The sequence below is a fragment of the Scyliorhinus torazame genome, chromosome 8, assembly GCF_047496885.1.
Source record: "Scyliorhinus torazame isolate Kashiwa2021f chromosome 8, sScyTor2.1, whole genome shotgun sequence".
Lineage (NCBI taxonomy): Eukaryota > Metazoa > Chordata > Chondrichthyes > Carcharhiniformes > Scyliorhinidae > Scyliorhinus > Scyliorhinus torazame.
Genome location: NC_092714.1, coordinates 210,031,428 through 210,175,606, shown reverse-complemented (window position 1 = coordinate 210,175,606; position 144,179 = coordinate 210,031,428). Strand labels below are relative to the sequence as shown.

At 46.8% G+C, this 144,179-nt stretch overlaps 1 protein-coding gene across 1 annotated transcript; it reads left to right on the top strand.

The window, feature by feature from the left end:
• Positions 1–37,900: 37,900 nt before the first annotated feature.
• LOC140428354 (partitioning defective 6 homolog beta-like) lies at positions 37,901–136,278 on the top strand. Its single transcript, XM_072514734.1, has 3 exons — positions 37,901–38,242; positions 43,640–43,862; positions 126,229–136,278. Exons 1-3 carry the CDS (start codon positions 38,180–38,182, stop codon positions 127,068–127,070), a joined length of 1,128 nt encoding a protein of 375 aa, XP_072370835.1. The 5' UTR covers positions 37,901–38,179; the 3' UTR covers positions 127,071–136,278.
• The last annotated feature ends 7,901 nt before the right edge of the window (positions 136,279–144,179 follow it).

Here is a 144,179-nt window from a genome sequence, read left to right as displayed (position 1 = left end):
TAGAGCTCCTGGCGGAGAGGAAAGAGCTACAAAGGAACTTTGATCTGCACTCCACCAGGAAAGCAGTGCTTCAACTCCGCCAGGCACGTCGGATCCTATACGAACGCGGAGACAAAGCCAGCCGCCTGCTGGCACACCAGCTGAGAAAGCAGGCAGCCACCAGAGAAATTGCACAAATTAGGGATACTAGAGGCGCATTACAAACAGAGCCAGAAAAGATCAACAAGGCATTCAGGGCCTTTTACCAAGGGCTGTACACCTCAGAGCCCCCAATGGGGGAGTTCGGGATGAAACGGTTCCTTGATGGACCGGACATACCAGTCATGGGGGAGGGCAGAAAACGGGGCCTGGAAGCACCACTAGCACTGGGAGAGATCATGGACTGCATAAGCTCCATGTAGGCGGGGGAGGCACCGGGACCGGACAGATTCCCGGCGGACCTCTACAAAAAATTCGGGACAGCACTGGCCCCGCACCTGTGGGAGATGTTCACAGACTCGCTGGCCAAGGGCACACTGCCACCCACGCTAGCACAGGCCTCAATCTCGCTGATACCTAAGAAAGATAAAGACCCAACGGAATGTGGGTCATACAGACCCACCTCATTGCTGAATGCAGATGCCAAAATACGCGCCGGGAATCTAGCCAAAAGGCTAGAAGACTGTGTGCCAGAGGTGGTCGCAGAAGACCAGACGGGCTTTATCAAAGGTAGACAGCTTACCGCCAACATCAGGCGCCTGCTGAACGTGATAATGACCCCCTCTGGGGAGAGAACACCAGAGGTGATTGTGGGAGTCTGTGCAGCGGTATTACGGTACCTAGCAATGCTGGAACACCATTGGTAGATATTGTATGTTTCCCATTGGTCAAGTTGGATAGTAGCTCCGCCCTGCAAGGCGGGGTATAAGAGCCCGTGCCGCCCCAGCAGCCTTCTTTCTGTACCTGAGCTGCTGGGGGAAACATCCAGCTTATTAAAGCCTTCAGCTAGACTACAACCTCGCTTGAGTAGTCATTGATCGTGCATCAATTTAATAAGCTAGATTTAAAAGGATGGAGCTCCGAATCAAGCCGGAGTGTCTGCAACTCAGCCCCCACGCGGCAAACTCAGCGGCAGCCTTCAAGCACTGGCTGGCGTATTTTAACGGATATCTCGGAACGGCTGAAAACACACCCACGGGAGAACAGAAATTGCAAGTCCTTCACTCGAGGGTGAGCACAGAAATTTACACCCTCATCGAGGACGCGGACGACTTTGATGCAGCAATGGAGCTGCTAAAAGGACATTATATTCGCCCAGTAAACCAGGTCTACGCCCGACATCTGCTAGCGACGAGGCGACAAATCTCTGGGGAATCGCTGGAAGATTTCTACCATGCGCACCTGGTGTTAGGGAGAAACTGCAGCTGCTCGCAAGTTTCGGCGAGCGACCACACAGAACGTTTGATCCAGGACGCTTTTGTTGCGGGTATGCTGTCCTCCCAAATCCGCCAGCGATTGCTGGAGAAAGACACCCTAGGCCTCAAGGAGGCAAGGGCCCTTGCCGGCTCCCTGGATGTGGCCTCCCAAAACGCCCATGCTTACGCCCCCGACCGCGCGGCAGCCCCCTGGGCAGCGTGGAACCCCCCCCCACGGCCGACCCCGAGACATCTCCCACCCCCCCGCAAGCTTGTGCTGCAAGACGGTCTGGCAACCCCTGGGGGCCCCGCTGCTATTTTTGCGGGCAGGCCAAGCACCCCCGGCAGCGCTGTCCGCCCCGCGCATCCACCTGCAAGGGATGCGGTAAAAAGGGCCACTTCGTGGCGGTATGCCAGGCCCGAGCGGTCGCTGCCGTCTCCGGTGGCGAATGCAGATCGCCACCACAATCCTCTCCACGGTCCCTGTGCGGCCAGCAGATGCCGCCATGTGCCTCCTCCAGGGCCACGTGCGGCCTCCGTGCACCGCCATCTTGTCCCGCGGACACCACATACGATGGATGAGCGCCGCCATTTTGTGCACCCCCAGCCATGTGCGACCAATGGCCGCCGCCATCTTGGATGGACTCCCAGGACACCAGCTCGGCTGGCTACACACCGCCCGAAGAGAATATTCAACTGCTGCCACGATTAACCTCAGTGACCCTGGACCAGTCCTGGCCTCGAACACTCTCAACTGCTACAACAACGGTACTAATCAACGGGCATGAGACGTCCTGCTTAATCGACTCTGGGAGCACGGAGAGCTTCATACACCCCGACACGGTAAGGTGCTGTTCTCTCCTCGTCCACCCCGTTAATCACTCCGGTTCCCACTCAGTAGAGATAAAGGGGTTTTGTGTAGCAAACCTCACAGTCCAGGGAAGGGAGTTTAAAAATTACCGGCTCTACGTCCTTCCCCACCTCTGTGCGGCCACACTCCTAGGGTTAGACTTCTAGTGCAACCTCCAAAGTCTAACTTTCAAATCCGGCGGCCCTATACCCCTCTCACTGTCTGCAGCCTCACGACCCTCAAGGTCGATCCGCCTTCCCTGTTTGCGAACCTCACCCCGGATTGCAAACCCGTCGCCACCAGGAGCAGACGGTACAGTGCCCAAGATCGGTTCTTTATTAGGTCAGAGGTCCAAAGGCTACTGAGGGAAGGAGTCATTGAAGCTAGCAACAGTCCCTGGAGAGCTCAAGTAGTGGTGGTAAAGACAGGGGAGAAGCATAGGATGGCCATCGACTACAGTCAGACCATCAACAGGTTTATGCAGCTGGATGCATACCCTCTCCCCCGCATATCCGACCTGGTAAACAGGATCGCGCATTACCACCAGCTCCCCATCCGCACTAGTGACCGCAAATACACTGCCTTCGAGGCAGATGGGCGGCTCTACCACTTCTTAAGGGTTCCCCTCGGTGTCACTAACGGGGTCTCGGTCTTCCAGCGCAAGATGGACCGAATGGTTGACCGGTACGGTTTACGGGCAACATTCCCATATTTCGATAATGTTACCATCTGCGGCCACGACCAGCAGGACCACGACACCAACGTCCGAAAATTCCTCCTGACCGCAAAGATCCTTAACCTTACGTATAACAAGGATAAATGCGTGTTTAGCACCGACCGCCTAGCCATCCTCGGCTACGTAGAGCGAAATGGAGTTATAGGCCCCGACCCTGAATGCATGCGCCCCCTTATGGAGTTCCCCCTCCCTCAGTGCTCCAAGGCCCTGAAGCGCTGCCTAGGCTTTTTTTCTTACTATGCCCAGTTGGTCCCCAACTATGCAGACAAGGCCCGTCCCCTGATCCAATCCACAGTTCTTCCCCTGTCGATAGAGGCCCGCAGGCCTACAGCCGCATCAAAGCAGACATTGCAAAGGCCACAATGCACGCCATCGACGAGTCCCTCCCCTTCCAGGTCGAGAGCGACGCGTCCGACGTAGCTCTGGCGGCCACCCTCAACCAAGCGGGCAGACCCGTGGCCTTCGTCTCACGTACCCTCCATGCTTCCGAAATCCGCCACTCCTCAGTCGAAAAGGAGGCCCAGGCCATAGTAGAAGCTGTGTGACATTGGAGGCATTACCTGGCCGGCAGGAGATTCACTGTCCTCACTGACCAACGGTCGGTCGCCTTCATGTTCGATAATGCACAGCAGGGCAAGATAAAAAACGATAAGATCTTACGATGGAGGATCGAACTCTCCACCTATAACTATGAGATCTTGTATCGTCCTGGGAAGCTAAATGAGCCTCCTGATGTCCTGTCGCGCGGCACATGTGCCAACGCACAAGTGAACCGACTCCGGGCCCTCCACGAGGACCTCTGCCACCCGGGGGTCACTCGCTTCTTCCACTTTATCAAGCCTCGCAACCTGCCCTACTCCATCGAGGAGGTCAGGACAGCCACCAGGAACTGTCAAATCTGCACGGAGTGCAAACCGCACTTCTACAGGCCACAGAAAGCGCACCTGATAAAGGCTTCCCGTCCCTTTGAATGCCTCAGTAGGGACTTCAAAGACCCCCCTCCCCTCCACCGACTGCAACACGTACTTCCTGAACGTGATTGACGAGTACTCCCGGTTCCCATTCGCCATCCCCTGCCCCGACATGACCCCAACCACTGTCATCAAGGCCCTCCATAGCATCTTTATGCTGTTCGGGTTCCCCGCTTACATACAGAGTGATAGGGGGTCCTCCTTTATGAGCGACGAACTGCGTCAATTCCTGCTCAGCAAGGGCATTGCCTCGAGCAGGTCGACCAGTTACAACCCCCGGGGTAACGGACAGGTAGAGAGGGAGAACAGAACGGTCTGGAAGACCGTCCCACTGGCCCTACACCCAGGAATCTCCCAGTCTCCTGCTGGCAGGAAGTCCTCCCGGATGCCCTCCACTCCACCCAGTCACTGCTTTGTACCACGACCAACCAAACAGCTCACGAACGTCTCCTTGTCTTCCCCAGGAAGTCCTCCTCTGGGACCTCGCTCCCGACCTGGCTGGCAGCTCCCGGACCCATCCTGCTCCGAAAACATGTGCGGGCACACAAGTCGGACCCGTTGGTCGAGAGGGTCCATCTGCTCCACGCTAAACCCCAGTACGCCTATGTGGCGTACCCCGATGGTCGACAAGATACGATCTCCCAACGAGACCTGGTGCCCGCCGGATCCCCACGCACACCCCAACCACCAGACCCCCCTCCCTCCCACCGGTGCACCTTACAGCCGCCCCCTTCCCAGGAGGATCACGTTCTTCCTCCGGCCCCATCTAGACCCCCGCGCCCACCGACGCTCCGTTCCCAAGTCAATCGGCTTCCCCACCAGCGCCATCTAGGGGTGTTGAAGCTGCCAGTTTTCGAGGCCACGCTCCCGGAGTCACAGACACCCGAGCCTCCACCGGCGTCACCACCAAAGCTTCGATGATCACAGAGGACGACCAGGGCCCCCGATCGACTGATTGCTTCATCTTAAAGTGTATATAGGTAATTGCAAAATTGTAAATAGTTACGACAATAAGACAAAACGCTGTACGGAGGTATTACGGTACCTCCATAACTATAACTTCTACCACGTTACCATATTGCATTACCAAGCCACCATCCCCGCCGGACTCTTTTTTAACAGGGGGTGAATGTGGTAGTCTGTGTAGAGGTATTACGGTACCTAGTAATGCTGGAACACCATTGGTAGATATTGTATGTTTCCCAATAGTCAAGCTGGATGGTAGCTCCACCCTGCAAGGCGGGGTATAAGAGCCCGTGCTGCCCCAGTACCTGAGCTGCTGGGGGAAACAGCTAGCTTATTAAAGCCTTCAGTTGGACTACAACCTCGCTTTAGTAGTCATTGATCGTGCATCAGTGATCATCTCCCTTGACACAGAAAAGGCCTTCGACAGAGTCGAATGGAAATACCTCATAGAGGTACTGGAGTGGTTCGGGCTTGGAACAGGATTCACCTCCTGGGTAAAGCTCCTATACAACGCTCCCATGGCGAGCGTACGGACAAACAACACCAACTCCCAATACTTCCAGCTGCACAGGAGCACCAGACAAGGATGCCCACTGTCCCCGCTGCTGTTCGCCCTAGCGATCGAGCCATTAGCAATTGCGTTCAGAGCGGCAAAAGCTGGAGGGGCATCCGAAGGGGTGGCAGAGAGCACAGAGTCTCACTCTATGCAGATGACCTGCTCCTCTACATCTCGGGCCCACAAAGCAGCATGGACGGAATCATCACGCTCCTGAAAGAGTTTGGCGCCTTCTCGGGCTACAAACTCAACATGAGCAAAAGCGCGATCTTCCCGGTACACCCACAAGTAGGTGGGGCAGCACTAACGGGACTACCGTTTAAACAAGCCCGACTTAAATTCCGCTACCTGGGGATCCAAATAGCCCACGACTGGAAAGGGATTCACAAATGGAACCTCACCAGTCTGACGGAGGAAGTAAAAAAGGACCTGCAAAGATGGAACACACTCCCACTCTCCCTCACGGGGAGAGTCCAGATGATCAAAATGAAAGTGCTGCCCAGGTACCTCTTCCTATTCAGATCCATCCCGATCTACATCCCTAAGGCCTTTTTCAAAACATTAGACAAAGTAATCATGGCGTTCGTATGGGGGGGTGTGGGGGGGGGCGAAGAATGCTAGGATCACAAAGAAGGTCTTACAAAAAACAAAATCAAGGGGAGGGCTAGCCCTCCCAAACCTACAATTCTACCACTGGGCAGCGACGGCCGAGCGAATAAGGGGATGGATCAAGGAGCCAGAAGCCGAGTGGGTGTGCGCGGAAGAGGCCTCCTGCATGGGGACCTCCCTCCGGGCCCTCGCCACGGCAGCACTCCCATCCCCACCCAAAAAATACTCCAGCAGCTCGGTGGTGATAGCCACCCTCCAATCCTGGAACCAACTACGGCAACAATTTGGCCTGACCAAAATGTCGGAAAAACTCCCATCTGTAACAACCATAGGTTCACACCAGCACTGACTGACGCCACCTTCAAAAGGTGGAGACAGGACGAGGGGACACTGACAGTCAGGGACCTATACACCGACGGCAGGGTCGCGACACTGGACGAACTGACAAAGAAATTCCAGCTGGCCAGGGGGAACGAGCTAAGGTACCTGCAGCTCAGAAACTTCCTACGAAAGGAGACAAGGACGTACCCACAACCGCCACGACAGACACTACTGGAAGAGTTACTGGACGCAAGAATATTAGAGAGAGGAAACTGTAGTGACATGTACGACCGACTGGTAGACGGGGCCGACACCGTACTGGACAACAAGAAGGAAATGGGAGGAGGACCTGGGGATTGAAATAGGGTGGGGACTCTGAAGCGAAGTACTGCATAGGGTCAATTCCACCTCCACCTGTGCAAGAATCAGCCTGACGCAACTAAAAGTGGTACATAGAGCCCACTTAATAAGAACCCGTATGAGTAGGTTCTTCCCGGAGGTGGAGGATAGATGTGAGCGGTGCCAAGGAGGCCCAGCCAACCACGCCCACATGTTCTGGTCTTGCCCCAGACTTGTGGAGTACTGGACTGCCTTCTTTGAGGCAATGTCCAAAGTGGTGGGGGTGAGGGTGGAGCCATGCCCGAATGTGGAGGTCTTCGGAGTTCCAGACCAGCCACATCTATTTCTGGGGAGGAGGGCAGACGCCCTTGTCTTTGCCTCACTGATCGCCCGCCATAGAATCCTGTTCGGCTGGCGGTCCGCAGCACCACCCAAAGTTGCAGACTGGCTGTACGACCACTCGGAATCCCTCCAAATGGAGAAAATTAAATTCGCCATCCGAGGGTCAGACGGCGGCTTCCACAGAACGTGGGAGCCATTCACCCAATTGTTCCGGGACTTGTTTGTGGCCAACAAACAAGCAGAAGAATAGCTCGAGATTGCCCTCTGGAAGTGCCTCGCTGGCACAAACGGATGCCTACTTACATATATATAGATATATCATATCATGTGTACATAACGGCAAAATATACTCTGTTCAAAAATCCAATAAAAAACATATATAAAAAAAAGAAAAGATTAATACACAAGGTAAGATCCTGCTGGGTTAGGAGTGGTATATTAGCTTGGATAGAGGATTGGCTAACCAACAGAAAGCAGAGAATGGGAATAAATAGATCTTTTACTGGTTGGCAAGCTGTAACCAATGGTGAGCCACAGGGTTCAGTCCTCGGCGGTACGGTATATAGTAGCACTGTTGTTTCACAGCTCGAGGGTCCCAGGTTCGATTTCTGGCTTGGGTCACTATCTGTGTGGAGTCTGCACGTTCTCCCGTGTCTGCGTGGGTTTCCTCTGGGTGCTCCGGTTTCCTCCCACAGTCCAAAGATGTGCAGGTTAGGTGGATTGGCCATGCTAAGTTGCCCTTAGTGTCCACAAAAGTTAGATGGGTTACGTGGATAAGGCGGCGGCGTGGGCTTAGGTAGGGTGATCTTTCCATGGGCCGGTGCAGACTCGATGGGCCAAATGGCCTCTTTCTGCACTGTAAATTATATGTCTATGTATGTCTATGTTTCTGGCCCCAACTATTTACAAATTATATTAATGACTTGGAAGCAGGGATATAGCCAAATTTGTAGATCTCACGAAAATAGGTGAGAAAGCAAGTTGTGATGAGGAAATAAGAAATTTACTCATGGGTATGGATAGGTTAGGTGAGTGGATCAAAATTTGGAAGATGACGTTTACTGTGGACAAGTGTGAAGTTATCCATTTTGTTTGGAGGAATAAAAAGGCAACTTATTATCTACATGAAGAGAAACTTCAAAATGTTTTGTTGCAGGTGGATCTGGGTGTCCTCTGCTCAAATTGCAGAAAGTTAGTATGCAGATGTAGCAAGTAATAAGGAAGGCAAATGGAATTTTGACACTCATTGCTCATGGAATAGAGTATAAAAGTAGGGAAGCACGGTTGCAACTGTATATGGCATTGGTGAGGCCGCATCTGGGGTACTGCCCACAGATTTGGTCCCCTTGCTTGAAGGAGGGTGTAAATGCATTAGAGGCAGCTCAGGGAAGGTTCACTAGATTCCAGGGATGAAGGACGTCTTGTAAAGAGAGATTGAGGGCAGCGCAGTGGTTAGGACTGCTGCCTCATGGCGCCGAGGTCGCAGGTTCGATCCCGGCTCTGGGTCACTGTGTGGAATTTGCACATTCTCCTCGTGTTTGCATGGGTTTCGCCCTCACAGCCCAAAGATGTGCTGGGTAGGTGGATTGGCCATGTTAAATTGCCTCTTATTTGGAAAAAATTTATTGGGTCCTCTAAATTTCTTTTTAAAAAAAAGAGAGATTGAGCAGTTTAGGCCTATACTTGCTCATTTAGAAGAATGAAAGGAGAACTAATTGAGGTATGTAAGATGCTCAAGGGGATTGACCGGGTAGATGCAGAGCTGATATTTCCCCTTGTTAGACATTCTAGAACGAGGTCGTAGTTTTAGGGTAAGGGATGGCAGTTTTAAAACAAAACTGAGGAGGAATTGCTTCACTCAAAGGGTTGTGAATTGTAGAATTCTCTACCCCAGCATGCAGTGGACATCAGAACACAAAACAAATTTGAGGAGATAGATAGGTTTTTAATTAATAACGGGTTGAAGGGTTTTGGGAAGCAGGCAGGGAGGTGGAGGTGAGGCCGAGATGAGATCAGCCATGATCATATTGAATGGCAAAGGAACCTCGAGGGGCTGAATTATCTACTCCTGCTCTTAGTTCTTATGTTCTTATGTAAATCCAGGATATACCTGCAGGGCGAGAAAGTAATTCAAACCTGCATAATAACAGTGATAATACTTAAAAACATTAATTATTTGATTGCAGAACTCTTTGGAATGGGATGAGAACACAAACAGTACTTTATTTAATGCAAGTTCTTTCTGTAAATTAATTACAACAGCTAAAGAGGAAAGTGAACTAGCACATTTTCTCCCAAGAAAACAAATTCAGTTCTGAGTTTTTCCTTGTAAGCTTTAAATTTGAATTGAGGTTTTCTGGTGTCAGAGAACCTTATTATCAGTAAGTGTAGGTAATTTATTGTGTTGTGTGTTGCATTTTACTTCAATTAAATAAATATGGCAGCTTTTGAGATGTTGGCTGGAGTTAAATGTAAATCTAATTATAATCTTGGAATTAATGGCACGATTATACGGCCCCGTTGCGCTCTCATTCGAGCGAAACGAGGCCAGTGAATAGCGGCAGACGCCAAAAACGAGAACCGCGCCTGGCGCCAAACAGTTTGTGATGCAACCGGCCTGTTCCCCTCGGCGAAATCGGGATCGCGCCATAGCATGGCGAGAAAAAAGTTATCACCACTTAAGCCCTATTTCCATACAATTAACGGGAGTGACCACATATCCAATGGCCACCTGTCATTCGTCTGCTCCCCAGCAAGTGGTCATGCTTGCTGATTCACCCTGCCTGTTTGCCCCACCAATCACCCGCAAATTCCACCGACTGCCGAGGCCTCTGGCCGTGTAGCTGAAGGCTATTGCTAATAGAGAATTGGCACATCACTTCACACAACTCAAGTGGATTCCCGTGGGTGTGCGGACCATGTAGCATGTGGGAGTCATTACCTAGCATCCCTTCATACCTTGGTGCATGGACACTGTGCTTGAACACTGCAGGAGGCAACACCATACACAAGCAGCAGCCAACATCCAAACACCCAGGGGATGGGACACAGCTTCGGGGATATGCCCACGGCTGGAGGGTGGGTGAGTGCCATGGGGAGGGGGAGATGCCTGGAGAAATGGGCCAAGGTTCGGAGGTCGGGCCTCATTGCGGAAGAAAGTGACAGAGGCGCCATACTGGTTGGGGTCAAGCATGATTATTGTGTTTTACAATTCCCCACTCTCCCAGTGTAGTCACTCCATGGAGGTTTGGAAATTTAGTATGGCCAATCCACCTAATCTGCACATCTTTGGACTGTGGGAGGAAACCGGAGCAACCGGAGGAAACCCACACAGACACAGGGAGAACTTGCAGACTCCACACAGTCACCCGAGGCCAGAATTGAACCTGGTCTCTGGTGCTATAAAACAGCAGTGCTAACCACTGTGCCACTAAAATACTTAGTACTAGTTAATAATACTACCTACACAAATACAACCTATTCTCTTTGTTATCTTATAAACATTGATCAAATCACCTATAAGTCAGTCCTTCTCTAAAGTCCATGCTCTCTTACTCTATCTTGTGGCCTTCCTCTCCACCTTTCCAAATGTTCAATATCATCGGACATTTTTAAATGGCATAATTGGGTGCTTCATCTATGCTGTGCTTAGTGGAGTCATTTGACCAGCTTCTTTATAAGCGTGTCCGTTCAGCAGTTAATGAACACATTCTATCTCACTTAGTGGGATATACCTGGGTACTACCAAACCAATTCATTCCTCTGAGAAACAGTCAATCTTTTGCATGCTTCATTGAAAACCAGCTCTTCTAGTAGCACAGTGGTTAGCACTGTTGCTTCACAGTGCCAGGGTCCCGGGTTCGATTCCTGGCTTTGGTCACTGTCTGTGCGGAGTCTGCACGTTCTCCCAGTGTCTGCTTGGGTTTCCTCCGGGTGTTCCGGTTTCCTCCCACAAGTCCCAAAAGACATGCTGTTAGGTAATTTGGACATTCTGAATTCTCCCTCAGTGCAACCGAACAGATGCTGGAGTATGGGGTATAAGGGCTTTTCACTGTAACTTCATTGCAGTGTTAATGTAAGCCTACTTGTGACAATAATAATTTTTTTTTAAAATTGTAAACAAATCCTGAAAAACATCACATACAGTAAAAAACAAGAGGAACAACGGAAGGTCAAAATAAAATGTACCATTGCCCACATCAGTTCCATAGATTCCATAGATTCCATCCTCCCTCTGATAGATACTAGCTGGTGAGGATGTGGTCACTGTTTTTATTAGCTTTCCCTCATTGTGTGAGCGACTGGAAATAATCAATGGGCAGGGTTTACCGACCAACCTGCCACGCCATTGGCTAGCAGCAGATAATCTGGTGCGGCCGTTGTCAATGGGGTTTCCTGCTGAATAGACCCCTCGCTGCCAGGAAACCCGGTTCGGAGTACACCCTTGGCAGGAACAATATATCCTGCTGGCGTGAAATCGTTTTTTCAGAAACTATTTATTTACACTATTTACTGGACTCCATGGTAAATACATGATTCCATGGATACAGCCTATTCTGTGTCATGCTCTCTTGGTCATCTGACCATGATGTCATGCTTTCATTGTTATTAATGCAACCATTAACCCATTACTCTACATTCATAGGGGCCTGCTGATAGATAATCTTTTTTTGATTCTGTTCTGTTTTTTGATTTTGGAAAACAATCTCGGATTCCATACTCATATTTCCTCAGATCCACTCTGCTAGGTTCAAGCACATTATCATGAAAGCAGTGCTTCTTTTACAGCTATTACAGTAGGAATAACCAATTGATTCTTCAATCTTGCAAATTATTGTATATTACAATTCCACCAGGTGGTGCAATTGGCAATATTACTGCAGAATGATAATCCTATGGAGATCAAAACACACCAAACTTTGATTTTTTGGGGCTGAATTTTTGGGTCAATCATAGAATCCCTACAGCGCAGAAGGAGGCCATTCGGCCCGTCGAGTCTGCACCGGCACTCTGAAAGAGCACTCTACCTAAGCATGCTCCCCCGCCCTATCCCCGTAACCCCTCCTAATCTTTGGATAGTCCTGTCAGGAGTGGCATTGGGGTCAAAAAATATCAGTGCTGGATTGCTGATTTCCTGACGCCATTCCCAGCACTGACCAGTTTCACCAGGATTGGGGGAGGACAGTCCTATGATCCATTCAATGCATTTTGAAGACCAAACAATATGCTTGAAGAGCTTGTTTAAGGAGGAGGTCGATAATTTCATGAGGATGACAGGCTACACATGCTGTCTGGAGCACACAAGCTGAATGACGATGGGTATAAGGGCAGCATGGTGGCACAATGGTTAGCACTGCTGTCTCACGACGCCGAGGTCCCAGGTTTGATCCCGACTCAGTGTCACTGTCCGTGTGGAGTTTGCACATTCTCTCCGTGCTTGCATGGGTTTCACCCCCACAACCCAAAGATGTGCAGGGTAGGTGGATTGGCCACGCTAACTTGCCCCATAATTGGAAAAAATGAATTGGGTACTCGAAATTCTTTTAAAAAATGACGGTGGGTGCACAATAAGGAGTCAGTCATGGCTGACCCATTGGATTACATGGGCTTCGCACATTGGGAAACAGGTGCCATTGGTGTAGGTAGTAAGAAGACTGTGCAATAAATGTTTACCACCTTCCTGGCATTGTGGAGACATAACAGCAGAGGACAAGGCTGCCAAGTACAACTGGGGGAGGCCACCTTAGCACAAGTAAGGCTGCAGTTCATAATGGGGCACAACCCTCAGATTTTGGGTCCAGTGGCAATGAGAAGCAACACCCCCCACAGAAAGAACGAGCCTCAGGCATCAGGCTGGCAGGGAAGAGGAAAGAGACGGAGGCCAGACCCTCAGCTAAAGCTACATAGAGATGACCGAGAACCAGTACCACTGGAGATTGTGACTTTCCAGGCAGTTGGTCACAAGCATCTGTGCCCTCAGCACTGAAGACCTAAAACCTCACATCACTGTCCTGTCAGTAGCTGTCAAAGATTATCATGGTGGTGCACATAGGCTGGATGGACACCTCCATTCTCAGCCCATAACCTTGCACTGGCCCAAGTAATTCAGACATGTGGGAACACATCCTCTGCTCCTGGTCATGATAGAGCCTCCTTTCTTGTGATTCTTGAGGGCTTGCAACTGTGCCCAGCTGAGCAGGACTGCGTTAGTCCTCCATCCCCCAAAGAGAGCTGCCCACAGATGCCTCTGCCTTTGGCATCTCCTCCTGCAAGCTACTGTTGTGCCCCTTGCCCAGTGATACCCTATCTAAACATGCCCAAGGACCCATTCAGGTGAGTGATTCTCTGATGGTGGAAGCTTGCTTGTAAGGTATGATGGTACTTCTTCACAGTGTTGCTGCTTTTTTTGGCTTGGATATGATGGGAAAGGTCTCCTTGGGTTAATATCTTCACCTGTGGGTGACACAAAAGGAGATCATGAGAGCTCGGAAAGAAAACGTTTCTGCAGTGCTGAGACTTCCCAATACATCTCAGTGTGCAAATGCTGCTGTGTTGTAGAAACGCCTGTGTGCAACGTGGCTTGCCATGGTCATGTACCCTCTGGTGCCATCCTTGCTGTGAGCGCACTGGCCATTTCATCAACCTCTTCAAACAAGATGGAATGCAATGAATAATTGCCCCTTCCAACCACCAACTCCACCAGTAAGTGTCGCTGACTGGCTTGCAGTTTGCGATTCTTGCTATTTCTATAGTTTCCTCCATGGGTGCAACCTTACGGTAGGAGTCATCACCTGTTTGAGTCCTTTCTAAGGCATTATGTGCCTGTTTCTCCTGAAAGGACAAAAAAAGCAAATCACTGTTTTTCTCCTCATTGTCATTAGAAGGCAGTATTGTGGTTTTGAGAGATTCTGTGAGGTCTGTAAGTGCCCTGGCACCCACCCTCCAATGTTGAGGTGCTGCAGACACCCTAGGTCTCCTCAGCTGGTGTGTCTGCTAGAAAATTAATTTGTTGTGACCTGCCCTGAGGATTGGGATAGAACTCACTTTGGTAGGTATCATGGTATCAGATCATTGAACCCCTTCCTACTTTGTCGGACCACAATTTCCTGTTGACTGTGGCAGTGATGTCCATCCATGCCTGCTTTGTCTGGAAAGGTGGATCCCTCCAGCCATTCTCTGCAAACGTACCTCCATCCACTCCCTCACGGCCTCCAGCATGAACTCCACGTCCTCATCTTAAAATTGAGGGTCTTCCCTGCCTTCTGTTCAAGGCCTCTGACTCTGGTGAGACATTCTGGAATCCAAGTCTTCTGTGATTATTCACTCTTCGATAGTAGAAGTGAAACCGCAGCCACAATAATGGTTGCCATACCAGCTTAAATCAGGCCATCCTTAGGCATGCCTCTGTTCCTGGCATTAATTGGCTGCTAAGCTCCTCTCCATAGCAATGAAGAGTGGCCCCTGTGAAATTTGGGGCCCATTGCTGTTTCCTCCTGGGGGGGGTGAATTCTAAATTCTATTTTTCACTCCTGTAAAATCCAGTATTTTATGCATGTGATACATACATAATTAATATGCTTTACATGTAAATCAGTGAATTTCAAAAAAATGTTTTGCTTGAATGTCTGTGAGGCACACTGCAAATTCCTGAAAACAAAAAGAGGTCTTCTGCCCATTGCCATTGGCCATCTTGAACATGGTATAAGACAGAGTTGGTGAGATCCCACACATGCCCCCAGTGGATCCTTGAAAGGTTCTGGAAGAGTAAAAGTGTTGCATGACCCTACCCTCCCTTTTCAGCATTCCACAGAGATTGTTGCTCCATGAATCCCTAGTAATTCACTGCTCATTCAACCCACCTTCCTTACAGCACTTTTCCATGCAAGTGTAGGAGATGCAACACTTTTCACATCCTCCCTTCCCACTGGTCCAAGCTGAAAACAATACTTCCAAATTAAATGATAATTTACTTGCACTTCTTTCAATTTAATATACTGTATCCCCTGCTCACCATGTGGTTTCCTCTACACTGGGGAGACCAAACGCAGCCTGGGTGACCTTTTGTGGAACACCTTTTTTGAGTCCACAATCACAAGGGTTTTGTAGTTTGTGTAGATGGGTACCTTGTCATTTGTCATTGCCGGAGAGCAAGTACTTGCTTCTGTTAATTCCCATTGGTCTATTCATCGAAATATAGAAAATAGGAGCAGGAGGAGGCCATTTGGACCTTCGAAATATTCTTTATGATCATAGCTGGTCATCCAACTCAAGAACCTAATCCCGTCTGCCCACATATCCTTTGATCCCTTTCGCCCCAAGTACAATATCAAACTGCTTCTTGAAACCATAAAATGTTTTGGCTTTAACTACTTCCTGTAGTAACAAATCCTACAGGCTCACCACTCTCTGGGTGAAGAAATTTCTCCTAATCTCTGACCTAAGTAGTCTACCTCATATCCTCAGACTGTGACCCCTGGTTCTGGACATCCCACCATTGGGAACATACTTCTTGCATCTACCCGTTAGAATTTTATTGGTTTCTATGAGATGCCCCCTCATTCATCTGAATTCCAGTGAATACAATCCTAACCAACTCACTCTCTCCTCATCCTGCCATCCCAGGAATCAGTCTGGTAAACCTTTGCACTCCTTCTTCAGATAAAGAGACTGAAACTGCTATAGTGTGTGTGTATGTGTGTGTGGGTGGGTGGGGGAGGGGGAACTTCCATAATATGTTCGGGCTGGGGGAGGACCCTTCCATAGAGTGTTCGTTTGGGGGGGGGTCAGGGATTGTTTTAGGGGCCTTGGAGATCGGGATGCCGATCTACAATGGTGAGTTCTGGCGAGTGGCGCACCCCACTGTACAAAACAGGGCTAGTGCGGCCTGGCTGCGCGTTCCCCATTCAGGCACTGCGAGCGCCAGGAAACACATAGCTAAACACGCAGCTTGCTAGGGGACTTTGTTCCCTTTTGGGAGAATTGCGCCCAACATCGTTCCTCACTATTGCATTAATTTCCTCTTTAACCAGCACTGCACCTCCACCGCCTTTTCCTTTTTGTCTGTCCTTCCTAAATACTGAACACTCCTGGATGTTCAGTTCCCATGCCTGGTCACCCTGCAGCCTCTGCAATCTTGATTATATTAGACCTGTTTACATCTATTTGCGTGATTAGTTTGTCTGCTTTACTGTGAATGCTCCACGCATTAATGCACAAAGCCTCGGGCAGCAAGGTGACGCAATGGTTAGCGCTGTGCCTCACAGCACTGAGGTCTCAGGTTCGATCCCAGCCCTCGAGTACCAGGGACCTGGGTTCAATTCCTGGCTAGGGTCACTGTCTGTGCGGAATCTACACATTCGCCCCGTGTCTGCGTGGGTTTCCTCCGGTTGCCTCCCACAAGTCCCGAAAGACGTGCTGTTTCCGTCATGTCCTCAACAGATCATCCCACATCAATGGCGAAGCTATAAATAGCTGTCCCAAGTTAACACCAACCCTGCTCTCGGCACTCCACCCCACTGCTGGAAACAGAGAAAGCTGTAGAGCAATTATCAAGTGGCAAAGCCTCTAGAGCCAATCAAATGGCAATTTTGATCTACAAAGACAAAGCTCAGCCAACTCTTCCAGATCATGTGGAAGGAAGGGATCCTTCTGCAGGATTTTAAAAAGCCTTCATTGTTCACATCTACAAAACCGGCAGTCCTGTGACATATACAGAGGAATATCTCTCCTGTCCATTGTTAGAAAGATTCTTGCCAGAATCATTCTAAACTGGCTCAAGCTGGGCAGCAAAGTGTTGCAGTGGTTAGCACTACTGCCTCACGGCGCCGAGGACCTGGGTTTGATCCCGGCCCACTGTCTGTGTAGAGTTTGCACATTCTCCCCATTTCTGCGTGGGTCTCACCGCCACAACCTAAAGATGTGCAGAGTAGGTGGATTGGCCACGCCAAATTGTTCCTTAATTGGAATAAAAGAATTGGATACTCTATTTAAAATTTAAAAAAATAAATAAACTGGCTCAGAATACATTTTAAGCAGGCTTACTTCTGGAAAGCCAGTGTAATTTCAGAAAAGGTAGGGAAACCATTAACATGGTGTTTTCTGCTCACCAACGGTAGCAGAAATGACGAGAACAAAACGCTGACCTATATATCACCTTTGTCAACCTAACCAAAGCCTTTGACACTGTTAGCCATGAAGAACTCTGGAGATTATGAGCATGTTTGGATTCCCAGATAAATTCATTCAGATGGTTCAACAGTTCCTCAAAGGCAATGAGTCTCTGACCCCCTTCCCTGTAACCAATGGAGTGAAACAGGGCTGCATATTGGGGCCGGCTTCTTCAGCATCATGTTCTCAGCCAAGCTCACTGATGCTTTCCAGGATGAGGACCAATGGCATAGACATCAACTACTGAATAGATGGCAAGCTTTTCAACTGCGACGCCTCCAGGCCAAGATCAAGATCGCTGTTGATATACTGCATGATTTTCTATTTGCTGATGACTCTGCACTAAACACTGGATGTGAGGTAGAACATGCAGCACATTATGGATCTGTTTTCCACATCCTATGATAACATTGGTCTCACTGTCAGTGCAAAGAGGACAGAAGTCATGTTCCAACCTGCCCAGGAAAGCACTATCAAGAGCCGACGGTTAGAGTAAATGACCAGAATCTGACCACTCTGGACAAATTCACCTACTTAGGCAGTATTCCCTCACTCTGTTCACAGTGATGACGATATCGATGCCAGAATTACTAAGGTTAATATGTCCTTCAGAAGACCTTGCCATACAGCACGGGAATGTAGAGGGGTCAGCCTAAAAATCAAGCTTAAGACTACCGAGCAGTCATCCTCTCCAATTTTCTCTACCCGAGTGAGACCTGGGGAAAAATTCTCCGTTATCGGCGGAAAGTCCGCCGATCGGCGCAAAAAACGGCGCAAAACCGACTTGCGTCACGTCGGAAAAATGGGTCGAAAGTCTCCGGCCCGAAATGGGCTAGCAGCGACGTAACGGGATCCGCGCTTGCGCACATGGTTCACGGCGTGCAGCGTCATACACGGCGCACGGCGTGACGGCTCATAAGGCCGCGCTGCTCCCCCCCACCCGACCGGAACACCCAACCGGAACACCCGACTGGATGGCTGGCCGCTGCTCAGCCCCGAGGTTCGAGTCACGGGATGTGGAGGCGCTCCTGGACGCGGTGGAGCAGAGGAGGGACGCCCTGTATCCCGGGCACGGCCGCAGAGTTGCCCCACGCCACAGCCGGCGTCTGTGGAGGGAAGTGGCAGAGGCCGTCACCGCTGCGGCCCTGACACCACGGACAGGCACCCAGTGCCACAAGAAGGTGAACGACCTCGTCTGAGCAGGCAGGGTGAGCCTCCCCCATATCCCCCCTCCCCCATATCCCCCCTCCCCCATATCCCCCCCTCCCCCATATCCCCCCTCCCCCATATCCCCCCTCCCCCATATCCCCCCTCCCCATATCCCTCCTCCCCATATCCCCCCTCCCCCATATCCCCCTCCCCATATCCCCCATATCCCCCATATCCCCCCTCCCCCATATCCCCCTCCCCCATATCCCCCCTCCCCCATATCCCCCCTCCCCCATATCCCCCCTCCCCCATATCCCCCTCCCCATATCCCCCCTCCCCCATATCCCCCCTCCCCCATATCCCCCGCCCCCATATCCCCCCTCCCCATATCCCCCCCACCCCCATATCCCCCCTCCCCCATATCCCCCCTCCCCCATATCCCCCCTCCCCCATATCCCCCCTCCCCCATATCCCCAAGTGAATCCAGCCCTAACCTTAACCTCTGCAATGCACGCGCAACCGATGGCGTGCATTCATATACCTGCCTAACAGTGTTGCCTTTTACCCCTGCCACCCCCCCACCCCACAGGAGAAGCGCGCACACAACAATAGGGAGCATGTGAGGACTGGAGGAGGCCCCGCTGATGAGAGGCCACTGACCGAACACGAGGAAAGGGCCCTGGAACTGGCTGGCGGACCTGACGACCGGGAGGTTGCTGATGCAGAGGTCGGGGGCGTACTAGCAAGTGAGCCTCCGACAGCCCGTCCCCATATCCCCCCTCCCCTATATCCCCCTCCCCCATATCACCTGATCACTGCCTGATGTCTAAACATCCATGCTTCATTGTGTATCGCAGGACCAAACATCCAGGCACCCATCCCCGCAGATGCAGACCGCCCGCAGGATGCCCCTCGGAGGCCACGGGAGACAGAGAGACCCGGACCCACCAGCATGAGATGCCAGCAGGATGCCCCTCGGAGGCCACGGGAGACAGAGAGACCCGGACCCTCTAGCATGCGACGCCCGCAGAATGCCCCTCGGAGGCCACTGGAGACAGAGAGACCCGGACCCTGCAGCATGCGACGCCCGCAGGATGCCCCTCGGAGGCCACGGGAGACAGAGAGACCCGGACCCTCCAGCATGCGACGCCCGCAGGATTCCCCTCGCACACCACGGGAGACGGAGAGACCTGGAGCAACAGGGAGACGACACCCCTGTCACGTGAGGGAGCGACCACCCAGCGACGAGGGGGGCAGCCACAGGCCCCCGTCACATCTGAGCCAGGACACCACTACCCAGGACACCACTACCCAGGACACCACTACCCAGGACACCACTACCCAGGACACCACTACCCGGGACAGCACTGCCCAGGACACCCCTACCCGGGACAGCACTACCCAGGAAGACAAAATACCGGACAGTGACTCAGAGTGGATGGGTGGAGACGAACCCCCACCCCAAAGTGCCATGGACTCAGAGTGGGACGAAGAGCACGACACAATGCCACTGCTGTCACCAACACCTTCCACCATCGCAGAAACACTCACCTCGGTTGGGCACTTTAGTGATGAGGCGTCTGCTACACTCACTGGTGCGCACAACACAGCCGTCCCGGTACAGCAGGTGGAGGTAGGAGCAGCATAGGGGTCGGGCGGTCGGAGGGCAGCCCAGCCCAAGCGAACATCTGCCGCCCAGATGGATCCCGGGTTCCTGGAGTTACCACACCCACACATAGATCCGATGCAACCACCGACCCGGAGACGAGCGAAGAGGGTGACGGCCGGCTTGCGGCGGCTGCAGTCGCAGGTGGAGGAGTCCACCCGCGTCCAGGAGCTGGGAGTTGTGCCGGTCATGCGTGCCACCCAGGCTGACACCGCACAGGTGGCGTCCGCGGTGGAGCCAATGGGTTCGACGGTGTCAGACATGGGGAACGGTTTGCCAGGCCTGGGGCTTTCCGTGCAGGCGGCGTCTGGGGCCCAGGACATGGCTGCCCTCTCACAGGAGGCCATGAGCCAGTGCCAGCGCCAGATGGCAGAGGCGCTCAACACCATAGCCCAGTCTCAGCAGGCCATGGCCCAGTCTCTGCAGGCCATGGCCCAGTCTCTGCAGGCCATCGCTGAGGGCATCGGCGCCAGTGGCCTTTGCGAGCCGGCGTCGCACTGTCACAGACATGGTTTGTCGACCCCCTGGGCTCCATGGCTGCAAACCTGCAGACCCCTGTCGATACCAGCACGGGCCTCCAGGACTGGCAGCGCCAGATGTCGGGGGGCGTCGGATGGCCAGTCCGTTCGCATCCCCCACCCATGTAGAGGCCTGGGGGCCATCGGGCACCCCGAGGGAGGTGTGGTCCATCCCGGCTCCCCCTGTAGGGGAGGTCCCGGAACACCGCGACACCTTAAACTCCCCCCCCTTCCGTCCCAGGTGCATCGGGTGGGCAACGGGCAGGACAGGCTGGCAGCTCGCCATCCCAGTCGCCCGGGCCGCAGCCTGGCCCATCTAGGCCAGGACGCCCCAGGAAACGGCCGCCAAAGGGATCCAGTGTCAGAGGGCTGGAATCACAGGAGTCCACCTCCAGTTCTGCTGTACCGTCTGGGGAACCACGTAGACGTAGTCAAAGGGCCCGTAAGGCCAAACAATTAGACACTGAGTAAGTTGGCATGAGTGCAGGGCACAGATGAGTTTTAGGGGCATGAACTCCTTTGGTTATTAAAGTCAATGTTACACCTACAGAAGCTGCCTTTGTGCTCTGTCCAAAGCGTGCGGGGGTGTCATGTACTTTGAGCGCAAGTGTGTGTGTGAGGGGTGGTCTTACCTCAGCCCCAGGTGAGTCTGCCCCCTTCCCCCTGGGCCACCATCAACATCCCCCGGGCAGAGGACGGGACCGTGCGCTGCAGTGTCACAGCCGCATGCAGGGATGGTCCGGGTGGATGGTGGTACTGTGGCCATGGGTCAGACATAGTCCAACGATGTGGAGCCAGGAGCTCACCGCAGGGCGGGTTGTCATCATCCTCCATGGCCTGCAATAGACATGCGTCCACCTGCAACTGTGTGAGCCCGGCCCGTTGTGCCGCAGGTGGATCGGCAATGGGGGGGGGGGTGGTGTGCATGCAGGTGGGGTGAGTGGGGTTGGGGAGGGGGGTGAGGGTGCTGGGTGGGTGGATGGGTGGGGGGTGTGGGTGGTCGGCTGTTGCCATGGTGTGCGGTCTGTGGCCATACTACCCGATTCCCACGCCCATCTAGTTAGTGAAGCGGGCAGCTATCAGTCTGTCCCGTGCCCGCTGGGCCAGCCGGTAACGGTGGACAGCCACCCGCCTGTGTCTACCCCGTCTGCCCTGACCATTACCCCCATCCCCCTCATCTGGGAGGACTGCGCCTCTTCCTGCTGCTCCTCCACTCCGCCCTCCTCTGCCTGCGGCATATCGCCCCTCTGCTGGGCTATGTTGTGCAGGACGCAGCACACCACAATGATGCAGCCGACCCTATCTGACCGATACTGGAGGGCGCCCCCAAAGAGGTCCAGGCACCTGAAACGCATCTTCAGCACGCCAAAGCACCTCTCTATCACTCCCCTTGTCGCTACATGGGCATCATTGTAGCAGTTCTCCGCCTCATTGCGTGGCCTCCGTATAGGCGTCATCAGCCACGATCGCAATGGGTAGTCCCTGTCGCCCAGCAACCAGCCCCTCAGCCGGGGATGGCGTCCCTCGTACATGCGGGGATGGATGACCGCGACAACACTTATGAGTCATGTACACTGCCTGGGTAACGGGCGCAGACGTGCAGGATCATCATGCGGTGGTCGCAGACCACCTGTATGTTCATCGAATAGGTCCCCTTCCTATTGGTGAACACGGCCCTGTTATCTGCAGGTGGCCGCACGGCGACGTGCATCCCATCATTCGCGCCCTGGACCATGGGGAACCCGGCCACGGCAGAGAAGCCCACGGCACGGGCATCTTGGCTGGCCCGGTCCACAGGGAAGCGGATGTAGCGGTGCGCCATGGCATATAGGGCACCTGTCACTGCCCGGATGCACCAATGTCTGCGATATGCCGGACAGGTCCCCACTCGGTGCCTGGAATGACCCCGTTGCATAAATGTTCAGGGCCACCGTAACCTTGACGGACACGGGGAGAGGGTGTCCCCCGCCAGTGCCACGCGGTGACAGGTGTGCCAGCAGGTGGCAGATGTGTGCCACGGTTTCCCGCCTCATCCGGAGTCTCCTCCTGCATTCCCGGTCCGTGAGGTCCTGGTATGACTGCCGGGGCCGGTACACACGGGGCGCCCTCGGGTGCCTCCGTTGCCGTGGGGCCGCGACGTCCTCCTCCCCCTCCTCGTCCTGTCGGTCAGGTGTCCCTCCAGCCTGGGCGGCTGTCGCCTGTCCCTCTGCAGCAGCCTGCGCCGCCTCTCTGGCACGCTCCTCCTCCTCCTCCTCCTCATCCAGGGCAACATAGACATTAGCGGCTGCCGCCACGGCGGCCAACATCGCTGGATGATCGGAAAACATGACGGCCTGGTGGGGGGGGAGGGGAACGACGACATGTCATCATTGCCCATATCCCCTCCTTCCCCCCAGCCAGGTGGCATGGACCGCATGGGTCCAACTGTTGGAGGCTGGCACCTGGCCAGGTGGACCAACTCACTTGCCCTCGCATCCCCCTCCCCGGCACGGACCCCCCCCCCCCCCAACCTCCTCCCCGGCACGGACCCCCCCCCCCATCCCCCTCCCCGGCACGGATCCCCCCCCAACCTCCTCCCCGGCACGGAACCCAACCTCCTCCCCGGCACGGACCCCCCCCCAAACTCCTTCCCGGCACGGACCCCCCATCCGCCTCCCCGGCACGGACCCCCCCCAACCTCCTCCCCGGCACGGACCCCCCCAACCTCCTCCCCGGCACGGACCCCCCATCCCCCTCCCCGGCACGGACCCCCCCACCTCCTCCCTGGCATGGACCCCCCCAACCTCCTCCCAGCACGGACCCCCCCATCCCCCTCCCCGGCACGGACCCCCCCCCCAACCTCCTCCCCGGCACGGACACCCCATCCCCCTCCCCGGCACGGATCCCCACCCAACCTCCTCCCCGGCACGGACCCCAACCTCCTCCCCGGCACGGACCCCCCATCCCCCTCCCCGGCACGGACCCCCCCCCCAACCTCCTCCCTGGTACGGACCCCAACCTCCTCCCCGGCACGGACCCCCCATCCCCCTCCCCGGCACGGACCCCCCCCCCAACCTCCTCCCCGGCACGGACCCCCCATTCCCCTCCCCTGCACGGACCCCCCCCCAACCTCCTCCCCGGCACGCACCCCAACCACCTCCCCGGCACGGACCCCCATCCCCCTCCCTGGCACAGACCCCCCACCCCCCAACCTCCTCCCCGGCACGGACCCCAACCTCCTCCCCGGCACGGACCCCAACCTCCTCCCCGGCACGGACCCCCCCATCCCCCTCCCCGGCACGGACCCCCCCCCAACCTCCACCCCGGCACGGACTCCCCCAACCTCCTCCCCGGCACGGACCCCCCCCAACCTCCTCCCCGGCACAGACCCCCCCCAACCTCCTCCCCGGCACGGACCCCCCTCCCGGCACTCCCCAGGAGCCCAGCCCACTCTAACCACCCGCCCCCCCCCTCCCCCCTGCCGCACACACACACACACAACCCGAGACACACCTCTCCTCACACATTCAGACTGCGGCCACGCCATCGCCTGCCCAGAGCCAACCCCCCAGGCCGTCACTCACCTCCACGCTGGTCGGCGTGAACCTGGAGCACAGGGTCACGCCGATGAAAAGGAGGTTTAATTTAAGTCGACGTGAACGGTCATCACGTCGACGGGACTTCGGCCCATCTGGAAGGGAGAATATCGGCAGGCCGAAAATCGGCTGCCTTGCGCAGACCCGTGCCATTCTCCTACGGCAGCGGCGACATTAACGCCCCATCGACTTTTCTCCCTTCGGAGACTTCGGCAACCGGCGGGGGCGGGATTCACGGCGGCCAACGGCCATTCTCCGACCCTCTGGGTGGTCGGAGAATGACGCCCCTGATGTGGAGATGCCGGCGTTGGACTGGGGTGAGCACAGCAAGAAGTCTTACAACACCAGGTTAAAGTCCAACAGGTTTGTTTCGACTCACTAGCTTTCGGAGCACAGCTCCTTCCTCAGGTGAATAAGAGTGGGTTCCAGAAACATATATATACACAAAGTCAAAGGTGCAAGACGATACTTTGAATGAGAGTCTTTGCAGGTAATTAAGTATTTACAGGTCCAGACGAAGCAACTGGAGAGAGGGATAATCACAGGTTAAAGAGGTGTGAATTGTCTCAAGCCTGACCTGGCTTCTGAAAGCTAGTGATTCGAAACAAACCTGTTAAAACTTTAACCTGGTGTTGTAAGACTTCTTAGTGAGTCCTAGACTGTCTATCGGTGATACGCAAAGAAAATCAATCACTCCCGCCTTTGCTGCCAACACAAGCTTCTCAACGTCAAGTGTAATGAGGCAGACTTGCTTAGGGAACTTAAGGTGAAGGAACCCTTAGAGAGCAGTGACCACAATATGATAGAATTTACCCTGCAGTTTGAGAGAGAGAAGCTGCAATCAGAAGTAACGGTATTACAATTAAATAAGGGTAACTATAAAGACATGAGGGAGGAGCAGCACGGTAGCACAGTGGTTAGCACTATGGCTTCACAGCGCCACGGTCCCAGGTTCAATTCCCGCTTGGGTCACTGTCTGTGCGGAGTCTGCACATTCTCCCCGTATGTGTGTGGGTCTCCTCCGGGTCTTCTGGTTTCCTCCCAGTCCAAAGATGTGCAGGTTAGGTGGATTGGCCATGATAAATTGCCCTCAGGTTAGTGGGGTTGGGGCAGCACGGTGGCGCAGTTGGTTAGCCCTGTTGTCTCACGGCGCCGAGGTCCCAGGTTCGATCCCGGCTCTGGGTCACTGCCCGTGTGGAGTTTGCACATTCTCCCTGTGTTTGTGTGGGTTTCGCCTCCACAACCCAAAGATGTGCAGGCTAGGTGGATTGGCCATGCTAAATTGCCTCTTAATTTGAAAAAATGAATTGGGTACTCTAAATTTTTTTTTTTAAAAGGATAGATGGGGATAGGGTGGAGTTGTGGGATTAAGTGGGGTGCTCTTTCCAAGAGCCAGTGCAGACTCGATGGGTCGAATGGCCTCCTTCTGCACTGTAAATTCTATGATTCCTTGATTCTATGAACTAGCCAGAGTTGATTGGAAAAGGAGCCGAGCAGGAAAGAAGTGGAACAGCAATGGCAGGAGTTTTTGGGGGTTATTAGGGAGGCACAACAGAAATTCATCCCAAGGAGGAGGAAACATGCTAAGGGGAGGACAAGGCATCCAAGGCTAATGAGGGATGTCAAGGACAACATAAAAGCTAAAGAAAAAGCATACAATGTGGCGAGGATTAGTGGAAAGCCAGATGATTGGGAAGCCTTTAAAAGCGAGCAGAGAACAACTGAAAAAGCAATAAGGGGGGAGAAGATGAAGTACGAGTGCAAGCTAGCTAGTAATATAAAGGAAGATAAGAATAGTTTTTTTCAATATATAAAAGGTAAGAGAGAGGCAAAAATAGACATTGGACCGCTGGAAAATGTGGCTGGAGAAGTAATAATAGGAAACAAAGAAATGGCAGGTGAACTGAATAGTTACTTTGCATCAGTCTTCACGGTGGAAGACACCAGTGGGATGCCAGAGCTCCAGGAGAACCAGGGGGCAGAGGAGAGTGCAGTGGCCAGTAGATGCTGCATGTGCTACCATATCAAATTGCCTTGGGATACAAGTCATGCCACACAAATTACAACCAATAAAGAATGACCTCTAATGCACTGTCACATTGTGCCTACACGGGTGAGGTGTCCCTCTATCCCCTTCATTCAGAAACGACAGCCAAACATGAAGCATGACAGTGCAATATGCCTTCCAAAGGAGGAGGTCCCAACAAATGTACTTGATGCACAAGGTAGTCAAGTGAACAAAATTATGTGGCCCACAACTTCCGTTCAGTTTTTGTGCTTATGGAAATAGCCCCCTGAACATGCATTTTGGGACGATGCGGTAGTCCTGATGCACGGACATGCGTGCTGAAAGCACGCCATGTTTAAACTGCCAACCCTTTTTTTTAAAAAGTGTTTTTCTGCAAGCGCTGAACCAGCTGAATGGAATTTAATAGGCAGCGCTAACTTGATTTGCTTGCCCCAATGTTAGTAAGTTTTTATGCTTTTTTATTTGTATTTTTCTCCACAATCATTGAGCAGAGGCAGGAGACATTGAAGACAACTTTTTTGGTGGGTTAATATGTTATAATAGTGTTTATAAATATGTTTAAAATGCACATAAAGTGAAACAAAGATATAGGGTGCGAGCTAACCATTAGACCTCTGGAGGGGTGGAGAGCCAGGTAGATCCTGAAAGAGCCCACTTCTGGTGCACGGCTGGTAAATCGCGCCCATATATTTTTTTTAAACTTTGGATTATCACGAGGCTGTTAATTCCATTAAAAGTATTTCAATGTGGGCAGCACGGTGGCGCAGTGGTTAGCACTGCTGCCTCACAGCGGCGGTCCCTGGTTCGATCCTGGTTCTGGATCACAGTCCGTGTGGAGTTTGCACATTCTCCCCGTATTTGCGTGGGTTTCGCCCTTCACAACCCAAAGATGCGCAGGCTAGGTGGATTGGCCACGCTAAATTGCCCCTTAATTAGACAAAATGAATTGGGCACTCTACATATTTTTTTTTCCAAGTACTTCAATGTATAAAGTGAGTTTGGAGTCACAGAAAGTGAAAGATCGTTTTTGTAACTTTGGTTTGTCATGAGGATGATAATGGAACTAAAATGGATAGAGTGGGTATGGAGTTTATGTAATCTTCGGTGATCATTTGCTAATGAGTATGATTCTCCACCTCGTGTTACTGGTCATGGATTCTGAGGATCCTTGCGTGGCTGATGAGCCTGATCCTAGAGCCGCAACTTCGGCCGCACTCTTGGCAGGTGTTTCCAGAAGGTAGGATCTAGATCACTGTTATTTCTTTCTCTGGCTCCTTTTCAAGGCCTCCTCTTGCCATTGGGCGTCCTTGAAGGGTGCTCCTTCAATCAGGAGGTTCCTCCATGTGGGTCTCTACTGAGCAAGGCTCTCCTAGGCATTGATGTCTATGTTGCATTTCTTGATGTAAGCCTTCAGGGTGTCTTCCTTTGTCCCTTTCTTGTTCACGATCTTTTCTTGAGCTCGGCAAAGAAGATTTGCTTTGGCAGTCGGGACACTTTGCAGAATCCACTGCAGATTCAAAATCTGGAGTCAGGCTATATGTCTGACTGGTGAGGAAACAAATCAATTACCCACCCTTCAGAGTGTACAGGCAAAGGACATCATATGAAATGATGTCAGAGGAAACTGCTCTTCAGCAAGGGAGCAATGAGGATGTTCATTCCATGAAAGGAACACTGTCTGTGTGGAGTTCACACATTCTCCCCATGTTTGCGTGGATTTCACCCCCACAACCCAAAGATGTGCGGGGTAGGTGGATTGGCCACACTAAATTGCCCCTTAATTGGAAAAAAATTGAGTTGGGTACTCTAAATGTTTTTTAAAATTCCATGAAAGGAACTATAATGGATAGAGTGGGTATGGAATTTATGAAATCTTTGGTGATTACTTGCTAACTAGTATGATTCTCCACCTAAGAAACTTGTGTTACCGGTCATGGGTTCTGAGGATCCTTGCATGGCTGATGAGCCCGATCCTAGAGCCGCATCTTGTGAAATGTTGAAGGAAAACCTGAAGCTAAACTCTAACTTCCACACTGCCTTAACAGTGAAGATGAAATTCACGACAGTTATGTGTTATGCATTGCACAATTTTGCCCTTCAGCATGGACTCAGCATTCACCCAGAAGATGACTTGCCACCAGAAGTGGAGGAGCTGGAGGAGCGCAATAGGGAGCCTGATGTAGACATATCTCCTGGTCCAGCTGTGCAAGCCCAGGCTCCAGGTGGACGCAAGGGCAGTTCAAGTTCACCTGTCAGCTGCAACATTTGGACACTGAACCCTCCCTTCTTCCCCCTCACCTCCTCCCCCCAACTATTTAGAGTAAGAAAACAGAGCCCTTGTGTAGAAGTAAAACAAATATTTTGCTCATTGTTGTATTAAAGTGAAAAGATATATTTTATTGCAAGGAATTTGTAAAAGTTGACGTCGTTGTTAAACAATGTCATACAGCTGCTACTAATGTTAAGTGTTAATTAACATGGTCTCAAAGTTTTGTATTTATAACATCATTTTTGTTAATAAATGTTTTCCATAAAACTTTACAAAGTTCTACAAATGCCTTACAAAAACATCAAAATATATTTAATTAATTATAAATGTAATAAGATAAGATAATTATAATAAGATAATTATAAATAAATAAGACAATTGAAGTAAACAAGGCAGAAATGTAATAATGATAAACACAAATCAAAGAAATGTTACTAGGACAGTGACAGCTAAAAGCAAAAGTCCTGGGGGCATTTTTAAAATCTTATGACCAGGTCAGAACTATCTTGTAACAGCATTTTATGACTCCTTCTCCAGGTCGGTAAGGAGACGGTGTTATTTACTTGGGTCCTGCTTCAAGAATCTCCATTGTTAGTGGTCCGAGAAGTTCTGGCTTTTCTTCCCAACTAAATTTTTAGTTGCCGTATTCTAAATTAAAACATACAGATTCTTTTATGCATGCCATATGCAGTTATATAATAATGTAGTGCAGATTTAAATAGTTTCACAGATTTAAAACAAATAACAAAATCTATGTTCACTTATAAATATTAAATAATAATCACCTTTGATCATCATATAATCATAGAATTTACAGTGCAGAAGGAGGCCATTTGGCCCATCGAGTCTGCACTGGCTCTTGGAAAGAGCACCCTACCCAAGGTCAACACCTCCACCCTATCGCCACAACCCAGTAACCCCACCCAACACTAAGGCCAATTTTGGACACTAAGGGCAATTTATCATGGCCAATCCACCTAACCTGCACATCTTTGGACTGTGGGAGGAAACCGGAGCACCCGGAGGAAACCCACGCACACATGGGGAGGATATGCAGACTCCGCACAGACAGTGACCCAAGCCGGAATCGAACCTGGGACCCTGGAGCTGTGAAGCAATTGTGCTATCCACAATGCTACCGTGCTGCCCGTAAAAGCAAACTTAAAAATTACTTTAAATAGAACCAATAACTTATACAGTCATTACCTGTATAAAATAAGCAACAAAAAAACTTCAGCATACCTTTAATACAGCTGTGAAACCTGTTGCTTGTTGTCTTCAATACAAACCTGCAGTTTAAATCCATGATCTAAATGGGCATTCCTTTAGTTTCTCTGTCACAAGGGTGTGTGGCTACATTCAAACTGCGCTGCACTGGGGTCTGCGGAGAGTGGTCTGCAGCATGCCCAAGGCTGCTGCTGGTGCCGGAAAGTTTGCCGCGAGTTTTCAGCGTGCAGAATTTTCTCTCTCGGTATTGGCGGGCCAGGGCTTCCTGCTGTTACATGAAAGTTGTGGGCCAACATGATACCTGCAAGCTATAACAGTTTCTTAACACCCATGCCGAATCTGTGTCCTCAGTACTTCTTAATTTTTCTTTACTACCACTACGTCTTGTTGCAACCTGAATATTAGCAACTGATGAGGAAGCAGGCTGTTGAATGACTCCCTGCCACATGATTGTAAGTAGGATAAGTGCCCACCACACACAAATAAAATTTGAATTGGGATTTTGTGTTTTGTGGCTTCAGACAGGTAAGCAGAAGGGCCATCTACTTATTGTCTGGAGCTGTGTTCTTCTTATTAAATTCCACCCTTTGTGCCTTCCTCACAACTTGTTTTCCCACTTATTTTTGGAGTATGTTTTGTGACTCAGTAGGTTGCATCCCTGCCTCTGAGCAAGAAGAACTGGGTTCAGGTCCAAACTGCAGGATTTGTTGGCCATGAAAGGAATGTTCATGATGCAGTTTGACATTGATGATCAACCTGCTTATCCTTCCAACACTTCCTTAAGGGGAGATGTAAGTGTAAGGCTATGAAACAAACAAACAAACCAATCTTTGTTTGTCAGAACATGTGACCACAATGCACTCTGTTCTTCATCCAAGTAATTACTAGTTGAGCCCCCAGCACTGATCCCTCCACCAGTTACAGTTTGCCAATCTGAAAATGGTCTATTTATCCCAACTCTGTTTCCTGTTAAATAGCTAATCCTCTATCCATGCTAATATATAACTGCTTATAGCCCCCATATGTCATGAGCTTTTATCTTGTGTGGCCTTTTATATGGCACCTGATCGTACGCTTTTTGGAAATCCAAATACATTACATGCACCTGTTCCCCTTTTTTCCACACGGTTTGTTACATCATCAAAGAACTCTAATAAAATGTTGAAGATAATTTCCCTTTCATAAAACCATGTTGACTCTGCTTCATTATATTATGATTTATTAAATGGCTTGGTAATACTTTCTGAATAATGGATTCCAGCGTTTTCCCAATGAGAGATCTTAAGCTAACTGGGCTATAATTTCCTTCTTTCGGTCTCCTTTCCTGAACAGGGGCATTATATTTGCTGTTTTCCAATCAACTGGGACCTTTCCAGAATCTACGGAACATTACAACCATATAAATACATCCATTACCTCTGCAGCCGCTTCTCTTAAGACCCTAGATTACAGGCCATTAGGTCGAGGTGAGTGGTCAGTCTGGTTTTTGAGTACCAAATTCTTTTTTTCCAATTAAGGGGCAATTTAGCATGGCCAATCCACCTAGGCTGCAGATCTTTGGGTTGTGGAGCGAGACCCATGCAGACACGGGGGGAATGTGCAAACTCCACACGGACAGTGACCCGGGGCCGGGTCGAACTGGGGTCCTTAGCCCCTGGTGGCAGTGCTAACCACTGCCCCACCTACCACCCATACTGTTCAAAGTCAGTGTCATTTTTCTTGTTTCTCATTATTAATTTTCCTGTCTCGCTCTCAGAGACCAACATTTATTTAGCTACTCCTCTTTTGGTCAAAGCTGTTACTGTCTGTTCTTATATCTCTCCTAGTTTACTTTCACATTCTAATTCCTCCCTCTTTAAGAGTATCAGCTAACACTGTGACGGGCAAGGAAAGCTGAGTGTCAGCAGTTTATTAGGTTTAGGGAAACAGAGTGAACATTTCTAGTCTGCATTTTGAGCCCTGAAGAAGAGTCAAACAGACTCGAAATGTTAACTCTGTTTCTCACTTCACAGATGCTGCCAGGCCTGTTGAGTTTTTCCAGCATTTTTTGTTTTCCAGCATTCACAGTATTTTACTTTTATTGTAGTTAGAATAGAGTCTGGAGGGCAACAGCAAAACAAGAAAAAACTTGAAGAAAATATTGAAAATCGCCAGTGAAACTGATTTCAATTATATTTTGCAAGATCTATTTGATCAAACAATGCAAATCAATTAATATAAAGGATTAAAAGCATAGCACTAACTAAATGTTCTTAAATCGATAACTGGAAAATTGCATATTCGCATGTCAATAATCGATTGTATTTAATCACTTAGGGCTTCCTTGTACTTGTCAGTGAGATTATGATATTTCAGAATTCCCTGGATTCTGGAAAGGTCCCGGTGGATTGGAATCATGCTAACATAACTCCCCTATTCAAAAAGGTAGAGAGACAAAAAGTAGGAAACTATAGACCGGTTAGCTTGACCTCTATGGTGGTGAAGTTGCTGGAATCATTCATTAAGGAGGAGATGATTGAACATTTGGAAAGATGAAGTTCAATCCATCATTGTCAGCTTGGTTTTATGAAGGGTAAATCATGCTTTACAAACTTGCTTGAGTTCTTTGAGGATGTAACCAGCAAGATGGATAACTGGAAACCTGTGGATGTATCTAGACTTCCAGAAGGTGTTTGACAAGGTGCCACATAAAAGACTGATTCAGAAGGTGAGATCGCAGGGGATTGAGTTAGAGAACTAAATTGGGGTGGGCAGATGGGATCGTTGTTATTATGGGGATTGACATATCTTACTGATTATTGTTTATTGTTGATGGGTGTAAATGTGGGAGTAAATGTGAAAAAGGAGGAGAATAAAAATATTTTTTTTGAAAAAGAGAACTAAATTGGATTGACTGACAGGAAGAAGAGGGTCAGGTTAAATAGGTCCTTCTCTGGCTGACGAAATGTAACCAGCAGGGTGCCACAGGGGTCAGTCCTCGGACCTCAACTATTTATAATCTATATAAATGATCTGCAAGCAGAGACAGAGTGTAACATAGCAACGTTTGCGGATGATACTAAAATAGGTGGGAAAGCACCTATTTTAGGTGCTTTCCCAGGAGGAAAGCTAGGAGAATGGGCCAAAATTCAGCAGACCGGGTTTAATGTGGATAAGTGTGAGGTTATCCATTTTGGCAAAAAAAAATAGAAAGACAGATTATTATCTAAATGGAAAGCAGATACAAAATGTATCTAGGCAGAGGGATTTGGGTGTCTTTGTTCATAAATCGCAGAAAGTTTGAATGCAGGTACAGCATGTAATAAGAAAGGCAAATGGAATGTTAGCATTTATTGCAAAAGGACTGGAGTATAAAAGTGTATAAAAGAGAAGGGTGTGTAGATAGCCTGGGTCAGATTGAGATTCAAAAAGACGAGGTGTTGTGCGTCTTGAAAAATATTAAGGTGGATAAGTCCCCAGGGCCTGATGGGATCTACCCCAGAATACCGAAGGAGGCAAGAGATGAAATTGCTGAGGCCTTGACAGAAATCTTTGGATCCTCACTGTCTTCAGGTGATGTCCCGGAGAACAGGAGAATAGCCAATGTTGTTCCTTTGTTTAAGAAGGGTAGCAAGGATAATCCAGGGAACTATAGGCCGATGTGCCTTACGTCAGCGGTAGGGAAACTACTGGAGAGAATTCTTCAAGACAGGATCTACTCCCATTTGGAAGCAAGTGGAAGTATTAGCGAGAGGCAGCACGGTTTTGTGAAGGGGAGGTTGTGTCTCACTAACTTGATAAGAGTTTATCAAGGAGGTCACAAAGATGATTGATGCAGGTAGGGCAGTGGATGTTGTCTATATGGACTTCAGTAAGGCCTTTGACAAGGTCCCTCATGGCAGACTGGTACAAAAGGTGAAGTCACACGGGATCAGAGGTGAGCTAGCAAGATGGATACACAACTGGCTAGGTGATAGAAGGCAGAGAGTAGCAATGGTGCTTTTCTGATTGGAGGGCTGAGATTATTGGTGTTCCGCAGAGTTCAGTGCTGGGACCTTTGCTGTTCGTCGTATATATATGATTTGGAGGAAAATGTAACTGGTCTGATTAGTAAGTTTGTGGACGACACAAAGGTTGGTGGAATTGATGAGGACTGTCAGAGGATACAGCAGGATTTAGATCGTTTGGAGACTTGGGCGGCGGAGAGATGGCAGATGGAGTTTAATCGGGACAAATGTGAGGTAATGCATTTTGGAAGGTCTAATACAGGTAGGGAATATACAGTGAATGGTAGAACCCTCAAGAGTATTGACCGTCAGAGAGATCTAGGTGTACAGGTCCACAGGTCACTGAAAGTGGCAAGACAGGTGTAGAAGGTAGTCAAGAAGGCATAAGGCATGCTTGCCTTCATTGGCTGGGGCACTGAGTATAAAAGTTGGCAAGTCATGTTGCAGTTGTATAGAATCTTAGTTAGGCCACACGTGGAGTATAGTGATCAATTCTGGTCGCCACACTACCAGAAGGATGTGGAGGCTTTGGAGACGGTGCAGAAGAGATTTACCAAGATATTGCCTGGTATGGAGGACATTAGTTATGAGGAGAAGTCAAATAAATTTGGTTTGTTCTCACTGGAACAATGGAGGTTGAGGGGCGAACTGATAGAGGTCTACAAAATTATGAGGGGCATAGACAGAGTGGATAGTCAGAGGCTTTTTCCCAGGGTAGAGGGGTCAATTACTAGGGGACATAGGTTTAAGGTGCGAGGGGCAAAGTTTAGAGGAGATGTATGATGTAAGTTTTTTACACAAAGGGTAATGGGTGCCTGAAACTCGCTGCCGGAAGAGGTGGTGGAAGCAGGGACGATAGTGACGTTTAAGGAGCGTCTTGACAAATACATAAATAGGATGGGAATAGTGGGATACGGACCATGGAAGTGTAGAAGATTTTAGTTTTGACTGGCAGCATGGTCGGCGCAGGCTTGGAGGGCCAAAGGGCCTGTTCCTGTGCTGTACTTTTCTTTGTTCTTTGTTATTAAAGAGTATAGAAGTGTTGTTGCAATTGTATGGGGTGTTGGTGAGACCACATCTGGAGTATTGTGTCCGGTTTAGGTGTCCTTATTTGAGGAAGGCTGTGGTGGCATTAGAAGCAGTTCAGAGGAGGTTCACCAGATTGATTCCGGGTATGAAAGGGTTGATGTATGAGGAGAGAGTAAACAGTTTGGTCTTATACTCGCTGGGGTTTAGACAAATGAGAGGTGTCCTGATTGAGGTATATAAAATACTAAGAGGGATTGATTTTTTTTTATTTTTTTTTTTTATAAATGTTTTATTGAAAATTTTTTCCCAAACAACAATTTTTCCCCTCTTACAAAGCAAACGCAACAATAACAATACAGAAATTTTAAACAATACACAAGTAACAAAACCCCTTTATCTTTGACCTAAACTAAACCCCCCCTCCCCCCCCTCCCCCTGGGTTGCTGCTGCTGGTCATCTGTCTTCCCTCTAACGTTCCCCTAGGTAGTCGAGAAATGGCTGCCACCGCCTGGTGAACCCTTGAGCCGATCCTCTCAGGGCAAACTTTATCTGCTCCAGTTTAATGAACCCCGCCATATCATTTACCCAGGCCTCCAGTCCGGGGGGTTTCGCCTCCTTCCACATGAGTAGGATCCTGCGCCGGGCTACTAGGGACGCAAAGGCCACAACGTCGGCCTCTTTCGCCTCCTGCACTCCCGACTCTTCCGCAACTCCAAATAGAGCTAACCCCCAGCCTGGTTTGACCCGGGCCTTCACCACCCGCGAAATCACTCCCGTCACTCCCTTCCAATACCCTTCCAGTGCCGGGCATGCCCAAAACATATGTGCGTGGTTTGCCGGGCTCCCGCCACACCTCCCACATTTGTCCTCCACTCCAAAGAACCTGCTCAATCTTGCTCCCGTTATGTGTGCTCTATGTAGCACCTTAAATTGAATCAGGCTAAGCCTGGCGCATGAGGAAGAGGAATTTACCCTGCTTAGGGCATCAGCCCACATACCCTCCTCTATCTCCTCCCCTAGTTCTTCTTCCCACTTTCCTTTTAGTTCGCCCACCGACTCCTCCCCCTCTTCCCTCATCTCTCGGTAAATCTCTGACACCTTGCCCTCTCCGACCCACACCCCTGAAAGCACCCTGTCCTGTATCCCCTGTGTCGGGAGCAATGGAAATTCCCTCACCTGTTGTCTAGTAAATGCCCTCACCTGCATATATCTCAAGAAATTTCCCCGGGGCAACTTATACTTTTCCTCCAATGCTCCCAAGCTCGCAAAAGTCCCATCTATAAATAAATCTCCCACCCTCCTAATTCCCAACTGGAACCAGCTCTGAAATCCTCCATCCATTCTTCCTGGGGTGAACCTATGGTTGTTCCTGATTGGGGACCCCACCAGGGCTCCCCGCACCCCTCTCTGTCGCCTCCACTGTCCCCAGATATTCAATGTTGCCGCCACCACCGGGTTCGTGGTAAACTTTTTAGGTGAGATCGGTAGCGGCGCCGTCACCAGCGCCTCTAAACTCGTCCCTTTACAGGACTTTCTCTCCAGTCTTTCCCACGCCGCTCCCTCACCCTCCATCATCCATTTACGTATCATTGCCACATTGGCGGCCCAATAGTAATCGCCCAAGTTCGGTAGTGCCAATCCTCCTCTGTCCCTACTACGCTGAAGGAACCCCCTCCTTACTCTCGGAACTTTCCCTGCCCACACGAAGCTCGTGATGCTCCTGTCTATTTTATTAAAAAAGGTCTTAGTGATTAGTATAGGGAGACATTGAAATACAAATAAGAACCTCGGGAGGACCATCATCTTAATTGCTTGCACCCTGCCCGCCAGTGATAGAGGCTGCATGTCCCACCTCTTGAAGTCCTCCTCCATTTGTTCTACCAACCGTGTCAGATTAAGTCTGTGCAAGGTTCCCCAGCTCCTAGCGATCTGAATCCCCAGGTATCGGAAGTTTCTTTCCACTTTCCTTAGAGGCAAGCCTTCTATCTCTCTACTCTGGTCCCCTGGATGTATCACAAATAATTCACTCTTCCCCATGTTTAGCCTATACCCCGAGAAATCCCCGAACCCCCTCAAAATTCGCATAACCTCTATCATTCCCCCCGCTGGGTCCGACACGTATAACAATAGGTCATCCGCATATAACGAGACTCGGTGTTCTTCTCCCCCTCTAATCACCCCTCTCCATTTCCTGGAGTCTCTCAACGCCATGGCCAGAGGTTCAATTGCCAACGCGAACAACAATGGAGACAGCGGGCATCCCTGTCTTGTTCCCCTATATAGTCGGAAATACTCCGATCTATGTCGACCTGTAACTACGCTTGCCGTTGGAGCCCCATAAAGAAGTCTAACCCAGCTAATAAACCCGTTCCCAAACCCAAACCTCCTTAACACTTCCCATAAATACTCCCACTCCACCCTATCAAATGCCTTCTCTGCGTCCATTGCCGCCACTATCTCTGCCTCCCCCTCCACTGGGGGCATCATTATCACCCCTAATAGTCGTCGCACGTTCTAAGAGGGATTGATAAAGTAAACGTAGACCAAATGTTCCCTCTTGTGGGGCAATCCAAAATGAGAGCTCACAGATATAGGTTGGGAGGCGGTCGATTTAAAACTGAGATGAGGAGGAACTACTTCTCGCAGAGGGTGGTGAATTTGTGGAATTTGTGGAATAGTCCGGTGGAGTCTGAATCATTAAATGGTTTCAAGAACAAGATAGATGCATTCCTGTTTTTAAATAACGGGTTATGGGGAAGAGGCAGGGAGGTGGATTTGAGACCAGGAGGGGATCAGCAATATTTGATTGAATGGCAGAGAAGGCTCGAAGGGCTGAATTGTCTCTTTCTGCTCCTGATTCCTATGCCAGGACAATCATGCTATGCAGAATAAATAGCAAAAAGTTTCAAAACTGTTCCCCGAGACTTGATAAAACCTTGTGCCAGCCGCCGTTCCCAGATTTTCCCATACCTGCTACTGCAGGCATTTCCGACACCTGGACCATCCAGAACGCCTCGGCTCCCTGGCAGGGGCGGGGGGGGGGGGGTCAACGGCCGCCGAGGGCGCGCGCATTTAAAAATGCACGAGGGGAGGGTGGACAATGGATCGCGCGCGCGCCGACTCGGCTCGATGCAGGCGCGCGCACACAGGTGAAACCGAGGCTGGGTTTCCGGGGCGAGTGACGTCACCCGGTAACAAAGTCCGGAGTTTGCAGGTCGCCAGGAGGAGGGTTTGCGCGCGGAGGCGGCGGAGGAGCTGGGCACGCGCAGCCGCCAGTAACCAGCTCCCCCACAAACACTTGGCTGCAGGGGTGTGAGTGGGACGGAGTTTGGTGCGGGTTCCGAGATCGGTCCTGGACTTTTCCTACACCTTGTCCCCGCCCCCCCCCCCCCTCCCTCGCTTGAGGCTGAAACGTTGCCTGTTGGGAACGGAGGGACGAGCGGCTGACCACCGAAACGGCCGAGAAACACTTCTCCGAAAATGATCAAGACCCATCAGCGTACGCCGTCCAGAAGCTTGGAAAGCGTGGAGGTGAAGAGCAAGGTGTGTGTAAGGGGTGGCGCAGTGTCTCGGGAAAGAAGCAGGCAGCTTCGTGCTTTTCCAGTCTGTAGTCGTTGGGGGGGGATTAGCCCTAACTCTCTCCTCCTGCGGTCGTGTGGCCCAGGATCTGTCAGCAAGGCTGCTTGAGGCCAAGGTTCAATCTGACGGTCAGACACGGGCCTGTTTCAAATGGAGACTTCAGGACATTTTATCTTTTTCGCTTGTGGGAGGTTAGTTTCCCAGTTCAGATTTTGCTGGGGGGTTGGAACAGGTGAGAGCGCAGTTCAAGGAAGTAATGAGCGCATCGAGATCTTTCAGAAAACAGCCAGCGGCTTTAACAAGTTTTTGATGCTGTTCAGCTCGTTGCATTCAATTACATTTTTTTTTCTCTCTCGCTTGGCGTTTTACAAGAAACTTTCTTCTTGGTAACGGAGGCTTTGCCTTGTAAATGCCGCAACAAAACAATTAATGATATAACTCCGATTCATCATACTGAGCGTTCCCATAAGAATCCATCTGGAAGCTCATCTAAAATAGAATGGGAGTTTTAACTATTCCAAGTTGGAGGTATCCACAAAAAAAATTTTGAACCTGGCACATGACATTGCTAAATTTGGTTTTTTTTTTTTGGCAGTCTATCACAGATTGCACATTTCTGCACTAATTTGTTTTTGAATCTCCACTTCTGAATGAATGCAATATATTTTTTTAAAAACTTCATTCATATTAAATTGTGATCGGTTTGAAAATTCTCAATGGATGGTGATTTTTATGGGAGAGTGAGAAGATGTAGAATCAATAATTTGTGTGTAAACAATTTGGCAGAATTACCATGCAGCATCTGTGATCGTTGGCCTAATGAAGTATTTCAGTGATGGGTAACTTAGGCTAGTGAGTGGGCCACATGAGCTGCCCTCCATCTCAGTGGGCTGCAAAATAAATCGGGCTTGTTCACTAACTGTGACCCCATGAATAAGCTTAAATCCATTTAATACATGCTGGATATTTGGCACCTGGCAATACGACATAATAAGCAAAATAAAGAGGAGAACTCATCAATCAGCCGAGGCAGAGGTACAAAGAAGAACCAGGGCAATCCAGAACCAATGGTGGACTGAGAAAGCTAAGGAGCTGCAAATCGTTGACAACAAGCATGATACCTGGGACAATATGGAACCAACACCCCAGGCCTCAAACCGATGCAGAGTAAGAGACCAAAAGAAAACATCAGCCTTCGATGGAGAGAACATTTTGAACAACTCCCAAACCGAGATACAATCCTAGATGCGGGTGTGTGTTGAGGAAATACCCCAACTCTCCATCAAAGGTGATGTTTGACTCTCACCAAGCATGGAAACCCATGCAGGCACTTGGGGAATGTGCAAATTCTACACAGGCAGTCCCCCAAGGCCAGAATTGAACCTGGGTCCCTGGTGCTGTGAGGCAGTAGGGTTAATCTCTGTGCCGCCATACCAGCCTCTACATGGCCTTTGCCAATCTGACCCAGGCTTTTGACGCCGTCAATTAGGAGCTGCTATAGAATAACCTGTCAACCGGCACCGGGTCACTGAAGTTTGCACGTTCTCCTCCTAAGGCTGACATCGATGCAGAGATCCAACATCATATCCATTCCATGAGTGCCTCCTTTGCACACCTAAGGAAGAGAATCTTGCCGCAACATTGTGCTGACCCAAAGATACTCGTGTACAAGGCAGTCAACCTCCCAATTCTTCCATCTGCTCCGAAGCAGATGCCACCTCAAGGCCCTGGAGAGTACTTTCCAGCCATGTGCTTAGAATGCCAGAATCCCAGCTGCCAATGCAAAACTTCGCCTAGCTCAAGGAAGGCTCCTGGACAAGAAAAAGACAAAGGTAATACTTCAAAGACATCTTGAAGGCTTGCCTCCAAGAAATCGAACATAGATGTCAATGCCTGGGTGACCCTTGCCCAGAAGAGACCTACTTGGAGGAGCTTCCTCCTAATTGAAGGACACTTCTTCGAGGACACCCAACTACAAGAGGAAGCAGTTTCTTAGCGGTCAATCATACTCGTTAGTGAGTGATCGCCGAAGAAGATCATAGCTAGGTTATAGAAAATGCTTAATTATTTATATCCAGGTCAAATAGTAAAAATAAAATTAGGGGCAGCACGGTGGCGCAGTCAGTAGCACTGCTGCCTCATGGCGCTGGGGTCCCAGGTTCGATCCAGGCTCTGGGTCATTGTCTGTGGATTTTGCACGTTCTCTCTGTATTTGTGTGGTTTTCGCCCCCACAATCCAAAGATGTGCAGGGTAGGTGGATTGGCCACGCTAAAGTGCCCCATAATTGGAAAAATTATTTGGGTACACTGAATAAAAAAAAAATTTTTTTTTTAAATATTTACAGTTTGGATGCATAATCCTCACAGTCAGTGTTGTGTGCGAACAGCATGTATCTCGCTTCACTTTATGTGCGTATCATTTAAGTCCTACCAGTAGGAAAAAAGAACTTTGCGGAAGTCAGCAGAATGTGGTAACCTGTGCATGAGTAACAGTCAACAATGTCTCATGGGGTGGTGGCGCAGTGCATTGCTGCCTTATGGCACCGAGGACCCGGGTTTGATCCTGGCCCCGGGTCACTGTCCCTGTGGAGATTGCACATCCTCTCCATGGGTTTGTGGGGGTGTGACCCACACAGACAAAGATGTGCAGGGTCGTTGGATTGGCCACTCTTAATTGGACAATGTTTTCTTCTTTTTAAAATTGCCTCATGGGCTGCACTCCGAACCCAGATGGGCTGTACATGGCGACCGGGCCGCAGGTTGCCCACCACTGTTGTAAATACTGGACTGCGCGACCAATACTTTTCCTTGTGTGAATACCTTGATAACTTTTTCTTATCCTGTGCACCTAAATCAATGACAAATTACTTGGATGCCCATAGTTCTTGTCAAGTTGGAAGACAAAAAATATATTAATGCTTATGCAAATTTATTTACAAATTTAAGTGACTCGGCAAAATGTGAAAATATTAAAGCCATAACTGGAAACAACCCACAAGTGCTAAGGGCAATTTAGCACGGCCAATCCACCTAACCTGCACATCTTTGGACTGTGGGAGGAAACCGGAGGAAACCCATGCACACACTGGGAGGATGTGCAGACTCCGCACAGACAGTGACCCAAGCCGGAATCGAACCTGGGACCCTGGAGCTGTGAAGCAATTGTGCTATCCACAATGCTACCGTGCTGCCCACATAATCTTTTATTGTCACAAGTATGAAGTTACTGTGAAAAGTCCCTAGTTGCCATATTCCGGTGCCTGTTCGGGTAAGCTGGTACGGGAATTGAACCCTCGCTGCTGGCTTTGTTCTGCATCACAAACCAGCTGTCTAGCCCACTGAGCTAAACCAGCCCTTAAACAGTTGTCAAAAGCAGAATTTCAGAGCAGGTTGTTGGTTGCGGATTGGCCTGATGCTGCCTCAGTGCGATGGTGGAGGCTCTTAATAAAAGGATTTAGTTTTTCAACTTGGAAGTGTCAACCAGCCAGGGAAAAACTCCCAACATCGAGCTGTATAATTGTAATAACATTTGAGTTAACACAACATGGCAGTGGTGTGTGCTCTTCCCTTGTTAGATTATGTATTGTGGTGTTATCGGCATTGTCCAACATAATTATTTTAAGTTAGTTTGAGGAGAAAGGGCAAATCTTGGGTAATGTTTTTCAAACAAATCAGCTGGTCCTAATTACAGAATCCCTGTACATTGGAATTCTACGAAGGGTTGTGATTATTGATGCAGAGTATATTTTATACAGTACTTCAGCAGCAGAACATCACTAGCTGTGTACATGAACTGAAGTTGCATGTATTAGGGGGAAGAACTAAACCAGATAAGCTGTCCCTTTAACAGTTTTGCCATGGTTGCATGGTGTTCTTTCATTCTTCTGAGATGTACCCTATCAAGTGTACTGTTTAATTTCTAGTTTCTTCATTTCACTTGTGTAAAATATTTTATTGATAAGGGAGCGTGGGATGAAGAGAGCATGTATGTAACTTTTATTTGTGTATCTAAGGACAGGATTTGGTGAAATGTTTTCCTTTTCTAATGGAAGGATCCAAATCCTGTTTTTTCATTTCTGTATAATTTCTGCACAGTCTGTCATTTTGTATTAGCCATTCCAGAAAATTCTGAACCTGGCAGATTTATTGACTATTTAAATGTTCTTCTCTGCCTGACTTTTCACAAATGTTTAGATCCACTTGTACAGTCCTATCCACGCTGGATCAGAGAGTGCTATCCATGCTGGATAAGGGAGTGCATTCCTGTGACATGTAAAGAACCTTTCTGCAGTGTTTGGCAGCATATGCCTGTGTTCTTTTTTAACAAACAATTTTAATGTATTTTTGGCATTACAAGCAACAACAGTATAAAAACAGTGTACAAAGAACAATAAATATATAGTGCAAAAACCGACACCCGTCCGTCCAAGACCTGCCTATTTAACCCATTATTCTACACTACCCTAGCCCCCCCCCCCCCCCCCCCCCCCCCCCCCCCCCCCCCCCCCCCCCTGCTGACTATTAATTCTCCGCAAAAGTCGATGAATGGTTGCCACCTCCGGGCAAACCCTAACACTGACCGTCTCAAGGTGAACTTAATCTTCTCCAGGCTGAGAGAGCTCACCATGTCGGTTAACCAGGCCTCTGACTTCGGGAGCTTTGAGTCCCTCCAAACTAATAATATCCGTCTCCGGGCTACCAGGGAGGCAAAGGCCAGAACATCTGCCTCTTTCTTTTCCTGGACTCCCGGATCTTCCGACACCCCAAAGATCGCCACCTCTGGACTCATTGCCACCCTTATTTTCAATACTCTGGACATGACGTCCACAAACCCCTGCCAATATCCCCTAAGTTTTGGACACGCCCAGAACATGTGGACATGGTTCGCTGGTCCGCCCGCACATTTTACACACCTGTCTTCCATCCCAAAGAATCTACTCATCCGGGCCACTGTCATATGGGCCCGGTGTACCACCTTGAATTGGATCAAGCTGAGCCTTGCGCATGTAGTGGCCACGTTGACTCTGCTCCAGGCGTCTGCCCATAAGCCGTCCTCCATCTTTCCCCCAAGCTCCTCCTCCCACGTACGCCCCTGTGTTTAGTTTTAAAACCAAATCTGTGGTTAAAAACATTTTTTTTGCATGCTTGTTTTTCTTTAACTCTTTTTATGTAAGCCACTTGATAGTTGGTTCTGGGATTAGATTAGGGAACCCCTGTAAAGATTGCATCCCTTCAGTTTATGTTCTTTGTAGCATGACCTATATTGCATTCATTTTGGTATTCTGTCTGAATTCCAAAGATTTCTTTTTTAAATGTTCAAAATTTATGCAACAATGCTATTTTCCTTTTTTACTCATTTAGTTTGGGGCTGAGTTTCGACGCTTTTCCTTGGATCGATCCAAACCTGGAAAATTTGAAGAGTTTTATGGATTATTACAGCATGTCCACAGAATTCCAAACATTGATGTTTTAGTGGGTTATGCAGACATTCATGGAGACTTGTTGCCAATAAATAATGATGACAACTATCTGAAGGCAGTTAAGACAGCAAACCCACTGCTCAGGGTTTTTCTACAAAGAAAAGGTAAGAAAACTAATATGCAGCATTGGTTAACCACTATAAATTGACTCTTCAGATACATTGCCTGTTTTGTATCAGCACAAGAAGGAATTGCGATCAAAACAAATTTGAGGTTTTAAAAAAAAAAACCAAAGATTGATTTTCCGAGACTGAAATAGCCTTGACATTGGATGCAATACTCTGATGTTTCCGTGTTTAACATTTAAATACTTTCAGTATGATGACCTCTATTTAGTAAGAGAAAGTTACATGTTGTTTCTATATAGTGATTATTGTATTGCCAGCACATATTTTGTACATGCCAGTCTGTCACCATGTTAAATATTTGCAATCAATGTTCCCTGTAAGCTGCTCAGTCGTGCAGCAGCCTAGAATTTTCTGCACGGGTGATCACAAATCAGCCCCTTTAAATTACCAAGTGTACATGGCTGCACAAAAAATTTAAAGGGCCGACATGCTTAAATGAATAGGTCGCACCCACATGCTCAGATGAATTGATCGCACCAAACAAACAAAAAATTGAGGGGACATTGCTTTCAATGTCCATATCATTTATTCTCTTCCCTTGTCATTTTTGAAAGAAATTAATTATCTGGCACTCATTTGCATTCTTTGGCTTCAGATAAAGGCTTGTCTTGTGGCTTAGTGGGTAAATGCATTAATGCTGATCTATATTTTGAAAGCTGAGGATCACTATATTTTCTTCTACCGCCAAACTGGCAGAGGGGAATTGCCTGTATCTTCTGACTTATTCTACAGAGACGCTTGACAACACTGCAGTCAAACCTACAGAGACGCTTGACAACACACAGTCATACCCAAAAGAAAAATTAATATCTTTTTCTCATTCACTGTAGTAAAATAAGCAGGGTCAAACATGCGTAACTACAATCCAAGGCAGAAAGTTATGATTTTTGCTCTAATTAATACGCTAAGTCACTGTGAACTCTGGTTGCCACAATTGTGGTGACTTTAATGATTACATTTAGTTGATATCACAGAATCTTTTGAGGATGTAACCAGAAATGATGATGATGGTGTATATATAACCTCTCTCATGGCAGACTGGTCAAGAAAGTATGGGCCCATGGAATCCCAGGCAAAGTGGCACATTGAATCCAAAATTGGCTGAGACGGGAAGCAGTGGGTGATGGTAGAAGGATGTTTTGTGACCAGGGTTCCACAGTGCTTGGTGCTGGGGCCCTTGCTATTTGTGGTGTACATTAATGATTTAGACTTGAATATGGGGAGAATGATCAAGAAGTTTGTGGCTGACACAAAAATTGTTAGGATGGTAAATTGTGAGGAGCTTACCTGTGGACTGGTCAGGTGGGCAGAGCAGTGGCAAATGGAATTCAGCCTAGAAAAGTGTTGAGGTAATGCACTTGGCGAGGGCTAACAAGGCAAAGGGCTACACTATGAATGGTAGGACCCTGGAAAGTACTGAAGATCAGAGGGACCTTGAGTGTAAATCCATGGATTCCTGAAAGTGGAAGGGCAAGTTGAGAAGGCATGTGGGATACTTTCCTTTATTAGCTGAGGCATAGAATACAAGAAGGAGGTCATGCTGGAACTGTATAGAATGCTGATTAGGCCATAGTTGGAGTACTCTGTACAGTTCTGGTCACCACATTATAGGAAGAATGTGATTGAACTGGAGAGCATGCAGAAGAGATTTACCACGATTCTGCCTGGGCTGGAGCATCCGAGCTATGAGAAGATTGGATAGGTTGGGGCTCTTTTCCTGAGCAGCGAGTTGAAGGTGACCTGACACAAGATTGAGGGGCGTGGATAGGAAGGCTCTTTTTCCATTAATAGAGGGGTCAATATTCAGGCATAGATTTAAGGTAAGAGGTAGAAAACTAAGAGGCATTGAAGAGAACCTTTTTCGCCCAGAGGGTGGTGGGTGCTCAGAACTCACTGCCTGAAAGTGGGGTTGAGTCCGAAACACTTGTGAATATCTAAATAAAAATGTTACTTGTGCTGCCATAACCTCCAGGACTATGGGACTAGTGTAGTCCGATCTTTGTTGACTGGCACAAGGGCTGAACAGACTCCTGTTGTTTTAATGGACTCCTGTGAATCTATGAAAAAAATGTTCTTTTGAAATACTTTATTTGGTGAGTATACTTAGTTTCTGTACAATAAAACAGCCAACAATAACTGCAAGGCATTATTGTTATGGAAATCATCTGTACAATAAAACAGCCAACAATAACTGCAAGGCATTATTATGGAAATCATCAGTGAAAGGATTTGAATTTTGTTTAAATCAACTGCACTAGGTATTTGAACCTTTTATCATATTTACTGGTCACAAAGTCAAATTTGATAAGTTAAAATCACATTTTAGTGTATATGTGAAGGGAAATTTGGAAACCTAAAGAGAAATTGAGACAATTGAACAGTGTGGCAATTGGATAAAGATTAGCAGAGAGGAACAGAAAGGGATAAAGAGTTTAATAATAATCCAATGAATTTGGTACATGTAGCTAATAGTAGGAAAAATAAAATTAAAAGCTTTACCTGAATACTTGAAACAATACTGATCTTGCAGCAAAAATGGAGATAAATGGTTTAGATCTAGTAGCTCATACAGAGATATGGTTACCAAGGTTGGGAAATAATCCATGGTACACCAGATCAGTGAAGAGACTTAAAGTTATGCATCTAAGCTTTCTGGTGATACAAGCTGTGAGGAGGACACTAGGTGCTTCAGAGCCATAAGAGATAAGTGAGTAGGTAAGAAGGTGACAAGCAGTGTAAAATGTAGGTTTAATCAAGACCAACACTGGAAAGTCAGGTGGAAAAAGGTGGCCTAGATTAGGAGTTTGTAACAGCATATTCTGGAGCTAACCAGAGAGCAGGCAATATTAGACTTATGCAGCGCTATGGGATACAAACATATGTAGAGAAACAGGTAGTGCTCAGGAAACAGGGAGGCTGCCGAAGGATCTGGACAGGCTAGGAGAGTGGGCGAAGAATTGGCCGATGGAATACAACGTGGAAAAATTAGATTATGCACTTCAGTGGGAATAGAGGCATGGACTAAGGAGAAATGGCTTCGGAAATCAGAAGCACCAAGGGATGCACAATGCGATTTGGGAGTACTTTGGGAGTTCAGAATTCCCTTGAGGATTACATGCAGATTCAGTTGGCAGTTAAGAAGGCAAAGCATTCAAGTCAAGAGGGCTAGAATACAAGAGCAGGGATGTACTGTTGAGGCTGTATAAGGCTCTGGTCAGATCCCATTTGGAATATTGAGTAGTTTTGAGCCCTGTATGTAAGGAAGGATGTGCAGGCCTTGGAGTGGGTCAAGAGGAGGTTCACAAGAGTGAACCCTGGAATGAAGGACTTGTCATACGAGGAGTGGTTGAGGACTCTTTTGTTTTAATATTTTTTTAAATTGAGTATCCAATTAATTTTTTCCAATTAAGGGGCAATTTAGCGTGGCCAATCCACCTATCCTGCACACCTTTTGGGTTGTGGGGGTGAAACCCAAGCAAACGGGGAGAATATGCAAACTCCACGGACAGTGACCCAAAGCCGGGATCGAACCTGGCGCCATGAGGCTGTGTGCTAATCACTTGCGCCACCGTGCTGCCCGCGGTTGAGGCCTCTGGGGCTGTACTTGATGGAGTTTAGTTGGGGGAAGATCTCATTGAAACTTATAGAATATTGAGAGGTCTGGATGCAGTGAACGTGGAGAGGATGTTTCCACTAGTAGGAATAACTAGAACCCAAGGGCACAGCCTCAGACTGAAGGGACGATCCTTTAAAATAGAAATGAGGAGGAATTCCTTCAACCAGAGGGTGGTAAATCTGTGGAACTCATTGCCGCAGAAGGCTGTGAAGTCCAAGTCACGGTGTCTTTCAGACCGAGATAGATAGGTTCTTGATTAATAAGGGGATCAAGGGTTATGGGGATGAGGAAGATCAGCCATGATTGAATGGCAGAGCAGACCCCATGGGCCAAACAGCCTAATTCTGCTCACATGTCTTATGGGATTAATTAATTATAAAATAAATAATCACTTATTGTCACAAGTACACAAGTAGGCTTCAATGAAGTTATGTGAAAAAACCCTCGTCGCCACATTCCGGGGAGGCTGGTACGGGAATTGAACCTGCGCTGCTGGCATTGTCCTGCATTGCAAGCCAGCGATTTAGCCACTGTGCTAAATCAGCGGCCACCCCTAGATAGAAGTGACCATAATACGATTGAATTTTTAATTCAGTTGAGGGAGAGGTGTGGGTCCAAGACTGTTTGTTTTTAAACTTAAAGACGGGCAATTATAAGGGCATGAAAGGAAGAGTTGGCTAATTAGGTTAAGGGATAGATCAATCGACATGCAGACAATAGAGTAGCAAGCATTTAAGGGGATATTACAAAATAGATACATTTCAATGAGTAAGAGGTCCAAGGGGAGGAGGACCCACTATAGTGGTTAACTGAAAAGATTATTAAACTTAAAACATATAATTGTGCAAAGGTAGGTGGAAGGTCAGAAAATGGGACAGAATATAAGGAACAGCAAAGGATGACTTAAAAGCTTGTGAAAAAAGCACAAGAGAAAGCTATCCAGAAATATAAGAACTGAGGCGAGAAAAAAATTCTTCGGTTGGGGATGTGAACCTTTGATATTCTCTACTCCCAGAGGATTGTGGATACTTCATCATTGAACATGTTTAAGGCCGAGCAGATTTTTGACCCCTCGGGTAATCGAGGGATGTAGGGAGCGGACCGAGATGGAGACTATTTATTTAAAAATAAATTTACAGTACACAATTCATTTTTACCAATTAAGGGGTAATTTTAAGGGGTAATTTAGCGTGGCCAATCTACCTAGCCTGCACATCTTTGGGTTGTGGGGGTGAAGCCCACGCAAACACTGGGAGAATGTGCAAACTCCACACGGACAGTAACCCAGAGCCGGGATCGAACCTGGGACCTCGGCGCCGTGAGGCATCAGGGCTTTACCCACCGTGCTGCCGATGGAGACTATATTGAATGGTGCAGCAGGTTTGAGGGGCTCAATGCTCCATTGATCCTAATTTTGATCTCTTTAATTTTCAAGTTGCTGTTTATAGTGTACCAGTTTTTATACCTTCATAGCTTTGTGTGTTGTGTTGCATTGGTAAAACTCATGATTTTATGATATCAGGTCTGTGGTTTGGCAACTCCTGTTAATATAGTGATTTGAAACTTGACACATTCTGATGCCCCATTATTTGTGATAGTGCATTTGTGGAACTTGTGTCTATCTTTTTCTTAAAGGTATAACTGATTTACCAGAATTAATTTATTTGGATCAAGCTTCCTATAAATAAAATGTTGAACTTCCGAATCACTACTCTAATCGCAAAGTTTAGTACAAAATTCCGTTTCCAGAATATACTGGAATGTTGGACAAGCATGGCAAGTTGATTATTATTTCATAACCATCTTGAACCTGCATGCCCCTCTTGTCTACAAACATCTTCCAATGGGAATCCTTTCACACTGAAAGCTTATGCTCGCGTTTATAATGAAAACTGTGTAAACCTTTGCTGCTATTACACTGTAGCCTCAGGTTTGCATCTCCTCTCCTCTGCACCTCACTCACCTGCAGGGAAGCTCCTAAACTACAACTCTACTTCTCAAATTATTGTCTTTCGATTTAGTTTCAATGTAATATAATATGACATTAAGGACATGGGATTAAAATAGTAAATTATGCATCTGTGTCCTCCTACTAGGCCTTGAATCTCTGAGATAAAGGGAATCCTGGATGGGGTGTTCGATAGGCAGCCAATTTGATATTGATCATTTTATACGATTGGCTAAAGTTAAAATGATCCAGCATTACTGGAGAGGGATATGTAATACATTATTTCTCTTATCCATTTATTTCTCATCTATTATGTTCAATGGCTGTGATGAGGTGGTATTCTTAAGATTAATTATTTTGTACAATTTAAAATATTACTTTTTAAAAAGTCAATATTCTAAAATACATTCCTAGAACTTTGCAGAAAAGCATGTGACCATTATGCCTGTGCTGGCTTTTTGAAACGGCCATGCCCAGTCCAACACACTCAGTTTTTGTCTGTAACCCAAGTACCTGTCAAATTCTTTAAAAAATATATATTTATGGAATATGCTTCACTCTGTTCAGATTTCTATTTTGGAGTGTTTCAGAAACCACAGCTATCTCATCTCCTATCTAGATCTTTGCCAATGACTTTTATGATTTCTGGTATTGATTTCCTCCCCTTCCCAGAATGAATTGTTTTTCTCACTCTTTTCTATCAAAGTCTCTTATCTTGAAACTTATCAGGTCACCTTTTAACGTTCTGTATCCTAACTTTTCCAAGCCCCCCATGTAAGTGAAGTCTCATCATTGGTGACATTTTTGTTAAATCGCCTCTGATCTTCTCAGGTCTTCACATTTTCTGTAGTTTGGTGCCCAGAATGCTCCACAATACTCTGAGGGCTAACCAGTGATTTTAGAAATTTCTAGCTTGATCTACTTTGTTACTCTGTCTTGCATTTATAAATGCAAGGAAATCATGCTTTTTTTAAAATACTTTAAACAACTTGTGCCGTTTTTCAGGATTTGTGTAAATGGACATCAAGGTGTCTCTGTTCATTGCTGCTCCAAACTATAGTCCTCCCAAAAGCGCATCAGTTCATGCTGCTTCATATAGAACCTCACCTGCCCAGTTCACCATCCTGTCATTTCATCCCTGCAACTTTGCAAAGATTTATATCACCTGCAGCTTTATAATGTTGCTCCCTACACTCGGGTCTAAGTTATTTATAAAAATTGTAAAGACTAATGGACATGCATGGCCAAGACTAATGGACACTTTTGGCTTTTAAAACTTGTTTTATATGACTTTACACTTTGTAAAATTTCTTGTCTTTAGTGGGTCATTCAATGGTGCAATATTGGTCCAGATCTTCTGATCAGCGGTGGAGAGGATGTTGACTGTGATTTAATCTACCCACTTGTCATTTTACACTGGAGCCATTGTACCTTCTGCTGTTGGTCCAGCAGGGTGGCAGTGATGAACAGTCAGGAGACCAAGTGGCGGGCATAATTCCAGTGAAGTCATGCCCACTTCATAAACTGAAGGTGCCTTAAAATTCTAACTTCAGTTTATTGCCTTAGACAATTTTAAATGAGGTTGTCACCCCTGAAAATGCTCAACCTCTCTCGTCACCAGACAGTGCTCTTGCACCTCACACCCACACCCCTTGACAATTCTGACAGGAGTCAGAGATTTCAGAAGGCGTATCTGAGGCAATACAGTGTTTGGGGGGGGTGAGGGTTGATGTGCATTTCTGGTAGGTGAGTCGGGATTGGGAGGAGTGAACATTGAACATTGGCTTGGGTAGTGTAATATCGGGGCAAACATTGCTCAGCAGAACCCCAACAATGTTGAGATGGTGATGCATACTATTCTTGTTGTCTTTGTCCTTTGACACTTCATCTGATTTACTTGGAATTGGGCATCTGATTTATTTGGAGTTGGGCTTTACACCTGCTATGAAAAGTTCTCCAGTAAATCCATGTAAGTATAGGGCAACCAGCCCTAGTCTTTGTGATTCTGGCCATCTGATCCCACTATTGTGGGGAATCGTGCAGCAGTCCAGACAGGATAAAGCTGTATCAGCACAGTAGCAGAGTGGGTAGCACTATTGTTTCACAGCTCCAGGGTCTCAGGACTGCATGGGTTTCCTCCAGGTGCTCAGGTTTCCTCCCACAAGTCCCGAATGACGTGATTGTTAGGTGAATTGGATATTCTGAATTCTCCCTCTGTACTCGAATAGCGCCGGAATGTGGCGACTAGGGGCTTTTCATAGTAACTTCATTGCACTGTTAATGTAAGCCTACTTGTGACAATAGAGATTATTATTATTAAAAAACTGGCAGTTGGAAGTTTAAACTTCTTGTGTAAATACTGCACATGATTGCTTGTTGAGTTATCTGCTGCTCCAAGTACCAGAAGATTCTGGCCAATATTTTTGAAAAGATGAAAACTAATGATTATGGGTGAACATATGGATTTAACTGCATTTTGTGGAACTGAGTCTGTTGATGCTTCCAGCAGTTCAGGAAATTCTAAGTGTCTTTAGAAATGTGATAATATTACAGATCTGCAGTGTTGATAGCTGAAAATTTGTTACCATTAGTAGGTCCTGGCAGGAATAGACCAGTGCGCTGATAAAAGTACAATTGTTACTACGTTAAAGATCTTTTACTAATTTTACTTTTGCATAAAAATTGAAATAAAGTGGGAATTGCCATTTGTATTGCAGCAGTAAAATATTATAATTAATGAGCCACTTGATGCTAATTTTTCCTGATCTCATTAGAAAGTAGTTGTGGCTCAGGGAACCAACATTGGAAAGAATTGCCCTTGCCTCTTCCACCCCCTCTCCAAAACTAGGCAATTTCCATCCTGCACCATTTTCATGTGTTCAGACATCCAGTGATGATCCCTGGTGAAGTCCATACTGGCAACAGCTATAGCACCCAGTGACATTCCCACACTCTCTGGTCGGTAGCTCTCGGATGGCCTGGAAGGGGGTGGGCAAGATATCCACCCAGTCCGATATCCCAAGGTCGGCCAGATGCTGGCCTGTCAAGTGCCTGTTGGGCACTTAATTTGACATGGAGTCCCATTGGTTCTCTAACAAGTGGCCGATGCCTCTGCTGGCATTAATCCCTGCCTCTGCTGACATTAATCCCAGCCAATGTGTCTGTTTTGGTCTGTTCCCAGACCTCTTGTGATCTGCAACTGGCTATTGCATGGTAGGGGTGTGCTAATGAACAACAATACTGAACTTTCTTAGCTTAGATTTTTAGCTGTCAGGAAAGATTGGATTGACATGGGCATATCCTCTATTTCTTTTTGCAATTTGTGATTCCTTTAATCTCTTTTGCACAGTCGTGCACGCACGGTAACTTGATGCCAAATTGTGCATGATCTGTGTGGGAACTTGGGTAACTATGCAGATTCCCAACTTGAGCATTAGGCTGTTTTTTTCAACCAAGGAGGCGGAGGGAGGATTTAATTGAGGGGGCAAGCTGAAGTGGATAGGAATGACCTATTTCCCTTGGAGGTCAATAACCAGTGGGCATAGATTTAAAATATCTAGAGGAAGAATTAGAAGTGAGTGGGCGGCGGGTGTCTGGAACTTGCTGCCTGAAAAGGTGGTAGAGGCAAAAACTCAAATAGCATGAAAAATACACTTCAGGTGTCAAATCCTACATGGCTATGGATCAAGAGCTATATAGTTCCTTTTTGACTAGCTCAGACAATATGGGCCCTTCTGTAAATTTGGTGTTTCTAAATGTATCCTAATTAATCACTCGTATATTTCTTAACTTCTCTCGTTGTTTTAAAATACCCTGGCCTGTTTATGTAGTTTATATAGATGCTGCATTGAGCTACTGATGCAAACTTAGTTATCAGCCGCCTGTTTTGACCCTTTTTAATTGAGGCAGTTGGGATTAGGTGAGGGTGGGAAGGGGAAAGAGAGAGGGCCCGATGTCTCCCAAAATATTTCTAAGTTCATTTTTGGCGGGTCTCCAGTGGAACCGTATTTCAGCAATGCATATTTGTTTACGAACTGCATTTGATTCAGCTACTGTTGCAAACAATCTGCAAGAACTAACCAAGATTGAGAACAGATTTATCTATTAATCAGCTCAGCAGCCTTATGACCTACAATATTTAAGTCACTTATCCCTGCAATTTTCATTGCAAAAATATAATAAATTATATGCAGAGTTTTGTATCTTGTTTTGGTCTATAATTATTAATTGCTACTTTTATTTGTGACCATTATTCAGCATGACTTAATGCACCAAATGATTGAGGAACAAGAAGAGGTACCTGCTATGAAGTATGTAACAATGGGAGCTAGAGATTGGTGTCTGATGTGAAAATGCTAGAAATATTCAGAAGGTTAGGCAGTGTCTCTGGAGGTTGAAGCAGAGCTAATGTTTCAGGTTGATTATCTTTTCTTCAGAATCAGTTGTGCCTTATCTGTATTGGTAGAACATTATTATTTCCTTTTTTAGAATGCCTTCTCATTAAGTTCTTGGAGATTTTTGAATATGCCTGCCTGCTTTTAAACAAGGTGATACAGCTTTTCAGCCACTTCTGCCACACTTAAGATGGATGCGAAGACAGTGGAGAGAGTGCAGAAAAGATTCACAAGAATAGTTCCAGGGATGAGGAAGATAGATTGGAGAATTAGGGGCTGGTTTAGCACAGGGCTAAAGAGCTGGCTTTTAAAGCAGACCCAGGCAGGCCAGCAGCACGGTTCAATTCCCGTACTAGCCTCCCCGAACAGACGCCAGAATGTGGCGACTAGGGGCTTTTCATAGTAACTTCATTTGAAGCCTACTTGTGCCAATAAGCGATTTTCATTTCATTTAGGTAGGAGATGTTAGGCATGTTTTCCTGGGCAAAAAGAAGGCCGAGGGGAGATTTGATAGAGGCATTCAAAATTATGGGGTTTGGACAGAGTGGATGGGGAGAAACTGTTTCTACTTGTCAAAGGAATGAGATATGTAAAGCAATTAGCAAAAGAAACACTGAACATGAAAAGCTTTTTCATTCAACAAGTAGTTAAGTTCGGGAATGCGCAGCCTATATGTGGAGGAGATGGGTTCAATTAAAGCATCCAAAAGGTAATTGGACACTTGACCTTTTAAAAGGGAGATGAGGGGGTGGGATTGCTCATTTGGAGAGGTGATGCAGACATGATGGACTTAAGAGCCTCCTGCACTAAAATGAATCGGGGGGGGAGGGTGGAATTCCGAATTGTGGGCTATCTGAAAGCAAAAGACTAAATTATGGCGAGGGATTAAAACCAATATTGGAAAGTTGAACAAACCGATTGTGATAAATTATGAAGATGAACTGAAAACAAATGTCATTTACACAGGCAATGTTAAATAATGGAATATTAGGAATTAACAAAGGAAGATAATTGATTCTCTTTTTATCTTTATTAGACTTTAACAGCTCTGTGCTGATGAAGTACTTGAGTCTAGAAAATTAATGGATAGTTTAGCTTGGAGATTTTGGGAGATGACAAAGGGAAAGCTCTGTACTCTTGCAGCAGACAAAGGGAAAGCTCTGTACTCTTGCAGCATGGCGGATAAAAACAAGCCGTTCAATAAGAATTACTTTTGGGGGTGTTGAGCATATGGACACAACATTGTGTTCTTTATGGCTTATTTTAAAATTGAAAAAACTGTTGGAATGTTACTACAATTGTAAAAGTCCGTTTTTAAACAGTCTTTTATTGAAGCGTGGATTGATTTTTGCTTTAAAATCTTCATGTTTTACAATGTGAATTCAGTGCAAAATGTGGTGCTCAAAATGCCAGCATTTGTAGTCTACTTATTAATTCCACTTGTGGGGAAATGTGAAACTAGAGACTATAAATATGAAAGTCAAAAAGAAAACAAATCACAAATTCAGAAGAAACTTTACCTCTTGAGTGGAACTCGCTACCACTGGACTGGTTGAAGTGAATAATATAGATGCACTTGAGAGGAGGCTAGGTAAACCTGTGAGGGAGAAGGGAATAGAAGGCAATGCTGGTAGCTGGATTTAAGGGCAGGAAATGGCTTGAGTAGAGCATAAATGCAAAGATTGACTGGTTGTGCCAAATCCCTGTGTCTATGCTGTTTGTTCTTTAATTCATCTAGTTATCGAGCATGCCAGTAAAGTAATAACTTTGCTCCTGCATTTCTGCCTTTCCCCTTCATGAGCTACTGGTGGATGGTGCTTTATTTTATTTTGAACCTGAGCAATTGTAGAATGAGTTTGTATATTATACAATCTGATGACATTGGACAGGACTCTGGAGGTTGTTAATTGATACTGCTACTGTGGAAGTAAATGTAACTTCCGATCTCTTAAGTAGCAGGGTCAAAAAATAAACATGGGGCAGAGTATGGACTTCCTTCCCATTTGCCAAGACCCCCAAGGTTCTGTTCTGGAATGCTGGGAATGATGGAGCATTTGGAGTGTGATGTCAAAGGCTGGGGCGCTACAGATAAATTATTAGTTGAAGCTGAAAATGTTATTAAGCCACTTAATTGAATGGGCATGTTGGTTTTAATGATTGGATGAAGTTAAATTGCTTGGTGCTTAGACTCCGTATGGTGCTAGCTGCAGAGAGTGAAATTTGGGGGAGGTAAGTGTGGGAGTTCAGAGTGAGCAAGGGAGGTATTCCTGTTTTCCTAACTATGTCCACAGATCGGTGGGAGGGAGCAGAAGCAGAGTAAGGCCGGAGAGCTGGGAGATGAGTTGCAGCAGTTCTACAATATCGAGTGAACATGTCTGTATGATATCATGGCCCATGTGATATCATGGGTAAGTGATTGGTCAGTGAATATCTCTCTGCTGCAGTGATGGATTTAAAAATCCTGGTTTGAAAGACAGCCAGGCCGTTTGGCTACAGATCTCTCTCTCGATCTCTCCTCTAATAGGAAATATTTCTGGTTGGCTAACTGTATTTAAAAGTAAATTTTGACCCGAGATGGTTTTGCTTGAGTGCAAATAAAATATAGCAGTTAGGTGTTAGTGTTAAGCATTGTTTGATTGATAATTGTAAACTATTTCCTTATCTGATGTTGAAGGTATTTTAATCCTGTGTTGGTAATAAAGTTTGTTTCAATATAACTTAACCCGATTTGTGCATGGAATCACTCCTGGAGCGAAGTATCCTTTCCTCAGCCTTGCAAATTAAATTAAATATTGGGGTTTCTGACTGGTATCCTAGTAACTGTTGGGGTCTGGTTCGGGGTCGTAATAATGGTTACAAGGAGGCCAGGTCTGGGAGTTGAATATCCACAGTTAAATTCGGAAGGAGGGACAGAGAGGAACAGGTGCGATGGCTTTGTTCGTAAAGGAAGGAGTCAATGTTGTAATGAGAAATAATATTGGCACTGGCGATCAAGACATAGAATCAATCTGGGTAGAAATATGAAATAGCAGTGGAAAAAATCCCTGGCAGGTAGAAACAATCTATAGGTCTCCTATTAGTAGTTGCACAGTATAAACTAAACTAGGGCTTGTAAGAAAGGTATGACAATCATGGATGATTTTTAATATGCATATGGGCTTGATTAATAAAAGGCCAAGGGTAGCCTCGAGGGAAAGTTCATAGTGTACTAGAGATGATTTCTTGGAACAATATGTTGTTGAACCAACCAGGGAGCAGGTTAATTTGGATTTCATATTGTGTAATGAGATGGGATTAATTAATGATCTTGTAGTAAAGGATCCTCAAGGATTGAGTGATCGTTGCATGCTTGAACTTCAAATTCACTTTGAGTGTAATAAACTTGAGACCCACACTAATATTCTAGTGTTAACCAAGGTAATTACATCAACAGGAGGACTGATTTTGACCCCAGTGGACTGGGTAGTAAGTTGATGAACAGTGGCAGATATTTATGGAGATATTCTGTTCAATTAAAATATAATCCAGAGGCCGAAGGATTGTTAAGGAGGAAATGCATCCGTGGTTAAAGGTACCATAAAGGCAGAAAACATGAGGCATACCATATTGTAAAGGTCAAGTGTCAGGTTGGAGGATCGGCCAATAGATGATTACTAAAAAAAAATTAAAGAACAAATGTGAACTTGTGAAAGAAATCTAGAGAAAAATATTAAAAACTGATATCTAAGACCATAAGTAGGAACGCGAGTAGGCCAGCTCCGCCATTCGATGGGATTATGGCTGATCTGACATTCCTCACCTCCACTTTCCTGTCCCTTTCCCGTAATCCTTGATTCCCTTACTGATGAAGAATCTATCTATCCAAACCTTAAAACATACACAAGGACTCTACCCTCACTGCTTTCTGTGGCAAGGAGCAGAGTGTCTCAATTCTGAGGAGAAAGTCCTCCTCCTCTCAGTCTTAAATTGGCATCCTTTTATTCTGAGTCAGGTGACTGTGGAGTTTGCACTTTCTCCCTGTGTCTGCATGGGTTTCCTCTGGATGCTCCCGTTTCCTCCCACAGTTCAAAGATGTGCAGGTTAGGTGAATTGGCCTTTGGTAAATTCTCCCTTGGTGTCCAAAAGGCTAGGTCGGGTTACTGGGTTATGGGGAAAGGGTGGAGGCGTGGGCTTGGGTAGGGTGCTCTTTCCAAGGGCCGATGCAGACTCGATGGGCCGAATGGCCTCCGTCTGCACTGTAAATTCTCTGGTCCTAGACTTTCCCATGAGGGGGGAAACATCCTCTCAGCATTTACTCTGTCAAGCCCCTTAAGAATCCTATATGTTTCAATGAGGTCAGGTCTCATTCTTCTAAATTCCATTGAGTGTAGTCTCAATCTGTTCAACTTTTGCAAAGATTCTTGAACAGCCCTTGCATTGAATAGCCAATGAAGGTTGGAGCCCATCTTTTTGCCAAGCCACGAATACCATCTTCTTTCACAGTGATAGAAACCCCTTTGAAGATACGCTAGTATTTTCCAGGGCCCCCTGAATGCGACTCTTCACCAGATCCAAAGGCCCAACAGTAGTGTGTGTTAGCCCACAACTCCGGATACGTCCAAAGCCACACGAAGCATAAAACTTGGGTGGGCCATATTCACATAAGACATCCCTCCATACCGGGGATCATCCCAGTGAACCCTCCACCTCCAATGAAATAATAGGCACAATCTATCCGCCACGCGACACTCTAGAAGCAGCACGCCATGGTGCAATGTGGCTGGTAAATGACGGGAGACCCTGCTCCTGGGATCTACCCGGCTTTCCGCGCCTTAAGATCTGACGCGATTTCTTGAGCCGTTGCAATGTGAAGCCTGCCTATTATGGGTGGGAGTCACTTTTTTGGAAAATCTGTATATTGGAGCAAGGCAGCTAGTCTCACTTTAATAAGCAGCTCCCTGAGGTAACAAAGGTGTTGGTAACTATCCCGTTTGCCTTGGAAACCTTGGGTGAGCATCGTTCAGTCCTGGTCCCCACATACGGGGCCAAGATGGACTCGTGGGGGTCTCCCAGAGGATTGGAGCCCCCCCAGGTAGGGTGACGCTAGGCCCTGGTGCAAGCTGGGACCCTGGCAGTCACCTGGGTGCCAGCCTGGCACTGCCAAGGTGCCCAGGGAGTCCTGCCAGGCTGGCATTCTTTGTGTGGTGATGGTCAAGCTCAGGTTGTGAGGGGGGGGGGGGGGAAAGAACTTTAGGGGCTTGGGAGATTGGGGTTTCATTTCAAAATGGCCTTTCGATCGCTCCCTGCACACAGTTTTGGCGAGTGGGGCTCCTCAGTACAGGAAACAAGACCTGGCCTGTGGTGTGCATTCCCTGCTGAGCCCCCATATCTAACCCGAGTCACGTTCGATAGCGTTGTTTCTTGGCTCTGCAAGCGAGGATTTGTGCACAAGTATTCCAAGTCCCTTTGTGTTGCTGCGTTCTGCAGTTTTTCTCCATTTAAATAATACTGTTCTTTTGTTCTCTCTTCCAAAATGAATAACTACATTTTTCTCTTTGCAGATTGTTTGTATCCCTCAATTTGCCTTTCCACCCATTTTTGTATCTTCTGCAAATTTGGCTACACTTCGTTCCCTCCCTTCATTCCTCCATACCATCAATATATATCATAAACAGTTGCAGTCACAGCACTGATACCCGTGGCAACGCACTGGTTACCGGTCGCCAACCTGAAATAGGACCCCTTATCCCTACTCACTGTTTCCTACCCAATAAATATCTATCCATGCTAATATACTACCTCCAACACCATGGTCTCTGACCTTATGACTTCACCTTTTGTGGGGTGCCTTGCTGAATGTCTTCTGGAAGTCCAAATACAACACATCTACTAGTTCCCCTCTATCCACTCTTCTCAAAGCTCAGTTAGTCAGACACTTTCCCTTTCGTGAAGCTAGCCTTGATTCTATTATGATTTTCCAAATGTGCTGCTATTATTTGTTTAATTGAGTCCAACAATAAATGTTTGGCTAATTGGCCCATTTATCGTTGCCTGCTTTTTGCCTCCATCCCCTTTTGAATAGAGGTGACACATTGGCAGTTTTTCAATCCGGGAAGGAAGAGAGTAGCTAAAGTCAACGTTGGTCCCCTGGAGGACGAGATTGGGGAGTTAATAGGGCATGCAGACATCGCAGACACTAAATCAATACTTTTGCCTTGGGCATCACAGTGGAGGACTCTGGAAACATCCCAATAGTAAAACCATTGTGATCACTTTTGGGGGCGGGGGGGGGTGCAAAGAGAGAAAAAGGTAAGGATGGGACGGGAGAGTGAGGGAGAGAGCAAGAGAGAAAGGTGGGGGTGGGGGGAGGAGAGGGAGAGAGAGAAAGGTCGGGGGGAGAGAGAAGGTTGGGGGGAGAGAAAGGTTGGAGGGGAGAAAGGTGGGGGTGAGAGAGAGTGAAAGGTGGGGGTGGAGGGGGGAAGAGAGAGAGAAAGGCAGGGGGCATGAAATTGGAGAGGAAGGGACAATGGCAGATTGCAGTTTTGCTGGGCCAGAACTGACTTCCATCTTGGTGAGAGGAAGAGGGGTAATTAATTGTATTCTTGTTAGAGAAACGGTGTTTCTAGAAATATTTTATGATCAGTTCGGGCAGGAAGACCGGCTTATACCACCCTTGTGTGGGAAGGGAGGTTCCAATTTGCAAGTTTCTTCTCTAATTGAACCAAATTGTTTCTCAATAGATGCATGCTGAGATACTTGGTGGGGCATGTCTAAGAGATCTGAACTTTTATCTGGACAGGTGGGGAGTGTCTATTGTGGTGCGCAAGATATCACAATTGTGTGGAAGGGCTGAATGAATTCGAATTATTTCTTGGCAGGATGTGTAAATATACAAATAATTGCTTCTCAAAATAATATTGTGAATTGCCAAATGCTGTATTTCATTAGTTTAAGCAGTCTTTCTATTGTTAATATGATTCATTGTTTCAAATGAAGTTTTGGCTGGGATGGTGTTTTCTGTCAATCAATTTGCCAACCGCAAAATATGATGTCTCAAATTTGTATCTTCAGAATTTGCCAGATTTGGGGATAAAATAAGATCCCTAGAAAAGTGGTAAAGGTGCTTAAATTAATTACTGTAAGGATGTAGCTATTTATCTGTATTCAATTGTGACTGGCCTAACATTTTTAGTAAAGGGTGGCATGGTGGCAGTGGTGAGCACTGCTATCTCAGTGCCAGGGACCTGGGCTCAATTCTGATTGACAGTACAGTGAAAAGTATTTTTCTGCGGCCCAGGGAACGTACGCAGTACATACATAGTAGACAAAAAGAATAATTGAAAGAGTACATTGACAAATAGTACATCGACAAATAGTGATTGGTTACAGTGTGGAACAAGGGCCAAACAAAGCAAATACGTGAGTAAGAGCAGCATTGAGCGTGGTGAATACTCTTACAGGGAACAGATCAGTCCGAGGGAGAGTCGTTGAGGAGTCCAGTAGCTGTGAGGAAGAAGCTGTTCCTATGTCTGGATGTGTGGGTCTTCAGACTTCTGTACCTTCTGCCTGAAGGAAGGGTCTAGAAGAGGGCAAAGCCTGGGTGGGAGGGGTCTCTGACAATGCTGTCTGTCTTCTGAGTCAGTGGGAGGTGTAGACCGAATCAATGTGAAGGTAGCCTTGGGTGACTGGCGTTTTCATATTTTCCCTGTATCTGCATGGGTTTCCTCCAGGTGCTCTGGTTTCCTCCTACAGTCCAAACATGTTCAGGCTAGGTGGATTGGCCGTGCTGAATTGTCCCTTAGTTTTCAAAGGTTTGGTGGGTTATGGGGTTACAGGGATATGGTGGGCTCAGGTAGGGTGCTTTTTTGGGTGTTGGTGGGATTGGTGCAGACCTGATGAGCCAAATGGCCTCCTGCACTGTAGGGATTCTGTGAATTCAGCTTGACACCTGAGGGCATTATAGTACATCTTGTTTGAATAAATGGAAGGCCACTTTTAGAAGCCCGAGTTCTTTGGCAAGTTAATTTTCACCAGATTTTCACCAATCTGTCAGAGAAATTCAGCTGGACCACCGGGCCCCCTTAAGACCTATATAGAGCATTGTCTCAGTAACATTGGCCCTTGAAAGCATTATGGTGTCAACAAATCTTGGCAGTGGTTTTAATAGTAGGATAGTTGTTTTAAGGTGTGAGATTATTTTGGTATCTGCTGGTTGTATTGTATCGTCTAGATCCGCACCATCAATTCACAGGTTTGAATATTCTTTGTTTTATAAATTTAGAGTACCTAATTATTTTTTCCAATTCAGTGGCAATTTAGCATGGCCAATCCATCTATCCTGCACATCTTTGGGTTGTGGGGGTGAAACCCACGCAGACACTGGGAGAACGTGCAAACTCCACACGGACAGTGACCCAGGGCTGGGATTCGAACCCGTGTCCTCAGCGCCGTAGGCAGCAATGCTAACTACTGTGCCACCATGCTGCTCCGTTTGAATATTCTTAATAGTTGAATTGTATAATTCCTAAAACTTTGTTTCAAACTCTGTTAAAGAGACTGTCCTATTTATGTGGCCTATTTCAATATCTTTTTTGAGAGGAAAACATTTAATTTATCTTTAAACACAAGGGCCTATGAAAACCAACCAAAACAGGATAAAGCAGTTCCTTGCTGACATGTTTCCTGATTCATGCCCTTGGGCAGTTTTCAGGTTGAGAAGGTCAGAATCTTCCAATGCTTAAGTTACCCTTGATGTGGAGATGCCGGTGTTGGACTGGGGTGAGCACAGTACGAAGTCTTACAACACCAGGTTAAAGTCCAACAGGTTTGTTTTGATGTCACTAGCTTTCAGAGCGCTGCTCCTTCCTCAGGTGAGAGCAATATGTTGTAAGACTTCGTACTAAGTTACCCTTGCCATATATTTTCTGTCAAATGGGAGAGCAATTATCTTATTGTGACATATCACTTTATTGAAAACCAATCCTATCTTTTATAGTCGAGATATTGCTTTCATTATTGTGCTTATCTTGAGTGTTAGACCACAATGTGTTGCACCATTTTTGCATTGATTTTAAATATAGCAATAGATTAGTGTTGCCAGGATTTTTTTGTAGCCCAAAGATGTAGTATTCACATTGCCCAATTCTATTTTTCACCAGAGCAACATACATTTCTAAGACTTGAGTATTGCAAGTAAATGTAACAGTCTTATTCATAAAATGTGATTTATTTGAATTATGCATGCCACTGTATTATTTTTCTTTGGAACACTACTGTGCAGAAATGCACATTCAAGCAGTTTTGAATTTTTTCTGTAATCCCCAAGTATGAAAACCAGACTTCTCATCCTTGGTGATTTCAACCTCCATATCAACGCCTCATGTTCTCTCTCTTTTAAATTCATTGCCCTCATCCTCCATAAATCTCTCCCTCCACGTAAACTCCCAGCCCTTGACACCTCCTTGATCTTGCCATCTCATGGCTTGCTAAATCAATTACAAATAGTCATTTCTTTTAAAAAAATATATATATTTTATTCAAATTTTTCGGCCAAACAAAACAATACAAAGGTTTTTCCCTTTTTACAACAATAAAACAATATAAATAACAGTGACCGTTTTTAACAAATAAATAAATAATATATAAACTAAATGGCAACTGCCATAACACAAATAATAACTCTCCCAGATAATAACATCAAACAGTCCAATATACATAGCCAAGTACAAATATCTATACAAAAACACCCCTGAGGACCCACCCGAGGCCCCCCCCCCCCCCCCCCCCCCCCCCCCGGGTTGCTGCTGTTACCTTCCCATTTCCTTTATCGTTCTGCGAGGTAGTTAATGAACGGTTGCCACCGCCTGGTGAACCCTTGAGCCGAACCCCTTAATACAAACTTTATCCGTTCTAGTTTTATAAACCCTGCCATGTCGTTTATCCAGGTCTCCACGCCCGGGGGTTTGGCTTCCTTCCACATAAGCAATATCCTTCGCAGGGCTACTAGGGATGCAAAGGCCAAAACATCAGCCTCTCTTGCCTCCTGCACTGCTGGCTCTTCTGCAACCCCAAATATAGCCAACCCCCAGCTTGGCTCGACCCGGACCCCCACCACCTTCGAAAGCATATTCGCCACCCCCACCCAGAACCCCTGCAGTGCCGGGCATGACCAAAACATGTGGGTGTGGTTTGCTGGGCCTCTCTCGCATCTCCCACACCTATCCTCTACACCAAAAAATTTACTGAGCCTTGCTCCGGTCATATGCGCCCTGTGCAAAACCTTGAATTGTATCAGGCTTAGCCTGGCGCACGAGGACGAAGAGTTTACCCTATGTAGGGCATCTGCCCACAGCCCCTCTTCAATCTCTTCCCCAGCTCCTCTTCCCATTTTCCCTTCAGCTCATCCACCATGATCTCCCCCTCGTCCCTCATTTCCCTGTATATATCCGACACCCTACCATCCCCCACCCATGTCCCTGAGATCACTCTATCCTGAATCTCCTGTGTCGGGAGCTGCGGGGAATTCCCTCACCTGTTGCCTCGCAAAAGCCCTCAGTTGCATGTACCGAAATGCAATCCCTTGGGGCAACCCATATTTTTCCGTCAGCGCTCCCAGACTTGCAAAGGTCCCGTCTAAGAAGAGATCTCTCAGTTGCACAACCCCAGCTCTCTGCCATGCTCCAAATCCCCCATCTATTCTCCCCGGGACAAACCTATGATTATTCCTTATCGGGGACCGCACCGAGGCTCCCGTCCTTCCCCTATGCCGTCTCCACTGCCCCCAAATTTTCAGTGTTGCCACCACCACTGGACTTGTGGTGTATTTCTTTGGGGAGAACGGCAACGGCGCTGTCGCCAGTGCTTGTAGGCTGGTTTCCTTTGCAGGACGCCATCTCCAATCTCTTCCACGCCGCTCCCTCCCCTTCTCCCATCCACTTACACACCATTGAGATATTGGCGGCCCAGTAGTACTCACTTAAGCTCGGTAGTGCCAGTCTCCCCCTATCCCTGCTACGCTGCAAAAACCCCCCTCCTCACTCTCGGGGTCTTCCCAGCCCACACAAAACTCATGACACTTTTCTCGATTTTCTTGAAAAAAGCCTTTTGTGACCATCATCGGGAGGTACTGAAACACAAAAAGGAATCTCGGTGAGGACTACCATTTTGACCGCCTGCACCCTACCCACCAGTGACAGGGGCACCATGTCCCATCTCTTAAAATCCTCCTCCATCTGTTCCACCAATCGTGTTAAATTAAGCCTATGTAAGGTTCCCCAACTCCTGGCTATCTGAATCCCTAAGTACCGGAAATCTCTTGTGACCTTCCTCAGCAGTAAATCATCTATTCCCCTGCTCTGCTCCCCCAGATGCACCACAAACAACTCGCTCTTCCCCATATTCAATTTGTACCCTGAAAATTCCCCAAACTCCCTGAGTGTCTGCATTATCTCAGGCATCCCCTCCACTGGGTCTGCAACATACAGCAATAAATCATCTGCATACATTGATACCCGGTGTTCTTCTCCTCCCCTGAGTACTCCCCTCCACTCCTGGAGCCCCTCAGTGCTATGGCCAGGGGCTCAATTGCCAATGCAAACTGTAACGGAGACTGGGGACACCCTGCCTCGTCCCTCTATAAAGACGGAAGTAGTCAGACCTCTGCCTGTTCGTGACCACACTTGCCACCGGGGGCCCTATATAGCAGCTGTACCCATCCAATAAACCCTTCTCCAAAACCAAATCTCCTCAACACTTCCCACAGATAGTCCCACTCCACTCTGTCGAATGCTTTCTCGGTGTCCATCGCCACCATTATCTCCGCCTCCCCCTCTGGTGGGGGCATCATCATCACCCCTAGCAGCCTCCGTATGTTCGTGTTCAGCTGTCTCCCCTTAACGAACCCAGTTTGATCCTCGTGGACCACCCCCGGGGACACAGTCCTCTATCCTCGTCGCCATCACCTTGGCCAGGAGCTTAGCATCTACGTTTAAAAGGGAAATGGGCCTGTAGGACCCACACTGCAGCGGGTCTTTTTCCTTCTTCAAAAGTAGCGATATCGTCGCTCCGACATAGTCGGGGGCAACTTCCCCTTTCCCTGGCCTCATTAAAGGTTCTCGTCAAAAGTGGGGCCAGTAGGTCCATATATTTCCTATAAAATTCCACCGGGAATCCATCCGGTCCCGGGGCCTTCCCCGCCTGCATGCTCCCAATCCCCTTTACCATCTCCTCCATCTCAACCTGTGCTCCCAGTCCCGCCCTCTCCTGCTCCTCCACCTTCGGGAATTCCAGCTGATCCAGGAAACACATCATTCCCTCCTTCCCTTCCGAGGGCTGAGCCTTATATAACCTCTCATAGAATGCCTTGAACACCCCGTTCACTCTCTCCGCTCCCCGTTCCATCTCGCCCTCCTCATCTCTCACCCCACCTATCTCCCTCGCCGCTCCCCTCTTCCTCAATTGGTGGGCCAGTAGCCGACTCTCCTTCTCTCCATACTCGTACTGTACACCCTGTGCCCTCCTCCACTGTGCCTCTGCCTTACCCGTGGTCAGCAGGTCAAATGCCACATGTAACCTTTGTCTAGTCCCTCCTCTGGTGCCTCTGCATATTGCGTGTCCACCCTCCGAAGTTCTCTCAACAATCGCTCCCTTTCTTTACCCCTCTTGCTTCCCTTTATGTGCCCTTATGGATATCAGTTCCCCTCTGACCTCCGCCTTCAACGCCTCCCAGACCACTCCCACCTGAACCTCTCTGTTGTCATTAAGCTCCAAGTACCTTTCGATACACCCCCTCACCCTTAGACATACCCCCTCATCCGCCAATAAGCCCATATCCATTCTCCAGAGTGGGTGCTGTTGTTTTTCCCCTCCTACCTCCAGGTCTACCCAATGTGGAGCGTGGTCCGAAATGGCTATGGCCCGTATACTCCGTCCTGTCACCTTCGGAATCAGTGCCCTTCCCAAGACAAAAAAAGTCTATCCGTGAGTATACCTCGTGAACATGGGAGAAAAATGAGAACTCCTTACTCCTAGGCATAATAAATCTCCAGGGGTCTACTCCTCCCATCTGCTCCAGCAAGTCCTTGAGCACCCTGGCCGCTGCCGGCCTCCTCCCGGTCCTGGACCTCGACCGGTCCAGCCCTGGATCAAGCACCGTATTGAAGTCTTCCCCCCATTACCAACTTTCCCGCCTCCAGGTCCGGGATACGCCCCAACATACGCCTCATAAAATTTGCATCATCCCAGTTCGGGGCGTATACGTTCACCAGAACCACCGCCTCCCCTTGCAATCTGCCACTCACCATCACATATCTACCCCCACTATCTGCCACTATGGTCTTTGCCTCAAACAGTACCCATTTCCCCACTAAGATAGCCACCCCCCTATTCTTCGCATCTAAACCCAAATGGAACACCTGCCCCACCCATCCTCTACGTAAGTCTGACCTGGTCTGTCAGTTTCAGGTGCGTCTCCTGCAACATAACCACATCTGCCTTTAATTTCTTTAGGTGTGCGAGTACCCGTGCCCTTTTAATCGGCCCGTTCAGCCCTCTCACGTTCCACGTGATCAGCCGGGTTGGGGGGCTCTTTACCCCCCCCCCCCTTGTCGTCTAGCCATCCCCTTTTTTAACCCAGCTCCTCACCCGGTTCCCACGTACCTGTATATCCCACCGACGGTGCCCCCCCCGTCTCGACAACCCCGTCCCATAACCGCTCCCCCTTCTCCTTAGCAGCAACAACCCAGTTAACCCCCCCCCTCCCTCCGCTAGATCCTCCTCTAGCGTAGTTGCACCCCCCCATGTTGCTCCCAGAAGCCAGCAAACTCTGGCTGACCTCGGCTTCCCCCTTGCCCTCGGCCCCCACTGTGCGAGGCCCCCTCCTTCCTGTGTCCCTGTTCCCGCCACAATTACCATAGCGCGGGAGCAAAGCCCGCGTTTCCCACTCGGCCCCGCCCCTAATGGCGCATTTCCCTTCTCCTTCCCCTTTCCGTCCCACCGGTGCCCACAGTTCCTCTTACTCTTCCCCCCCCCCCCCCAACATGGGGAAGAGAGAAAAGTTACAGGATCATAGAATTAACAAATTGAAAAATCACCCCCCCCCCCCCCCCCCCCCCTTCCCCTTCCTCCGCCCCACATAATCACCCCACCACTTTGTCCCAGAAGCTCTTTCTCTCGCCAGACTATTCCAGCTTCTCGTCCACAATGAATGTCCACGCCTCGTCTGCCGTCTCAAAGTAGTGGTGCTTCCCTTGGTGTGTGACCCACAGTCTCGCCGGTTGCAACATTCCAAATTGAACCTTCTTTTTGTGAAGCACCGCCTTAGCCCGATTGAAACTTGCCCTCCTTCTCGCCACCTCCGCACTCCAATCCTGGTATACGCGGATCACCGCGTTCTCCCACCTACAGCTCCGAGTTTTCTTCGCCCATCTGAGGACCGTCTCTCTGTCATTGTAGCGGAGAAAGCTCACCACTATAGCTCGAGGTATTTCTCCAGCCTTTGGTCTTCGCGCCAGAACTCGATAGGCTCCCTCCACCTCCAAAGGGCCCGTCGGGACCTCGATCCCATTAGCGAGTGAAGCATCGTGCTCACATATGTCTCGACGTCCGCCCCCTCTGCGCCTTCGGGAAGACCCAGGACTCTTAAATTCTTCCTCCTCGCGTTATTCTCCAATACTTCCAACCTCTCCACACACCTTTTGTGCTGTGCCTCGTGCGTCTCTGCCTTCACCACCAGGCCCTGTATTTCATCTTCGTTTTCAGCAGTCTTTGCCTTCACGACCCGAAGCTCCAGCTCCTGGGTCCTCTGCTCCTCCTTTATTCAATCGCCTGGAATATCGGGGCCAACACTTCCTTCTTCAACTCCTTCTTCAGCTCTTCCACACAGCGCCACAGGAACTCTGGTTGCTCCGGGCCCTATAACAAACGGCCACCTTCCGACGCCATCTTGCTTCGAGCTTCCCTTCCTTGCCGCTGCTCCAGAGGATCTTCTGCAATCCGGCCGCTATCCTCCTCTCCTTTTTCCATGCGTGTCCTGGGGGATTCCCTTCTGGTTTACCGCACAGTGTTTTTGGCCGTTTAAATTGCCGTTGGGGCTCCTATTAAGAGCCCAAAAGTCCGTTCCAACGGGAGGTGCCGAAACGTGCGACTCAGCTGGTCATTGCCGCACCCGGAAGTCCACAAATAGTAATTTCTAATCATTTCCTTATCCCTTATCACCCAAATCACACTTCCCAATCCCCTACTTCCTTTTGTATCTGTCCCTGGAAAAACCTCTGTCTCCTAAATCACTTGCTATTATACTTTTGAAATCCCAACTATCCAGTTTTTAGGATTTAGATTTATTGTCGTGTACCGAGGTACAGTGAAAAGTATTGTTCTGCGTACAGCTCGGAGATCATTCGATGCATGAAAAACATAGGACATGTGATAAATGCACAAAGTATTTATACATAGATACTGGGTGAAGCATACGGAGTGTAGTGCTACTCAGTAGAGAAGATGCGCGGAGAGATCAGATCAGTCCATTAGAGGGTCATTCAGGAGTCTGGTTACATTGGGGAAGAAGCTGTTTTTGAATCTGTTTTTGGTCCTCCATTCGACGCAACATTTCTGCAAGTACTGATTTACTCGACCACACTCTCACCTCCACCTTTGTCCTAGTACTCAATAAACCCATTACATAGAAGCTAGGAACTGGAATAGGCCATTCGGCCCTTTGAGTCTGTCCTGCCATTCAATATGATCATGGTTGATCCTCTGTCTCCATGCCATACTTCCGTACTCTCTCCATACCCATTGACACCTTTAGAGTCTAGAAATCCATCTATTTCCTCATATTTTCAGTGACTTGGCCTCCATAGCCTTCTGTGGTAGATATTTCCACAGGAACACCATCCTCTGAAGTGGCTGAATGGCCACTTAAGATGCTATCCTGCAAAGGAGGCTGGGTAATTTAGCCAAGTCAAGGACAAGCAGGCTGCAGTTTAAATAAGAATAATCTTTGTTGTCACAAGTAAGCTTCCATTAACACTGCAATGAAGTTACTGTGATGAGCCCCCGTCGCCACATTCTGGCGCCTGTTCAAGTACATGGAGCGAGAATTCAGAATGTCCAAATTACCTACCAGCACGTCTTTCGGGACTTGTGGGAGGAAACTGGAGCACCTGGAGGAAACCCACGCAGACATCGGGAGAGGGTGCAGACTCTGCACAGACAGTGACCCAAGCTGGGAATCGAACCTGGGATCCTGGCACTGTAAAGAAAACAACAATGCTAACTGCTGTGCTGCAGCCTAGACACCGCAATACACATGAAAAAGGTCATCCCAGGAACAATAGAACTATCCTGTCAATCATGATCGTGTACCAGACACAGCAGCAACTATACTCCTTATTTGGAAAGCCTACATGCCCTCAACACCTTCAGGCATGGCCATTGAGTGCCCATCCTATCTGTGTGGCAGCCCCTGTTTGGGACCTAATTGATCAGGGTGATCGAACCTGATCAACCGATTGGCAATGACCCAGGGACCGCCCAAAAGGGGTGCAAAATCCAAGCAGGTTAAAAGGTGCTGCACTGCCTTAGAATCTCCCTCTGCAGCAACCAGTAACCGAACACAACAAGGGTGATCGTCATTGGCCACCACAAGGTGGACCATCACACCATCAGTAGAAGGAAGACCAGAGCCAGTGTGTCAGATCAGACCAAGGACCAAACATAGAAGATGACAGACCAGATCACGGATAAAGGCCAATATCTGTTTGGGTACTTAGTCAGTCACTCATTAAGTCGAGGTTTGGTGTTGCACTTTTTAGTGTTCTGTTGTATAACTTAAACTGATAAGTGTGATTGATTGATATTGAGAGTGTGAATAAATACTATTGACTATTGATATTAAGTCGGCTCACGGGATAGGGCAGGGAAGCTGGTGGTGGCGCCGGATCTGATTAACAAGGTTTTGAGGAATTTTATGAGAGGTTGCACGGGTCCGAGCCACGTGGGCAGATCGTGAGACGCAGGAATTTCTAGATGGGTTGGAGTACCCGAGGTTAGGGGAGGGGGACAGGGCTACATTAGAAGGAGCGATAGTGGAGCAGGAGATAAAGGATGTGGTTGGGAGGATGCAGTCGGGGGAGGTGGCAGGGCCGGATGGGCTTCCGGTGGAATATTGTAAAAAATTCAAGGATAAGCTGGCACCCTTGATGGTGGGATGTTTGAAGAGGCTATAGGGAAGGGGGTGTTACACAAACATTGGGGCAGGCGTCGATCTCCTGTTGCTAAAAAAAATAAGGATCCAACGGAGTGTGGGTCGTATAGGCCCATATCACTATTGAATGTGGACGCAAAAGTATTGGCGAAGGTACTGGAGGAGTGTCTCCCGAAGGTGATAGGTGAAGATCAGACGAGGTTCGTGAGAGGGAGGCAGCTCTTTTCAAACATTTAGAAGGGTATTGAACGTCGTTATGGCACCGGCAGAGGGGAAGGAAACAGATGGTTATGGCATTGGATGCTGAGAAGGCGTTCGATCGGGTAGAATGGGGGTACTTGATGGCAGTTCTGAGCGGTTTTGGATTAGACCAAGATTTGTGAATTGGGTAAAGCTACTATATAAGGACCCGAGGGAGAGTGTCCGCACAAACAACATCAGCTCGAGATACATTTCTCTCCACCGTGGGACTAGGCAGGGATGTCCTATGCCCCCCCTACTGTTTGCACTCGCGATTGAGCCGTTGGCCATCGCATTAAGAAGTTTGGGGTATGAAAGGAATAGTGCGGGGGGGGGGGGGACTAGAGCATAGGGTGTCCTCATATGCCGATGACCTGTTATACGTGTCGGATTACTGGAAGGAGGTTTTTAGCGCAATTTCTAAAGTGGTGCATGTGAAACTGGACCCGGGCCCCCGGGAGGCCATATTCGGGGTGTCGGACCAGCCAGGGTTGGAAACTGGTGCGGAGGCAGATGTTGTAGCCTTCACCTCGTTGATCGCCCGAAGGCAGATCCTGATGGGTTGGAGAGCAACCTCTCCACCCTGTGCCCTGGCGTGGCGGGGGGGGGGGGGGGGGGGGGTGGGGGAGATCTGTTGGAATTCTTGACTCTTGAGAAGGTTAAGTTTGAACTGAGGGGAAGGACAGAAGGGTTCTACAATTCATGGGCATTATAGGGGGAATATTGGAGCTGCGTCGAGTGTTTGGGTCTTTCTCTGGGTACAAGCTGAATCTAGACAAGAAGTGAGTATTTCGTGGTATCTCGGCCGGGTGGGGGAGCTGCCATTCCGGAGGGCAGGACTCACTTTAGGTACCTGGGGTGCAGGTTGCCCGGGAGTAGGGGGGCTTCGCAAGTACAACATTTCTAGTTTGTTGGGGAGAGTGAAAGCTGATCTGGCAGGGTGGGATGGTCTCCCTCTGTCACTGGCGGGTCGGGTACAGGCGGTTAAAATGAATGTGTTGCCACGATTTCTGTTTTTCAATGCCTGCCGATTTTCCTGCCAAAGGCTTTTTTCAGAGAGATTGAGGGAAGGATTGCGTCGTTCATATGGGGAGGGAAGATGGCCAGAGTTAGAAATGGGGAGGGAAGGTGGCCATATGGGGAGGGAAGGTGGCCAGAGTTAGAAATGGGGAGGGAAGGTGGCCAGAGTTAAAAAGGTGCTACTGCAGAGGGGAAGGCAGGCGGGGGTTTGGGTCTTCCGAACCTGATGTACTACTACTGGGCGGTGAATGTGGAGAAGGTGCGGAGCTGGGTAAGACGGGTTGATTCCCAGCGGGTCAGAATGGAGGAAAGTTTGTGCAGGGGCGGGATTGAAAGCACTAGCAACAGCGCTGCTCCCGATAGCCCCGGGGAAGTACTCAGGGAGTCCGGTAATAATAGCTTCATTGAGAATTTGGAGGCAGTTTTGCCAACGCTTCGGGTTGGGGGCAGGGTCAAGAAAATGCCGACTCGGGGGAACCACAGATTTGAGCCAGGGAGGTGGGATGGAGATTTTCGGAAATGGGAGGAGAAGGGGATTAAGACACTGAAAGATTTGTTTCTTAGGGGTCGGTTTGCAGGATTGAAGGATCTGAAAGCGAAGTATGGGCTGGAGCAGGGGAAATGTTTAGATACATGCAGGTTGAGATTTTGCCAGAAAGGAGCTACAGAACTTCCTGGAGGAGCCGGCCTCCACATTGCTGGAGGAAGTGCCGATGACGGGGGGACTGGAGAAGGGTCTACGGAGCTATGTTTGGAAGAGGAGAAGGCACCACTGGAAGGGATCAAAGCAAAGTGGGAGGAAGAATTGGGAGAGGATATGGAGGAGGGGTTCTGGTGTGAGGTGCTCCGGAGAGTGAATGCCTCCACCTCGTGCACAAGGTTGGGGCTGATACAGCTGAAGGTGGTATACAGAGCACACCTCACGAGGGTGAGGATGAGCCGATTCTTTGAAGGAGTAGAAGATGTGTGTGAACATTGGGGGGGGGGGGGGGGGGGGTCCTGCTAATCACGTTCATATGTTTTGGTCCAGTCCAAAGCTAGAGGATTACTGGAAGGAGGTTTTTAGCGTAATTTCTAAAGTGGTGCATGTGAAACTGACCCAGGCCCCCGGGAGGCCATATTCGGGGTGTCGGACCAGCCAGGTTGGAAACTGGTGCGGAGGCAGATGTTGTAGCCTTCACCTCGTTGATCGCCCGAAGGCAGATCCTGATGGGTTGGAGAGCAACCTCTCCACCCTGTGCCCTGGCGTGGCGGGGGGGGGGGGGGGGGGGAGATCTGTTGGAATTCTTGACTCTTGAGAAGGTTAAGTTTGAACTGAGGGGAAGGACAGAAGGGTTCTACAATTCATGGGCATTATTCATGATGCACTTTCAAGAACTGAATTACATCGAACATTAGTTGGGGGGGGAGGGGGGCGATGGGTGTTAATGGTGGCTATGGGTGATTCCTGATTCCTTTTTGTCAGTTGGTTATGTGAACATGTGGGCGACTGTTTTGGGTTTGGTGGGAGGATGGGATCGTTGTTATTGATATGGGGATTGACATATTTGTTACTGATTATTGTTTATTGTTGGTGGGTGTAAATTTGGGAGAAAATGCGAAGGAGAATAAAGAATTTTTTTTTTTAAGTCGGCTCGCAATCACTAGTCCACCGCATATGGGTTAAAGGCACAGTGTGCAGCAAAACTTGTACTCCTCTCCAGTTTTAAATGGCCTACCCCGTATCGTGAAACTGTGACCCCTTGTTCCAGACCCCATAACCAGAGGAAACATCATCCCTGCATCCAGTCTGTCTAGCCCTGTCAGACTTTTATGCATTTCAATAAAGTCTCCTCTCATTCTAAACTCAGTGAATACAGGCCTAGTCCACTCAATCTCTCATTGCACAACAACCTTGCCATCCCAGGAATCAGTCTGGTGAACCTTTGCTGCACTCCCTCCTTAAGTAAGGAGACTAAAACTGCACATGCTCCAGGTGTGGTCTCTCAAATGCCCTGTGTGGCTGCAGTAAACACTCTCGTTCCTGTATTCCTCATGCAATGAAGGCCAACATACCATTTACCTAACCTCTTGCTGTACCTGCAGGCTTCAGCCAGGTTCCTTTTGTATGTCAGCACTTCCAATCTACCACCATTTAACTAATACACTTGTAATTCTGCTTTTTCTACCATAACTTCAATTATCCACATTATACTGCATCTTTATCAAAGCTTTCAGAAAATCCATATCCATTGGTTCGCCCTTATCTATTCTGCTAGTTACGTCCTCAAAATTCCAGTAGGTTATATTTCCCTTTCATAAATCCATATTCACTTTGTCTAATCCCATTGATATTTTCTAAGTGTCCTGTTATCATATCCATTATAATCGGCTCTTGTATTTTGTTAGGCTAAATGGCCAGTAATTCCCTGCCTTCTCCCTCCCTTTTTAAATAGTGGAGTGACATTTACTGCCCTTCAATCTGCCAGGACTGTTCCAGAATGTACTCATTTTAGATTTTTAGAAGAGGACCAACACACTTTCCATAACCATTGCCTTTAGCACCCTTGGATGTAGATTGTACCCTTGGATGTGGATTATCGGGTACGGAGGATTTATCTGCTTAAGGCAACATGAATTTGACCACCTTTTTTAAATAATTTCTTTCAATTCCTCCTGGCTCGACCTGGCTAAGTTCCCTAGCCTTTCTGCACTGTTAATTTCCTCCATGAAGACTGATCTAAAGTAGTTGTTTAATTACTCTGCCATTTCCTGGTTCCCTAATATAAATTCTCCAGATTCGTACTGTCTAACCTAATCTTTTTCTTTTTACATTAAACTTTTACAGTACAGTCTGTTGCAAGTTTACTCTTGCACTCTAGCAACTTAATATGATTTCACTTTGTATTTAATGCTACCTGAATTTATTTTGCTAGTCATGGTAGGGCTACTTTCCCTTTTTTGTATTTTGTGCGCCAGAAATACATAACTTGCAATGCATACATCCATTGCTTAAATGTTAACCATTGCCTATCCACCGTCATGCCTTCTAATGACGTTCCCCAATCTATCTTGTCTAACTCGTGTCGCTTTCCTTTGTTTAAATTTAGGACCCTAGTTTCCGATCAGACTACTTCACTTTCCATCCTAATGAAAAATCCTATCATCTCATGGTCATAGAAACATAGGGAATAGAAGCAGGAGGAGACATTCGGCCCTTTGAGCTGCTCTGCCATTCATTATGATCATGGCTGATCATCCAACTCAATAGTTTTTTTTCCCCCCATATCCTTTGATCCCTTCGTCCCATGTGCTTTTTCTAACTGCTTCTCGAAAAATACAATGTTTTGGCCTCAACTACGTCCGTAATAACGAATGCCACAGACTGACCACTCTCTGGGTAAAGAACTTTCTCCTCCTCTCTGTCCAAGTGGTGTACCCTGCAGCCTCAGTCTGAGGGACAACCTTTTGTCATTTTAATCTCTCCTGCCCTCCAACCTATTTTGCTCTATCTACTCATCCTTCCTCTTTCAACAGCATAAAACTCTACCCCTCTCCAGTTCTGAAGAAGTAAATATGTTCTGTAGTCTGCTAGGTTTATCCAGTATATTCTGTTTTTATACCTTGAAAATACTTAACAATATTGTGGTGGTTGACAATCTATCCATTTCCTAATTTCAGATTATATTTCAAAGAACCTGTACAATTTTGGGCAGACTGTCAAGTACTGAATTTGCATTTAATTTGCAAAATAGAATGAGATGATAACTATCATTATGATAAGGTGGTCACTGTCATTATTCTTTACAATATGGATTGGGATTGTACAATGACTACGATGTGTCCTCAGATCTTTGAGTTAGTACTGTAATTTTGCATAATATTTGCAAGGAAATATTAATTGACATGGGTACTTTAAAAAAAAAATTCATTTAGGGGATGTAGGCGTCGCTGGTTAGGCCAGCATTTGTTGCCCTTCAGGAGGTGCTGGTGAGTTGCCTTCTTGAACCACTGCAGTCTTTGAGGTGTAGGTACACCCACTGCGGTTGGGAGGGAGTTCCAGGATGTTGCCCCAGCAAGAAGTGACCACGGTGATATATTTCCAAATTGGGGTGGTGAGTGACTTGGAGGGGAACCTCTAGGCAGTGGGCTTCCAGGTATCTGCCTGACCTTCCAGATGGTAGTGGTCGTGGGTTTGGAAGGTGCTGTTGATCAACAATGTTATTGAATTGTGGTGCAGACTCGAAGGCATCTATTTTTTATGTTTCTATGAACCTTGGTGAGTTACTGCAACTAATCTTGTAGATGGGACACATGGCTGCCACTGTTCATTGGTGATGGAGGGTTTGAATGTTTGTGGAAGGGGGAGCAATCAAGCAGGCTACTTTGTCCTAGATGATGTTGAGCTTCTTGAATGTTGGAGCTGCACTCATCCAGGCACGTGGAAAGTATTCCATTACACTCCTGACTTGTGCCTTGTGGATGTCAAGTGGTGAGTTACTCGCTATAAGATTCCTAGCCTTTGTCCTGCCCTGATAGCCACCGTATTAATATGGCTAGTCAAGTTCAGTTTCTGATCAGTGGTAACTCCCAGGATGTTGTTTGCGGGGGATTCAGCGATGGTAGATGTCGTGAGTCGGTGGTTAGATCCTCTTGTCGGATATGGTCATTGCCTGGCACTTGTGTGGTGCCAGTGTAATTTGCCACTTGTTAGTCCAAGCCTGGATATTGTCCAGGTCTTGCTGCATTTGGGCATGGACTGTTTCATATCTGAGGAGTCGCGAATGGTGCTGAACATTGTGCAGTCATTTGCAAACATCCCCACTTCTGACCTATGATGGAAGAGAGGTCATGATGAAGCAGCTGAAGATGGTTGGGTCTAGGTCACTACCCTGAGGAAATCCTGCAGTGATGCCCTGCAGCTGAGGTGATAGATCTCCAACCACCACAACCATCTTCCTTTGTGCCAGGTATAACTCCAACCAATGGAGCGTTTTCCCCCTGATTCCCATTGACTCCAGCTATGACTCCTTGATGCCATACTCTGTCAAATGCTGCCTTGATGTCGAGGGCAGTCATTCTCCCCTCACCTCTGGCATTCAGCTCTTTTTGTCCATGTTTGAACCAAGGATGTAATGAGGTCAGGAGCTGAGTGACCCTAATGGAACCCAAACTGACTGCCCATGAGCAGGTTATTGCGGAGTATGTGCAGCATGGTAGCATTGTGGATAGCACCATTTGCTTCACAGCTCCAGGGTCCCAGGTTCGATTCCGGCTTGGGTCACTGTCTATGCGGAGTCTGCACGTTCTCCCCGTGTGTGCGTGGGTTTCCTCCGGGTGCTCCGGTTTCCTCCCACAGTCCAAAGATGTGCAGGTTAGGTGGATTGGCCATGCTAAATTGCCCTTAGTGTCCAAAATTGCCCTTGATGTTGGGTGGGGTTACTGAGTTATGGGGATAGGGTGGAGGTGTGGTCTTGGGTAGGGTGCTCTTTCCAAGAGCCAGTGTAGACTCGATAGGCCGAATGGCCTCCTTCTGCACTGTAAATTCTATGAAAAAAAATAAAATAAAATTTGATAGCACTATTGATGACTGCTTCCATCACTTTGCTGATGGCGAGTAGACTGATAGGGTGGTAATCGGCACTTCTGGCTGAAGGTTATTGCAAATGCCCCAACCTTCTCTTTTGCATATATGTGCTGGGCTCCTCCATCATTGAGGATGAGAATATTTGTGGAGCCTCCTCCAGTGAGTTGTTTAATTGTCCACCACCAAACATGGCTGGATGTGGCAGGGCTACAGAGCTTAAATCTGATGTGTTTGTTGTGCAATTGCTTAACTCTGTCTATTATTTGCTGCTTGTGCTGTTTGGCACACAAGTAATCCTATGTTGTAGCTTCACCAGGTTGACGCCTCATTTTTTGGTATGCCTGATGTTGCTCCAGACATGCTCTCCTGCACTCTTCATTCAATGAACTCTGGTTGATCCCCTGGCTTGGTGGTAATGGTAGAGTGGGGAATATGCTGGGCCACGAGGTTGCAGATTGTGGTTGAATGCAACTCTGCTGCTCTTGATGGCTCTCCATCGTGTTGTGTGGCACTACCATCATGATGGCCCATAGTGCCTCATGGATGCCCAGTCTTGAGTTGCTATATCTGTTTGAAGCCTATCCCATTTAGCATGATGGTAGTGCCACACAACACGATGGAGGGTATCCTCAATGTTAAGATGGAACTTTGTCTACACAAGGACTAGACGGAGGTCACGTCTACTGATACTATCATGGGCAGATGAATCTGCAGCTGGCAGATTGGTGAGGATGAGGTCAAGAATGTTGGTTCCCTCACCACATGCTGCAATCCCAGTCTAGCAGCTATGTCCTTTAGAGCCGGCCAGCTTGGTCTACCGAGCCACTCTTGGTGATGGACATTGAAGTCCCCGAACCAGATCATATTCTGCGCCCTTGCCACTCTCGGTGCTTCCTCCAAGTAGTGTTCAACATGGCACTGATTCATCAGCTGATGGCTAGTTACATGGTAATCAGCAGGTGGTTTCCTTGCCCATATTTAACCTGAAGCCATGAGACTTCATATAGTCCATGGTTGATGTTTAGGATTCCAGGGCAACTCCCTCCCAACTGTATACCATGTTGTCACCACCTATGCTGAGTCTGTCCTGCTGGGGAGACAGGACATACCCAGGAATGGTGATAGTGGTGTCTGGGACATTGTCTGTAAGATATGATTCTGTGAGTATGCCTGTCAGGCTGTTGCTTAACTAATCGGTGAGCCAGCTCTCCCAGCTTTGGCACAAGCCCCCAGATGTTAATAAGGAGGACTTTGCAGGGCTGGGTTTGTCGTTTTCGGTGCCTGGTTCGATGCCGGGTGGTCTGTCCATCATGTTTCATTACTTTTATGTTTTTGTGGCGGTTGAATACAACAGAGTGGGTTGCTAGGCCATTTCTGAGGGCATTTAACACACGCACTTGCGCCTACACACACACTCTCCCATGTTTGAAGTATTCAGCAGGTCGGACAACATAAGTGGAAAGAGAAAGAGTTGATGTTTTGGGTTGAATTGGATAAAGTTAGATACATAACCAGTTTTAAGCAAGTGCAGAGGCTGGGGAGTGATAGTAAAGTATAAAAGAGAAGGTCACTGATAGGGTGGAAGACGGAGAGATTAGATGGCAACCCATTCTTCAAGTATCTGCAGAATGAAATACTTATGAATTTGTGGTGGTGGTGTTACAAATCACGATTGTGGCAACGTGCACTTTTAATATTGTCGTCTGGAGTTCTGGATAATGTTAGAGGCTCATCACATGGTTGAGCAGCAACCTTTCCCCCTCTTTCTTCTGGCATGTATTGAAAAGACTTGCAGGTTGATGATCAACCTGTTTGGCTGTTACTAATGCAGCTTCCTTAGCCATCAAGTCCTAGGGTGGGACTCAAACTCAGTGCTTCTGGCTCAGAGGCAAGGGCACTATCCACTGAGCCACAAGACCTGTTATGAATCTGTACAAGGTTAAAAATCGAACCTTTCTGTTGCTGGAAGTTTCATGCTGTGGATCAGATGGCCTGCCTTATTGTAATTTTTTTAAACCGTTGAATGACTTTCTTGCGAGTTTACAATTATGAACTGTTTCACCTAATTGAAATCTGTTAAATGTGTTTTCCTTTCCAATAACCTGACTACATTTTTCACTTTACTACTTTGTAGGCATTGAAGGAACAAATAACGCTGAGTCGTTCTGGAGTTTAGGAAAAAGAATGTACTACAGATTCATGGGTAGCTGTAGAAATGTGACAGAGAAATGAGTCAGCAAACAAGGAACCTATTGAGTGCTATTGAAGCTGTGTAGCTCAGCAAAGCAAGTAACTACCCGCAGACATGAAATGCTAAGTTCAGAAAGAACAGATCAGGGAATATTAGTGGCAGAAGATATTTGAAAAATCAGAACCAATGTTCAGAATGCAAGAGCAAATGGACATGTAATTATGCAGGAGAAATGTACAGCACGAAGCATGTTGGAGGATCAATCATTAAAAACAGTTCATTGTTGCATTGGTTACTGAAAAAACTTTATATATTTTGATCTTTGATAGGAATGAGGTACTGATGCTAAGAGTAACTAAAAATGCAAAGTTACCCTTTGTTGAGAAATACGCTTTGAGGCCTCCAATGAAAGAACAGGGAAATGCTCAACTTTTGAGCTTAATGGGTATATCAACACTTGCTATCCAGATACACATAAGCAAATTGCTCTCTTGAATGAGGTTCAGAAGATTGGCTTGTGCATTGGCAAAATCAGTGTCTTCAAGAAGAGGTGATAAAATTTGAAACAATAATAGTTCTCACTAAAGATAAACAAAAAAACCCTGAATTAAGTCCAGGAGTTGGATAGCAGCAACAGATTTTTAATTGGATTAGGTGGAATATAATTGAGTCATTCCTTCATGGTGACTGGGCAGAAGGAGAAAGAAGTTGCTCCATCCTTTGACTTGGGCAGCATGGTTGCACAGTGGGTAGCACAGTTGCTTCAAAGATCCTGAGTTCCAGGTTCAATTCCTGGCTTGGGTCAATGTATGTGTGGAGTCTTCACATTCTTCCCGTGTGTGCGTGAGTTTCCTCCGGGTGCTCCGGTTTCCTCCCACAGTCCAAGGATGTGCCGGATAGGTGGATTGGCCATGATAAATTGCCCCATGTGTTCAAAAAGGTTAGGTGGGGTTACTAGGATACAGGGATAGGGTGGAGGTAGGGTGCTCTTTCCAAGGGCTGGAGCAGACTCGATGGGCCAAATGGCCTCCTGCACTGTAAATTCTATGAAAATGTGGAATTTCTTTTTAGATACAAATAGTAAATTAAGTTGTTTTGTGTTTAAAGACTATGTATATACTGCAATGTAGTGGCTGGGTTTATTCATAATACATAACTTTCTGTCCTTTTCCAGCTGCATTTAATCAATATGAAATCATTGGAACATTTGTTAGAACATTTGTTTAAATTAGTTTGGATTTCTAACTGTAACATGGAAAAAGTGCTGATAAATATCAAGATTGTTTTATGCTATACCTCTTGGAAGGGTTAATGTTTTGAGCATTCCTCTGCTTCATGTAATGCATTGATATCTATCATGGGAATGGATAAAAGGTTAGACTGTTGGTTATCAGTGTCTGCATAAGTTTGAATTGTGAAGAAAAAAACTTATTGGAAACCAGTTGTGGACTGTTCCTAGCCTATTGGTACTCATTATGGATCTAGGTCACTAAAATCCTCAAGGCTGTAAGTAATGTTTACATTAAGCTCGCCTTTGGAAAATGATTGTAAACCAAAATATGAATATTAAGCATTAAAATGTGTCTGTTCTTTTACATCCTAAGGATATAACTCAATTCTGTTCTCACCAAAAAATGCTCACAATTCTTGCAGGCTGGTGGTGTAGCTAGAAGCTTTCCTTTGTCTAATTCCAGAAATACTGACTTCATCGAGGGAGAATTAACTTAACTGTTTGTGATGAGTTTAAATGCATTTGCAATTCTGTGGAAGAAAGACTTTGCATTAATTGCTCTGCAGTGAACTTGAGTTCCACTGTTTCTTTTCTTTAAAAAAAAAAAAAAATTCCAATTAAGGGGCAATTTATCGTGGCCAATCCACCTACCGTGCACAGCTTTCAGTTGTGGGGGCGAGACCCATGCAGACACTAGGAGAATGTGCAAACAGTGACCACCGCGGTGCAGGGATCGACCCTGGGTCCTCGGCGCCGTAAGGCAATAGTGCTAACCGCTATGCCACCCTGGAGTTCCACTATTTTAACTACATTTCCACTTCAATGTATGCATCATAAATCACTGTTGCAGTAGCTGTGTAAACCTCGGGTGTGTTTATTTCATTTACACCTTCGCTTTTCAATTTGCACTCCTCAGGACAATTAGAGGAATACCAATGTTCGGGGAAACCACTTTGTTCTGTATCCGAAGAGAGTACTGATGGTTGACATGATGGTTGTGGGGTGATGGGGGAGTGGGCTAGGGAGGGGAGGGTGCTTTATCACTAAGTCAGTGCAGACTCAGTGAGCCGAATGGTCTCATTCTGCACTGTAGGAATTCTATGATTCTAATCTATTCTATTTCTCACTCGCCCTCTTTGATGTATTGATCTGATTCTCTTTAGACTGTACTTCGTGTTCTCTCTCTCTTTCTCCTTCTGTCTCCTTTCTTCTCACTCACTAAGATACGTGCATCATAATTAATAATGCAACTTAATCAGACTCTGTAACTTTCCCTGAATTAATAAACCCTGAGAACAAAGAAAACCATTACAAACTGAATGACAACCAGCACCAACCTGGAACAAATCGGAACAGTACTGAAAGGCATAAAAAACAGAAGCAGTAGGACTAACTGAGATACCAGTGCAAGTATGTATTTGCCACGGTAAATATGGCGCCCAGGTCCTGAACAAGCATTTGAACAAGAGCATTGGGGAAAAGTATTTTCATACCAATATTCAAAGGAAAGGGAGTCATTCAAAATTGCAAAAACTACTGAGACATTTAACTCTTAGCACGTACCTTCAATATATGGGGAGAGTATCATAAACCAGAAATTGGAAAAAAGTAGTGGAAATCCATTAAGTTCAGTTCTGGTTCCTGCCCGGAAGAAGTACCACTGATGCTGATATTTCTTCTTTACTTGTCTCGAAATAAATGCAACGTGAAAGTTATATTCATTGATCTAGAGAAGGCTTATGACCGGATGCCTAGGGACGAAGGAAGTCTAGAGATGTGGGGTCCTGAGAAATATGTATGACTATTATAAGACCTGTACAAGGAGTGTCAGACAAGAGTAAGAAACAATTGCTGGAACTTCCCGGCCATTCACATTGGCAAGATCTTCCTGTCCCGCTGATGTGCACCCCCACCGTTGGTTTCCTGGCGGCAAGGGGTGCATTCAACAAGAAACCCCATTGACAACGGCAGGACTGCCTCCACCGTCACGAAAGACGCTGCAGGCTGTGTGGTAAATCCCACCCAATGTGGAGGAAAATTAGAATTTTGAAGCAAGTTGGATTATACCATTATCAGCATGGAACCCCTTGCCTCTTTCTGATTGACATGACAGAAGTGCCAATAATGATTGCAAGTGGCATGGTGGGGATGATGACAGAATATTGGAGAACCAAAGACCCTATTTATGGACGGTCACTTTGAACCTAAGTAAGTGAATCAAAGTGTAGATGTAAATAATGAGTGAAGACTCCAAATTGGGCAGTTTTAAGTACCTGAGGGTCAATGGTGGCAGAAAATGGAAATATGGGAATAGAAATTAAGCAATGGATTAGCTCGGGTTGGAGTAATTGGAAGAATCAGAATCCTCGAATGTCGACAGTGCAGAAGGAAGCCATTCGGGCTATTGGGTCTGCATGGACCATCTGAAAGAGGACCCTACCTAGGCCCACTTGCGTGCCCCCCCCCCCCCCCCCCCCCCCCCCCCCCATCCTCATAACCCCACTTAACCGGCACATCCTTTGGACACGAGGGGCAATTTTAGCATGGCCAATCCACCTAAGCTGCACATCTTTGGACTGTGGGAGAAAACCGGAGCACCTAGAGGAAACCCATGCCGACACTGGAGACTGTGCAAACTCCACACGGGCATCCAAGGCCAGAATTGAACAAGGGTCCCTGGTGCTGAGAGATGGTGCTGTGGTGGAAAAGTATCACTGAAAATGAAAAAAAGTTACAAGACAGTTGTGAAACTGACCTTGCTATATTGTGCAGAAACTTGGGCAAGAAGCAATAAGAAGAGTCGAATAACGCCTGAAAACATTGTGATGCAAATGTTGAGAAGGTGATACACCTTCAACAGGTTCTTGATCACAACTGTCGCAGAAATATTAATTATGCATCAGGTAAATGAGTAAAAGATTAATAATGGTTTATTGTTTTATAATTTTTGGATACATATCTTCATGCACCTCGTCCTTTGTAAATTAGATGTTAGTTCAGGGTGCAAATTTTAATAATTTAATACCTGGGTTACTTAAGGATTGATCTGTTAAGTGGCAAGTAACATTCGAGCCACGCCGTGTCAGGTGATGCCCATCTCCCAAGAAGAGATGGTCTAGCCATCTCTCCTTGACGGTCAATGGCATTATCAATGCCAAATCCCCCACCATCTTTCTGGGCATCACTATTGCACAGAAACGTAAATGGAACAGCCATAACAATACGATGACTACAAGAGCAGGATCAATGCCCTGTATTCTGCATGAAACAACTCTACAACTCTCTCCTCCTTAAGTCCTAAAACCTTTCCACCATTCCACCATCAATAATGCACAAGTTGAGCATATGGAATACTTTCCACTTGCCTGGATGAGCACACCACCTACCACACTCCAGAATTACAGCACCCTTCAGGACAAAGTCTAACAACAGCAGATTAAAGTCCAACATGTTTGTTTGGAATCACTGCTGATGAAGGAGCTACGTTTCAAAAGCTAGTGATTCCAAACAAACCTGGTTATGTAAGACCTCTTACTGTGCCCACCCCAGTCCAATGCCGGCATCTCCACATGTCCTTCAGGACAAAACAGCCCTTCCACAAGATATGCTGCAGCAACTCGAGGTGTCTTCCACAGCATCCCCAAAACTCAAGACCTCTACTGTCTAGAATGGCAAGGGCAGCAGATGCATGGGAACACCACCACCTGCAAGTTCCCCTCCTAAGTCACACACCATCCTGATTTGGTTACTGTCCCTTACCATTACGGGGTCAAATTCCTGGAACTCGTACCAAATAGCGCTGTGGGAATGCCTTCACTACAGGCACTAGAGCAGTTCGAGAAGGCTGCTCACCATCTCTGAGACAAACTAAGGATGCAACATAGATGCTCAGTGACACCCACATCCTATCAATGAATATATTTTTAAAAAAAATGTTTTTCCTCATCTGCTACTATTTAAAAGTCAGTGGTGCAGATTTCAGATGGGTTTGTGTATTGAGACACCTTTTGTGGTCCAAAAATGATGTCTGAATTGTGCAAGCATACTTCTGGTAGGACTGTCTCCAGCCACCATTTTGGTGAGGGTGATAATTCATGTACACAGTGAGCATCTTCCGCAAGCAGATTCTGCCTCAGATCCCACATTGCCATTTTGGATCTCAGCATTCCAGAGCTCCGCATTCCAGCTAAAACTACATGCTGAACACATGTTCAGCAGCAGGAAATAACCTTGCCAACTATTTTTAAGGGGACCATCAACTACTTGCAGGTTAGTTGCTTATGACTTACTGTGATTGTACAAGTGCTTAATGCTTTCTGAGAGTTCTTTTTAACTTGTTAATATCTACATGGAGTGTTGAGGCAGGTGCTGGAGGATTTCCTCCTAGTTTTGCACAAAGCCAGTTGCTACCAGATAAAGGTGCACTAATAGGCATTTCCGTTGGAACCCAGCATGAATGGAGAGCAGGACAAACTGCTCTGAGAAAAGCTCTCAATATGAGGCCACATCCATCCATGGTGTTCAGGAAATAATTCTCTTTCCTGATCCTCACTGAAAAACGTGTAAAATGTCTGTGCTTCATTGAAGACATTCTCAGTGAAATCTAAAACCAGAAGAGAGAATGCTAGAAAATCTCAGCAGGTCTGGCAGTATCTGTAAGGAGACTGTAAGCTTTGCGCAGATAAAGGAGACCCATCCTCAGTGAGTGAGACACATCCAGAATGGGAATTGGAACTTGGTAATTTGGTGCAGTGAGGTAATTCAGTGCAGAGTGAGTGAAGGTGCTTTTTCCCTACTGTTTTGTTCTCTTTCTTCTGGCCTGTAACTGTTGATCTGCAGGGAGAGAACCAGAGAGCATCCTGGGAAGGCAAGTGAATTTTATTACCTTTTCAAATTGTGGGAGGGGGGGGTGGGACTGAAGTGACATCACAGTAAAGCTGTGACCTAATTGGCTGGTTGGGAATCTGTTAAATTTGATGCACTTGGGAGCAAGCAGGTGCCGGAAAGCATCATAGATAGGAGTTATAGAGACATGGTCACACCCAAGGTGCAGGCAGAGAGATGGGTGACCACCAGAAGGAGCAGGTAGTCAGTGCAGGAATCCCCTGTGGTTGTCCCCCTCTCGAACAGGTATACCGCTTTGGATACTGTTGGGGGGAATGGCCTATCGGGGGAAAACAGCAACAGCCAGAGCAGTGGCACCACGGCTGGCTCTGATGTTCAGCAGGGAGGGTCAAAGCGCAGAAGAGCAATAGTCATAGGGGACTATAATCAGGGGAACAGATAGGCGCTTCTGAAGACGTGAAAGAGACTCCAGAATGGTAAGTTACCTCCCTGGTGCCAGGGTCCAGGATGTCTCCGAACGGGTAGCAGGCATCCTGAAGGGGGAGGGCAAACAGGCAGAGGTCGTTGTACATATTGGTACTAACGACATGGGCAGGCAGGGGCATGAGGTCCTGCAGCAGGAGTTCAGGGAGCTAGGCAGAAAGTTAAAAGACAGGACCTCTAGGGTTGTAATCTCGGGCTTACTCCCTGTGCCACGTGCCAGTGAGGCTAGAAATAGGAAGATCGAGCAGCTAAACATGTGGCTAAACAGCTGGTGTAGGCAGGAGGGTTTCCGTTATCTGGACCACTGGCAGCTCTTCCAGGGCAGGTGTGACCTATATAAGAAGGACGGGTTGCATCTAAACTGGAGAGGCATAAATATCCTGGCTACGAGGTTTGCTGGTGTCACACGCGAGGGTTTAAACTAGTATGGCAGGGGGGTGGGTACTGGAGCAATACGTCAGAAGGTGAAAACATTGAGGGAGAACAGGGAATAGGGCCAGTATGGCTCTGAGGAAGATCAGACAGGGTGGTGTTGCTGAAAACAGCGGGTCTAGTGGCCTGAAGTGCATATGTTTTAGTGCACGAAGTATAACGGGTAAGGCAGATTAATTTAAGAGCTTGGATTAGTACTTGGAACTATGATGTTGTTGCCATTACAGAGACCTGGTTGACAGAAGGACAGGATTGGCAGCTAAACGTTCCAGGATTTAGATGTTTCTGGGGGGATAGAGGGGGATGTAAAAGGGGTGGTGGAGTTGCGCTACTGGCTAGGGAGAATATCACAGTTGTACTACGGGAGGACACTTCAGAGGGCAGCGAGGCTATATGGGTAGAGATCAGGAATAAGAAGGGTGCAGTCACGATGTTGGGGATTTACTAGGACAAAGTTTGTAAGGAGCACCCTGGAGGGCTTCTTAAAACAAGATGTAGATTGTCCAACTAGGGAAGGGGCTGTACTGGACCTGATATTGGGGAATGAGCCCGGCCAGGTGGTAGAAGTTTCAGCAGGGGAGCATTTCGGGAACAGTGACCACAATTCAGTAAGTTTTAAAGTTCTGGTGGACAAGGATAAGAGTGGCCCTAGGGTGAATGTGCTAAATTGGGGAAGGCTAATTATAACAATATTAGGCGGGAACTGAAGAACCTAGATTGGGGGCGGATGTTTGAGGGTAAATTAACATCTGACATGTGGGAGGCTTTCAAATGTCAGTTGAAAGGAATTCAGGACCGGCATGTTCCTGTGCGGAAGAAGGATAAATATGGCAAATTTCGGGAACCTTGGATAACGAGAGATATTGTAGGCCTCGTCAAAAAGAAAAAGGAGGCATTTGTCAGGGCTAGAAGGCTGGGAACAGACTAAGCCTGTATGGAATACAAGGAAAGTAGGAAGGAACTTAAGCAAGGTGTCAGGAGGGCTAAAAGGGGTCACGAAAAGTCATTGGCAAATAGGGTTAAGGAAAATCCCAAGGCTTTTTACATGTACATAAAAAGCAAGAGGGTAACCAGGGAAAGGGTTGGCCCACTGAAGGACAGGCAAGGAAATCTATGTGTGGAGCCAGAGGAAATGGGTGAGGTACTAAATGAATACTTTGCATCAGTATTCACTAAAGAGAAGGAATTGGTAGATGTTGACTCTGGAGAAGGGTTTGTAGATAGCCTAGGTCCCAGTGAGATCCAAAAAGACTAGGTGTTGTGCGCCTTGAAAAAAAATATTTATGTAGATAAGTCCCCAGGGCCTGATGGGATCTACCCTAGAATACTGAAGGAGGCTAGAGAGGAAATTGCTGAGGCCTTGACAGAAATCTTTGGATCCTCACTGTCTGCGGGTGATGTCCCGGAGGACTGGAGAATAGCCAATGTTGTTCCTTTTGTTTAAGAAGGGTAGCAAGGATAATCCAGGGAACTGCAGGCCGGTGAGCCTTGCGTCAGTGGTAGGGAAATTACTGGAGAGAATTCTTCGAGACAGGATCTACTCCCATTTGGAAGCAAATGGACGTATTAGCGAGAGGCAGCACGGTTTTGTGAAGGGGAGGTCGTATCTCACTAACTTGATAAGAGTTTATCAAGGAGGTCACAAAGATGATTGATGCAGGTAGAGCAGTGGATGTTGTCTATATGGACCTCAGTAAGGCCTTTGACAAAGCCCCTCATGGCAGACTGGTACAAAAGGTGAAGTCACACGGGATCAGGGGTGAGCTGGCAAGATGGATACAGAACTGGCTAGGTCATAGAAGGCAGAGAGTAGCAGAGAGAGGGTGCTTTTCTGATTGGAGGGCTGTGACTAGTGGTGTTTCGCAGGGATCAGTGCTGGGACCTTTGCTGTCCGTAGTATATATAAATGATTTGGAGGAAAATGTAACTGGTCTGATTAGTAAGTTTGCAGACGACACAAAAGTTGGTGGAATTGCGGATAGCGATGAGGACTGTCAGAGGGTCCAGCAGGATTTAGATAGTTTGGAGACTTGGGCGGAGAGATGGCAGATGGAGTTTAATCCGGACTAATGTGAGGTAATGCATTTTGGAAGGTCTAATACAGGTCGGGAATATACAGTGAATGGTATATACAATACAAGAGTATTGACAGTCAGAGAGATCTAGGAGTACAGGTCCACAGGTCATTGAAAGGGGCAACACAGGTGGAGAAGGTAGTCAAGAAGGCATACGTCATGCTTGCCTTCATTGGCTGGGGCATTGAGTATAAGAATTGGCAAGTCATGTTGCAGCTGTATAGAACCTTAGTTAGGCCACACTTGGAGTATAGTGTACAATTCGGGTCGCCTGACTACCAGAAGGATGTGGAGGCTTTAGAGAGGGTGCAGAAGAGTGTTGCCTGGTACGGAGGGCATTAGCTATGAGGAGCGGTTGAATAAACTGTTTGTTCTCACTGTAACGACGGAGGTCAGAGGCTTTCTCCCAGGGTAGAGGGGTCAATTACTAGGGGGCATAGGTTTAAGGTGCGAGGGGCAAGGTTTAGAGTAGATGTACGATGCAAATTTTTTTACACAGAGGGTGGTGGGTGCCTGGAACTCTCTGCCAGAGGAGGTGGTGGAAGCAGGGACGCTAGTGACATTTAAGGGGCATCTTGACAAATACATGAATAGGATGGGAATAGAGGGATACGGACCCAGGAAGTGTAGAAGATTTTAGTTTAGATGGGCAGCATGGTCGGCACAGGCTTGGAGGGCTGAACGGCCTGCTCCGTACTTTTCTTTGTTCTTTTGAGAGTCCAGATGACCTTTATGTCAGTGAAATCTACAACCGTTGCAACCTCCGAGCAGGGCAAATACGCCTTCCCAGTATTGTGAAAGTGACTATGGCACTTTTATACATCTGACTCATTCCAGTCTGGAGATAAATTTTATTTTTAAACATGCAGGATTGCTGGCATCTATGGTGCAGAGTGCCATTGGATGCATGTCATTGCACATCAATTGGGATGTCCCACAACTGAAAGGGATTACACTCGGCGTACAGCTGGGGTTACTGTGCACAGCAAATGATGCCTTCATCCTGCAACAGCCAACTATGCCATCTGCATTTGAGTTACCATCGCAAACTAAAGTGTGTCGAGTGGATAATGATAGCAATCTACTGACAATTTGTGATCTGAATCTGATGCACAGATTTCCTGCCCCACACTATACAAAACTGTGCTTTCACTGCCTTGACAGCTCCTGGAGGAGCCCTGCAATTCTTGACAGTGGGTGTCAAGATTCATGGTCTGCCTTTTGCTGCACAACCCTCATTGCAAGCTTTATGGTTAACAGTTGAGGTGGAGGAGATGGAGAGGAAGGGAGGATGCAACCCAGAAAACCCTTCCCTGTTGGGCTGTCTGTGAACAACTGATTTTGTGATACCAGTGCAATACAGCTGCAATTCGCCCATTTACCAACAGTCCTACATCTCTTCTCTTCTCTGTTTTGCCACAATGCAAAAGTAAAAGCAAACGCAAAATAAACATTTCAAACCAAGTTATAAACCAGCCAATGATATATGCACAGAGCCAGCAACTGATCATCCTTGTACATTCCCTTAGTGCCTGTGTTCAATGTGCCTTTGCCAGTTTTAGTATAGCTATGCAGTGCTACCCCCAGGGGCTGCGGCATGACTGAGAAAGCTGCTGACTTTGTGGAAGAGTGTGCAGATGGCATAAAAGGCCTGGCTTCAGACTACCCCATCTCAGCATGGACAGCAGCAATATAGGCTGACAGAACGACAGTGCGAGTGGGAGATGCAGGAGGATGAATACTGTCATCCTGCGGAAGAACAGCAACCTCATGCTCTGGTACTGTTAGGGGGTTGGTTAATTTCCAACTGTTTCTATTGTGCATAAAGCTACAGTATAAAGAATACATAAACGTGCAGTGGTTGCTTAAGAACTGGAGCCTTGAATGGTAAAGAAGCTTTAAGTTTTAATTTGGCTAATTTAATTGCAGTTGGAGATGGCTATGAGAGAAAGAAGCTCTCAGTTCTGCTACAAGCAATTGATTTAGAAGGCTAGAGAAGGAACATCTCTCAGCTTTGCCTATCATGGCGCAATGGTTTTGAAAACAAGTGGAGATCTGAAGAGTGGCTAGTTAAGGAAACTTGCGAAATAAAGAGAGGTTTCCAAGAAGCCTGTGGTTAAAGATACTCTTAACAGCACTGTTCAGTAAAGACGGACAGCTGAGAAGAAGGCTGAGATGCCAGTAAGATATCTGAAGTGATTTTCAGGTTTGTGAGCTTTTACTTCAATCTGTGGAACGCAAGTTGAAATAATTGTGGAAATCGGTGACTGGATCAGAGTTTGTGTAAAAGCAGTTGAGGAAACCTAAAATCCTGGGGTAAAATCCTGGACTGGATTCACTGTTAAAAGTGGAACAGGACTTCCGGGTGCGGCGATGACCAGCTGAGTCGCACGTTTCGGCAGCTCCCTGTGAAACGGACTTTTGGGCTCTTGATAGGAGCCCCAACGGCAATTTTAACGGCTAAAAACACCGTGCGGTAAACCAGGAGGGTGTTCCCCCGGACACGGATGGAAAAAGGAGAGGAAAGTGGCCGGATTGCAGTGGATCCTTTGGAACAACGGCAAGGAAGGCAAGCAAAAACCAAGATGGCGTCGGAAGGTGGCAGTTTCATATGGGGCCCTGAACAACAAGAGTTCTTGAAATGCTGCGTGGAGGAGATAAAAAAGGAAATGAAGAAAGAGTTGTTGGCCCCGATACTACAGGCGATCGAAGGGCTAAAGGAGGAACAAAAGACCCAGGAGCAGGAGCTTCGGGTCGTGAAGGCGAAAGCAGCCGAGAATGAGAACGATATACAGGGCCTGGTGGTGAAGTCGGAGATACAGGAGGCACACCAGAAACGATGTGTGGAGAGGTTGGAGGCACTGGAAAACAACGCAAGGAGGAACAACCTGAGGATTCTTGGCCTTCCTGAAGGTGTGGAGGGGGCGGACGTCGGGGCATATGTGAGCACGATGCTGCATTCGTTAATGGGAGCGGAGGCCCCGACGGGTCCGTTGGAGGTGGAGGGAGCGTACCGAGTTATGGTGCGAGGATCGAGAGCAGGAGAAACTCCCAGAGCCATAGTGGTGAGATTCCTCCGTTTTAAGGATAGAGAAATGGTCCTTAGATGGGCGAAGAAAACTCGGTGCAGTAAATGGGAGAACGCGGTGATCCGCGTTTATCAAGACTGGAGTGCTGAGGTGGCGAGAAGGAGGGCGAGCTTTAATCGGGCCAAGGCGGTACTTCACAAAAGGAAGATAAAATTTGGAATGCTGCAACCGGCAAGACTGTGGGTCACATATCAAGGGAGGCACCACTACTTTGAGACGGCGGATGAAGCGTGGACTTTTATTGTAGAAGAAAAACTGGAATGAGTGGATTATGAAAAAGAACGTTTGGACAAAGTGGTGGGGCGAATGGGGGGGACGAAGAGGGGTTTTATGTTCTAATCCTGCGGTATGGTAACTTTTCTTTCTCCCACAGGTGGTGATGGGGGGAGGTGGGGAGGGAGAGGAGATGGGGCGTTGGCCATGGGAGGCGGGGCCGAGGGAGAGGCGCGGGCTTGGTTCCCGCGCTATGATAATTATGGCGGGAATAGAGAAGCAGGAAGGAGGGGGCGTCGCACGGTGCGAGCCGTGGTCACGGGGGGAAGCCGAGGTCAGCCAGAGTTTGCTGACTTCTGGGAGCAACATGGGGGGAGTAATTACGCTAGCGGGGGGTCTAGCGGGGGGGGGGAAGGGGGAATTACTGGGTTGCTGCTGCTGGGGAAAGGGGGGAGTGGGTACGGGAGAGGATGGGCGGGGCGGCACCGCCTGGGGGAGATACAGCTGCGTGGGAACTGGGTGAGAAGCTGGAAAAAGATGATGGCTAACCGGCAAGGGGGGGGGGGGGGGGGGGGGGAAGCCCCCCAACTCGGCTGATCACGTGGAACGTGAGAGGGCTCAACGGGCCGATAAAGAGGGCACGAGTACTCGCACACCTTAAGAAACTGAAAGCAGATGTGGTTATGTTACAGGAAACGCACCTGAAACTGATAGACCAGGTTAGGCTGCGTAAAGGATGGGTGGGGCAGGTGTTCCATTCGGGGCTGGATGCGAAAAACAGGGTGGTGGCTATATTAGTGGGGAAGCGGGTAATGGGGTTCGAGGCAAAGACTATAGTGGTGGATAACGGGGGCAGATACGTGATGGTGAGTGGCAAATTACAGGGAGAGATGGTGGTTTTGGTAAACGTGTATGCCCCGAACTGGGATGATGCCAACTTTATGAGGCGAATGCTAGGACGCATCCCGGACCTAGAGACGGGAAAGCTGATAATGGGGGGAGACTTTAACACGGTGTTGGAACCAAGGCTGGATAGGTCGAAGTCCAGGACTGGTAGGAGGCCGGCAGCAGCCAAGGTGCTTAAGGATTTTATGGAGCAGATGGGAGGTGTGGACCCGTGGAGATTCAGTAGACCTAGGAGTAAGGAGTTCTCGTTTTTCTCCTATGTCCATAAAGTCTATTCGCGCATAGACTTTTTTGTGTTGGGTAGGGCATTGATCCCGAAGGTGAGGGGAACGGAATATACGGCTATAGCCATTTCGGATCATGCCCCACACTGGGTAGACTTGGAGATAGGGGAGGAAACAGGAGGGCGCCCACCCTGGAGAATGGACATGGGACTAATGGCGGATGAGGGGGTGTGCCTAAGGGTGAGGGGATGTATTGAAAAGTACTTGGAACTCAATGACAATGGGGAGGTTCAGGTGGGAGTGGTCTGGGAGGCGTTGAAGGCGGTGGTTAGGGGGGAGCTGATATCAATAAGGGCACATAAAGGGAAACAGGAGAGTAAGGAATGGGAGCGGTTGCTGCAAGAACTTTTGAGGGTGGACAGACAATATGCGGAAGCACCGGAGGAGGGACTGTACAGGGAAAGGCAAAGGCTGCATGTGGAATTTGACTTGCTGACTACAGGCACTGCAGAGGCACAATGGAGGAAGGCGCAGGGTGTACAGTATGAATATGGGGAGAAGGCGAGCAGATTGCTGGCACACCAATTGAGGAAAAGGGGAGCAGCAAGGGAAATAGGGGGAGTGAGGGATGAGGAAGGACAGATGGAGCGGGGAGCGGAGAGAGTGAATGGAGTGTTCAAGACATTTTATAAAAAATTGTATGAAGCTCAACCCCCGGATGGGAGGGAGAGAATGATGGATTTTTTGGATCGGCTGGAAATTCCCAAGGTGGAAGAGCAGGAAAGGGTGGGACTGGGAGCACAGATCACGGTAGAAGAAGTGGTGAAAGGAATTAGGAACATGCAGACGGGAAAGGCCCCGGGACCGGACGGATTCCCAGTTGAATTTTACAGAAAGTATTTGGACTTGCTCGCCCCGGTACTGACTAGGACCTTTAACGAGGCAAAGGAAAGGGGACAACTGCCCCCGACTATGTCTGAAGCAACGATATTGCTTCTCTTAAAGAAGGAAAAGGATCCGCTACAATGCGGGTCCTACAGACCAATTTCCCTCCTAAATGTGGATGCCAAGGTCCTGGCCAAGGTAATGGCAATGAGAATAGAGGAATGTGTCCCGGGGGTGGTTCACGAGGACCAAACTGGGTTTGTGAAGGGGAGACAGCTGAACACGAATATACGGAGGCTGTTAGGGGTAATGATGATGGCCCCACCAGAGGGTGAAACGGAGATAGTAGTGGCGATGGATGCCGAGAAAGCATTTGATAGAGTGGAATGGGATTATCTGTGGGAGGTGTTGAGGAGATTTGGTTTTGGAGAGGGGTATGTTAGATGGGTGCAGCTGTTGTATAGGGCCCCAGTGGCGAGTGTGGTCACGAATGGACGGGGATCGGCATATTTTCGGCTCCATAGAGGGACAAGGCAGGGATGTCCTCTGTCCCCATTACTGTTTGCACTGGCGATTGAGCCCCTGGCGATAGCGCTGAGAGGTTCCAAGAGATGGAGGGGAATACTTAGGGGAGGAGAAGAACACCGGGTATCTTTATATGCGGATGATCTGCTACTATATGTGGCGGATCCGGCGGAGGGGATGCCAGAAATAATGCGGATTCTTGGGGAGTTTGGGGACTTTTCAGGGTATAAATTGAACATGGGGAAGAGTGAGCTGTTTGTGGTGCATCCAGGGGAGCAGAGTAGAGAAATAGAAGACCTACCGTTGAGGAAGGTAACAAGAGACTTTTGTTACCTGGGGATCCAGATAGCTAAGAATTGGGGCACATTGCACAGGCTAAATTTAACGCGGTTGGTGGAACAGATGGAGGAAGATTTCAAGAGATGGGATATGGTAGCACTGTCAATGGCAGGGAGGGTGCAGGCGGTTAAGATGGTGGTCCTCTCGAGATTCCTCTTTGTGTTTCAGTGCCTCCCGGTGGTGATCACGAAGGCTTTTTTTAAAAGGATAGAAAAGAGCATCATGGGTTTTGTTTGGGCCGGGAAGACTCCGAGAGTGAGGAAGGGATTCTTACAGCGTAGTAGGGATAGGGGGGGGCTGGCATTACCGAGCCTAATTGAGTATTATTGGGCCGCTAATATTTCAATGGTGAGTAAGTGGATGGGAGAGGAGGAGGGAGCGGCGTGGAAGAGATTAGAGAGGGCGTCCTGTAGGGGGACCAGCCTGCAGGCTATGGTGACAGCCCCATTGCCGTTCTCACCGAGGAACTACACCACCAGCCCGGTGGTGGTAGCTACACTGAAGATTTGGGGACAGTGGAGACGACATAGGGGAAAGACCGGAGCATTGGGGGGGTCCCCGATAAGAAACAACCATAGATTTGCCCCGGGGGGAATGGATGGGGGATATGGAATGTGGCAAAGAGCAGGAATAACGCAACTGAAAGATCTATTTGTGGACGGGAAGTTCGCAAGTCTGGGAGCGCTGACCGAGAAATATGGGTTGCCCCAAGGGAATGCATTCAGGTACATGCAATTGAGGGCTTTTGCGAGGCAACAGGTGAGGGAATTCCCGCAGCTCCCGACACAAGAGGTGCAGGACAGAGTCATCTCAAAGAAATGGGTGGGGGATGGTAAGGTGTCGGATATATATAGGGAAATGAGGGACGAAGGGGAGACTATGGTGGACGAACTAAAAGGGAAATGGGAAGAAGAGCTAGGGGAGGAGATCGAGGAGGGGCTGTGGGCAGATGCCCTAAACAGGGTAAACTCGTCGTCCTCGTGCGCCAGGCTAAGCCTGATTCAGTTTAAGGTATTACACAGGGCACATATGACTGGAACACGGCTCAGTAAATTTTTTGGGGTGGAGGATAGGTGTGCGAGGTGCTCGAGAAGCCCAGCGAATCATACCCATATGTTTTGGTCATGCCCGGCACTACAGGGGTTTTGGGTGGGGGTGACAAAGGCGCTTTCAAAAGTAGTAGGAGTCCGGGTCGAACCAAGCTGGGGGTTGGCTATATTTGGGGTTGCACAAGAGCCGGGAGTGCAGGAGGCGAGAGAGGCCGATGTTTTGGCCTTTGCGTCCCTAGTAGCCTGGCGCAGGATATTGCTAATGTGGAAAGAAGCTAAGCCCCCGGGGGTGGAGACCTGGATAAATGATATGGCGGGGTTCATAAAGCTAGAGCGGATTAAGTTCGTCCTAAGGGGGTCGGCTCAAGGGTTCACCAGGCGGTGGCAACCGTTCGTCGAATATCTTGCGGAAAGATAGATGGGGGAAAAAAGAAGGCAGCAGCCCAGGACTTTGGTTGGGGGAGGGATGGGAGGGGGGGGGGGTTATGGGGGGGGGAGGAATGGGGGGGGGGGGGATATGGGAGGGGTGGGGGGGGGAGGGGTGGGGGGTGGGGGGGGGTATAGCCTGTGACAAGTCAGTTGCCAATTAGGGCTAGTTTTCATTTTTGTTATTTAATATTTATTTATTTGTTGTTTTTTGTTTATATAAAAAAGGTCATTATTATCTGTATTGTTATAATGTTGTGTAAAGGATGCACAATGTACTGTGTTGGTTGACCAAAAATTTTCAATAAAATATTTATTTAAAAAAAAAAGTGGAACAGAAGCTTGGTTGTGAAAGTGTCATTTGTAAAACGTGTCTGGATTTCGGATTGCAAATTATTGAGGGAAAGCATACTTTGAGAAGATTTGTGTATCTGGGGATTCTGAGGGGACATCCACAAACATTTACTTGAGGTTAAGAGTGGAAAGTGTATTTGCCCACAGTCATCATGTGCTTAAAAGGGACTTTGTGTTAATGAGGAGCCTAATCCAATTTTTTCATATTTAATTTTTTTTCTTCTTGAAGCTAATTAGCGGTACTATGACTCTTCTACATTTTATATTTAAACAACAATAGAAGTTGCGGTCTTTTGAGCCAGGGTTCCATTCTGGAATCTTCCTGTCCAGTTATATCATCAACTGGGATTGTAACAACTGACAAAGTGGCTGTGTGGAGGGGGGGGGGGGGGGATTGCAGGATGGAATGCTGGACTGCTGTGACAAATTTATAAATTTATTTTCCAGAGGTATCTGCCACTCTAATGGCAGCAAGCTGTAATTGCAGGGCTCTAGGCTGAGCTTCCATTGCAACATTTAGACTTCTGTGCAAACTGCTTTTATCTTTAATTGGGATTTACCTGGCAGGGGTGAAATTGGTGAAACTATGATCAAGAAGGTTGTTCGCAGGACGAGGCTATCCCATTGCACTTCAGGTGTACTGACACCTGCGATGTCCCCAAATGCGGATACTCGACTGCAAAATTTGTAGGTGTTACTGGCCAGGCAAGTATTTATTGCCCATCACTAATTGCCCTTTGAGAAGATGGTGGTGAGCTGCCGCCTTATCCACTGCAGTCCATATTTTGTTAGTAAACAAGTTCCAGGATTTGGACCCAGAAACCATTTTAAGGAATGCAACATGGTTCCACATCACGATGGGTGTGCGGCTTGAAGAGAAACTTGCAGCTGGTGGTAGTCCCATGCACCTGCTGCTCTTATTCTTGTAGGTGATGGAAGTTGGGCTGTGGTAGGTGCTATCAAAGGAGCCTTGGGTGAGTTCCTAGAGTACATCTTATAGATGGTACGCACTGTGGTGTGATGGAGGAGGTGACTGTTGAAGGTGATGGATGGGTGCCAATCAAGCGGGGTGCTTTTTTCTGGCTTTGAATGTTGTTGGATGCTGCACCCGTCCAAGCAAGTGGCGAGTATTCCATCACACTCCTGACTTGTAAATGGTGTATAGCTTTGGGGAGTCAGGATAAACTTTATTAGTGTCACATGTAGACTTACATTAACACTGCAATGAAGTTACAATTGTTGCCACATTCCAGCACCTATTCAGGTACACTGAGGTAGAATTCAGAATGTCCAAGTCTCCTAACAAGCATGTCTTTTGGGACTTGTGCGAGGAAACTGGAGCACCCAGAGGAAACCCACGCAGACATGGGGAAAATGTGCAGACTCCGCACAGACAATGACTCAAGCTGGGAATCGAACCTGGGTCCCTGGCGGTGTGAAGCAAAAGTGCTAACTATTGTGCCGCCTGAGTGGAGTTATTTCCAAATTCCCAGCCTATGACCTGCTGTAGCCACAGTATTTATGACTGGATCAATTCAGCTTCTGGTCAGTGGTACCCCAGGATTGTTGATAGTGGGGGATCAGCATTGGTAAGGATGTTAAATGTCATGGAAAAATGGTTAGATTCTCATCATTTTTTGTGTGAGGTATGATTTCATCCTCCTGGAGAGTCCCCCTGCACCCCCCAATTCCCACTGACTCCAGTTTGGTGAGAGCTCCTTAGTGCCATACACACAGTCAAATGCTTTCTTGATAAGGGCAGTTACTGTTGCCTCACCGTCAGCTCTATGCTTGAACCGAGATTAGAGTCAGGAGCTGAGTGACCTTGGGAGAAGTGAAAGCAAGTGTCAAAGAGCGGGTTATTGCTGAGTAAGTGCCACATGATAGCACTGTTGATGACACTTTCTATCACTTTGCTGATCAAAAGTGGACTTATGGGAAGGTAATTGGCTGGGTTGAGCAAAAGTGGACTTGTGGGAAGGTAATTGGCTGGGTTGGGTATGTCCTGCTTCTTGTGGAAGGAACATGTCTGGGCTAGCTCTGGAGCACAACTTTTCAATGCTATTGCCGGAATGATGTCAGGGTCCATAGACTTTGCAGTATCCAGTGCCTTTAGTTGTTTCTTGATGTCATGTGGAGTGCATCAAATTGGCTGAAGAGCTCAGAAGGAGGCTGCCTAAGTTGGATCATTCACTTGGCACTTCTGACTGAAGATGGTTACAAATGCTTCAGCCTTGGGGGCAGCAGGGTGGCGCAGTGGTTAGCACTACTGCATCACGGCGCCGGGGACCTGGGTTCGATCCTGACCCTGGGTCACAATCCGTGTGGAGTTTACACATTCTCCCCATGTCTGCGTGGGTCTCACCCTCATAAACCAAAATAATATGGTAGGGTAAGTGGAGTAGCCATGCTAAATTGCCCCTTAATTAGGAAAAAAAATAATTGGGCACTCTAAATTTATATTTTAAAAATGCTTCAGTCTTGGTGTTTGCACTGATGTGCTGGGCGCTCTCATCATTTGAGGATGGGGATACTTATGGAGCTGCCACCTTCAGTTACTTGTTTAATTGTCCACCACCATTCATGGATGTAGCAGGACTGCAGAGCTTGGATCACATACGTTGGTTTTGGATTCGCTTAGCTGTCTATCACATGCTTCTTACGCTGTTTGGCATGCAAGAAGTTCTGTGTTGTAGCTTCACCAGGTTGATACATTTTTGGGTATGCCTGGTGCTGCTCCTGGCATGCTGTCTGCACTCTTCGGCTTGATGGTAATGGCAGAGTGCGGAATATGCTGGACCATAGTTTTCAGATTTTGGTTGAATACAATCCATCCCACTGCCATCCCACAGTGCCTCATGGATGCCCAATTTTGATTTGCTAGATCTGTTTGAAATCTATCCCATTTAACACCTTGATAATGCCATACAACACTATGGAGCATGTCCTCGATGTCCAGATGAGCCTTTGTCTCCACATAAACTGTATGGTTGTTATTCCTGCCAATATGGCCATGGACAGATGCATCTGCAATAGGTAGATTGGTGAGGACAAGGTCAATTGTTTTTTCCCTAGTGATTCTCTCACCACATCCCTCCGTCCCAATCTAGCAGCTATGTTCTGTAGGAATCTGTCCACTTGATCAGTAATGGTGTTACTGAGTCATGCTTAGTGATAGACATTGAAGCTTCCATCCAAAGTACATTGTGTCCTTGCCACACTCCATACTTCCGAGTGGCGTTTGAGAGCGCAAGAAATAAGAACAGAAGTACACCATGTGGTTCATCGAGCCTGCTCTGCCATTCAATATGAACTTCCAACTCCATTTTCCCACCCACTCCTCATATCCTTCAATTCCCTGAGACACCCCTTGAATTTATTCAATGACTGAATATTCACGACCCTCTGGGATCGAGAATTCCCAAGATTCGTAACCTTTTGAATTAAGTAATTTCTCTTCCTCTCGGTCCTACATTATTATATTTTTAAATTTAGAGTACCCAATTCATTTTTTACAATTAAGGGGTAATTTAGCGTGGCCAATCCACATAGCTTGCACATGTTTGGGTTGTGGGGGCGAAACCCACGCAAACACAGAGAATGTGCAAACTCCACACGGACACTGACCCAGAGCCAGGATCGAACCTGGGACCTCAGTGCCGTGAGGCCACAGTGCTAACCCACTGCGCCACCGTGCTGCCCTTGGTCCTAAATTATTGGCCATTTGCCCCGAGACTGCCCATAGACTCCCCGACCAGCAGAAAATCTGTCTACCCTATTAGGCCGCTTCAGAATTTTGTAGGTGTTAAGGTCTCCTCTCATTCTTTCAGAGAGCATAAGCCGCATTTACTTAGCCTCCCATCATAGGACAACTCCCTCATCCCAGATATCAATTGTGAATCTTGGTTGTACTGCCTCCAATGCAAATATATCCTTTTCTTAAATATGGAGACCAAAACTACACACCGTTCATATGTGATCCCAACAAAACACTTATACTCATCTTGTCAAATTGTTGCCCACTTGATGAACTTGGTTACACCCCGTTGCAGTTTCTGTGTCCCCCGCTTAAGGAGGCCATTCAATCCATCAAGTCTACGCCGATCTTCTAATAGAGTACTCTACCTAGCCTACTACCCCGCCCTATCCTCGTAACCTCACGCATTGGTCACGGCCAATACACCTAATCTGTAAATCTTTGGATTGTGAGGAAACCGGAGAACCTGGAGGAAACCACACAAACATGGGGAGAACGTGAAAACTCTGCAAAAACAGTTACCCAAGGCCAGAATTTAACCCAGGTCCCTGGCACTGAGGCAGCAGTGCTAACCAATGTGCCACCGTGCTGCCATTTCCTACCTAGTTGTTACCAGAAAACCTTGATACGTTTGTAAACTTTAAAAAATATATTTTTATTCTCCTTTTTCATATTTTCTCCCACATTTGCACCCACCGACAATAAACAATAAGCAGTAACGAAGAGGTGTGCTCGATATACCACCTTCAGCTGTATCAGCCCCAACCTCGCGCACGAGGTGGAGGCGTTTGCTCTCCGGAGAACCTCGCACCAGAACCCCACCTTTATACCCTCTCCCAACTCTTTTTCCCACATTGCTTTGATCCCTTCCAGTGGTGCCTTCTCCTCTTCCAAAATAGCCCTGTAAACCGTCGACACTACCCCCTTCTCCAGTCCCCCTGTCGTCAGTACCTCCTCCAGCAATGTGGAGGCCGGCTCCACCGGGAAGCTCTATCTCCTTCCTGGCAAAATCTCGAACCTGCGTGTATCTAAACATTTCCCCCTGCTCCAGCCCATACTTCACTCCCAGTTCTTTCAATCCTGCCCACCGACCCCCAAGAAACAGATCTTCAGTGTCATAATCCCCTTCTCCTTCCATTTCTGAAAATTTCCATCCCACTTCCCTGGCTCAAATCTGTGGTTCCCCCGAGTCGGCATTTCCCTTGACCCTGCCCCAACCCGAAGTGTTGACGAAACTGCCAGTGTTGGCAAAACTGCCTCAATTCTCAATGAAGCTATTATTACCGGACACCGAGTATTTCCCCGGGGCCATCGGGAGCGGCGCTGCTGCTAGCGCCTTCAATCCCGACCCCCGACACACACTCTTCTATTCTGACCCACTGGGAATCAACCCCTCTGACCCAGCTTCGCACCTACTCCACATTCGCCGCCCAGTAATAATACATCAGGTTCGCAAGACCCAAACCCCCTGCCTACCGTCCCCTCTGTAGCAGTACCTTTCGAACTCTGGCCACCTTCCCTCCCCATATGAAGGAGGTAATCATTCCTTCAATCTCTCTTTAAAAAATGCTTTGGCAGGAAAATCGGCAGACTTCGGAAAATAAACAGAAATCACGGCCACGTTCATTTTAACCGCCTGCACCTGACACGCCAGTGACAGAGGGAGACCATCCCACCTTGCCAGATCAGCTTTCACTCTCCCCACCAAACGAGAAATGTTGTACCTACGGAGGCCCGCTCCCAAGCAACCTGCACCCCCAGGTATCTAAAGTGAGTCCCTGCCCTACGGAATGGCAGCCGCCCACATCCTTTCCGCCACCCCTGGCCGAGACACCACAAAATACTCACTCTTGTCTAGATTTAATTTGTACCTCAAAAGACCCAAACACCCGAGGTAGCTCCAATATTCCCCCTATTAACGCACACTGTTCCGACACTTTTAACAACAAGTCATCGGTATACAAGGACGCCCTATGCTCTCTCTTTCCTCTTCCCCACCCCACCCCGCATATCCCCGAATTTCTTAAAGCGATGGCCAACAGCTCAATCGTGAATGCAAAACAGCATGAGGGAACGTAGGACATCCCTGCCTAGTCCCACGGCGGTGAGAAAAGTATCCCGAGCTGATGTTATTTGTGCAGACACTCTCCCTCGGCTCCTTGTACAGTACCTTTACCCAGTCCACAAATCTTGGTCTAATCCCAAACCGCTCCAGAACTGCCATCATGGACCCCCATTCTACCCGATCAAACGCTTTCTCGGCATCTGATGCGACAATCACCTCTGTTCCCTTCCCCTCCGCTGGTGCCACAGCCATGTTCAATGCCCTTCTAACGTTCAAAAAGAGCTGCTTCCCTCTCACGAACCCCGTCTGATCTTCACCTATCATGTTCGGGAGGCGCTCCTCCAGCCTATCTGTCAGTACTTCGCCAATACTTTTGCGTCCACGTTTAAAAGTGATATCGGCCTATACGACCCACACTCCATCGGATCCTTATCTTTTTGAAGCAACAGGGAAATCGATGCCTGCCCCAAAGATTGTGGTAACACCCCCTTCCCTATAGCCTCCTCAAACATCCCCACCATCAGGGGTGCCAGTTTATCCTTGAATTTTTTATTATAATCCACCGGAAACCCACCCGGCCCTGCCACCTTCCCCGACTGCATCCTCCCAATCGCATCCTTTATCTCCTGCTCCACTATTGCTCCTTCTAATGTAGTCCTGTCCCCCTCCCCTACTCTCCAGCCCATCTAGAAATTCCTGCATCTCCTGGTCTCCCCCAGGTGGCTCTGACCTGTACAACCTCTCATAAAATTCCTTAAAGACCTTGTTAATCAGATCCGGAGCCACCACCAACTTCCCTGTCCCGCACCTGAACAATTTCCCTTGCCGCCTCCCTCCGAAGCTGACCGGCTAATTTCTCTCCATGCTCGTAAACTGCACCCCTTGCTCGCCTCCGTTGACGCAGTGCCTTCCTGGTAGATAGTCAGTCAACGCTCGTCTGTAGTTCCTTCCTCTTTTCCAACTTCGCTGGGTATACATTTGTAAACTTTGATACATTACTCTATGGCTTCACTATTCGACTGCCAATTTGAAAAGGAACCATTTATGCCCACTCTGCTTTCTATCCTTTAATCAGTTCTCTATCTATGTTAATATGTTACCCTCAATTCCAGCCCTTAACATGCCTATTAACCTACTGGGTGGCACCATAATACTTTTTGGGAATCCAAGTATACTATATCTAATAGTACCCCCTTTTTATCTACCCACTAGTTATATCCTTATTAAAAAAAACTCATTTGTCAAACAGAATTTCCCTTTCATGGCTTGTTTTAATCATACTGTGCTTTTCTAAGTGCATTGTTAAGATTTCCTTCATAATAGTTTTGAGCATTTTCCCAAAAACTGATAGGTTAAACTGGCCTGTATTTCACAGTTTTCACTTTCTTTCTTGAACAGTGTTGTAACATCTGCCAACTGCCAATTTAATGGGACCATTCTGAATCTAAAGAATGTTGGAAAAACATAGCCAGCACATCCACTATCTCTGCAGCTTTCTTTTCTTTTTAAATCCGAGGGTGTAGGCCATCAGATTCCAGGGATTTGTTGGATTTTAGTCTCAAATTTCACTAATACTTTTTCTCTGCAAATCAATTTTCTCTTTTTAGTGCTTGGTGTGTATTTCTGATATGAAACATGTGAATTCTACAAGAAAGCAGACAGCAGACAATGTGTTCAATGCCTCTGCCATTTCCTCATCATTTCTCCTGTTTTTGCTTCTTAAGGGGTCATTTACTTTTTCAACTCTCTTACTCTTTATATTCTTATAAAAGATCTTACAATCTTTTTTATATTTCTGGCTAGTTTACACCCATTCTGTTTTTTCTCATCAACTTTTGGTATCCCTTTTGTTGTTTCCTACAACACTCCCATCCTCAGACTTGTTACTTTGCAACATTGTGAGCCTCTTTTAATTGAATACTATCCTTAACTTCCTGAGTGAGCCATGAATGGTTCTAAATTGGTTAGGTTTTGTTTTTGAATGGAATGTACTTCTGTTGAAGATTTTGAATTGTTTCTTTAAACTTTTCCCACTGTTCCATTTTACCTTCATACTTTTTAAGTTTATTTATCCAATTAACCTAGCCAGTTCTCCCCTCATGCTTGTAATTGGCTTTAAGTTAATATTTTTATTTGCAATTGTAGTATGTCACTTTCAAACTTAACGTGGATTCAGTGGTATCATGATTATTTTCCAGGGGATACTAATTAACACAAAATATTAGGTCTAAGAGTTTTATCCTAATCAGTTCCACAATATATTGCTCCAAGAAATTGTCTCAAAAACATTGTACAATCTCGTCTCAGTATATACGAAGATTTAAGACGCCCACAGTTGTTGCATCCTTTTTTTACAAGTTCCCATAATTTCTTGTTTAATCCTCTGTCCAATGGTATAAACTATTGGTCACCAATGTTTTTCCAGCTCTTGCTATTCCTAATTTCCACCCATACTGATTCTACGTCATGACCTTCTGAAGCCAGATCGTTTCTCACGAATGTCCATAGGTCATATTTTACTATTGGAGCTACCCTGCCCCCTCCTTTGCCATCCTGTCTGCCTTTCTGAAATATTGTGTACCCTGGAATATTTATTTCCCATCCTTGATCATCTTGAAACCATACCTCTGTAATGGCAAATAAATCTAAATCATTTACCTCCCTTTATGCCACTAGTTCATCCTATTGCGAATGCTCCGATAATGCAGGTAAAGAACCTTCAATTTCAATGTTTTTACTTCTGTTCCCTGTACTAATTTGCTGATATTCAAATTTTGACTTGATGCAAAGAGACCTCATGGGGCCTGGGCCTGGAGTTAATGTGAAGGACATCCAGGGCTACTCCCTCCCAATTGTAAATGAAATTGTGCTAACACTTGATGGGTCTTTCCTGCCGGTGGAAGGTGATGGTGGTGGTCTAAGACATATGTCATCACAGAATCATACCTTGCAGACAATGTCTGGCTGTTGCTTGACTTGTCTATGGAATTGCTCTCTCAATGTTGGTACAAGCCCTTAAATGTTAATAAGGAGAACTTTGCAGGGTTGACGAGGCTGGGTGTGCTGTTGTCATTTCTGGTGCCTAGGTCAGTGCTGGGTGGTCTGTCTATTCTCATTTTCTTATTGACTTTTCTGTAGTGGTTTGACACAACCGAGTGACTTGCTAGGCCAATTCAGAGCATTTTATAAGTCAACCACATTGAGGTATACAAGATGAAAAAGGTAGACACAGACTGGATGCTTCCTCTTGTGGGGCAATTTAGAATGAGGTGTCATACTTTTAGGATAAGGGACAGCAGATTTAAAAGAGATGAGGAGAATTATTTCTCTAAAGGGTCGTGAATCTGGAAATCACTACCCCAGAGTGCAGTGGATGCCGGGACTTTGAGTAAATTTGAGGAGATAGATAGATTTTTAATTAGTAATGGGTTGAAGGGTTATGGAGAACAGGCAGGAAAGTAGAGTTCAGGCCAAGATGAAATCGGTCATGATCGTATTGAATGGCGGCGCAGGCTCTTGGAGCTGAATTTCCACTCCTACTCCTGTTCCTAGTTCTTATGGAGTCACATGTGGGCTAGACCAGACTGAAAGACCTTCGTGAAACAGATAGATTTTTACAGCAATTGACAATGGTTTCATGGTCACCATTGCTGTGATTTATTTTAATTTCCGATTTATTAATTGAATTTAAATTCTACCACTGCCATGACGGAATTGACCTGTGCCTTGGATTGCTAGTTCAGTGGCATTTTCACTGCCACTAACTTGCCCCTCAGGCTATGGATCATGGATGTGTCCACAAATGTGCTGATGGAGTCAGCTACCAGTCCCATACTGGAAAAGATGGACTTCGGGTTCTGGACAAAGCCTTTTGAAAAGTTGGTCCTGGATTCTTCCATACTCATTAGAATTGAACACTCATTCGTAAGCTTACCAGAAAGTCTAAAGTATTTATTTGTGTATACCCATCAACCACCTTCTGTACCCTGCCCCATCAGTGTTATCATCGGAGTTCCCTGCGGCAAAATATATTTGCTCTTCCGGGAGCTTGCACCTGCACTAGCCTTGCTCCTGTCCTGATAGCACACCAGTTGTGATTTGGCATGTATTGATCCTGTCTGTAAGCTGTCCTCCAGTATCTAGGCTTCTAGCTATGAATGTGAGTGTTTTCCATCATCATTCTCTTTTTCCACTTCTACCTGTTGCTTACTGCTTGTCCAGGTTGAAGTTCTTAGCTGGCACAAGGTAAGAGTTGTGGTGACGAACCATGTGGTAAATAAGAGGTGTGCATGCTTACATCAACTTCTAAAGCAAAAAAAAAAGAATCATGGGGTATTGAGATGTTTGAAGGAGGATTAGGTGAGTATACTATTACGATCTCCATGGAGACCTAATAACTTTGAAAGAGATTTGAACTTCCAGTTACTAGCTGAAAGAATGACACATCAAGATTTTGCATTTTATACTGTGACAAATAAACAATATTTTCTTTTTGTAGGCAACTTGTACTTTAAACTACAGTGAGGGACAGACATTTCCCTTGTAATCTGATCCCAAAATGGCTTCCTCTGCCCTCTCCTCTATGACAACGTGAAACAATGTTAACCGTGTATCTAGAAATACTAATTGGCTATCCTTGATCCAACTCCCTTTCGTCTTTGAAGTAAATGGACCATTTATGGGCGACACGGTAACACAGTGGTTAGTACTGTTGCTTCACAGCGCTAGGGTCCCAGGTTCGATTCCAGGCTTGGGTCACTGTCTATGCGGAGTCTGCATGGTTTCCCTGTGTCTGCTTGGGATTCCTCCCACAAGTCCCGAAAGACTAGCTGTTGGGTTAATTGAACATTCTGAATTCTCCGTGTACCCGAACAGGCTCTGGAATGTGGCAACGAAGGGCTTTTCACAGTAACTTCATTTGCAGTGTTAATGTAAACCTACTTGTGGCAATAAAGATTATTATTATTAATATGCTCAATAACAATAAATCATATTCCCAACGTCATGCCAGAATGCGATATATGCTCTGGGCAGTCTTTGAAATTGGGGACCAATTCTAATTGGTGACAATTGGATAGTTAAGCTCGAGTGCAATTGACTGCCAGAACACTACTATAAAACGGTTAGTCTGTGTAAAGGAAGCAAGTGGCAATCTTTTGCATGAATGAATGTGAGGGCAGGTTTCAAGACAGCAGCTGGGTCCTTTGACTTCAGCAGTTCAGGCTGTTGCGAGTGTTATAATTTTCTATTAGAAGGTGTAGTTTCAGTGTACAGTGAGCCTGCAGAAACGTGTGGTTAGTACCTCGTCTGCCCCTCAGCCTGTTTGTTTTAAGGACATGGGGATGGTGGTCTCCATGACATCCAATGCTGTGAAAACACTGTAACTGATTGAACCCTAAAGTTCCTGGGCCCCTTTGCCGGCGTTTCGCGACAAAGCCAGTCCTAGGGTTGGGGTAGAATATTGTCCTGATTAGATCCGGGTGTGGTTTGTTGACTGTGAGAAGAATGGATTGCTGACATAATCTGAAACACTGGTTTGCTTCATCTGTTTAAATCAAAATATCTTGAACTAAAATATTTAATGTAAAACATCTATTTATTTGGGCATATTTGTAAACTGAATACTTTACATGCAGCCTTCTCAAATCAGTAATGCTCAAATGTGCATCAGCTTTTTAAAAAATTCTGCTTGCTTTTTCTGGCTTGTTGATTGAATTTCTCATTCTGTATCACCCACATCTCAATACTCTCTCCAGTAAAATTTATATAGTGTTGTCAACATAATAAAATGTTCCAAGGTGCTTGACATGAGCATTAAAAAGCAAAATTAGACACCCAACCACAAGGCAGTATGAGGACTAGTGACAAAAAGCTTGGTCAAAGTTGTTTTTGAAAGGAGCATCATGAAGGAAAAGTGAGTTAGTGGTGCAGTGATTCAGGGTGGGACTTCCAACGCTTTAAGCACCACCACTTTCTGCATTATTTTAGAATTTCACAACTTAACTGATAAACACTACCAATTTTAATAGACAACTAAAAACTGTTTACATTGCATAAAGTCATAGTTAACAGGAGTTGCGTCTATAGCAGGTTTAGTCTGGTTTAAAAGGCTAATGTTAAATACATAAGATTTTCCTTAATGCTCCCAGGATATCATTTGCCCTTCCCCTTAATGGTTACATTTGCAACAAAAAAAATTCAGTACTTGCATCCATCTTTTTACTGAAGCAAGTGACAGGAAAGTACAGCTTTGCCAAAAAGCATTTTGGTCTTTTTTCTTTAAAACAGAGAAAGATAAAGGATGAGGTCCCTGAAAAACATGTAATGAACCAGAATCATTACTACTGCTGACATATTTACAGTGTGTCACAGAGATGCTAGAATATTTAACATTAAGGACACCAGTGCTTCACACTTTTTTTATTTTTGAAGTTCTCAGGATGGCCGGGGGAGGAAAGATTATCAGTGCATATGATCAAAAGACCAGGATGGAATGGCTGTATTACTAAAAGAAATATGTTGCCAAAGCTTTTGTTCATAGATATATTGCCTCTTACTCCAAGCCAAGTAATCTATTTTGAGCCTCTTTTTTTCCTCTTCCAACCTCACGACTTCCTCCTTCCCCTGATGCGCACACTCCCTTTCTCTCTCTGTCTCCTCTCTCTCTCTCTCTCTCTTCTGTACCTTTTCCCCATCGCCCCTTGCTCACACTCACTCAGGCGGTCGCTCTCTCGGGCGGACGCTCTCTCGGGTGGATGCTCTCTCGCTCTCTCGGGTGGACGCTCTCTCGCTCTCTCGGGTGGACGCTCTCTCGCTCTCTCGGGCGGGCGCTGTCTCGCTCGGGCGGGCGCTGTCTCGCTCGGGCGGACCCTGTCTCGCTCGGGCGGACGAAGAGCAGAAGGTAGAAGAGCAGGAGAACATGTCTAGAAGGCAGAACCTGCATATCGTCGGCCTGCCTGAAGGAATTGAAGTCACGAGTGCCATGAGATACGTCCCAAGGATGCTGGCAGGGCTGGTGGTGGGGAAGGGTCTTGGATGAGTCTCCAGAGGTGGATAGAGCGCAAAGGTCCTAAGGCAGAAGCCAAGAGCGGGGGAGCTGCCATGGGTGGTGATTGTAAGGCTCCAAGTTTGTGGAGAGGGAAAAGATCCTGCGGTGGGAGCGGAACAAGGTCCGAATATACTAGGACATTGGAGCGGAGCTGGCAAAAAGGCATGCTGGGTTCAACATGGCCAAGGCGGCCCTCTATGGGTGGCAGATCAGGTTTGGAGTGCTGTACCCAGCAAAACTGTGGCTGACTTTCGAAGGTCGGGACCCCAGAGGAGGCCAATGTCTTTATTCAAGAGCATAAACTGGGGGAGAACTGAACTTTGGGAGACGGAGGAGTTGGCACAGTGGAGTTCGGAGAACGCGGGTAGTGTGGATGGGGGGGCTAGGTTTTCCTCGGGTGACTGGATTTCGTTGGGATGACTATTTGATGAGGAGTAATTTTGTAAGGGGGCAACTGCTCCCCCCTCCTCCCTTCCCGCCTGTTTTGGAGGGGGTGACCTGTGGTTTTGGATGTCTTTGTTTGGGTGGGAAGGGTGAGGTCCACAGCACAGATCTGGGGGGGGGGGGGGGGGGTAGATGGGAGGAGTCTCCAGGCAGGGGCTGTAATACTGGCAGGTAATGCCAGTGAATGGAAGTGAGGGGGAGAGATGCCCCTGGGGTAGTGGGGGGGGGGGGGGGGGGGGGGCAGGGCATTGTTGGAGGAGAGGTGTGGTCATGGGTGGAGACGGGGGCCAGTATAGGGTGCAGTTAAAGTGAACAGAATTGGTAGGGAGGATGGCGGACAGTGGAGGGGAGTGCAGGCACAGGCCTCCGGTAAGACTCATAACATGGAACGTGTGGGGGCTAAACAGGCCGGTGACGAGATCTCGGCACTTTGCACACCAAGGAGTTTGAAGGCGGGGTGGTCTTTCTGTAGGAGACGCACCTCCAGGTGAGGGATCAGGTTAGTCTCAGAAAGGTATGGGTGGGTCAGGTATTTCTCTCTGGGTTTGACTCAAAGTCACAGGAGGGGGGGGGAATAGATGGCCATTTTGCTGAGTAAAAGGATGGGGTTCGTGAGTGCGAAGGAAGTGAGGGTCCCGGGTGGGAGGTATGCGATGGTGAGTGGGGTGTTGGAGGGACACTGGTTGTGCTTGTGAATGTATCCGCACTGAATTAGGGTGATGTCGGTTTTGTGCGGAGGCTGTTGGGAGCAATTCCGGACTTGGCCACGCACCAGTTGATTATGGGAGGGCACTTTCATTGTGTGCTGGAGCGGAGGGTGGAATGGGAAGGCTGCAGATGGCAAATGGGCTGGGAGTGGTGGACCTGGGAGGGGGGGGGTACTTTTCTTTTTGTATGGTGAGCGGGAGGTGTTGTTGGGGGCAGAGTCTGTGGGGATAGTAATCTCTGACCATGCACCAAATTGGCTCGAGGCTTGGGGCGGAAGCTGAGGGCGGGATGGAGGTTAGACTTGGGGCTGTTAGCAGACTGGGGGTTGTGCGGTCAGTCAGGACTATGTGGAGTTGAACCAAAAATGGGGAGGTGTCGGCGGCCACATTCTGGGAAGCATTGAAGGCAGCGGTTTGAGGGTGAGGGGGGATCATCTCATTCAAGGGGCAGGGAGATAGGTAAAGGAGAGAGGAGCACGAACGATTATTGGGTGAGATAGTTGAGGCTCGCACGGGCCGACGTTGGCTCTAGCTCGCGCGGGCCGACGCTCGCTCGCTCTCGGGCGCTCTTTACCCGTCTCCTCCTTTCTCTCACCTGTGTTCCTTCCATGTTCCTTTCCATTACTGTTTTCTCTCTCAGGCATCCCCACAATGTACCCCAGTGGTAGTTCTGAAATGACTGAACTAATTTTCCTTTCCACATCTGTCTCATTCTCTCCCTCCTCCACTCCTTTACCCCTCACCTCATTCTCTCACCCCTTTCGCCGCTCGCTTTTCTCTCTCGCTCTCCCTCCCACGATGAATGAACTCATTTAGATAATATTAATGAAACAAGATTGTAAAATATTCAAATAGTGCCTTTCTTCATAACGGAAAAGGAAATGAATCAGCGCTTATCTTTATAAGCATTCCAGCCCAGTGTCTCATTCAGTGGAATCTGGATAAGTGTGTACCTGACTGAAACTCAATCAGTGTAATGTTCCTTGCCACACCCACTTATGCAACAAAGTTGTAACAAGTTCAGTAGTTTGTGCACTTAATATGCAATTGTAACTATTTAAACAGAAACCACTGTTATTGTGCAGTAGTTGATGTTGCGCTTGGTAGCGTCACATCATTCAATTACCTCGGTCTACTGTTTGGATAATGTGAAAGCCTGTTTATTCATTTATCCTCCACATACCTTCAGGAAGTGTGGACTATTGAACTGTGATAACCGCTCTGCTGGTTCAAGTTACCATTGTCCTCAGTTGCTTACTTTCCCCTGCCCCCCCCCCCCCCCCAAAAAAAAACACTTATGCCAGCACCCTCCTCACTCCCTTGCTATTATAGTAGCACTGGGGGCAGCACGGTGGTGCAGTGGTTAGCACTGCTGCCTCACAGTGCCGAGGTCCCAGGTTCGATCCCGGCTCTGGGTCACTGTCTGTGTGGCGTTTGCCCATTCTCCCCGTGTTTGCGTGGGTTTCGCCCCTTAACCCAAAAGATGTACAGGGTAATGGCCACGCTAAATTGTCCCTTAATTGGTAAAAATGAATTGGGCACTCTAACTTTATTTTTAAAAATGGTGTTTTTTCCCTACTGAGTAGAGCAATTGCTTCAGACATCTGGTGGCTGGCATATGAATGACATGTTTTATCTATCAGAGCTGGTTTTGAGTGATGAGCACCTTCATGCTGGACATGTTGGTTTGGGACAGGACGCTGCTATTGGGTTGCCTTTCTTGCCACTGAATTTGGAGTGTCTTGCAAAGGCACCACTGGTTGTACTTCTCCACTGCTTTGAATTGCCCAAGTTGTCGAAATCTCTGAAGCATAGCTTAGTGCAGGAATCATTCCTGCCTGGTAATTCATGGCCTTAGTCTCAAGTTTGAGATCCAGGTTCTCAAATACTTGTTTTTATTTCTGTGGTCAGCTGAAGGATGGGCTGGCACATGGAAGGGCAATGGTAAATGTCATGAATGAGGCTTGACAATAATTACCAAGCTGTTCTTCTACCTAGATATCAGAACCCAACCCAATAACCTCACCTAATGCCCCCACTTGTATTTACAATAGGGATTTGTGAGGTAAATCCTGAGCAATTTCCTCATTTAGCCTGGAGCACTGAGGCATAGCGCACCTTGTGGACCCTGAATGAAATCGGCTAATGCTGCACAGTCTATGGATTGAACTGAGATCTCCCTGGTTTGCATGATTCAGAACTTTGCTCTTGAATCATATGAAATTTCTCCATTGTTATATAGCAATAAAGCTTGGCTCACACCTTAGGATGTATGGACTATTGAACTGTAATTACTGCTCAATATCCCATTACCAACAAAAGGTTAAATGTTTTCCTGTGGACTTGGGTGGCGGCCATGTAGTGAGTGGTTGCACACAGGGCAGCTCTGACTCGAAGATGTAGATCTGAGCTCTTTTTACCTGAAAATGGGAGGATTTTGACAGGAAAGTGTAGTTGAAGGTGTGGAGGGGAAGTCGTCCTCCTCTTTCTCCTCTTCCCCCCCCCCCCCCCCCCCCCCCCCCCCCCCCCCGGGAGTGGCAGGTCTGCTGGTTATTAGACCTGGCAGAAGAAGGTGAAAGACCTGGCCAAGGAACTGGATGAGACCTGTGGTGCAGTAGCAATTGGAAAGATGGTGGAGGGGGAAGGTCCATTGCACCTGGAAGGGCAATGATGAATTTCATGAATGAGGCTTGACCATAATTACCAAGCTGTTCTTCTACATAGGTATCTGAACCCAACCTAACAACCTCACCTAATGCCCCCACTTGTATTTCCAATAGGGATTTGTGAGGTCATTTGAGAAATTTCCTCATTTAGCCCAGAGTACTTAGGCATAGCTCAGTTGATGGTGTTTATTAGAGAGGAGTTTTGCCAACAAAGAAAGGAAATGCAGGAAGACCGATTGAAGGCCGTTGGAGGAGCGGTTGTATCCCTGAGAGGGTCGAGAAGTGTTTGGAAGCACACGGGTCGCAGATCTGGGAGATGGAGAGGGTGATGTCTGACCACAGTGATTGGGTTGTGGCATTCGAGGCAGAGGGCTCCTGGGGGACCGTTACAAGAACAGGAGAACATGTCTAGAAGGCAGAACCTGCATATCGGCGGCCTGCCTGAAGGAATTGAAGGCACGAGTGCTATGAGATACGTCCCAAGGATGCTGGCAGGGCTGGTGGTGGGGAAGGGTCTTGGACGAGTCTCCAGAGTTGGATAGAGCGCAAAGGTCCTAAGGCAGAAGCCAAGAGCGGGGGAGCTGCCACGGGCGGTGATTGTAAGGCTCCACAAGTTTGTGGAGAGGGAAACGATCCTGCGGTGGGAGCGGAACAAGGTCCGAATATACTCGGACATTGGAGCGGAGCTGGCAAAAAGACATGCTGGGTTCAACATGGCCAAGGCGGCCCTCTATGGGTGGCAGATCAGGTTTGGAGTGCTGTACCCAGCAAAACTGTGGCTGACTTTCGAAGGTCGGGACCCCAGAGGAGGCCAATGTCTTTATTAAAGAGCATAAACTGGGGGAGAACTGAACTTTGGGAGACGGAGGAGTTAGCACAGTGGAGTTCGGAGAATGCGGGTTGTGTATATGGGGGGCTAGGTTTTCCTCGGGTGACTGGATTTCGTTGGAATGACTATTTGATGAGGGGTAATTTTGTAAGGGGACAACTGCTCCCTCTCCTCCCTTCCCGTCTGTTTTGGAGGGGGTGACCTGTGGTTTTGGATGTTTTTGTTTGGGTGGGAAGGGGCGAGGTCCACAGGGAGCAGTTTGCACAGATCTGGGGGCGGGGGGGGAGAAAGAGAGTGTTAGATAGGAGGAGCCTCTGGGCAGGAGCTGTAATACTGGCAGGTAATGCCAGTGAATGGAAGTGAGGGGGAGAGATGCCCCGGGGGGGGGGGGGGGGGGGGGGGCACAGGGCAGTGTTGGAGGAGAGGTGTGGTCATGGGTGGAGACGGGGGCCAGTATAGGGTACAGTTAAAGGGGACAGAATTGGTAGGAGAGGATGGCAGACAGTGGAGGGGAGTGCAGGCACAGGCTGCATGTTATCAGAAGACTCATAACATGGAACGTGTGGGGGCTAAACAGGCCGGTGACGAGATCTCGGCGCTTTGCACACCAAGGAGTTTGAAGGCGGGGTGGTCTTTCTGTAGGAGATGCACCTCCAGGTGAGGGATCAGGTTAGTCTCAAAGGTATGTGGGTCAGGTGTTTCTCTCTGGGTTTGACTCAAAGTCACAGGAGAGAGGGGGGGGGGAATAGATGGCCATTTTGCTGAGTAAAAGGATGGGGTTTGTGAGTGCGAAGGAAGTGAGGGTCCCGGGTGGGAGGTATGTGATGGTGAGTGGGGTATTGGAGGGACACTGGTTGTGCTTGTGAATGTATCCGGACTGAATTAGGGTGATGTGGGTTTTGTGCGGAGGCTGTTGGGAGCAATTCCGGACTTGGCCACGCACCAGATGATTATGGGAGGGCACTTTCATTGTGTGCTGGAGCGGAGGGTGGAATGGGAAGGCTGCAGATGGCAAATGGGCTGGGAATGGTGGACCTGGGAGAGGGGGGGTTACTTTTCTTTTCTTTTTTGTGTGGTGAGCCGGGAGGTGTTGTTGGGGGCAGAGTATGTGGGGATAGTAATCTCTGACCAAATTGGCTAGAGGTTTGGGGTGGAAGCTGAGGGCGGGATGGAGGTTAGACTTGGGGCTGTTAGCAGACTGGGGGTTATGCAGTCAGTCAGGACTACGTGGAGTTGAACCAAAAATGGGGAGGTGTCGGTGGCCACATTCTGGGAAGCATTGAAGGCGGCGATTTGGGGGTGAGGAGGGGATCATCTCATTCAAGGGGCAGGGAGATAGGTAAAGAAGAGAGGAGCACGAACGATTATTGGGTGGGATAGTTGAGGTGGATAGGGAGTATTCGAGGGCCCCCCACCGTGGAGGGATTGGCGAAGAGAAAGAGGTTACAGGGACAGTTCGATGGGAAGGGCATTTGGGCAGCTACGGAGGGGTGTGTGGGGGCGCTGCATGCACATGCGATAAGGCAAGCCACATGTTAGCCCATCAGCTATGGAGGCAGCCCACGTCTGGGGAAATCGAGGGTACGGACAAGGAAGAGGGAGGTGGTGTAGGAGCCAAGGAAGTTAAGAGGCGTTCAGGGAATATTGAGGAATTGTACAGGGCGCATCCAGGGGGTGAGGATGGGGATATGGGGTGGTTCTTGGATGGGCTGGAATTTCCACGGCTGGATGAAGAGAGGAAGCAGGCGCTAGAAGAGCCTCTAGGGCTGAGGGAGGTAATGGAAAGCATAAGAGGGAAGACATAGGGGGGGAAGGCCCCGGGGTCGGATGGATACCTGGCGGAATTTTACACTGTTTGCGGCAAAACTGGCACAATACCTACTGGGGGCATTTAGCGAGGTACTAGAGAAGGGGAGAGCTGCCGGAGAGAATGGCACAAGCAATGATTACGCTAATACCAAAGAAAGGGAAGGACCCATTAGAATGTGGGTGGAAACAGGCCCATGTCGCTGTTAAATACGGACGTGAAAGTGCTGGTTACGTTAGTGGCGGGGAGAATGGAAGGATGCGTTTTAGGGGTTGGTTGCCGAGGATCAAGTAGGCTTCTTGAAGAGCAGGCAACTCGCGAGTGATATAAGGCGACTGTTGAATGTGACCATGGCCCCCGTCGAGAGGGCAGGCTCTGGAGGCAATGATGTAGAAGCGGAGAAGGTATTTGATCGGGTGGAGTGGTGGTACCTGTTCTGGGAAGATTTGGGTTTGGGCCGAAGTTTGTGGCATGGGTACATCTGCTGTACGTGGTCCCGATGATGAGTGTACGGATCAATGAGATGAGCTCACAGAGTTTTCGGGTTGCATAGGGGAACAAGGCAGGTGTGTCCATTGTCAGCGCTGCTGTTTGAACCAGCGATAGAGCCTTTGCTGATGGTTCTTAGGGGTCAACAGCGTGGTGGGGGAGTAGGGAGCGCTGAATGCCGCTGTACGTGGATCACTTATATGTGTTGGACCCACTGAAGAGCATGGGGAAGATTGAGCCTACTAGAGAGGTTTGGGTTTTTTGGAGGTCATAAATTGAATGTGGGGAGAAGTGAGATGTTCCCAGTGAATGAGTTGGGGTGGGGAGCTAATGGGACTGCTATTTGTGGTAGCCAAGGATAGGTTCAGGTATCTGGGATCCAGCTGATGGTGGAGTGCGTGAGTGGAACTTAACAAAGTTGGTAGAGGAGATAAAGGAGGACTTTAGGAGGTTGGATACACTGCACCTTTTATAAAAAATAAAAAATAAATCTTTATTGTCACAAGTAGGCTTACATTAACATTGCAATGAAGCTACTGCGAAAAACTCCTAGTCACATTACCAATGGGCAGCGATAGTGGAGAAAGTCAGGCGGTGGTGGGAAGACAAGGGGTTAGAATGGGTTAATATGGAGGAAGAGTCCTGTAGGGAGGCCATGTTGATGGCGGCGCTACCGCTGGCACCGAGGAAATATACTGAGAACCCAGTTGTGCAGCCCACAATAAAGGTGTAGAATCAGCTGAGGAGACACTTTAGGTTGGATGGGATGACAGTGTTAACACTGTTTAAGTTGGGGGAGACGGATGGTATGTACAGGAGGTGGAGAGAGGTGGGCTGATGAGGGCGAGGGACTTGTATCTGGCAGAGATTTGCAAGTTGGGAGGAGCTGGGGGAGAGGGTAGAGCTCCCAAAGGTAAGTGAATTTAGGTCTTTGCACGGAAGGTGTGGAAAGGGTTTCCCACGCAGCCAAAATACGTCCTTTTGAAACGGTTGCTGCTTCCGGGCGTGGTAGGGGGAGAGTAGGAATGGGGACCTATATAGGTGGCAAGGAGAACAGAGGGGTATGCAAGTGGTGATGATCAAAAATAAATGGGGGGGGGCGGTGAGGAGGGGGAGACAGGTTGGGGGATACGTAGGGTGAATTCAACCTCGGTTTGATACAGTTTAAGGTGGTGTACAAGGTGCACATGGCAAGGATGTGTGCATTCTTCCAGGGGATGGCAGACGAGTTTGAAAAGTGTGGGCGCGGGCCAGCTAACCATGCGCATATGTCTAGGGCTGTGAGAAGTTAAAGAGATACCGAGTGGGAGTGTTAGAGGCATGAGCAAAGATTGTGGGGGTGGAGGTCAGGCCAGGCCCGACGGGGGCACTTTTTGGGATATCCGAAAAGCTGGAGGGGAGGAGGGCCGACTTTGCGGCCTTCGCTCTCTGATTGCCTAGTGAAGAATTTTGCTGGAATGGCGGTCAACTACGCTGCCAGAGGAGGCGGCCTGGCTAGGAGATCTATACGGCTTCCACCGGTTAAGTTTGATTTGAGGGGTTCAGCGGAGGGTTTTGAGGCACAGTGGGGATTGTGCATGGCCATATTTGAGGAGTTGTTTGCGCGGGGATGCAGGAGGTGAAACAGGGAAAAAACTACAAATTGTAAAACTGAGTTGGGGAGAGTGTTCCCCGGATTACTTCTGTTTTTTGAATAAGTTTGCAATAAAATACATTTTTTTAAAATAAATAAATAAATAATGTTTTCCAGTCATACTACACTATAGGTTAGTTCTAACTTGTAAAGGTTCCCCTGATGTAAATTTGAGGAAAAAAATACCTGGATTTAAATTCCGACGCATTCAACCATACACATTGACTCCATTACATACTATCTGAAGGATGAACTGCGGCAACTTGCCACCCTTATTTTGGCAGTCTTTGTTCTGCCATCTCTCTTGACTGAGCAGAACAAACACCAATGTCAGTGACATGCCATGACCCAAGTGTACACCTTTACCATCTGTATAGGGTGGCACGGTATTAAAGTGGTTAGCACTGTTGCTTCACAGCGCCAGGGACCCGGGTTTGGTTCCCTGCTTGGGTCACTGTCTGTGCGGGGTCTGCTTGTTCTCCCGTGTCTGCGTGGGTTTCCTCTGGGTTCTCCGGTTTCCTCTCAAGTCCCGAAAGACGTGCTAGTTAGGTGAATTGGACATTCTGAATTCTCCCACCGTGTACCCGAACAGGCGCCGTAGTGTGGCAACTAGGGAATTTTCACAGTAACGTCTTTGCGGTGTTAATGTAAGTCTACATGTGACACTAATAAAGATTACTATTGTATTACCATTCCTTCGCCATGACTAGGTCAACTTCCTGGGATTCCCTACCTGATACAATTGTGAGCCCATCATAAAAGATGTCGTTCACCATCACCACATCGGGACAAAATGGGTAATAAATGAAGTTTTGTGAACTTCTTCCAAGAACATATTTTTAAAAAATTAAGTCAAAAAGTTGACACAAGTTCTTTCACTTGTTTCCTCAAAGATGGGCACTATTCAACAAAAGGAAGCGATAATGTTGATTAAAGCAGTAGGCTGTACAATGTAATAGCCAGCTTCATCTATTTCTGTTTTACCATATACTCATGTGAATTGTATAAAGCGAATGGTTTCATATATCCACTGCTACTTCATGTAAGTGACTACTGGACTGTAGGAGGCCAAATCTTATTTTGCACATGTATGTTTTTTTGACTTTGTTAATTGTGCTGCTGCTACCTTCTGGGAGCATGCCTACCCCGATCGGTTTAGTACCATGCCAGGTGAAATGACTGAAGCATTGTTGCATCTGTCAACTATTTTTGCTGTGTATTTACATAGCCAGAAAAATTTGAGCTCAAGAGGAGACAAATTGGTCCACTGATCGAGTATTTCAGTTTTCTACTCCAATCGTACCTCTATCATTTAAAAAAAATTATATTTCTCCAAAATTTGAATAAACTCAATTGATGTAAAATGTATTGCATATTCTAATAGCTCTTTGCATAAAAATAATTATAATATTTATTGTCACAAGTAGGCTTACATTAACACTGCATTGAAATAATCTATCACTGCTTAGATTCTCAAATATCAATATTTTGAATATTTCCTTCAGCCACTATTCTGGTGATGAAGTTCCAATTTTTCTAATCTATCATTATCTTTCATTTCTGGTTTCATCCTAGTTAATTTATGCTGTACCTGGGGGGTGGGGGGAGCACAAATCTAACCACATTTCTTCCATTGTGTTGTACGTCTTGCCCAGATTAATCACCAGTTCCTCCTTTTTCTGTATATAAATCCAGGAACACATTTGCTCTTTATGATTCATTTAAATGTGACTTACAATTCAATGGAAATTAGCCAGGTTTTTTTTCAGCGAGGTTGATTTTTGTTTTCATTTAAAAAAAAAAAAAAAAATTAAAAATTTGCACTTGTTTCCGAGTCCAAGGGGGGAATTTTAACCGCCTAAAATGCATCTGTTTGAGAGGGTGAGATTTAAAACATTTCAGACTCTTCCAACCCAGTGTACATCTGCCCACTTTCTTGACTGCTGAATCGTATTTCTTTACCCTCCCCACCCCGCCCTTGCCCTTTGATCTCCTATGTCTCCGTCAATTAACGGCCTTTCCAATTCCCCTCTTTGCCTTTTCTCTGTTACCTAGCTACAACCTGGTGCCAAATACTCACCCAGGTGTTCTTGGGTGATTGTGTGGGTATGTAGTCAAAAATCCCTCTAGAGACCGTAAATGACACCCAAGATTGTGAACCGGCTGGCTCGAAAGCGATGGAGTCAGTGGTTAGTCAGTTTAACAGGCTCCAAAGACGATGGCTTTGGTCTTCCCAATATTTAGTTGGATTTCTGATTGAATTACTGGATGTTGGACAAGCAGCCTAGCAATTCAAATGGTGGGTAGGTGAGAGGCGGTGGTGAAATAGAGCAGGGTGTTGTCAATAATGTGTGCGAAAAGTTATTTTGGGTGATGTCATGTCACAAAGAGGTTGAGATGAGAAATAGGAGGAGGGGGGGGGTCATGGCAAGGATACCAGAGGTTAACATCGCAGGAGCAGATAAACAAGCAATTGGCAGGTATGGAATAGAACCAGGTGTGTACATTGTCACCCAGCTTGGACCATGGTGCCAAGATGTCGGAGAATGAAAGTGTTGTCAGACAGGTTGAGAAGGACAAGGAGGGGAATATATTGCCTTTGCCACAGTCACTTAGGATGTCATTTGATACTTTAGAGCTATTTTGGTACTATGGCAAGGTCAGAAACCTGATTTTTAAAAAAAATACATTTACGGGATGTGGGCTTCGCTGGTTAGACCAGCATTTATTGCCAATCCCTAGTTGCCCTTCAGAAAGTGGTGGTGAGTTGCCTCCTTGAACCGCAGCAGACCTTTATGTATATACACCCACTGTTAGGGAAGGAGTTCCAGGATTTTGCCCCAGGGACAGCGAAGGAACGGCGATATATTTCAAAGTCAGTGTGGTGAGTGACTTCGAGGGATTCAAACGTGGTAAGTTAGACATTGGTTTGAGAGGTAGCAGCACATTCAAGGATTTTTTATATATCTTTTTTATTGCCATTTTTGACATCATGTACATTGACCTTCGTGTTTATTTATTGTACAGTGTTACGAAAAAAGACTTTTGTCTTACATTATTTTAGTTACATATTACTGCCGTCTAGTTCGGTGTGTCCTGCCCCCCCCCCCCCAGGCCCCTTTCCCTAACCCCTCCCAGTCCACCCCCCTTTCTCTTCCCTTTGTCGGCTTTTTTTTTGTGGATGAAAGAGGGGGGTTGGTTCCCCACCCCCTGTGTTGCCCCTCTTTGTCCATCTCAGACTCTCTGCCTCCTTCCCCCTGGGTTGTGTTTCCCTGGCGTTCCTCTTAGTCGTTTGTTCTTTCTCCTCTCTAATCTTTCCAGTTCCGCCTCTACTGGCTGTTGTTGGCCTCAAACAGGTTTTAGAACAAACCGATAAATTGCCCCCATGCAGTAAGGAAGCCTTCCTCTGACCCTCGGATGGCGTATTTTATCTACTCAAGGTGGCGAAATTCTGAAAGTCAGCTAGCCAGCCTGCAGCTCTGGGTGGTGCTGCTGATCGCCAGCCAAGCAGGATTCTCCGGCATGCGATTAGGGAAGCGATAGCTAGGGCGTCGGCCCTCTTCCCCACGTGTAGCTCTGGCTACTCTGATAACCTGAAGATTGCCACATTTGGGCATGGTTTCACCCTCACCCCCACAACCTTGGACATTGCCTCGGAGAAGACTGTCCAGAACTCAGCAAGTTTAGGGCCTGCCCAGAACTTGTGGGTGTGGTATGGCCAGGCCCCTCTGGAACCGTTCACATTTAACCTCCACCTCGGGAAGAACTTTCTCATTCAGGTTCTGGTCAGGTGTGCTCTGTGCACCACTTTGAACTGCATGAGGCTGAGGCTTGCACAGGAGGAGGTAGAGTTGGCCCTTTACAGTGCTTCGTTCCAGAGTCCCCACCCTACTTCTGTCCCCAGTTCGTCCTCCCATTTCCGTCTGGTCTCCTCCAGTGGTGTTCAAGCTCTGTCCAGTAGCTGTCCGTATATTTTCCCACAGAGTCTCCCCTCCTCACTGTCCGTGGTCATCAGGTCCTCTAACAGTGTGGTCTCCGGGGCCCTGGGGTATCCTGCTGTCTCTTTACGAAGGAAGTGTTTTATTTGCAAGTGTCTCATTTCCTGTCCTGTCGGCAATTCCCATTCCTCCGTCAGTTCGTTCTGCATCGGTAGTCTGTGCCCTATGTAGAAGTCCCTAACTGTCAGCGTTCCCCTATCCTGTCTCCATTTTTAAAATGTTGCGTCTAGCATGGCTGGTGGGAATCTGTGGTTACCGCAGATGGGGGCCAAGAGGGACACTCCGGTCAGCCCAAATTGCTGTCTTAGCTGGCCCCACATTTTCAGCTTGGTCATCACCACTGGGCTCGCTATGTATTTTGCCGAGCGGGATGCGAGTGCTGCCGTGGCCAGGGCCCGGAGGGTCGTTCCCTTGCAGGAGGCCTCCTCCATCTGTACCCACTCCTCTGGGTTCATGCACCCATCCCCTCACTCTTTCTGCTGTTGCCGGCCAGTGGTAATATTGTAGGTTTGGCAGTGCCAGGCCTCCCTTAATTTTCCTCCTCCTGCAGTGTTGATTTGGGGGCTCCATACACCACACACACACACACATCATAATTAAGCTATTTAGGTTCTGGAAGAAGGCCTTGGGGATGAAAATCATTATGGATCTAAACGGGAAGAGGAACCTTGACAGAGCATGTTCATTGTGATTGTCTGCACCCCCTGCCCCCCCCTGCATGGGAGAGTGGGAGTGCCTCCCACCTCTGTAGGTCCTTTTTGACTTCCTCCACCAGGCTGGTCAGGTTCCCCTTGTGGATCTATGTCCAGTCTCTGGCTATTTGGATCCCCAGGTATTTGAATCTGTTTGGGGCTATTTTGAATGGGAGTCCCTCCAGCTCTGTCCCTCCCCCGTTTGGGTTCACTGGGAATGTGCCTCACTTTTGCCCAGGATGAGTTTGTAACCTGCGACGGTTCCACACTCTCTTCGGAGACGCATGATTGCTTTCAGACATTCAAGGAATTTGGAGAGGAAAAGCATTTCGAGATGGGGTATAGTTTGTAAGGATGGGCAGATAAAGGTTTTTTTTAAATGAGGGTGATAGAAGATTTGAAGCCAAGAGGGGGACAGTACCTTAGGAGAGATCACCATTCACCATTAACTATGTCAGCTGACATATCGCCATTTTATAGTGCACATTATTTTAAACAAAAGCTTAATGAAACATGAGTACGAGTGTAAGTGGATCTGAAAGCTGTGATGAGACAATTGTTGATAGACTACAGGAGTGGTTTTATACATTTGTGTTTTGGGAATGATCCAGTAAAAGAAATTTTAATGTTGTAATCTCTGTCCTGAAAGCATTTCTGCCCAAAAGTGAGATTTGCAGCAAGTTTTTTTTTTTTTTTTTTTTTTTTTTTTTGGCGTGTGCAATAATCACCAAGCCAGACATGGCTTCCGCAGTAGCAAAATAGAGTCTCTTTTGAGTCCTCTGCTGAATTTTGTCAAGGAGCAGTCTTCAGTGATATGAGTCATTGATTGGGGTGGGCCTAGGTTGCAGCCTAGGTTCACTGCAAGGCCCCACTTGTGCTGATTTGCTGCACAAAGGCCTTGGCCAGTGCAGAAAATGTTTGAGTGCCCAATGTTGACATGGCAGGTTGAAGCTGATTGTGCAGGCTGTGGGATCTATGGTGAAGTGGTTTTTAATGGTAGCATGATGCTTCCAGTCCTGCTGTCCAGGCCTCTGCGGTTATTCCTTGGCACGGTGGTCTTAGCCATACACGCTGGCGTGATGGGAGGCAAGTACTCCTAACCAGTATAGTGAAAGCAGAATCTACATTTTTTTTTTTTTTTTAAAGTTGGAGTTTATGTTCGTCGTCCTTTTTAAAATTTATTTCCTTAGTTTGATTTTCTTTTTCTCTGGCTCATTCGAAATTTTTCTCTCAAGGCAAGCTTTTTCTTTCCCTTGCCCTTTGTTTAAATTTGAGACCTGTTTTTGTTAAACATGTGGTACAGAAACATGTGATTTGGCTAGTTTTTAAAAAATGTTGGTAGTGATTAAAGAAATGGTAACATTTTAAAAAGTTCCAAAGAATGTGATTATATTTATGCTTGAACTAGCTCATGAGCAGCTACACTGAAAACCAGTTGATTTATTATTTTCTTCATTGTAAGCAAACTCCTGACTTATTGCATACAAACCAACTACGCTAAAAGTTATTGCATACAAATTAGAATGGTAATGGATAGAAATTTACAGAAGAGAAACTGACCATCTGGCTGAGCCAATTTATGCCCCTCCACATAAGCATTCTCCCACCCTACTCATCTGACCCTATCAGCATACTCTTTCATACCTTCCTCTTGTTAATACATCAATGCTATTTGATCCAACTACTCCATGTGGTGCCAAGTTTCAAATTCTCTGGGTAAATTTGCCTGAATTCCTTGTTGGCTTTATTAATGACCTGTGTTATTTAAAACAGGTCTTCGTAGACTCTTCCACAAATGGAACTGCATCTCATCGATCAGATCCCTTAAACATTTTAAAGATCACGGCCTTATCCGTTCTAGAGGAAAAAGCCCTAGCTCCTTCAACGTTTCCTGTAGAGTTTGAGCAGTTCCTGTTGAGCATACAGGAAACACAGATAATTGACAGGTTGGCAGTGCACCATATTGAATTGTCTCAGTTGCGCTGTGAAGTTTAAGTGATCTATGATAGTACAGTAGTGGTGCAGGAAATAAAGAAATCAGGGGCTGGTTTAGCACAGGGCTAAATCGCTGGCTTTGAAAGCAGACCAAGGCAGGTCAGCGGCACGGTTCAATTCCCATACCAACCTCCCCGAACAGGCGCCGGAATGTGGCAACTAGAGGCTTTCCACAGTAACTTCATTTGAAGCCTACTTGTGACAAGACATTTTCATTTCAACATGCTCTTGCAAACCTAATAGCGGATAGCAATATGCCATTAGTGGATGCCCTGCAATTATGTTCTGGTCTCCAATTGGGATGCAGGATTTGATTTCTGAACTTTCTGAAGTCTGGGATTGGATAATCACCACATGTGAAACTATTGGCTTACACTTCAATGTGGTGCATCTTTTAAACTCTCTCCAGGCATTCTATAATCTCTTTTAAGGTAATATATAGACTTAATCATAATATAAATGTTACAACTTTTAAACTGATTAGTCTTTCCTCTTTAGCAGCTTCTGAGTACAGCAGTGATTTATTTGCACTGTAAATGTCTTAAAGCAATACTGTCAATACACTATCAATTTGCACTTTCTGTAGCAAGCACTTGATCAGAAAACGAAGGAGGTAGCAGCATTCTTGGAATTACTAAAAATATTCTTAACAGAAATAGTAAAGAGGAGTTTGCATTTGCAGGAAATTGTTGTCAAAGAAAAAAACCCTGTATACCAGGAAATATTTGGGGTTTTTAAAAAAAATCAGCCAAAGGATTGTAGTTCCAGAATGTTGGCAACACAATCTGGTTAAACAGGTTTCCTCATGTAAAGGGAGAGACTGAAAGTTGGTCATAGGATTATGATTAACCTTCAATTTTAATGTGAAATGTTTTCCTTAGACACTGTTTTACTTGAAGTTGTCACAGATGATTTACACATTTTACATGAAATTAATTGTGAAGCATTACAGTACTCATTATTAATGTTGTTTTTGCAGAGGATGCTGATTATAGTGCTTTTGGCACAGACACTTTAACCCGGAAAAAGAACGTCTTGTCAAATGTGCTGCGCCCTGACAACCGAAAGAAACCTCCAATTGCCATCAGCTTGCCGCGTGATTTCCGCCCAGTGTCTTCGATCATTGATGTGGATGTTCTTCCAGAAACCCATCGAAGAGTGCGGCTATATAAACATGGGTCTGATAAACCACTAGGATTCTACATACGTGATGGCTCAAGTGTCCGAGTAACTCCCCACGGGCTTGAAAAGGTCCCTGGAATTTTCATCTCTAGATTGGTACAGGGGGGATTGGCTGAAAGCACTGGTCTGTTGGCTGTGAATGATGAAGTTCTTGAGGTGAATGGCATTGAAGTATCTGGTAAAAGCCTTGATCAGGTGACTGATATGATGATTGCAAATAGCCATAATCTTATCATAACTGTGAAACCAGCGAATCAAAGAAATAATGTGAGGATCAGTCGGACTTCTGGTAGTTCAGGCCAGTCCACTGACAGTAGTACCAGCCATGCCACTTTTATGGCATCTCCACATGTTATGCAGAATTTCCATTCAGAAGAAGTGGACAGTGATGAAGAAACAGACATGGTCATCGAGGGCAGTGATGAGCCACAGCACATTCCAGTGGCACCATCAGCCAGTGCTAGCATAGTATCCTTAACAAAAAGTGACAATGATCATGGGTTAACACCAAATGGTTCTGTTGCCAGCAGCGAAGGAAGTATGCACACATTAGCTGCTGACACAAAAATGGATCCTGTGGAAAAGGAGGATGTGATTAGGCGAAGCATGGAGGAAGATGGCACTGTTATTACACTATAGGTTTTTTTAACCTGCACCAAGGGTGACAATGATACTTGTTTTTAGGGCAACCTGTTATGGTTTTATGCTATATGATTTTATGCTATAAAGTAACTTTTCATTATAATTTTCAAACTGCTGCATGCATGAAATAAGCAGCATAATATCTTAAGAGTACAAAATTTGAAATTGATGGGAGTAGTGAAATTTTCACTGCTGGGGCCTGTTCCTTTCCATTTGTGTACATGTGTTTTTAAATATTTTCGGAGAAACACAACTTTTAGAAAGGGGAAACATAAAAGCTCTCCCTCCCAAAAATATATAACTAAGAAAAAGAGTGGTGATGAACATTGCCCTATCTGAGTGGTGATCTAATCATTTATTCATTGTCGAAACACACACGGTCTAACTGTTTATGGTACAATTCCTAGAACTGATCGTTTTAATTTTCAGACCCTGAGTAATATACTTGAAAGCCAAATAAAGCTTTAAAATAACCATAGTCTTAACCCCTTCAGCATCGTTGTTTCTCCCCTCCACACCTCCTACCATTTTAGATTTTGGTGCATGTAATTGGTGAGGTATTATTAGACACTTTCGATACCTAGTATGTTTAACCTACAGTAACTGCACAACAAGATGGGAATTAGGAATAATTGTAGATTTCAACTTATTCCTGTGATTTTCTAATTATTTAATTCCTTCTAAAATTGCATGTTGCAGAGGCTGATGCACAAAGTCCTGTCCTCTGGTTTTTGTTTTTTTCTAATAGGTTCGATCAAGTATACTGCTCAATTTTAAAGGAATAGTAAATGTTATAATTATGGCTCAAAACAGACCAACTAAAATAAAGTATGAACAATACCTATAGGCTACATTAGCTCACTAAAACTGACTTCTTATACGTTTGCAAAGAACTATTTTGATATTCATTACCAGAGAGTATTCTGTGCTGGCTGTGTTTTTTAACAATGAGAATGCTCTCTGAGCTGCTAATAATGTGAACATGGAATTGAGCCAGAAAAATCATTAACAGCGTGGGTACCCAAAAATGAGGAATAAACTCCTTGTGATGTGCAGACTTTATAAAAACTAAATCAAATAGACTAAATTGTCAGCATTCCTACCAGCTGCAGCAGCAAAGATCTGACACAGACATACAACCTCCTTCTGTGCTATAAATGTCGGTTAAGAACCTTCAGAGTTGGGTAGATGAAATTCTAACAGAAATTAAGCTTTGCTTAAACCCAAACTGACCAGGCACTCAAATCAATTGTTTGGAAACATGGTATTGCAGTTTCCAGTATTTCCTTTTGATGTCCTGAGTACACTGGAATAGCATGGTTCCAAACATGAAAAAGTAATGATTCTTATTACCCCAATTTTCTAATCCACTTTCCTTATTTTGTTGGTTATGCTTGAGGGAAGATTTTTAAAAATGTTTTCTCATACGTATATTTGTGTTTTATGAAGTATGACAGGTGTACAATTATTCTGAAGTTACATTTTTATCCTCCTGAGTTAGCTTCTAAAATTTCAAATAGATTTAACATTAATATCAAATCTGCAGTGCCATTTTATTCTGTATATGGCAAACATGGGAGGTTTATTATTCAATAAAAGCCAGTTCACAATGAAACAGGAAATGCTTTAGGGTCATTACAGGAGGGAGATCTAATGTGGGGGACAAGTCATTTGCTGATCTAATAATGGGTTTCTAGGTAAATTGGTTGTAATTTTGATTCTTCCCGTGTTCTGATCCTGTTATAGATCATTACTGTTTAAAAAGAAATCCAAACAACTAGTAATTAACTGACAGAATTGCACCAAAAGATTTCATATTTTTAAACAAAGACAAACTTTATTGTATACAAAATAATGAAACCGAGCAAGCACCACCAACTTAACAATACCATTTATAAAGAGTTATGCTATAAACTCCGTTCTACTTGTTACTTCTCCCAAGAGTTCCCTTGTACATTACAAGAATCTTGGAGGTTCATTTATTTTTCCTGGGACCAACTCACAAGGTATGCCACAGCTCACCAGGATTCACTTTAATTCTCCTTAGTATTTCAATTCTCCGAGGTAATGTTTTAGGAAATCCTTCAGTTAGGTTTATGGTTAAGTAACTCTACAAATGTTATTTAATACCTCAAACCTGTGGATGCCTTGGGCACTTGGATCTGAATGCTGGCAACATATATTTATCAAGTCTACCACTTTGTGGCCTGCATTTATGCGCTATAAATTGGGGTCAGGATGGCAGCAAACTGAGCAGGCTTGTGGCAAGAGAAGTTGCTGGACATTCTGCATATTTTCATGGAAGCCTGAATCGGCTTGAGCCCATGATAAAGGTGCTAATTGATTTGGAAGTACAGCCAAGGATTCAAGCTGCTTGGCAACGATACATTGGCCTTGTACAGATCCTTCCTTCCACTTAGAATACAATTTGATTTAAAAAAAAAAAAAGAAAAGTCTGTGTACACATTTGAGCATATCCTTTTAATAATATGAATATGATAATTGGCAATAACCTTTGTACATAAAAGTTGTAATTAAACATTTGGTGAGCATTCTAATCACAATTCGCCTATACATTTATGGCAAACATTTTTCTAGGACCGGCCTTGTTGAACTTTATTAGATTCAAGGTCTGAACTCGATAGGGTTTGAACTTGTCCCTTTTTGTAACATTTGAAATGTTAAGAGCAATCTCTTTGTCCAATCAATCTACATTGAATTGTGACTGAAGATCTACAAATTTCCCTATTTAATATTGTACATCTGGAACTACAGAGGAATTCTATTGAGCTTTAGTTCAATTAGCTGGGTTTTGAAAAACGCATGTTCATTTGCTTTGCATTCTGCCAAGAGTGGTGGATGTGTATTCACAAGAGTATTCTTTTTGCTTATCTCAGCCATTCCATCCATTATGGATTCGTGCTGAGCTAACACCAGGGCTAGAATTTAATGCTGTACTCTTCCCCCCCCCCCACCACCACCACCACCCCAGGGTGAGTTCTGAAGCCCACCCTGACCTCACAGGCAGGGCCTCACATGGGAAACTGGCCCTTGCCCCAATTGAGGCCCTTAGTGGCCAATTAATGGCTACTTAAGAGCCATTTCCCACCCATCCTCAATTTTTTAGGATAGCTGGGGAGGGAAGGGGTGAAATCTGGAAGGAGCCCCCCCCCCACATCCTAAAGAACCAGGGCTCCCACAAAGGGATGGGAAGAACATTTAATTCTATACTGTTGGCCATTCTCGCCCAGCTGCTGGGATTAGAGCACCACTAGAAGCACAATGCCTCTTGTCTTTTTGCTTGGGGAATGTATATGATGAAGGGAGACAAATGCTGTTGTACTCCTGGTTCCAGTTCAAAGCTGTTATTTTGAAGAAACCCAGAGCTGGCAGGTAGAGATGCATTCTAATGTCTTCATCGATTGCTGGCCAGTGCACAAAATTGCCTCTTAATGTTTGCAAATAGCTTAAATAAACTTTTCTCAAGATGATTGCTTGGATCATAGGAACAATTTTGAGTTTGTTTTGCACAGGTATTCCTGCTAAAGCAAAAGAGCCACCACTTTGAGGTGAACATGCCTATTTTCTGGGAACCCTGCCCAGCAACCTTTACTCCAAAACATGTATGACAGTTTGTTGGTGAAACTGAAAATATTTTCTACTGATAACCTGCAGTACTTACCAATATGCCTCAAGAAATGGCTCATAAATTTTGGGCTCATCAAAATAATTGGAATTAATCTTTTAACATTGCTTATGAAGGGATAAGGTGGAATATTTTCAATGTTTTATCTTACCTTAGTTCACCTGCACAGTAATTTTCCGAAACTAGAACCTTTTGTAACTGTTGTAATTTATTGAGACAGATAAAATGGCAAAATAATTTCAAACTGTCTTTAATGCAGCTTTTTATACCTATACACTAATTTCAAAAATAAGCCTTGTCCCAAACTTTAAACTCCTTTTTGTGGGAGGCACGGTGGCGCAGTGGTTAGCACTGCTGTCTACGGCAATGAGGACCCGGGTTCATTTCCGGCCCTGGGTCACTGTCTGTTTGCATATTATCCCCGTGTCTGCATGGGTTTCACCCCCACAACACAAAGATGTGCAGGTTAGGTGGATTAGTCATCATCTTTTTATTAAAACAGTAAAAAAGTATATATACAAGGCCAAACGGTACAAACACTAATTTTGTGTTGGAGAAACAGGGTACCTTCCTCTCTGTACCAATGTACGGGGAAGGGGGGGGGGGATACTTGATTAGTAAAACAGTTCACAACACATTTTTACAAAAAAACAAATGGTACAAGGACTAAACTTTGCGCTGGAGAGACCAGATACCCTCGCCTCTGTACCAACAGAAGGGAAAGGAAGAGGGCTGCTGGGGAGGGAGGGAACTGGGGTGTTGGTGGAGGGAGGCCCGATAGGACACTGCCTGAACGAATTATCTACGGAGGCAGAAAAAACAAAGAACCTTCAATGATGATGTGCCAGATTACTGGAGTCCCCCAGAGGGGGTGAGGGGCGACAGTGTCAGGCACGAGTGAGTCTTGCACCCCACTGCAGAGAGCCTCATGAGCACCCTCCACTCCCGACACTGGGCGGCTGACAGCCTTCGGACAGTCTCCCTCCGGGCCTGAATCCTTCACCATACTAGTGCGGCGGGCGACACAGGCCCACCAACCAACCCAGGGCCTGCCTTGATCCCGCCACCGGGATCATCGACAGGCGGGATCTCCACAGGCTCCTCCTGGGGCCCTGTGCCAGCGGGAGGTGGTAGTGCAGATGCCCCGAAAATAATTCCGGAAACTGGTCCGGGATGGTGGCAGAGGTGCCCGAAGACGGTGGTTGGGTCAGAGGGTCTTCTAAGTTATAACCCGCTAAGAACCCAAGAAGCAGGGGGTTATCGCTGACCCCCTCCCCTGAGAAATTGAACAAGTCCGGGGTGCTAAAATGTACTGGTTGGAACGGGCCCTCTAGGGTCCCGCCCACCCCCGAAGCACCCTGCTCGGGGGACAGCGGCAGATGCTGGGATTTCCTCACTATTCCCCACGCCTCTTTTCTTTCGGGGACTGGATGTGACATCTATGGAAAAGAACCTGGAGTGACGCAGTTTGTGGGAGAGAGGGTCACACACCGGGGAGACTTGTATCTCTGGGGTCCCCTCCAGGCTGACTCCTTCTCCCTCAATGCTTCTGTCCTCCATGTGTGCGTGGGTTTCCTCCGGGTGCTCCGGTTTCCTCCCACAGTCCAAAGATGTGCAGTTTAGGTGGATTGGCCATGATAAATTGCCCTTGGTGTCCAAAATTGCCCTTAGTGTTGGGTGGAGTTATTGGGTTATAGGGATGGGGTGGAGGTGTTGACCTTGGGTAGGGTGCTCTTTCCAAGAGCCGCTGCAGATTTGATGGGCCGAATGGCCTCCTTCTGCACTGTAAATTCTATGAATTCTACGAATTTGTGGCTGGGTCAAAGCAACCTCTGGTTTGAGGTTGTGCACCTCACTACCGCCACCCACAGGGGCCTGCACAGAAGTGTCGCCGGGCCTGGCATCCGATGGCGATATGCTGAGGGTGTTGCTGGGGTGAGGCGAAATGGCTGAACCAGAGTCAGTAGCAAGGGGCACTGGGTCAGTGAAGGTCAGAAGGATCCAAACCTGACCGCTGGCGAATCGCCCTGTTGGTCTTTCTCTCAGCCTTCCGGCCACACAGCTGTCCCCTCACCTCCACACCATGTTAATCTCTTAATTGGGGGAAAAAAAATAATTGGGTACTCTAATTTATTTTTTTAAGATAAAACTTTTTAAGAGGCTTCTCACTTTTTAAACACCATTGTGTTTTATGGCTAAATCACTTGACTCTGCTCAATAAATTCAAAATCGCATTAACCCATTCCAACATATAAAAGAACTTCATTGTTCCTTTTGCTACTGGGACAAGCACAATCTGTCAAATGTGTTCCTGAGGTGAAATGTCTCCTTCTGAGTTGTGTTTGGAATTCCACGTTTTGTATTAAAATAGCAAAAATTGGTCAATTTAAACAGAAAATATTAAGTATCTAATTAAAGTGATGCATATATACTTGAGGTAGCTGACTTCCTCAAATTAATGTAATACTTTAAACCCATCGTAAAGAAACCATTATTCTTGCTTTAGTAATGCTTTAAATTAGAAGTTGAGCTATTAAAGAGTTACATTTGTTTTCTCAGTAGCCTCATCAATCACAAATTTAAAAAAAAAAACACATCGCAAATACAGAGTGTACATTACGGGCCCCTAATCCATCTCCTTGTTTCAAAAACCAGTTTAAATTGAATCCAATTCATGGTCCCCACAGAAGGGACATCGTAGATCCAAGTTGTCAAGAACAATTGTGACTTAATTCTCCAGCCTCCCAGCTGAGTGTTTCTTGGCGGCAGGAGGCAGTGTGCTGTTCGCTGGCAGCGGGATTCCCCATTTCTGCTGCTGCCAATGGGAATTTTTAAAATCCTTCATGGACGTGGGTGTCACAGCATTTATTGCCCAACCCTAATTGCCCTTGAAGGGGCAGTTCAGAGTCAACCACATTGCTGTGGGTCTGGACCAGTCGCACGTAGGCCGGACCAGGTAAGGACGGCAGATTTCCTTCCCTAAAGGACATTAGTGAACCAGATGGGTTTTCTACGACAATGGTTTCATGGTCATCTTTAGACTCAATTCAAGATTTTCTATTGATTTCACATTTCACCATCTGTAGTGACGGGATTTGAATCTGGGTTGAGGGCATTACCCTGGGTCTCTGGTTGGCTAGTCCAGTGACAATACCACTACCTTCCCATTGAAGTCACGCCAGGCTGCCAGGAAACCTGCGGGTGCAGATACGCTGCCAGCAGGGTCAAAGAATCCTGCCGCCAGCGAACAGCCAAATAATTCCGGCCCTGATCTCTGACTTGATCCTATGCTTGATCTTAGTCATAAAAACTTAATCACAAATTATTGGATGTCATTTAAGAGACTTGAGTTTGAATCTGGACCGATTTAACATTGTTTTTTGATGGGTAAGAATCATGTATCTTGATGATTTTAAGGGTGCCTCTGGTACTCTAGGCTGAACCAGCAATTGAGTAAGATAAAACATGGGCAGTGTTGAAGTGAGCAAAATAGGAAATAGTTTATTTTAAATCAATAACTACAGATAGGCATTTATAAAATTAGCATATATATATAATATACATTATATATGTTATAGATATTTAGTTTAAAGTAAAGATGAGGCAATTTTGTAGCAATTTTCTAATGCTGCTTTTAGTACATACTTTTGAAAATCATCCCACGTTCTTGGCTTTCACAATTCTATGCTATTTATTTTAAAACCTAACTTTAAAAGTCAGTCTTTGCTGTGTAAACTTGCCAGTAAGTAGGGTCAATTGTGCCCTATATTGTCCCAAATATAATGCTACTGAAATATTTCATGCCTTAATGAAGAAAGGCATTTTTGAATTTGGAGGGTGGGTTTATATACTTTGTAACTATCTGAAATATGACAACATGGAATACAAACAAACTGCAATTTTGCTGAACTGATGTAGTTTATATTTCCGGTAAATAAGCCTGCTGAATCGACATGAAAATAATGTACATCTTTTTTCATCACCCTGCATGATCAGTTGAGTTTTTTTTAAAAACTTGCTTTACTCATTAGTGAAGGGGAAATGTTTATTTTGCATCAGAAACATGGTGGTCAGTGTGCAAAATCACTTAAATTATAACTGGATGCAGAATATATGAAATGCACTTGCTTTGACCTATTCATAATAATGTTACTGGACAGGTTTCAGACTTCCTGAATCCTAACTTAAATACCATTCCTTTTGTTACTCTGTAAAATATTTTCAATGAAGCATGTTCTCCTTTTTACAAACTAAATACAGTGCAAAATCAGAGTTTGTACTGTTCAGAGCACAATGCTTGCCAATTCATTTGAAGAACTGGCTCGTAGATCAAATAGTTTATAGTAACTCTGAAGACGTGCATTTTGCTTTTGAATATGCCCTCTGCTGGCTACTAGCAGAACTACATGTCATATGACCTGCTGAATTCTTTGTCGACTGTTAGCTCTTCACTTCTAAAATAACTGGAGGAAATGTTTAATTGCATGTTTTGAAAGGTGATTCCAAATGATCAAGTTATTTTTATCATCTTGTATAGGATTATATTATAATTACTAAAATGGGGAAAAAATTGCAGTGACAATGCATTTTTAGAGCCTTGATCTTTTCTGTGTCTCATTTACTACCTCTTAGATTTATATGGTATTAAACACTGCAACTTGACTTAAAAATCTTGATCAGTTACTATCATTCCAAATAGCTTATATTCCATACTCTGAATATATAGCAACAAATTGTTTCTCTTTTGAGTAACTGTAGGTGAAAAGCATTAATGACAATGTCCACGCTGAGTTTTAGCTGTTTTGTTGTTTGTGAATAATATGCTATGGCTTCATGATTTTTTTACGTGATTTTTTTTTTAATGAACAGATTTGTAAAGAATAGGCACAATATCAGTATTTTCTTACCACTGTACAAATATATGTTTATATGGTCACACTAAAGAGAAGCTTCACATTTTAGAATCAGAGACTAGAGCCTCATGCTTAAATGTGATATATTTGTATGAACTAGATAAAATCAGTAGAGGCTTCAACTTTTATAATTCTTTGAGGTCTGGTTTCGCAACACTACTTAAAGCATTGTGGTACCGTTTTTTACCTTCCTGTGGTGGGGCTAAGACAATGGATTATCATCATGTGCTTCATGCAAATCATCATTAATTTCTTTTGAGAAGTACTGTCCATGAGATGTTAGAACCAGCCAACTGTTTAATGAGTCGGAGCAATTTGGAAGTTCAAACCAAATTGAATAGAGATGATGCAAGAAAACCTGTGAAATGTTGGACTTGACCTGGACAAACCTAATATTTGCAGAATTTGAGCCATCTATAACTTTCATTTTTCTATCCAGCTTTTCGAACTTTGAAGTTTATTTAATTTTGTCTATCAAACTATTACTTGGTCCATTAAAGTAAATGAGATATTGCACTTTAAATCCCTTTGCTATACTTTTCACGTAGCATGGACTTGGTACCGAATGCATTCTGTAGAAATGGGAACAGAAAACTTGGCATGTATACTGTTGAATATAACAATAAAAGTTGGTGAATAAACACAATTATTTTGTGATACAGTTGCTTTACTTGAAGGCAGAACTAATCCTTACAACTGATATCTTTTGTTAATTAAATTGAAATACTGAGAACTGGAACATAATTTATGCAATGTGTAATATACTCTAGGTTCTTAGGTGACAAACGTTGACATTAATCTCAGGTTACATACCAAACCCAGAGATTAAATTAGCCATGTACTTCTCAATGATCTATAATTAGTCTACAATTGTATTTCAAAGTAAAAACTGATAACACGCTTTTCATTGAAATTTTAACTCAATCACAATTACATTTTAACTCAATCACAATTACATATCTTTTTACAGCATAGAAGGAGGCCATTGGGTCCATCACGTCAACACCGGCTCACTGAATGAGAAATGTATTTGGTACCATTCTCCTAACTTCTCTCCATAATCCTGCACATTGTTCCTTTTCCAATAACAGTCTAATTCCCTATTGAATGCCTCGATTGGACCCGTCTTCACCATATTCTTAGGTAATGCATTCCAGACCTTAACCACTCACTGCATGGGAAACCTGTGGCGGAGTTTGCATCAACAGGACCGGAAGATCCGGCTGGTGGGAACTGCTGGAACATTCTGGCAAAATGGTGTGGGTTTTCGTTTGAACGGCTTTCTTTAACTATGTTCAGTCAACTGAGTCGGATTTAACATTTTGTTTCAGGACTTTCAGCCCATTTGGTGGGATCTGACGGGTGCGATTATGCCTTGATGCAGCATCCTTTTGATTTCTGCTTTGTCTATCAAAAGTGTTGTACCCTCCTGGGAGTAAATTAGCAGATGGATTTGGCATCTGGGAGCAGCTTGATACGATTTTGAGTTTCCCCAATCCTTGGAACAGCCTGGAATTTGGTTCTGAAATATTGCGCCACTGTCATCGTGTTACTTCGTTGACTTGCTGCTTTCTGAAGAATCGACCGCAGGTAACTTCCTGGCTCTTCAAGATGTGCTAGGGAATCCCCCTCTGAAGTTAAAGGGTTACCTGGTTATTATCCAGAAGGGCTTTTCGCTGGACTGGGATCCATCTGACAAAGCAATTTAAATTACTAACGATGGTTCGCCAGTTGAGTTTAAAGGGGGAAAAGAACTAACTCCAGAGTAACTATTTTTGAAAACCCAGACAGAGCCTCATGTGGAACTCCCCCCCCCCCACCCAGGGGCCCACTCAAATAAGCCCGCATCTCTCTCCTTCCCCCCCCCCCCCCCATGCACAAACCCCCACATCCCATTCCCTTACCGTAAAAACTTACCTTCTCCCTTGCCTGTTGTTTTCAATGGGACCTTTAAACTATTTTGCTTTATGGAAACTAGTGCAGTAAAAAGGTGGCACGTCTTCTTTCGCTCTTGGCTGCTGGAGATGCGCTTCGCTGCTCTAGTCTCACCCAGCCTGAGTCACCCGGCGAGACGAGCACTTCAGAAGCCGGTCAGCCGGTACGGAGTGGTGGTGAGCCGCCGCTGCGGTTGCGGCCTTCAGGCTTCCCTGCTGTGCAGATCAATTTCTGGTTCGGCAGAGTTTCATGAATTTCTTTGTGCCTAAGGTTTGTGGTGACTGACCCTTTTACTTTGAGGTCGGTGTTTCCTGGTCCTTGTTTTATTTCGGAAGGCTGAATTCCGACTTACTTAAGCCACTCCAATTTGCCTGATAGGGACTGAGACTCCAGCCCACGTCCAGTTTAAATTCTATTCTGCATCGTTTTGACTTCAGTTCTACAGACCAGAATTTCTTATCGGAATCTTTTATTGCTTCTGGGAAATCTTCAGCTTCCATTGTTGTATTCCTGATCTCACGTACTTTGAAGTTGTTGGAGGCGTGTTCCAAATGTATTTCTTTAAATGGAGATGCGGACCTATTTTATCTTAGTAAGAAGTCTTACAACACCAGGTTAAAGTCCAACAGGTTTGTTTCGATGTCACTAGCTTTCGGAGCGCTGCTCCTTCCTCAGGTGAATGAAGAGGTATGTTCCAGAAACATATATATATATAGACAGATTCAAAGATGCCAGACAATGCTAGGAATGCGAGCATTAGCAGGTGATTAAATCTTTACAGATCCAGAGATGGGGTAACCCCAGGTTAAAGAGGTGTGAATTGTGTCAAACCAGGACAGTTGGTAGGATTTCGCAGGCCAATGGTGGAGGATGAATGTAATGCGACATGAATCCCAGGTCCTGGTTGAGGCCGCACTCATGTGTGCAGAACTTGGCTATAAGCTTCTGCTCGGCGATTCTGCGTTGTCGCGCGTCCTGAAGGCCGCCTTGGGGAACGCTTACCCGGAGATCAGAGGCTGAATGCCCTTGACTGCTGAAGTGTTCCCCAACTGGAAGGGAACATTCCTGCCTGGTGATTGTCGCGCGATGTCCGTTCATTCGTTATCGCAGCGTCTGCATGGTCTCGCCAATGTACCACGATTCGGGACATCCTTTCCTGCAGCGTATGAGGTAGACAACGTTGGCCGAGTCGCACGAGTATGTACTGCGTACCTGATGGATGGTGTTCTCACGTGTAATGGTGGTATTCATGTCGATGATCTGGCACGTCTTGCAGAGATTGCCATGGCAGGGTTGTGTGGTGTCGTGGAGACTGTTCTGAAAGCTGGGTAGTTTGCTGCAAACAATGGTTTGTTTGAGGTTGCGTGGTTGTTTGAAGGCAAGTAATGGGGGTGTGGGGATGACCTTGGCAAGATGTTCATCTTCATCGATGACGTGTTGAAGGCTGTGAAGAAGATATTGTCGTTTTTCCGCTCTGGGAAAGTATTGGACGACGAAGGGTATTTTGTCGGTTGTGTCCCATGTTTGTCTTCTGAGGAGGTAGGTGCGGTTTTTTGCTGTGGCGCGTTAGAACTGTCGATCGATGAGACGAGCGCCATATCCCATTCGTATGAGGGAATCTTTCAACGTCTGTAGATGTCTGTTACGCTCCTCCTCGTCTGACCAGATCCCTTCCAGTCGGGGAACACTTCAGCAGTCAAGGGCATTCAGCCTCTGATCTCCAGGTAAGCGTTCTCCAAGGCGGCCTTCAGGACGCGTGACAACGCAGAATCGCCGAGCAGAAGCTTATAGCCAAGTTCCGCACACATGAGTGCGGCCTCAACCGGGACCTGGAATTCATGTCGCATTACATTCATTCCCCCACCATCTGGTCTGCGAAATCCTACCAACTGTCCAGGCTTGACACAATTCATACCTCTTTATCCTGGGGTTACCCCATCTCTGGATCTGTAAAGATTTAATCACCTAATGCTCGCATTCCAAGCATTGTCTGGCATCTTTGAATCTGTCTAATATATATATATATATATATATAATGTTTCTGGAACATACCTCTTCATTCACCTGAGGAAGGAGCAGCGCTCCGAAAGCTATTGACGTCGAAACAAACCTGCTGGACTTTAACCTGGTGTTGTAAGACTTCTTACTGTGCTCACCCCAGTCCAACGCCGGCATCTCCACATCATGGCTATTTTATCTTGCCACAGTTTTCGGCTCCACCTGCTGGACATTTCCTCTCAGCGATGAGGTGTTCTGGCACTACATCAGGAGCATTTTAAAATGGGTGAAATAGAACATAGAACAATACAGCGCAGTACAGGCCCTTCGGCCCACTATGTTGCACCGAAACAAAAGCCATCTAACCTACACTATGCCATTATCATCCATATGTTTATCCAATAAACTTTTAAATGCCCTCAATGTTGGCGAGTTCACTACTGTAGCAGGTAGGGCATTCCACGGCCTCACTACTCTTTGCGTAAAGAACCTACCTCTGACCTCTGTCCTATATCTATTACCCCTCAGTTTAAAGCTATGTCCCCTCGTGCCAGCCATTTCCATCCGCGGGAGAAGGCTCTCACTGTCCACCCTATCCAACCCCCTGATCATTTTGTATGCCTCTATTAAGTCTCCTCTTAACCTTCTCTCCAACGAAAACAACCTCAAGTCCATCAGCCTTTCCTCATAAGATTTTCCCTCCATACCAGGCAACATCCTGGTAAATCTCCTCTGCACCCGCTCCAAAGCCTCCACGTCCTTCCTATAATGCGGTGACCAGAACTGTACGCAATACTCCAAATGCGGCCGTACCAGAGTTCTGTACAGCTGCAACATGACCTCCTGACTCCGGAACTCAATCCCTCTACCAATAAAGGCCAACACTCCATAGGCCTTCTTCACAACCCTATCAACCTGGGTGGCAACTTTCAGGGATCTATGTACATGGACACCTAGATCCCTCTGCTCATCCACACTTTCAAGAACTTTACCATTAGCCAAATATTCCACATTCCTGTTATTCCTTCCAAAGTGAATCACCTCACACTTCTCTACATTAAACTCCATTTGCCACCTCTCAGCCCAGCTCTGCAGCTTATCTATATCCCTCTGTAACCTGCTACATCCTTCCACACTATCGACAACACCACCGACTTTAGTATCGTCTGCAAATTTACTCACCCACCCTTCTGCGCCTTCCTCTAGGTCATTGATAAAAATGACAAACAGCAACGGCCCCAGAACAGATCCTGTGGTACTCCACTTGTGACTGTACTCCATTCTGAACATTTCCCATCAACCACCACCCTCTGTCTTCTTTCAGCTAGCCAATTTCTGATCCACATCTCTAAATCACCCTCAATCCCCAGCCTCCGTATTTTTTGCAATAGCCTACCGTGGGGAACCTTATCAAACGCTTTGCTGAAATCCATATACACCACATCAACTGCTCTACCCTCGTCTACCTGTTCAGTCACCTTCTCAAAGAACTCAATAAGGTTTGTGAGGCATGACCTACCCTTCACAAAGCCATGCTGACTATCCCTGATCATATTATTCCTATCTAGATGATTATAAATCTTGTCTCTTATAATCCCCTCCAAGACTTTACCCACTACAGACGTGAGGCTCACCGGTCTATAGTTGCCGGGGTTGTCTCTGCTCCCCTTTTTGAACAAAGGGACCACATTTGCTGTCCTCAGGCACTATTCCTGTAGCCAATGATGACATAAAAATCAAAGCCAAAGGTCCAGCAATCTCTTCCCTGGCCTCCCAGAGAATCCTAGGATAAATCCCATCAGGTCCCGGGGACTTATCTATTTTCAGCCTGTCCAGAATTGCAAACACCTCTTCCCTACGTACCTCAATGCCATCTATTCTATTAGCCTGGGGCTCAGCATTCTCCTCCACAACATTATCTTTTTCCTGAGTGAATACTGACGAAAAATATTCATTTAGTATCTCGCCTATCTCTTCAGACTCCACACACAATTTCCCATCCCTGTCCTTGACTGGTCCTACTCTTTCCCTAGTCATTCGCTTATTCCTGACATACCTATAGAAAGCTTTTGGGTTTTCCTTGATCCTTCCTGCCAAATACTTCTCATGTCCCCTCCTTGCTCGTCTTAGCTCTCTTTAGATCCTTCCTCGCTACCTTGTAACTATCCATCGCCCCAACCGAAACTTCACACCTCATCTTCACATAGGCCTCCTTCTTCTTCTTAACAAGAGATTCCACTTCCTTGGTAAACCACGGTTCCCTCGCTCGACGCCTTCCTCCCTGTCTGACCGGTACATACTTATCAAGAACACGCAGTAGCTGATCCTTGAACAAGCCCCACTTATCCAGTGTGCCCAACACTTGCAGCCTACTTCTCCACCTTATCCCCCCCAAGTCACGTCTAATGGCATCATAATTGCCCTTCCCCCAGCTATAACTCTTGCCCTGCGGTGTATACTTATCCCTTTCCATCATTAACGTAAACGTCACCGAATTGTGGTCACTGTCCCCAAAGTGCTCTCCTACCTCCAAATCCAACACCTGGCCTGGTTCATTACCCAAAACCAAATCCAACGTGGCCTCGCCTCTTGTTGGCCTGTCAACATATTGTTTCAGGAAACCCTCCTGCACACACTGTACAAAAAACGACCCATCTATTGTACTCTAACTATATCTTTTCCAGTCAATATTTGGAAAGTTAAAGTCTCCCATAATAACTACCCTGTTACTTTCGCTCTTATCCAGAATCAACTTCGCCATCCTTTCCTCTACATCCCTAGAACTATTTGGAGGCCTATAAAAAAACTCCCAACAGGGTGACCTCTCCTTTCCTGTTTCTAACTTCAGCCCATACTACCTCAGAAGAAGAGTCCCCATCTAGCATCCTCTCCGCCACCGTAATACTGCTCTTGACTAGCAGCGCCACACCTCCCCCTCTTTTGCCTCCTTCTCTGAGCTTACTAAAACACCTAAACCCCGGAACCTGCAACATCCATTCCTGTTCCTGCTCTATCCATGTCTCCGAAATGGCCACAACATCGAAGTCCCAGGTACCAACCCATGCTGCCAGTTCCCCTACCTTGTTTCGTATACTCCTGGCATTGAAGTAGACACACTTCAAACCACCTACCTGAACACTGGCCCCCTCCTGCGACGTCAAATCTGTGCTCCTGACCTCTATACTCTCATTCTCCCTTACCCTAAAACTACAATCCAGGTTCCCATGCCCCTGCTGCATTAGTTTAAACCCCCCCAAAGAGCACTAACAAATCTCCCCCCCAGGATATTTGTGCCCCTCAGGTTCAGATGTAGACCATCCTGTCTGTAGAGGTCCCACCTTCCCCAGAAAGAGCCCCAGTTATCCAGAAATCTGAATCCCTCCCGCCTGCACCATCCCTGTAGCCACGTGTTTAAATGCTCTCTCTCCCTATTCCTCATCTCACTATCACGTGGCACGGGCAACAACCCAGAGATAACAACTCTGTTTGTTCTAGTTCTGAGCTTCCATCCTAGCTCCCTGAAAGCCTGCCTGACATCCTTGTCCCCTTTCCTACCTATGTCGTTAGTGCCAATGTGGACCACGACTTGGGGCTGCTCCCCCTCCCCCCTAAGGACCCGGAAAACACGATCCGAGACATCACGTACCCTTGCACCTGGGAGGCAACATACCAAACGTGAGTCTCTCATGCTCCCACAAAATCTCCTATCTGTGCCCCTGACTATCAAGTCCCCAATTACTAATGCTCTGCTCCTCTCCCCCCTTCCCTTCTGAGCAACAGGGACAGACTCCGTGCCAGAGGCCCGTACCTCATGGCTTACCCCTGGTAAGTGTCCCCCCCCCCCCCCCCCCCCCACAAGTATCCAAAGCGGTATACTTGTTTCTCAGGGGAACGACCGCAGGGGATCCCTGCACTGACTGCTTTTTCCCAGTCCCTCTTACAGTTACCCACCTATCTCCAATCTTTGGTGTAACTAATTCCCTGAAGCTGCTATCTATGACCCCTTCTGCCTCCCGAATGATCCGAAGTTCTTCCAACTCCAGCTCCAGTTCCCTAACTCGGTCTTGGAGGAGCTGGAGATGGCAGCACTTCCTGCAGGTAAAATCAGCACTAACTGCATCCCTCACCTCAAACATCCTGCAGGAGGAACATTGCACTCCCTTCCCTGCCATTCCTCTAACTTTCTACCAAGATCTGGCTAACAACTAAATTAAATTTTTTATAAAAAATAATAATAATATAATAAAATATGGTACTTACCTCAGACCAATGGGTTTTATTATTAGGTTAGAGGAGGAGGGCGGGTGGGAGACACTACACGTGTAGTGTCTCGGGTTTCCTCTCCACCAGAATTTATTGGTGAGGGTCTTCCCAGACGTCCACGGGTCGACTTCCTGTTCCCGCCTAAAACACTCCCAGCAACCACTTCCGCACTGCTCCCGCTGAAACTGACTCACCAGCTGTTCTCCCGCCAAAATCGACTGGCCTGCCCCTGCAAAGACAAGTGCTTTTAAAGGGCAGACATACCTCCCAGCAACCACTTCCGCACTGCTCCCGCTGAAACTGACTCACCAGCTGTTCTCACGCCGAAATCGACTGGCCTGCCCCTGCAAA

Excerpts from the sequence above, each read along its gene's own strand:
- LOC140428354 (XM_072514734.1), top strand. The coding sequence starts at position 38,180 with ATGATCAAGACCCATCAGCGTACGCCGTCCAGAAGCTTGGAAAGCGTG. Across the intron at positions 38,243-43,639 it reads GCGTGGAGGTGAAGAGCAAG|TTTGGGGCTGAGTTTCGACG; the intron begins GTGTGTGTAAGG and ends TTACTCATTTAG. Across the intron at positions 43,863-126,228 it reads GGTTTTTCTACAAAGAAAAG|AGGATGCTGATTATAGTGCT; the intron begins GTAAGAAAACTA and ends TTGTTTTTGCAG.